This window comes from Nannobrachium achirus (genome assembly GCF_963921795.1).
Source record: "Nannobrachium achirus genome assembly, chromosome: 22".
Lineage (NCBI taxonomy): Eukaryota > Metazoa > Chordata > Actinopteri > Myctophiformes > Myctophidae > Nannobrachium > Nannobrachium achirus.
This window is the reverse complement of record NC_137829.1, coordinates 47976976-48121154: the sequence shown is the minus strand read 5'-3', so window position 1 is coordinate 48121154 and position 144179 is coordinate 47976976. Positions and strand designations below refer to the sequence as shown.

Here is a 144179-nt window from a genome sequence, read left to right as displayed (position 1 = left end):
CAGCTTATTGACAGTTATCACTCCCTAAACAAACCAATATCCATATGAAACAGTGATGAGTATATACTGTATAGTGTGGTACGATGTGTACTTCCGTAGGATTTTTGTGCTAATTTTTTATTTTTTTTGCAGATCCTGGTTCTAGAGAGTCCAAACTATGAGAAAATGATGGGTGCCAACTTTTCCGGACCCCCACCCCCTATCTGGGGGTCATCTAGTTTGGGGCCTCCCAGAACAGTACGCCAGCCAGTTAATGTCCAATTTTCTTAATATTAGGGTTGTTTTGTAGGTTTTAAAACATTCTGAGTTCATTTATTACAATTTTGAAGCAGCCAGAATAACCTTTCCGACATTTGGTTGGGGTCTTTCCTCACCTGGGACCCCCCAGACGCCGGACCCCTGTGCCTATCTCAGTACTCGCTCTGCTCCTGCTCCAGAACAATGTCATATTAGATCATAATTGAATAAATGTTTTTGTTGCTGGACTCTGAAAACAAAAATGAGTAGTAGCAAATACCAGGGGTCTTCAACAGGGGCTTCGGGACCCCTAGAGGGTCCTCAGAGTTACTACATACATAGTGTACTTCTAATGATTTTTGCGTAACTTTATTTGTTTACTGCTTTGGCTTTTATGGGGACTAAACTGTCAGAAAATGATGGGTGCCAGATTTTCCCAACCCCTGCTCCTTTTCTGGGGGGTCATCTATTTTAGGACATTGCAGAACAGTATGCCAGCCAGTTAATGTCCAATTTTCATAATATTAGAGTTGTTTTGAAGGTTTTAAAACATTCATATATTGCACTTTTGAAGCAGCCAGAATAAGCTTTCTGACTTTTAGTGGGAGTCTTTCCTCACCTGGGACCCCCGGAATGACTCCTGAGCCTATCTCAGTACTCATTACAGTCCTTGCTCTGCTCCTGCTCCAGAACAGTGCAAATTAGATCATAACTGAAGCATAAAAGCTTTTGTAGCTGGGCTCTGACAACAAAAATGAGTAGCTAATACCAGGGGTCTTCCACAGGGGGTATGGGACCCCCAGGTGTCCTCAGAGTTACTACAGGGGGCCAGACAAATCTCTGGTCACCCCAACCTCCCAGTCAGCCAAGACATCTGACTGGAAAATACCCTCCACTCTCTGAATTCCATCCATTTTCTTCAATTGGTGGAAGCTCAGGGCAATTTGTCAGGTATCATTTATACTGCATTGTGATGTAGTTGGCATTGAGGATATGTGGTAGCAGTGCAGCTCCAAGTTCTTTGACTGAAATCCCATCCCATTACCCTGCATTATCACAGATGCGGGGTTGTTGGACCAAAGTGCTCCAATTACTCCAATGTTGATGGAAATAAGTAAGCCTTGCCCAGCCCTGAGGCTCATAGGGCAGGAGTCTATGTCCTGTTTCAGTGAGGCAGCTTGATGTACAAGTACCCCTGGACAGTGGACATAATAATAGTTTGTCACAGGGACATACTAATCCAGCCTTTGATGCTGTGTGTGTGTGTGTGTGTGTGTGTGTGTGTGTGTGTGTGTGTGTGTGTGTGTGTGTGTGTGTGTGTGTGTGTGTGTGTGTGTGTGTGTGTGTGTGGTAAATGGACACGTTGTTTTGCATGCCCGCTCTGACATCACACTCTGGCTTCACTGTGATGGCACACTAACATAATCCCTTTTATGACCATATATGGAGTTCCTTGATGTCTTCAATATTAAGCCCATATCTAACAGGACTTCATATGGGAATGCCCATATATGGAGGCCACATCGGCCACATGCCACACTAACAGAATCCATATAAGTTTCTATAGCAAATTGCAGAACTGTTTGCAAGAATAGGGCCAAAACTGGAATAGCCATTTGGCTGGCCCCCTAACTCTGAGGACACCTGGGGGTCCCAGACCCCCTGTGGAAGACCGCTGGTATTAGCTACTCATTTTTGTTGTCAGAGCCCAGCTACAAAAGCTTTTATGCTTCAGTTATGATCTAATTTGACACTGTTCTGGAGCAGGAGCAGAGCAAGGACTGTAATGAGTACTGAGATAGGCTCAGGAGTCATTCCGGGGGTTCCAGGTGAGGAAAGACCCCCACCAAAAGTCAGAAAGCTTATTCTGGCTGCTTCAAAAGTGCAATATATGAATGTTTTAAAACCTTCAAAACAACTCTAATATTGTGAAAATTGGACATTAACTGGCTGGCATACTGTTCTACAGTGTCCTAAAATAGATGACCCCCCAGAAAAGGGGCAGGGGTTGGGAAAATCCGACACCCATCATTTTCTGACACTTTGGTCCCTATAAAAGCCAAAGCAGTAAAAAAATAAAGTTACGCAAAAAAATCATTAGAAGTACACTATGTAGTAACTCTGAGGACCCTCTAGGGGTCCCGAAGCCCCTGTTGAAGACCCCTGGTATTTCCAGCAACAAAAACATTTATTCAATTATGATCTAATATGACATTATTCTGGAGCAGGAGCAGAGCGAGTACTGAGAAAGGCACAGGGGTCCGGCGTCTGGGGGGTCCCAGGTGAGGAAAGACCCCAACCAAATGTCAGAAAGGTTATTCTGGCTGCTTCAAAATTGTAATAAATGAACTCAGAATGTTTTAAAACCTAGAAAACAACCCTAATATTAAGAAAATTGGATATTAACTGGCTGGCGTACTGTTCTGGGAGGCCCCAAACTAGATGACCCCCAGATAGGGGGTGGGGGTCCGGAAAAGTTGGCACCCATCATTTTCTCATAGTTTGGACTCTCTAGAACCAGGATCTGCAAAAAAAATAAAAAATTAGCACAAAATTCCTACGGAAGTACACATCGTACCACACTATACAGTATATACTCATCACTGTTTCATATGGATATTGGTTTGTTTAGGGAGTGATAACTGTCAATAAGCTGGGCGATTGGAAGAGTTATCATACCAAAATGTAAACTAGAGACATGTACGAAGACGAAAATGTAAAAAACGTACGGTCACCTTGGGTGGTACCAATTTGTGCCAATTTCAGAATTGGCCCCCGGCCTAGATGATCGTGCTGTCAAACGATGAAACTATATGGAATCTATGAAAAGGTTGTGGGGGTCCCTGCTTCATCTCTCTCTCTCTCTCTCAACTAAGGGGTCCTTGGCCTGAAAACGTTGAAGACCCCTGTCCTACCGGATACATTAGCCTGTAGGAGAAGGTCATCAAATTATTAGCTTAGGAATGTGACAAAAACAAAAACAAATCCATGAATCCAAGGCTTCAGATGGGGTGTGTAATGAAAATAAGTAATTGTTTGGGTGAACTACTCCTAGCTATCTCTAAACACGAGACACAATTTGAACTCTCCAAATGTAGTTTATGAAATGTATACCATGTGTCACGACTCACGATGCAACGCATTATTTGTGATCTTGCCATGATGCCAGTTTGAAAGTGGTTAGAAGTCTTTATGCCGCTTTTATAAATATTTAACCGATCAAACATTAAAAAGAGCTCATTACTAAATGATAACAGCTTTGGATCCGGTGGAACACATTGGTTCTTTTTTCCGTGAAAAGCTTTTGGACTTCCAGAGCAAGGTTCAGTATTTCCAATTTCCAATACTTCTACTCCACTACATCTCGGAATCAAATATTGTACTTTTACTCCATTACATTTGTTTGAAAACTTTAGTTACTTTATAGACTTATTAGCCTTATTAAAAACATACATTAACCACTTCAGTCCTACATTTCGTCCTACAACCCCCAGGGGGGTCCCCAAATTATTTTGGGGGGTCCCCAGATGATTAACTTAATGTGAAACATTGTTTTCTCACTCAACAGTAAACAAACCAACATGAAGTTTAAGTGTATAGACAGAGGGTATCTACACATTTCTAAAGCGACAATTTAAGGACTTTTTAATACCTCTAAAATGACAACTTAAACATTGGCCAAATTGTCAAATATTAGAGGTAGAAATTGTGAAAATAGCCGATCTAGCATGTAGATCAGCTATTTTCACAATAGAACTGTGTTATACAAAATGCAATCCCTCAACTCTTAGTGCTTGTCAGGGTGTGGGGGGGGGGGGGGGGGGGGGGTCCTCAGTTAAAATATGATTATTTTGGGGGTCGCGGCCTGAAAAGGTTGAGAACCAAGGGAGACTCAGCGGTGGTTTACAGTTCATCACTAGTAGTTGGTAGGTCTTCACAACACGCTCTTAACAGATAGTAATCACCTCTGTCAGTCACTGGCTAAAATGCAACTATAATGAGAGTGTTTATCTTTAGATCTCTGCTCTCTCTGCGAGCTGAGCCGGCGGCCCGTTAAAAGGCAATTATCTGCTTGCTTCACTGCATAATTTACGACAATTACACACGCATAGGTGTCAAAAATGGTTGACCACAGCTAGTATAGTACGGTATGCACTTCCCGGTCTCTGTGCGGTCATTCTCTCCACAAACCGAGTTGGTGTTACTGTAAACGGCAAAGACCTTTCATGGTGTCGAGTCGTCTTTATATAGCAGCACATTGAAAAACAACAGGACTTGAGCCAAAGTGCTTTCCCGATCGAGCATGACCAAAAAACAAACAAACATGATAATCATAATGAGTCATAAATCCATAAAGGCAAGCCAAGAGACTAATGTGTAAAATACATGAAACGCAAAAAAAAAAGAAAAAGAAATACACATGTGTATACTTGCTCTGTATTGTTGATGATCTTTGTATTGCTGTACACAAAAAAGTACTTTTCTTTTTCTTACTATTTACCTGTAACTCTGTAACCTTAACTGCTGTGCTGCCTCTGGGCAACTGAATTTCCCCTGTGGCATAATAAAGGTATCTAATCCATCTAAAATGTAACACTTTCGTAGGCGGGCCTACTGCATTTTTGTTTTGTGGCTAATGAGCAGCAAGCAACGCATCAGCTCACACGCTTAATTGTGTGAAATTCACATCCAGCTGAAAAAAAGTAAGCCTGGGAGACGTTGGCTTGATGATAATATGCATATTCAATCACGCAACGACTTGACAGGCATCAAGGCCGACCGGTCGAGGGGAGGCCCGACACATTAACATGTCCGCATGGAACGCTCACCGTCACCCATGGCAACAGGAAGTCAAACATAAATCAAAGCTGTCAAATCATAATTAAGGCATGGGCCGTCAAACGCCGGGGACCTCACGCACGTGGAATAACATATGACCTCAACTCTGCCAACGTCGGTCGACCCCCTCGCTACTCGGGTCCCCCGGCATGCGTATGATTGATAGCCCCCCCCCCCCATCCCTCACTATATCCATACAGGGGCCGCGGAGTGAAGAATCACATTTGCCCTCTGACCTTCCGTGTCTATATCTCGCTCATAGAGGCAGGTTGGTGTGTGATTGGTCGAGGCCGGCGGAGACAGGAAGAGATGAAGATGAGGGGCACAGTGTCGCAGTCGGTAGTGCTGTCGCCTCACAGCCAGAAGGTCCTGGGTTCGATTCCCGCTAGGGACGCTGCGGGCGCTGTGGTCGGTGTTCTCTCCTCTGCGTCATCAGTGCTCCCATACACTAGGTGGGGTGGGCTAACGAGCCTTTCTTTGTAGAGTTTGCATGTTCTCCCTGTGTCCCCTTGTGTCTAGGTACCCTCACAAAGAACATGCAGTAATCCTGATCTCTATACTGCCTCCCCCTGGCCAGCCGGGGCACCCAATGTAGGGGAAAGTAACTGGTTGGAATAACGTGTTCCTTCCCAAACTCTCCACTGTCAGGTGAAAATAATCCCATTGGATCAATAGTCCGTAATTCTCCTTTAAAGAGAACAGGAGGAAGCAGGGGAGATATAGGCCTATATTCTTTTTTAAAATGTAAAAAAAAAATCTTTGAATATCTTCACCATAACATAACACATAACATCAAGCCAAAAACAGGCACGTCGGGCTAAAAGCACTCAATCGCTGCATCTCCCTTTATTCAAATTCTCTCTAATGGAGTTGAGGCTTATGTCAACAGGGTCAAATAGGCTAGGAACGCCAGAGGAGACGAGACTGCCAAATCTCATTCTCAACCTACAGGCTAATTGCAAGCTTCAACATGGCAGTTGCATCCCTCCGGGTGGGTAGTCCAGGGAGGGATGGCCTTCCAACGTCCACTAGCACTCAACAGGATTACCATAGTCGAAGATCGTTAGCCAATCTCTTGCATTCAGAGATAAGGGCAGCAGCAGCAGTATAGCCTCAAGCAGATATAGAAAAGGCGAGTGGATCGCCTTTTTGATAAGAGAAACCTGGAATGTGGCTCTGCTGTTTGGAGCTCACAGCTCAGCACAGCAGCCGCAGAATGTGACCCGTGGTGAGCTTCCACACTCACTAACAGCGACCCAGAAAGTCCCTTAAGACAGAACCCCCCACAAATGAATCTATTTTTAACCCCAAAAATCTCAATTTAACATCGGCAACGTGACAACAGCAAGGTTTTCGAAGAATGCCTTCAGTTGAAGCTTGAATCCCTCGTGGCTTGTTGAAATCTCCTCCCGCAGAGTGATGTGAATGTTAAATAGCGCGCAAAAAACATCAACCGCTGCTTTAAAGATTGATGAAGACCGATATCACAGGTAGGTTGTGACACGCGTACATGTTGACCATGCTGCTATGCCGCGCGGTGGATTTGAAGTTGAGTAATGAGCATGATACGGTATGTGCGTAGTGCTCTCGTCTATATCATAAATCATAGAACAAAGGTATGCTTGTAGATGTCTATATGGCCAGTAACAGGGGCTGTAATGAGAACCAACTGGGTTTTCTCATGGCCTTATTGCTTCAGTTCCATGGAACTCTATAACGCAACAACTGTATAACTGGAAACTTAAGCTCAGCTGACCTTTGTTATTCCAGTCAGGACAGCTGATTCAACAGTCAAGAAACACGTTATCATCCAAGATATTTTTGGACTCATGGCAAAGCCATTTATGAATATTTTTCACAAAGAAAACAAAACAAGGCACAGTTAAATATCGTCTCTGTCGGGTGGAAACCTCATTATGTCCAAAGCTGTAATCAAAAATCAAAAATAGCAAAAGTAGCAGATCTACAAGCTTGAAACGCGTCAGTTCGTCCTGCGTTTTGAGCTTGTTAATCTGCTACAGTACGTGGAACACGGATATATTTATTAAACTCAGCACTCCTCTCTCCCTTTTTTTGTAATGCATTTCCCCAAGGGCTCTACTGAACCAGGCCCTATTCACGATATTCCTGGCCATTCTATGGAGGCTGCCATTTTCCTTTTACAGAGGGCGCTGGAGCATTTTTAAACATCTTTTCACTTCCTCCCAAGTCGAAGAACAAGAGATCCCAAGGAAGTGACAGGGAATTGTCTGTTGCCAGATATTGCCAGAGACAAGCGGCCAGGTCTATGAATAATAAGCCCAATAGAATTAACTAGGTTCAGTTTTACTACTTTACATTTACATTTGAAAATAGCAGATCAGCAAGCTCACAATGTGTCACATTGTGACACATTGTGAGCTTGTATATTTGCTATTTAAAAAATATAGAGGAAAGAAAAAACGAAAATAATTTGAATATTTTTGAAACATTTTAACAACACAAATCTGTGTGGCGGTCCCTGGCACCACATATTTTCAGATGGGGTCTGCGACTGTGGACAAATCTGTTAATCTGGGGTCCTTGATATGAAAAGATTTGGGAACCACTGGTTTAAAAAATATTAGAAAGTAAGCCCAATAAACAACGACACCAATTGCTTATTATAAGCAGACATGGCAACACCGGTTCATTCAGAGCCAAGGAGATGGGTATGGCTGCAGGCCTGGAGACACCTCCCTCTGCAGATCTTTCTTGTCAGATCTTTCGTCTCAGTCAAGGAAGTTATTTAAGAAGGAAGGGAAACACGTGACCACATGGGCATGCGTATGGAGCTCAGCATGGGTGCCAAACTGCACTTGTTTATGATGTCACAAGATGGCACTGTTTTCCCTTTTCTTTGACGATGGCTGGACAGCTTGCTTTCACGGTCTCGCGATGCAGGTTGTGCAGCCCAGGCAGAAACTTGCATCAATTAAATTAAACAGATCGCAAGTCGGCAAACAAACACTCTGAAAAAAACGTGTGATATATGTTCTTCTATATTCCAGAACCGATTTGATGACAAAGGTCGCAATCGTCCAGAAATAATGTTTGTTCACAAGCAGTACAGCCCACGTAACAGACGCCTCTCATGCATCCCATTCATGACTTCTATTCATCGCACTTCCGGTGGGAGTTCCTGGCACCCATGCTGAGCTCCATACGCATGCCCATGTGGTCACGTGTTTCCCTTCCTTCTTAAATAACTTCCTTGGTCTCAGTACGGAAGTACCTAATTACTTGACTCTACTGCCCCCTAGTGCTTCGGGGACGTGTGCAGTGGGGCAACGGTGAGATTCGATCTAGTGATCTCTGGCACGCAAGTCGGCACCGCTATCCATTCAGCCATCAATGCTGATGTTTATCGTGGGCTTGCCCAGGCCTTATGGCCTGGGCATAAATATAACGATTGCATTCACCACGGCTTCGTAACTCGCGCGGCGCTCCGCCGGCCGCGCGGCCCTGGCCCGCTCTTCGCGGCCACTCGCGCCTGCGGCGCTCGGGGGCGAAGAGCAGGACCAAGGTCCGCTGGCCTTCGCGCCGCTTGCAATGTCGTGGACACTCGAGCGGCTCCGCCTTTGTTGACCCTGTAGACTTGCCGTTAGTACTTCCGTTCTGAGTACTTCCGTACTGAGACGAAAGATCTGACAAGAAAGATCTGCTGAGGGAGGTGTCTCCAGGCCTGCAGCCATACACTCTTGGAGCCAAGAGCCCAGAGCGCCTCTACTGACACTTTAATGCAAGGACACAGGAAACCAAATTATGTTTTTTATTTTCTTTCAGGATATGAACAGGAAGCCGGGGGCGGGGCCAGGAATATCGTGAATAGCCGATCTCCAAGCTCCATGTAAAGAAACGATGCAATGCGAGAGTGCAGACTTATAGCCGACACTTGATTTGTAATCGTACATGAGTTCTGGGCGGGAGCGCTTATTTCCATTGACCATGACAGAGGGGCGCCATCTCAGGCGACCATGAGCCGACTCAGCGCCGTCTGAGTTACATACACTGGGGTACAGAATAGTAAATCTTCATCCCCCTGACTTTCGGCACCTCCGCGCGGTCCAAGCGAACAAAAAGGAGCGCTCCCTCGCTCCGATTCAGCCAATCAGACGCGTCCGTGGGCGGGGTTTGCTCAGAACTCAAGTATGATTCCAAATAATGCATACCAACACTAACTCAAGACATGGATCGCTGCCCTCCACCAAACTCTTCTGTCTAACATCAGAGTCCTGAGCTCTGCAGTGTCCGCTGTCGTGCTAGCCGAAAACAAACACAAATACCGTTAACAGAAAAAAATGGTTTACGTACGACATGGTCAAAGCTATAACAATGACATGTCTATATGACCCCTTTATAGTCCTTTTAACCACTTCCAACCTGGCTATTTTTCCACTCTTTGTCGTAGAAGAAATTATATAGGGCTTGAGTGGTTCAATCCCCCCACAGTGTGTAGCTTTGTAACTCCAAAGTGCATCGGGTGTGACGAAATGAAGCTCCTCTCCCAAGAAAACAGGATATTGCTTCATGCAGTTTGAGCTGTTTTCCAGAAAAAAAAGCCTTATTTTGGCACAGATTCACCTCAAAGCTACTACAATCAACATGACAGCGTTCTGGCTGGGGCCCATGTCCTTCTGCTGTGGTTTCTGTACCCGGGGAAGAGTGCTGACATGTGTGATGTCAAGGTCACCTTTCCAGCTCACTAATTGTACCTAGAACTGTTAGAAATGGTGTTTCGACACGAGATAGAGAGGGTCAGTTATTTAAAAAGAATCTTTGAGATAACAGCCATTGAATTAATGGTTATCTCTGTGCCAATACTGTAACAGTTACCCTGGGTAAATGATGCGTAGTGAGGGAAAAACTGTGAGTGTGAGAAATGTACTGTTTTTCCGAGTCTTGGGAAATTCCACTTGCTGGCAGTGCATACACTCACTGTACGTACTCCAAGAACAGTAACTGGTACCAGATGATTCAGCTTGTTCCAAGCTACACAGTCCTGTCTGCCTTCAGTCTGTGGTGTGCACGTGTGCACGTGTGTGTGTGTGTGTGTGTGTGTGTGTGTGTGTGTGTGTGTGTGTGTGTGTGAGAGAGAGAGAGAGAGAGAGAGAGAGTGTGTGTGTGTGTGTGTGTGTGTGTGTGTGTGTGTGTGTGTGTGTGTGTGTGTGTGTGTGTGTGTGTGTTTGTGTGTGTGAGAGTGTGTGTGAGAGAGTGCGTGTGAGTGCGTGCGTGCGTGTGAGACTTGTGTATGTGTATGACCACATCTTGTGTGTACAGTATAATGCATTGAACGAGTGTACCGTACAGTATATGCATGCGCCTATGCCTCCATTATGTTCTTGTGTGTCTGTTTTCCTCTGTATACTATGCGTACCGATTTGCCTCTGTATAATGTAAGTATGTATGCAACTGCATGTGGGTGGGTGACGTGACGTAACGTTTTCGCTGTCCTCGGTGTCAAACATGTATAAATAAAAAATATATTTGTCAAAAACCTTCTGAATATTGTGCAGGACATTAAGCTTTATGTGAACTTACTCAAGATTAAAACATTTCATTCCTCATTTCTTCAGAATCTTCAACCAAACATGGCAAAACTCATATGGTGTGACTGTCCTGACCTTGTTTCTCAAAGTGGGAACTTGAATAAAACTAAGAAAAATAATTGCTAAAAATCATTTGAAAATGAATTTAGGCTAAAAAAATGTCTATTTTGAGCCTATATCTTTTCAAAGTCAAAGCATAATGTTTTCAGTCATTTCTGATCAAAAACATTTTGTCCCCCAACCCAAAATCATTTGGTGTGACACTAGTTTGGAAAAATTAAACAGGCAATTATTTGGACACCTATTGGCTAGAGAGGTCCTTCTTCTGTAAGGCTATTCAGCACTCCCAGCACAACTGCAAGACAGGTGTCTGAGGTGAGTTATGATTTTAACATTTTCATGAAATGCCATCTTGTTGAAACGTTGACAAACTCACCATTCTGGATGTCTTTTGGTGTGACACCTTTTCTTTAAAAAAAGCTTAAGTTATTTGAAGTTTTGGTCATATTTCCATGTAGATCTAGGCTGCTTTGTTATAGCTAGCATGCTGTTAGCATGCTAATGTGTGCATAGTAGCCTCAAGGTAAACCTAAATGGAGAAAACAGTAATATGGTGTGACACTTAATCATATGGTGTGACATGTCTGCTTGTCACACCATATGACTTGACTGTCACACCATATGATTTATACTGTATTTAACTACAGATATAACAACAAATAACAAAGTTCCATGTTTCTTTTGTACATTTAAACATTTGTTTTAAACATTTTTACATAAAATGTAATTTAGCTTCATTCAGTGATACTTCAAATTCATCAGACAGAGCAGAAACCCCTTCACAGAAACCTTAACATATTGTTTCAATCTAAACAATATTTTCTCTTTGTCTTAAACTATACATTCCATTTTCTTTTGTCAGCTGGAAAATGACAAGTGCTGAGAGAACGAGAAAGTACAGGGAGAAACTAAACAATGACCCAGCAAGGAGAGAGGAGCCAAAGGGGCGAGACTGCATTTTCTACGAAGAGCAGGAGGTTGTCTGTGGCATAGCAGAACCTCAACAAGGCAGCCGGTTTGCTACCCTCACCAAATACGACTGGCTGATGTACAAATAATACAGTCTAAATGTATAATCTAATCTGATCTAATACTTTTGTACTTTCACTCACTGGACTGGACAGTGGACAGTGTTAAGGTAGGACCCGAGACAAAACTAGCGAAAATAGCTGATCTACAAGCTCTCAACACGTTGTGCTGCGAGAGCTTGTAGATCAGCTATTTTCAGAGTTGCGCAACCCAGCACTCTTTAGCTAGTGGAGATGTGGTGTAATGTCATGATTCCTAATTACATTTGTTCAACACAAAATGCTGTGTTCAAGTTCAGGAGACTTCGGAAAAAAAGCAATTTACCTGAATGCTGAGTTCTGTTTCCACTAATTGGTGTTAATAAAATGTTGCCTTCAATGCCTTGGCTCCAAGTGTGGCTATGCGCCTTATTGTCCCTTTAGGATCCTTCTGCCGTGGGCCGGCAGAAGACTTAGGTGTGCGTAGCATTCCTGTGCACATCCTCATCATCCATCTACTACTACAATTCTTTCTTATCCCATGTTAAAGCCCTACAATAATATCCTGTTCAGAAATATTAAGGCCATGTTATCCTGGGTAATTGTTTAATCAATCAGTAAAGTTCAGTACTCACTAATAGGTAGGTTAAAACACAGTTTGCTTTGACACATGAAGATATGATCATACGGTGTGACACTAAATCATTTGGTGTGACATTCCAAATAGTGAGAAATCATACCTTTATTAATGATTAAACCAAAAAAATGTGTATGGATTACATAGAGAATATTATCAGGAAGAGTCACAAATATTTGTGTAATTTTAGAGAAAGTTTTGACAGAATACATTTAAAATATGTTGTAAGATCATGAACATGGGCCTCACACAGAGTGTCGATTATGAAAAAAATATACAGATATAATTAATTTTCAAAAAACTATAGTGGATCACTGGTTAGTTATGATAAAGGACTTTGATAAAGTGAGTAACTTAAGAAAGATGTACTCCATTTTCATTTTATGAACAATTATTTTCATGTCACACCATATGACGATTTTAGGCACAAGTACAACAAACTGCTGAATAAAGTCTGATTCCAATAAAATATCTAAAAACAAAATGTATTTCCATAAGGTTGAGAGTGAGTAGAACAAAAGTAAATAACTTTTATGCCTGCAATTTAAAGTTTTTTTAAAAACACATTTTTTGGGGCGTCACGTCACTGACCCATGTATGCATCAATGCATGTATGCATGTGTGTGCATGCGAGTGTGCGTGCGTGCGCCCGTGCCTGTGCGTGCGAGTGTGTATACAAGGCCTTATTGTCCTTGTTCTAACCAGCGGAGCAGATGATAACATCAATGCACCAGATGTAGTCGTTGTACAGCAGACAACCTGAATGGGTCAGCAGAGAAACTAGCAGTCGTGTAAAGTAACTAATTAGTTACTTCAATACTTTTACTTCTACTCCACTACATCTCGGAGGCAAATGTTGTACTTTTACTCCACTACAATTATATGAAAAACTTGAGTTACTACTAGTAGTTACTTTGTAGATATAAAAGATTACATTATAAAACATTCAACATTCGATTAAAGACTTTAGCCCTATTTTGTATGCTCACAACGCGTCACATTGTGGCGCGGTGTGAGCTTGTAGAACTGCTATTTTCAAACATTTCAGTGTTTTTACTTTTGTGTTATGTGCTATGAGAGAGCAAAAAGCATCTCCAGAAACCACTCCTCTCTTCTCTTTCTACACACAGACAGGCAGCCTCCTATGAAGAGAAGACCACTCCCCATAGGGGTCCAGGACCCCCTGTTGAAGACCCATGGACAAGGTCACAAACTTTGTGGCCTTGAGACCCAAAAGATGAATTTGCTGTCTCCCTAGCATCCCCTAGTTTCTCATACACAAACTAGTGAAAACTACTTTCACCATTTTGTTATTATAATAATTATTAGTACTTTTTAAATGTATGTAGATTTTATTCCTTTTTTAAATTTCAGAAATTCTTTATTTTCTATATATTTTTTAAACATGCAACTATGCAAACGGCCTCTGTGTGCCCATCAGAGACAAACCACTTTTCATATGAAAACCAGATTTTGGAGTTAAATAAAACATGTTTTAGACATAATGCAGAGTGCAAGCAACTGCAAGGGTTTCATGTTTAAGATTAAAAATAAAAATAAATAATAATAGCCTAATAATAATAACGCACGCACATGCACGCACGCACACACAAATATTTCTGATGTTTAATACATTTCCGCTCTAATAAAGGATTATTGGCAGATGGTCCCTAGACTAGTAACACTAAGTGAATGCAGGTTGTTTGCAGACAGTCCCTAGAATCAGACTGCAGGTGTGCTCCCTCCATAGATGCTGTTTGACAACAAGCTCTGTTACATTTGGAGGTAACGGTAAAAGAGTAAAATAAACAACCTTTAATGAGAGCTTTGCTAAGTTTGATGGATGCTGTCAGAGATAAAACAACTAAAGCACTCCGGAGGAGTTAATTATCATCACCGAAGAACTTGCACTGGCCGTTTCTTTGTGATTGAATGGAGTTTTTCCAGGTGGGTTAACTAGGCTAGTTACTAGGCTACTGTTAGCTACGTGTGTCATTTCACTTTTAGAAATATGGCAAAACATAACCACATTAACCACTTCAACCCGTCCCTATTTGAAGATAGCCGATCTACAAGCTCACAATGTGTTATGATGCGACACATTGTGAGCTTGTAGATCTGCTATTTAAGTGGGGGTGTTTCTGAATGGAGGTCCACCCCCATTTGGGTTCTTGAGAAGGGACATTCTGCATAATGAGTAGCCTACTTTCTACTTTTTGTACTTTAAGTAGGACTACATTTTGATGCCAATACTTTTGTACTTACATTTTTAATTCCAGACTTGTAACAGAAAAATAAAAGTACAATGTTTGGATCTGAGATGTAGTGGAGTTGAAGTAAAAGTATTTTAAGTATAGGTAATACTCAAGTAAACTGCAAATACCTCACAATCTTACCCCTTAAGTTCTGTTCAGATTCACTACACCTTCGTTCTGTTCGGGTCATTTTGACCCGGTGGATATTTGGTTTAAAAAAAACAACACTAATTTAAATTTTAACTTAACAAATCATCATGATACATTGACTTTTACTCAATACCAAACAATTCATATGATATATTTGGTAAATGTTTGCATTTCTGCTTTGCTATATCACATTAAACACTGAAAGAGCTAGGCGTTTTTACTGATTTAGCTGAAATCCATGTAAAAAAAACGACTTCATTTAATACTGGGCAATATTGCTCATGCTTATAGGAAGGGGGGGAGGGTTCGGAATGGGGCTTCGGAAGGGGGGTGTTAGAAGTGGGGGTGACTGTGTGTCTGTGTTTTGGCATAATACTGTGTATTTCTGTGCTTCCGGATCAAAATGACCCGAACAGCACTTAAGGTTCAAAAAATATGAGGGGGGTGTAGCATGGGTGTAGTGCAAAAACATTTTTTTTACATGTTCATCTCAGAAGAATCTTTAAGGCCAGTGAGTTTCAGGTGGAAACATTTTTAACTTCTACCTTTTTTTTCCAAATGAAAATGTAAAACGGGTCAAAATGACCCGAACAGCACTTAAGGGTTAAGTACAGTGAGTAGGCCACTAGGCCTACTTAAGTAAATGTACTTTGTTACTTTACACCACTGGTCTGGTGTGGTCAGGGGTGGCTTGGAGTGGATAAACTACACCAGGGATATTAATCTATTAATTTAATGTGCACTTGACACAATGCGCTACCACATTCACAACTATCCTCTAACTACATTGCAAAATAGCATACCCTTTCATGTAAAGTGCTTTAAACTGAAGTGAATGGAGTCTCATGATCATCTCTCCCCAAAAGCTCTTGAATATGATGGAATGTGTTAAAGGATTACTGTGATTATGGTAAGCTCACATTTCATATCGCACAAACCATACCTGTAACTTTCACCACCAGTTGAATATCCACAAATTACATCCCAGGAGGTGTATGACAAGGCTAAGCATCTTTGAGAGTGTTATCCACAAGTTTCCGCGGGAGTTTACTGGAGACTTCAGGACCAAACTTCCGGGTTTAACAGCAGACATACAAGCTCACGTCGCGTCGCAGATGCAACCCGTTGTGAGCTTGTAAATCGGCGGCGGAACCTCGGTGCAGACGTTTGCGCAATGCACTATGGGGCGTAGGAAACTTGTGGATAAGCATATGTGAGAATTTTAATTAGCAGACCATTAATGCTCTGCTGTTGAACAATTTGGTTTGGGCCCAACAAAACAAGATTTTGAAGAGACTTGTGGTTGACAACGTTCAGAAGGAACATTCTGAAAATTGAGCCAAGTTGCTTGCGCTACAAAGCAAAAGTGCCGTACTGTGAGGAAAGAAATCACAGATAAAGGGGTTTAAACATGTTTTTTCAACTGGTCAGCCAAATGAGATCTCAGCATATAAGTTATATTACAATAATTATATATCTGTTTTTGAAGTAATTGGTTATCTACAAAAATCACAGAGGCTAATTTGATCTTTGGGTTGCTCTGGTCCATAGCTTTTTGCTCAGCTGCTCCTCTGCTGTGGAACGCCCTCCCTGACCACTGTGCTTTTAAATCTTCCTTGAGATGTGTTTTATAGGTGCACTGTTCTTAATTCATGGATTTAACAGTTTTTACCATGCTAGTTCTTTTTTTATATATATCAATCTTTTGCTGGCTTTGTTTTGCCATTTTAATGTAGCACTTTGAGATTTGTTTCAAATATAAAGTGCGTTACAAATAAAATGTATTATTATTATTATTATTATTATTATTATAGCATTAGTTCTCCTTAGTGAAGGTGCCAGGGTCAAGCAGGAAGGGTAAAGGCTGTGCTTTGTAGAAAAGGAAGAAAACATTAAAATAAAGTGACACTGTGACCGAACTCTTTTCCAGATTAGTAAGCCTATGCCACCGAAGAGGGACGCTGCGTCACCAACAATGCAGCCACCAGCCAAGGTGATCAAGATCGACCCAGAAACAGACAGCGTCTATATTACTATTCCTAACTATGTTGAAGATGGCGGCAAACTACTTGAAGGTCCAACCTACTCCCCTACCCAATTTGTAGAGCATGAGGTGACATATTTAACATATTACATTTAAAGCTAGTGTAAATTAACCTGACTGCGCCAGATGGTGGCAGCAGTGCGTATGCCTGCATAGAGCATCACAGCGGAAGTGGATTCCTGGGGTCACTTAATATTCCCCATTCATTTTCGCCATAGACTTTTACAAAAATATTTATAACAATTATATTAAGCCTCGAACCAAGCCATCCAGGATGGAGGTGAATCATGATCATATAACCTTTGATCCTATGTGAAAACATATTTTAATATTACATTATTTGATATACTACATGTAATAACGACCCTTTGTTTAGCGATTTTCAAAATGTTCTTTTCATAGAAAAAAAGGTTATATGATCATGATTCACCTCCATCCTGGATGGCTTGGTTCGAGGCTTAACATAATTGTTAATTAATGGGGAATATTAAGTGACCCCAGGAATCCACTTCCGCTGCGATGCTCTATAACGCTCTGCCTTACATCTGGGATTGCTCGGGCAGACCCGATGTAAGGGGCGGGCCATTTTTTCAGATTCTTTAGCAGGTTATTGGATGGGGCCGTCTCTATCACAGTCTGGGAGTGCCAACTCCAACCACTCATATTGGCCTGTCTGCATGACGTTACACCCAGAATCCGCCTCCTGGGTTTCCACGTGGTCTGCAATCAGACTCTATTGGCTCAGAGCCGCTCGGAGCCCGCCCGTAGCTGCCGCTGATTGGTCCGGCCTGGGACTTTACGAGTGTTATCTCCCCGAGCAATCTCAGATGGTAAAGGCAGAGCGTTATGCAGACATACGCACTGCTGCCACCATCTGGCGCAGTCAGTTTAAGTGTAAGTGATGTTTTTTGGTATGTATTTATTTTAAACAAGGGGCTCAATCTCTCTCCCACAGAAAGTACATTTTCGGGTGGGTTACCAATTTCATCAGTATCGGACCTGAACATGCAATGTTGTTTATTAGCCTAAAGACCTGGAGACCCCTGTTACTGAACAAACACTCTACTGTAGCAATGATTGCTATCAGAACAAAGACATTTCACTTACTGCACTTTTAAATACCTTTGCCTAACATGTTTTTCTTTCTTGGGCAGACTGGTGACATTGGCCTTGAAGAAAAGTGTGGAAGTCCTGGGATTCAAACGGACACATTAAGTCTCCTAATGAAAATAGAACAACTGTTGGAAGAACTCGTACATGAACGCAGATGTAGAATCTTGGCTGAGAATGAACTGATGGAGCTGAAGGGTGAGTTGATGGAGCAATATTATTCCATTCCAATATCCTTTATAAAATCACTTTATACAAGCTCACAAGTTCAACGTTGTGCTCAGTTCATCAGTAATACATATCAGATAATACAATACAAAATACAGATCAATCTAAAAAAAAAAGCATATTCTTTCAAAGTTCATTTTCTTCTGTAATATATATATATATGTTATATATATATATGTTATATATATATATATATATATATATATATATATATATATATATATATATACATATATATATATATATATAATATATTAACTTTCATATATTCTAGATTCATTGTGCATGCAGTGAAATATTCAAAACCTTTTTTTTTTTTTTCGATTTTTATGGCATACAGTTCATGAAAATGACTCAAAAATCCATATCTCAAAATATTAGAACATTACACACGACCAGACGAATACAGAAATGTCCAACCTCTGAAAGGTTGTTGTGTCAGTACTTGGTCTCAATGGTCTGGAATACTTTTGAACAAATGTCTTCATCAATGGGGCGTGGCATGAAGGTGGTCAGTCTGTGGTGTTATGAAAGCCCAGTTTTGCTTTGATCGAGGCCTTAAGCTCATCTGTGTGGTGTGGTTGAGTCTGGTGTCTCTCATCTTCCTCTTGACAACACAACACAGATTCTCTGTGGGGTTCAGATCAGGCAAGTTTGCTGGTCAGTTAAGCCCAGTAATACCATGGTCGGTACACCAGTTACTAGTAGTTTTGGCTCTGTGGGCAGGTGCCAAGTGCTTCTGGCTAAAGGAAATCATCATCTCCATAAAGCACACGGAAGCACAAAGTGCTCTAAAATCCCCGGGTAGATGGCTATGTTGATTCTGAACTTGATAAAACAGTGTGGAGCATTGCATTGTATTGGTGGTGTTGGTCCCAACTAGGGATGGACATCGGTATCGGCCAATATCAGAAATCGGCAGGTATCATATCAAACCGGCCAAATCGGTGATTGGCAGGTCACTGACATAAATATGCCAAAATCGGCCAATTGTATCTCTTGCACTGCACAGCATGATGCTCGGTCCTGTGACGTAAACATTAGCAAGTAGCAGCCAGTCTACTTAGAGGCAGCCTACAGAATACAGATGGTGCCGATTACCTTTGCAATGTAAGGATATATTCCATAATCCTGTGTCAATGTCGTCTCCAAAAAGAAGGGGGGGAAAAAGCATGCGTCACCTGCTTTCCTCCTGCCTAGTCCAGACGGTCATATTAGATTGGATATTGTCTGTGATTTTGGATATTGTACTATTGTGATTGATTTGACATTAGTGTTCTTCTAGCTTATTGGTACTCAAATTGAAGTATGTCTTGTAGGCCTACTTGGCCTGAAACAAAAGGGTATTGGAGCAACCCTATTTCCTAGTTCTTAGCTAAAGAAATCGGTATCGGAAAAATCGGTTTTGGCAGGTCAGACCTTCATAAAACCGGTGGATCGGTATCGGCCAAGAATTTTCCCTAAAGCCGCCTTTGTTTTGGTGAGTAGCGAAACTGTACAACTTTTACTACAGACGAGAGGGTGCGCAGCCTTCCTTGGGGCGCAGGGATCATTGGCACCATAGCCTTAAAGGAGTAGTTCACCCCCCAAATAACTTTTTTTCTATTGATTATTCACGCCATGGAGACTTGAGTTCAATAATATTTTTGGGTTTTTGTCGCATTACTAAGACAAAAAATGTTCAATAATATTTTTAGTTTTTTGTCGCATTCCTAAGACAAAAATGTGATTAAAATAAATTTACGCCCATTGATTCCGGAGGGGGACCCAAATGGATTTATGGTGTGAATAATCAATAGAAAAAAGGTAATTTTAGGGCTGAACTACTACTTTAAGGAGAACTCCTTCTAATGCTATCAATGAACCAGAGCTAACCTTTGGGATACTCTCTCTGGCTTTGTGGGGCCGGTTCTTCCCGTATAGATAGAGTATTACTGGTGCCCCCTAGAGGTTTTAGCCAGGGCCAAAGGAAAATCACTTGCTCCAAAAGAGAATTAAATATAGAAATCCTTGAGTTATGTTCATGATTAACACATGGGCTGCTAAGGTTTATAACATTTATAGCTGTTGCTGCTGCCACCATTGACTTACGCTTTGTTTTGACGTGCCTCGCAAGCTTCGTGCGTGTGCACGTGCGTGTCCAGAGAAGATTGAGGAGGATAATCCATTTGTTGACAAACGCTCGTGAAACTAAAATCCAAAAATCGCGGTAAAATCGCGGTAAAGTGTCGCCGTGAAAACAATCAGCTCTCTGCTTCCATGGGGCTGTTTTCATCTCATTCCTGGATAAAGCCGTTCTTATGTTTCAAAGTAGAATCTAAAGCAATGTAAGTCCTTCCGTGATGTCTTCCACAGAGGGGCTGCCTGCACTGACTGGGTGACGTAATGGACTCAGGTCATGCAAAGGGCAGCTGCAGTCTCAAAAAGTTAACTGTTTGTTGCCTTGTCTGTCGACGAGATAACTTGTGGCAGGGGGACACCTAGTGGCCTTAACTCGTCCCTGAACGAGTTTGGCTCCCCAAGTGTTAAGGATATTGTTGATGTGTTACATCTCAGGGTGCATACGAGTCAAAATGTGTTCATCCTGTAGGAGATGCGAGTCCGTCGGTCTACTTAATGCATACTAGAAGGCAAACAAAGAAGGCTGGTGACATTGGCTTTGAAGAAAATTGTGGAAGTCCTAGGATAAAAACGGACACAATAAGTCTTCTAATGAAAATAGAACAACTGTATGCAGAACTCATACATGAACGCAGATGTGCTCAAAACGTTGTACTCAGTTCATCAGTAATACACAAAATACAGAGAATGTAATACAATACAAAATATACTGCAAAACATATTGGAATGACGTAGATTAATAAGGTATATTTACAGAGACATTAGGGAGGTGGGGGGGGGGGGGGGGGGGGTTCAGGGGAGTTAGCCAAAGAAGGATTCATACAAAAGGATGCTAAAAGAATAATCCAAGAAAGCCTATGCCTTTATCCATTGGGGTCCTGTGTATTCATTTCATCGAAACATTTCCTTTTTAATGAAAGGAATTATTTTAGGTCCAAGGTGCGGTCCGAGGGCCAAATGCGGCCCCATGGCAAGTTTTATATGGCCCGCGGCTTCATTCCTAAATGCAGGGTTTCCTGCAGCACTTTACAGGCCAGGCGCCCCGCCCGGTCAGAAAACCCCCCCGCCCCCCCAAGGGTATAAAAAAAAAAAAAATCATTTTTTTTTTTTTTTTAATATTTTTTTTTTCAAAAAAACTTTTTGGACCTCCAACAATGTACTAGGCATGATCGCGATCGCGAAATTGCATGTTTAACCCCCATACCAACCCTATCTTTCAAACATGGCAGCCATGTGAAGTTACTTGTGCCTCACTGGCAGGAGAGCAGAGCAGCGCATGCAGCTGCTTAATTGACGGTCGTTAACTTCTTTTGAAGTTCTCTGAGAGGCGAGCCTAGCCTAGGTCAACTTGACAGTGACACAGCTGCACAGCGAGTCGTAGATTGCGTCGAGAGAGAGAGAGAGAGAGAGAGAGAGAGAGAGAGAGAGAGAGAGAGAGCTTCTCATTTACTCACAACGACACAAGTAAAGTACAAATACCTGAAAATCTCCTTTGTACAGTATAAGTACAGTAGGCTACTTAAGTAAATCTACTTAGTTACTTTACACCAATGTTGTTGTTTTTTTACTGTGCTGTAGACTTCTATTTATATGGCACGAGTGCTGGTTGATTAACCTGGGGGAAAAAAACAAGTTACACTGTCCTGTGAAAAACGTAGTTATTCAATGTTGAATAAATGTGGATGATAGCATGTAGTTGTGTTTTCCGTCATCATTCATGTGTTTTTTATAGGGCAAAAATAAGAATTAATATTAAAAATTAAATGAATTAATTACTCGAATTCATTAATTAATTATCAAAAAATTTCGACGCACGCGCTTTGCGCGTGCGCCATGAGATCCCCCCCTGGTCAAGACTTTTTCCTGCAGGAAACCCTGAAATGGTACTATTTTGTTGTATTTTTTACCTTGCACTTCTGGTTACATTTGGTAATGTTAGTTATTTGTGTTTTGGTCAGAGCACATGACAAAATACCATTGATATTAACTATTGATGATGATGGTTAAATAAAATATTGTAATTGCGATGCATATGTATGTGACTTGGTTATGTTTTCTAATGTGGTCACCCATGCCTTAACGTCACTGATGAGCCTTTGCACTCACAGACGTGATGTTCATGATTAAGGATATTGTTGATGTGTTACATCTCAAGGTAGTCAAAATGTGTTTTGTTTCATCCTGTAGGAGATGTGAGTCCATCTGTCTCCTCGCTGCATACTGTAAAAAAGACAAAGGTTAGAAAGAAGAATACAAAGAAGAACATGAAATCAAGAAGTTGGCTGAAGGTAGGGAAATCATTCTCTTTCTTTCTTTCGTTCGGTCAGTCAATGGCTGTTTCTGGCTGTGGAATTTAAGGCTGATGTGAATCTCAGGGGTTAAAGTTCTCAGTCCTGGGGACTGATTTCAGTCTTGATGATTCCATAGGAGCTATTTCTGAGATCAGTGCAGATCCGCAAAATAACAAACTATAACTAAAAGCTGTTATAATTTCAAGATATGTGTATTTGCATTGGCCAGACTATACTGGCATAGAATACAACAGAACTTCAGAAGATACTTCTATAAAATGAAGCTTGGATTGGCACACACATTCAGTGAAGGCAGTTCAGAACTTCAGGGAAACACCCCAAATATTGGTGTAAAATGCGTCATATGACCAGTTGTTGCATGCTGAAATACTAAAATATCTAAAAACACAGATTGAACACAAAAAATAACTCAGGATTGTGTTGATCGTGTCCCAAACAACAGTAAAATAAGATCTGGTTGTCCCAGAGGTGAAGTGGTCCTTTAACACGTTGCAAGCCGCGGCAGAACCCTCTGAACAGAGGTAGCGCCGAAGAAATAAGCCATTTATTTACAAACATGTTTTAAAAAAACAAAGCCCACATGATAACAACACGTACTGGAGTGCTCGACACAGCGTACATATTCATCCTGCAGAGGTCGGCGATCTTACTTTGGCGAGGCGGAGGGGAGATCAATTCCATTCGTTTACGTGCGGCGAAGCAGGGAAAGGAGCGATAGAGAAGCGGCGCCCGAACGTGATTGAAACCGCGATCCACGAACAGAGACAAAGACCAGCCATCTTGTTTGAGCTTCTTGCTGAGTTTCAACACTGGGGAGAGGATGAGGCTCCTCCTGGCCAGCCATCCATCCAGAATGTGAGTCAACGGCGTGGCCTGCTGGATATTAGGAGTATCACACCCAGCACCAGAAAATGACTGTCAGAGCATATTAACCCTTTCAGATCGCTCCAAAAAGACACAGAGAAGAATTTCCGATGTTTTTTTTTTTTTTATTATAATTTATATCAAAAGTCCGGGAATAGACGGCGTGGCTGATGGGACCCAGTAGGAAGTCCGAGGGAGTACGGCCAGGCTTAGAAGGTGTTAATGAACTGGTGGGTGTGGCCACATAAAAACCAAATTTGAACCCTTTATGTACACTCTTTTGAAAAAAGAAGTCTCCCTCCATGTCTAATCATAATACCTGATCATCATGTTTTAGGGGGAAATAAATAATGGCACTGCATGTGCGTGTGCGTGTGCGTGTGTGTGCGTGTGCCCGTCCAGGACCAGTTTCTGAGAGCTGCTCCGGTGTCAGGAGGCATCGGGGAGTTCCTGATGAGGAGGATGGGTTGGCAGACAGGAGAAGGCCTGGGGAGGAACCACGAGGGCATCGTGGAGCCAATCACCGTCGACCCTAAGTTCGACCGCAAAGGTCTGGGGGAAGGGATTCACATGGAATTGGGGGGTGCAAACGGAATTAGATGTTGCAGTTCACACACGTAACCTCGGTGCAATCAGTGTGTAGTCAGTGTGCCCTACAATGCACTGACACAGTTGTCAATCTAGAGTAAAGATTTACCATGGATTTGTAAGTCACACATCACAATAAAGCATAATTTAGCAGAATTGCATATAGATTTTATAATTTTATAAATATTTATTTTATTGTCCACTGGCCTTGTATAGAGCAGTGGTTCTCAACCTGTGGATCGGGACCCCCAGGGGGGTCCCCAAATTATTTTGGGGGGGGTCCCCAGATGATTAGCTTAATGTGCAACATTGTTTTCTCACTCAAAAGTAAACAAACCTACATAACATTTAAGTGTATAGAGGATATCATATTTCTAAAGTGACAATTTAAGGACTTGGTAATACCTCTAAAATGACAGAAATTGTGAAAATAGCCGATCTACATGCTCACAACGCGAGCATGTAGATCTGTTATTTTCACAATAGAACCGTGTTATACAAAATGTAATGCCTCAACTCTTAGTGCTCGTCTGGGTGGTGGGGGTCCCCACTTAAAATATGATTATTTTGGGGGTCGCGGCCTGAAAAGGTTGAGAACCACTGGTATAGAGCAATGTATGTAAAACACTGTCAGCCTCACACAACTGTAAATGGTGCAGCACCAAATTACTGTATTCATGCAGGTATATTGCACATTTGTAATTGTCCTTTAAAGTGAAGTTGTCAAATAAACGAACACTGTGTACATACTACCAGACCCATAGAGAGAGAGAGTGAGTCGTGTCAAGCTTTGATCTCACCACAAAGCGGGATATTGCCTCCTGTTGTTCCAAACATTAGAACTTCCTTGTTGAGATAGAAAGAGAACTTACAGTATGCATGCAATTCTCACAATGGGAGTCCATTGTAGCGACGTAACTAACTCTCTCTGAGTCTGGATACAACAAATAACACTAGCTCAAATGACTTGGGGCTCTATTTTGATTGTCTTAAGTTCCAGCTCTTATGCCTTAACACATCGGACGCCCATGTGGTTTTGACGTCTTAATTTGCTGGTGCCCATGGCAGCGCGTCATTTTACCTACCGGCGAGAGTACTGGCGAGAAAAGTAATCCGAGTAAATGTAATCCGAGTATGTCCTGTTTATTTCGCGAAAATCTTTTCTTTCAGTCAGGACCGTTTTTTATCATTTCTAAGCCACAGTGTTTGTGTTACGGCATGTAGAAGAGGCTGCCGTTTTGAGAAAAAAATGAAAAAAGGAAGAGAATCCGGAGAAAACAGCATTTTTGTGCAGCCGCTAAACAGGAAGTCAACGAGACACACAGCACGTCCGGGTGACGTAATTGCGCGCTGCATGTTGGGAAATGGAGTTTGTTTCATCACCGCGGTAGCCAAGTGCAGTAGCTACAGTACAGTATAGTTTACTGTACAACGCGTCAAACGCGTCGTGGGCCTCCAGCGACATCAAAGAAATTGACTTGTAGACACCACGTGGGCATCCGATGTGTTAACTTTAAGGCCTGTCCATACTGTCTCCGACCACCGAACTTTTCGTCGGAAAGGTCCGGTTCAACTACAAAATTACATCAGTTGCATCTTCTGAAAAGCATTCTCCCAAATTAGAGTTTGGAAAGCTGTACGTCGGAAAGTCGGAACTCTGATGAAAAGTTTGGTGGTCGGAGACAGTATGGACAGGCCTTAAAGTTAAGGCATAAGACAATCAAAATAGAGCCCTTGCCATTTGAAAGCTAAAATCTCTCCCTAGCGGAGCAGCACTTTAATGTTGACGGAGCGCTGCTTACAGGTCTGGTTGCTGAAGGAGAGAAACCTCTTCAGAAAACAGGAGGACCGGTGAACGTCAAGCGTCTGATGGGTGAGATTAAAAACGCACACACACACACACACACACACACACACACACACACACACACACACACACACACACACACACACACACACACACACACACACACACACACACACAATAATGGCTGGTTCTTAGCTTGCAAAGATCATAGGAGGAGTTTAGAGTTTGAGGTCCTTTTGCTTTGAGGCAGGCGCGTTGATGTGCACAAGCCGATCCATGACAGGCAGATTTTCGGGCAACTGGTGCACTTGATCTCCTGGCCTGATGTCACTTTTTGGCCTTTGCAATTCTCAAATGACTTTATTATAATAATACGCTTCGGATGAAGTCAAGGAAATGAAGTCAAGGAAAGGGCTTGTGTTGAGATTTAAAAGCTCTATTATGTGATCACTTTGTATTATTGAATACCTGTTCATATAAATAAGAAACAGATATTTAAAAAAAGAGATTTAAAAGCTCTGCTTAAATCTGTCTGTCTGTCCAGGGAAGCACCCAGTGAATGCTTTGAATGAGCTGTGCCACAAGAAGAGGATCATGTACCCTGACTTTGTTATGGTTGATTGCAGTTTCCAGAACTTCCTTTTCAAGGTGTGCGTGAGTGCTTGTGTGAAGTCCATGTCTCTCTTCATGTCCATTTGAATCCATTAAGACCTGAGGCCCAGTCTACAAACTATAGCTCACATCTAGAGATCGGGCTGCATATATATGGCCATGTGACTGATATGGCCATATATTGGTCCTTGTCCCTTTATTCCCATATATGGAGATCCCTGATGTCATCAGTATATGCCCAATTGCCCATATAGGGGCATGCTGATATAAGTCTTCAAAGGGGTGGGCATCATATCACATTTTATAACCGCTTCTACGTCTGGCTCTGTGTGTCCCTATGTCCTTAGAACGAAAGTGTGTGTCCCTATGTCCGTCGTACGAGACTAACGTCACAGAAAGTACGCAGAAACCGATATCACCACAGCTGATGTCACGGACAGAACAGCCCATACAAGGAGATATTTTTAGGCAGAATCATGATCCACAATTGTATCACAATTAATTTTTTGGATTATTAATATTCTTCGGATTATTATTTGATTATAAATATTAATAAAATATCTCATTCATTATATGTCCCTGGACTCTTTATCAACTACAACATCTGCTGTATTGGCTGTCAAAGATGTAAATATGTCTGGGGTATGACTTTGGAATGTTTGTACATTCTCACTGTAGATGCATGATATTTTGACTTCGCTATGAGTTCTACTATTCTATCGTGCCGTGCTATGTATTTCCCTTTTTATGCATAGCAACCATTAAAGATATGCAACAGTGTTTCAGTGAACAAACACACACACAGTTCCTTAGTAGCTGGCTGGCAGAACCAGCCAATCGTTAACTCTCACATACACCTGCATGTTAGTTACTGACTGGATGAGGTTGTCCACACACATTGTGTTGTATCATTTAACCATTGTCTGCTCTGCATCCTTGCTTCAGTGCTAGGCACAAGGCATAGTTGATAACACACCTAACACGGTATTCTGTGTTTGTCCTCATTTGACAGACAGGAGCTCCAACAAAATGTAATTTCCAGCAGCACCTTTACGTTATTTTTAGATTAGAGCCACAAGTGCGTGACATCATCTTTACGTTCTACAAATCCAAGTATGCCTCTTGTCTCAAATTAACCCATTTAGGCCTAGAATTATTGAATGCTTTAACCAGTGAAAAATAGCAGATATACTAGCTCACAGCACGGCACTGAGTGCTGCGCTGCGAGCTTGTAGATCTGCTATTTTTGAAAAATTCGTGAAAATGTGTGCAAATCTTTGAATATTTGTATTTTCAAAGCAAACGTTTGTAACTCAAATTTTGTTTCTGGGTGGTCCCTGGAACTAGATATTTTGAGATGCGGGTCTGTGGCCAAATACATATAATTTTGGGGGTCCTTCACATGAAAAGGTTTGAGAACCACTGACATAGTAGTCTCTCAAGAACAGACTAACTGAGCTCCAGTTGAAGTGAAAAGGACCTTTTCTTTGACGATGGCTATAGCCAGATTGCTGACATAGAAACATAGGGTTTTTCAAAAAATCTTAGAAGGATTCAAAAGACCTTTATAGAATCGGGTCAAATTTATAATTTTCACGATTTTTCAAAAAATAGCAGATCTACACTGGTTAAAGCATTCAATAATTCTAGGCCTAAGGATTAAATGAAGGACAACCTTCTGCTGGACATGGCGTTTTTGTTTTACCTGTGATGCTAGTTTGAAATGTGTGTCTGCCACACACACATCTTGCATAGCTAGTGGTTCTTATTTATTCTGTCCCCCTGTCTTTCTTTTTCTCTCTCTTTCTTTCTAATGTCCCTGTGTGGTGTACCCTATAGGTGACAGTAAACGATGTTTCTAATGTCCCTGTGTGGTGTACCCTATAGGTGACAGTAAACAGTGTTTCTAATGTCCCTGTGTGGTGTACTCTATAGGTGACAGTAAACGGTGTGGACTACCAGCCCCAGTCAGCCAGTCCCAATAAGAAACATGCCAAGGCCATGGCTGCTACGGTGGCCCTGCAAGCCATGTTAGAGGTAACTATTACTAGTCTGTTGGTAGTCACATGTCTCTGGCTGATGTGTTCTTCCAACTTCCAGACTGTTAATTTTGTTGACAAAGACTAAATGACTAAGATTTTGATATTTAGTCAACTAAGAGTAAAAACTAAGACTAATCAATTTCAGATGATGAAAGTAGTACTAAAACCAAATGGTGTGTTCAAAAGACTAAAAGTTAACACTGCATTAAGACTAAGACTAAAAGACGTAAGATTTTGATATTTAGTCAACTAAGACTAAAGGGCTGTCCATACTGTCTCCGACCACTGAACTTTTCATCGGAAAGGTCCAGTTCAACTACAAAATGACATCACTCACATTACCCCGAATTTGAGTTCTGAAACTCTCAGACGAAAGGTTCGGTGGTCGGAGACGGTATGGACAGCCCTTAAGACTAAACAATTTCATACGACTAAAATAGGACTAAAACTAAATGATGTGTTATTCACGAAGACTGAGACTTAAGTCAGAATTTGGTGTCAAAATAAACACTGCTTCCAGCACGTTGAAGCGCTTTCCTGTGATTTCCTCTGATTTGAGCCCAGATGTATTATGAGACAAGGCTCATAGTACATTCAAGGGAAGGCAATACGGGCGCCCTGAAAACACATTTTAAATTTAACCAAGTATCCTGTGTGGGGCCATGTACACAGACAGCATTTTTATTTTATTATTTAAGCAATATTACACGAGAGGGTGTGGGATAACTGAATTATTTGCACGACAGTGATGCGGTCAGGAACGAGCCGTAGGCGAGTTCCGCCGAGCATCACTGGAGTGCACAAACGGTAGAGCCGAATCAGAGGACCTCCGCTACTTACTTACAATTTAGGGCTTGTACACACTGCCCGACATTTTGCGGCGATTATGCTGTCGCCGTCCATTTTTGGCAGAAAACTCAAATCTGCCGCAAGTTTGGGCTTTGCTCATCACGAGATTTTGCTCGTTTTGTGTGAAAGGCACTGCAAGAAGATCTGTCTGCGATAATAGTGCTCGGTGATCCCTTTCTGTTTCTAGATACAGTATCTAGAAAGTTTGATATTTGGCTCTGTCACAAATCATACAGTATGAAAGAGGTTGCGACTTGCGAGCGCACCCCGAGAAGATCCGTGACAGCCAATGAGAGCACAGGAATAGGCTATAGACCTTTATTCCGAGGGTAAATTCTGTTTTTTTATTGTAATATTGCTGTCAAATAATAGTCTGTTTCATTATAATATAGATGCTGTTTCATAGCAATATAAAACAAACGCATCTCACTTCAATATGGTGATAAAACCGTGCAGCAGCACTGCACTGAACATGTGCGCAGTGTGCTCTCTCTCTGTGTGTGTGTGTGCGCGCACGTGTGGAGAGAGAAAATCATTAGCGTCCTGCACGCTCTCATGCACATATGAATTGGAATAAAAACAAATGTTGGCTATATAGTGTACTGTATGTATCAGGTCTGGATCGCATCCTGGTATATCTGGCAGTGTGTGATCCCTTGTCGGCGATCAATCTTATAGTGTGAAAACCACAACGATATATGACAGCCGATTTCAAGAAAGAGACTTGTATAATGTGAAATACTTTTAACGATCTGACGAGTCGCCGACACTTCAATATCGTACACTGTGTCCGAGCCTCAACCTGCATGCGTGCATAATGCCAGTATATGGCCTCACCCACTTGTATTTCTAAACTAGAAGAGAAAATTTCTAAGAAATTTTAAGTGTGCCTGCAGCTCGCTAAGTCTGTGCAACCTTGTGTAGCGGTTGGTGTTAGCATTAGCGTTATTTCATTTGACGCAACCCGCGTGTCTGTATGACAAACGGTTCACGAGATCAAGGGTCACTTCCTGTTTGGTGAGGGGCACTTCCTGTTTGGCGAAATAGGCCCCAATTAAGGTCATGGACGATTAATGAATTAAAGCTGCAAGCAGCGATGACCAGGCCCTCGCAGCTCTACCCACGTCACAAGGCCAGCAGCCAATCAGAAACCAAACAGGAAGTCAGCCATTTCGACTAATTAGTGGCGTTTTGGAGCATTTTTGGCCGTTATCACGGGTCGCACTTTAACGACAGTTTTTTGAGAAAAAATTGTTTTGTGAGAAAAAAAATTTGAGAAAAAAACTTTTTTGAGAAAAATAAATTTTGAAAAAAAAATTGTGAGAAAAAAAAATCTTGAGAAAAAAAAATGTGAGAAAAAAAATTTTTGAGAAAAAAATAATTTTGAGAAAACAATTTTGAGAAAAAAAATTTTTGAGAAAAAAAAAATTGAGAAAAAATTTTTTTGAGAAAAAAAAAATTAGAGAAAAAAATTGAGAAAAAAAAAATTTTGAGAAAAAAATTGAGAAAAAAAAATTGAGAAAAAAAATTTGAGAAAAAAAAATTTTTGAGAAAAAAAAAATTGAGAATAAAAATTTGAGAAAAAAAAAATTGGAGAAAAAAAAATTTGAGAAAACAAATTTTTGAGAAAAAAAAAATTTTGAGAAAAAAAATTTTGAGAAAAAAAAAATTTGAGAAAAAAAAAATTGAGAAAAAAAAATTTGAGAAAAAAAGAAAAGGTATGACACCAGCCGCAAGTCTGTACGACAAACGGTTCATGAGTTATAGAGGCACTTCCTGTTTGGTGAAGGGCACTTCCTGTTAAAGAGGGGGCGAGGCTTAATCAATTACAGCTCATCCCTATTGGTCGGAAAAAGACCAAAGTTGTGTGAGCATTTTACATTTTAAATGACGTTGCTAGGCAAAAGTATGGCAGAGTTATGTGGCGCCAAAGTTTCTGGGTTTTTTTCGGAGTCCCCCATTCAAAGTCAATGGAGTTTTTGGGCGTTGTTTTTTGCGAATTACATCGCAATCGTAAAGCGGATCGGAAAGAAAAGTAATAGCACACCATTCCCGGCCGAGCCGCACATTTTGATGTATATATTGCGGGGGTGGCGTAAATCGTGCGGCAGTTATTACGTGCCGAAGTTTCCCCCATTCTAAGTCAATGGGGTTTTTTGGCGTCGTTTTTTGCGAATTACGCCGCAATGGTAACGCGGATCGGAAAGAAAAGTAATAGCACACCATTCCCGGCCGAGCCGCACGTTTTGATGTATATATTGCGGCGGTGGCGTAAATTGTGCGGCAGTTATTACGTGCAGAAATTCGTGGCGAAAGACTTAATTAATGACTTAAGTATGGCGGATTACAATAAGTGTTTTGCCATTGCATTGCATGGCAGGCACACTTAATGACAAAACAGCCTGGCAGATAGCGTTTCATAGAGTCACCGTAACATAGATGGATGATATTTGACTAGATACTAAATCACAGGGAACATCACTGATTCAAGTGAGTTTGATTGTGGTGTTGTCTTTTCTCAGGTTCCTGCAGATGGAGTCGAAACAGGCCACACAGGACCCGTCTTCACTGCTGCTTCCACTGGACCCCTGTTTGCTACATAGACACGCACACACACACACACACACACACACACACACACACACACACACACACACACACTCACTAAGAGACTCTGTGAAAGTTCACTTAAGAAGTAGTTCACCCCCAAAATGACTCTTTTTATTGATTAGTCACACCATGGAGACTTGAGTTCAATAATATTTTTTTGTATTTGTCGCATTCCTTAGACAAACAATTGACTTATAGTAAATTTACCCCCATTGATTCTGGATGGGGACCCAAATGCATGGCCCTGGATGGGAACACAAGCTCAGAGTCAGAATCAATGGGGGTATAATTGACTTGATCCTTGACCCTACATTTACCCCCATTGATTCTGACCCAAATGTGTTTGGGTCCCCATCCAGAATCAATGGGGGTACATTTACTATAAAACATTTTTTTGTCTTAGGAATGCGACAAATACATTTTCTTTTTTATTGAACTCAAGTCTCCATGGCGTGACTAATCAATAAAAAAAATGTATTTTTGGGGGTGAACTACTCCTTTTAAGGGCTGTGTCAGTCAGCTGACATGAACCACATACAAAGGATATTTGTATGTGGTTTCCAGTAGCCTACAGTACATTGTATTTGTACTTGTGTCAAACATGTTTGGTGAGTTTTGGCGAGTTTATTTAATAGTTTACAGATAATTATTTTATTGCATTTATCAAAAAACTGATTTCCATTCGCTCCCATGACACATTTTGCAGGAAAACGCCCACATCTGTGTTTCACGATTTGTGATCCGAGCTGTGGTATAAACATGCTAACTTTACTAGCACACATCTTTTGAACGGATTGAGCATTTTTTCCGGCGACGCCGAAGCGTAGAGTGCGTGTCCGTGTTGGAGAGCGAATTGGATCTTACTTTGGATAAATATGCTGTTAAAAAATTTAAAATTGCTGGCATTTTGGGTCTATTTTCTTGATTGCAGTGATTGAGTTAACATTGCTGCGCTGAGGCTGTTTGTAAATATTATTAATCTTGTTTTTCCTCTGCTTGTTTGTGGTGTTATTTTTGTATTTAAGTGCCAACCAGTGTTAATTTTGTCGAGTAAAACTATGACTGGTACCAGATGATCAGCTTGTGTCCTGTCTGTGTGTGTGTGTGTGTGTGTGTGTGTTTTTCTTTCTCCTTTATTTACCCAGGGAATATGCTCTCTTTCAGCAGCGCCCTGCTGCGTACACACACACGCGTGCGCACGCATGCACGCACGCACGCACGCACGCACGCACGCACGCACACATTAAAACCTTAGAGCTGAGCAGTAGTACAACCACAGTCTGATTCTGTTGGCCACTGGGCAGCTCCACTGGAACAGTTGGGGGTTCAGTCACTTCAGTGCCTTGCTCAAGAGCACCCCAGCAGTGTGTTGTGGGGAGGGGTGAGTGGTGGAGAGACATAGGAGAAAGTGGTACAGTCAGCAGGGCTTTAAGGCCACTGTGGCCTCAAGTCATGCCATTGGTTTGAGGGGCATAAGGCCAAATTGAGGGGCAATGGCAGCCATGGCCTTCATGGCCTCCATGAAATTCCTGCCCTGACAGCAACTGGTTGCCTAAAAAGGTTCCTGTCTCAGGAACATTCCATTCTTTTTACGCTTTTCTTTCTTCTTGACGTGAACTTTATATCTAAGATTACATGAGTTTATCTCTTGAGTCATGACCGCCAGGTACCGTAAAAGTAAACCAATTAAATAAACCACGTATCACTTCCGTGCGAAACCCCCTCATGTTCCATCAGTTGTGGCTGACTGGACAGGACGGAGGGATAAAGGCCGTAACGTAACGTGAGAGATTAATGTCAGCAGATATGAGCCGAAACCCAGTGGTAATCATAACCTGTCAGCCACCATGACTCAGCAGATCCACACGCCGCACACAGTCGGTCGGTCGGTCAAGGTTAGACTAGCACCACGCTGGGGTGTGTGTGTGTGGGTGGGCACTGGGCAGGCGTGTCGCACCAAATTCTGAGCCCTGGGTACAAGGATTCACTGACATTTTGTGCTTTAACTATAGAAAAATAGCAGATATACAAGCTCACAGCGTGGCACCGATGTGCCGCGCTGCGAGCTTGTAGATCTGCTATTTTTGAAAAATCGTGAAAATGTGTTTTGAAAAACCTATGTTTCTATGTCAGTGGTGCACAAACGTTTTCATATCAAGGACCCCCAAAATTACATGATTTTGGCCGCAGACCCCCATCTCAAAACATGTTGTGCCAGGCCAGAAGCAAAATTTGATTTACAAATGTTCGCTTAAAGGGGAAGACCACCCATTTTGAATATTGAACTATGTCATTAATATAGGCTACCTTAGACTAGAGGAGTTGTGTGGAAATAATAAAAAAGTTCCCCCTCTTCTGTGTTGCCTAGAACTGGAGGATTGATTTTGGGGTTTGTATTGTAAAGTACAATGTGTGATGTCATCAAGTTGTAATTTACAATGCAAACCCCAAAATCAATCCTCCAGTTCTAGGCAACACAGAAGAGGGGGAACTTTGTTTTTATTTCCACACAACTCCTCTAAGGTATATTAATGACATAGTTCAATATTGAAAATGGGTGGTCTTCCCCTTTAAATACATATTTTCAAAGATTTGCACACATTTTCATGACTTTTCAAAAATAGCAGATCTACAAGATTGGGGTCAATAGCAATGCGGGCGGGTGTCTCTGTCTGTCTCCTGTTTGGATCAATCAGTGATGAGACTACAGGAGTCGAGACAATAGGTGGTGATGATGGTTATGTTTTAATGTACACGATATCGTGGGGAAAGGCACGATAACACTCAGGTTGGTGGTATCAGGTAGTTCTGCCTACGAGCACAGGGACCAGACCATACTCTAGTCTAGCTGCTGCAAGGACAAGCTTAAAGGGGTAGACCACCCATTTTCAATATTGAACTATGTCATGAATATACCTTAGAGGAGTTGTGTGGAAATAGAAAAAAAGTTCCCCCCCTTCTGTGTTGCCTAGAACTGGAGGATTGATTTTGGGGTTTGTATTGTAAAGTACAACTTGATGACATCACACATTGTACTTTACAATACAAACCCCAAAACCAATCCTCCAGTTCTAGGCAACACAGAAGGGGGGGGGACTTTTTTTCTATTTCCACACAACTTCTCTAAGTTATATTAATGGCATAGTTCAATATTGAAAATGGGTGGTCTTCCCCTTTAACCTTAAATACACTCAAAAACTTAAATACTATAAAATATAAAGGTTAGATATACACAACCGTAATAACAATGTTATAATTATTCTACAGTACACAGCTAAATCTGAATGTTTACGTCAACTTTTTTTTCTTTTTTTATAATTTTTATCCCACGATTTTGTAACCCATTTCTTTTCACCCAGTGCCAATTGCCTATGTAATCCTGGGCTCTGCTCTCCTTCTGCCGTGCCTGGGGAGACAACAGTTCCTCGGTTTGGAGGTAGCGTGTGGAAGGAACACGTTATTCCAACCAGTTCCTTTCCCCTCCATCAGGCGCCCGGCTGTCCAGGGGGAGGCATTATTGAGATCAGGATTACTGCATGTTTTTGTAAGGGTATCTACTATCTACCCTAGGAGACACAGGGAGAACATGCAAACTCTGTAGCAGTAGTGCATTGCCTACATCTCCCAGGATGCTTTGGGGCGGGGGTTACTTCCTGAAAGACTAGTAAACAGTACAGTTGCAACTTGCACGTTACTTCACTGTGTCCTGTATCATTATACATGGTGTCAGAAGTAAATAATCCATTGTGTGATATCAGTTCATGTGCATTTGAAAAGTTTAAATAATTCAGTTCATTGAGAAGTTAAAGAAAATGTCTTTGCTGAGTGCATTGCCTACATCTCCCAGGATTCTTTGGGGCAGGGGTTACTTCCTGAAAGACTAGTAAACAGTACAGTTGCACATTACTTCACTGTGTCCTGTGTCTATCATTATACAAACTCCACACAGAAAGGCCCTTTCGCCAACCCCACCTAGGGTGTGGGTGCTGATGACTGGCTGTGTTGTTCCCCCTGGCGGGAATCGAACCCAGGACCTTCTAGCTGTGATGCGACAAACCGGTGAGTTTTTAATTGAACTCACTATGAGTTGTATTAACACTGCATCATCATGCTGACGGCCACTAAAACACGGTCACATAGCCGCAAATTGCAACACTAGATTTTTTTTAAATCGGATGAATCTAGGGAAGCAATACCTCCCATAGGCAGCCAATGCATCAAAACAGTTTTTTTGCTATCTGATTGTATGAAACAACGTCAAACCCACCAATATTGCGGCTCTATGGAAAGCTTGAATTATCCTCTTTCTATCTGCAAAGTGTTTGTTTCATAACAAGAATTGACACAGTCAATATATAAGCTGGTCAGATGTGACCCTTTAACATTAGCCCTATGTAATCAATTGAAAATGGCAGATGTACAAGTTGACACATAAGAACAATGACATGTCATTATTAGCCTGTAAAGAAAGATACGACAGGTAATGTACCAAAAGCAGAAAGTACGCATTATGCAGAATGTAACCAAGGTGTTCAAATAAGTGTATTGATTGTACGCTATTTTCCAAAATCTTGTCTTGTGTCACAAAAGATGATAATGTTATGCCATGAAATGAGCAGGTCGTTTTTAAGCTGGGCAAATCTCTCAAGAACAGACTGTTTCCTATCTATCTGGGATGTCTGATTTCACTAAAACTAGCATGCTTATTAGGCAGTAGTGGGAAAAGTACTTGCATTCTTTGAGTACAAGTATAAAGAGTATTTGTATTAAAATGTACCAAAAGCAGAAAGTACGCATTATGCAGAATGTAACCAAGGTGTTCAAATAAGTGTATTGATTGTACGCTATTTTCCAAAATCTTGTCTTGTGTCACAAAAGATGATAATGTTATGCCATGAAATGAGCAGGTCGTTTTTATTTATAGAATAATCTCTCAAGAACAGACTGTTTCCTTTTCTTTGATGATTGTTAGCCATATGGTTTAAACCCTAAAGTTAACTTGTTGCATTTATGTAGGCCTACTGTACATACTACATTTCAATGAAGGTGTATGATTCTCTCTGTATAATGAACATTTGGTTGAATAACAAATGTATTCGTTCTATGCACAGATAATGTTGCTTAACTCTCCTACTGCCAGATTATTTATTGGGTCTGGTGCCATCAAAAAGCGGCTTACCTTTGCGACGTTATAGTAGATAGACAGACAGACATTTATTTATTTATTTTTATTTTTTTGGGTTGTGCAATAGTGCACTTTGGTCTGCCAGGCAGCAGAGGGCGGCGTCATGCGAGAATGAATGTGAATTTGCCTGTTATGTGTTGAAGAAGAAGAAGACCAGTCACTGGCCACAGCGCCTCAGAGCCAGAGAAATCAACAAGGAAGTGAATTGTTCTCCGTTGATGTTAACGCATAATGGATTTTTTACACCATCACCGCGGAAAATGTGTTTACAGTACACGGCCGCGCGACCCCTCATCAGCTTACAGTCATCAGACGAACGAACCGAACGAGCGCCGTATTGGCGGAGAGGTCTTGCGAATTGGGGCGAACGTGAACGTTCAAAGCGTGGGGAGAGTTAATGTGTATGGTTATGGTACTGTTAATATTTAATGTTAATGTTAGTATGAAGCTAATTATAAAGCTTAAATGGATGATGATGTCAACAATGACTTGTGAAAATCAAAGAACGATAGCCGATCTACAAGCAATCATACAAACATTTTGTACTTTGATGCCAATACTTTTGCACTTTTACTCAAGTATTAGGCCTCTCTTTTCTTCTGTTTCATTTATCACAAGCAGGCTGGCCAGTACAAGTATCAATACTGCAATAGAGAAATACGGTTTGTTGTTAATTAGTGGTTGAACAACTTAACTTTACTCACAAGTGCCCTCTCGTTTGAAAGGATCTGTGATGTATTCTAACTAATAACAACTTGTTTTGACAGTCCATCCATTCACAGTACATATATTGTACAACTAAACCGCGCGCCTGGGTCGTATTGCGTATTCCAAAGTCAAGCTGAACGATGCTGTGCAGAGGGGGGCCCATTGAGGGGGGCTTCCGATGGAGGGTCGTTCGCATTGAGTGTCATTTATTTGGACTGAGATTTACCGGCAGTCGGAGTCCCCCCTGGCCACAGGACATTAGGCAGCGCGTTACAGAAAGGGGGCCCCAATGTGAGAGGGGGTTTTCGATGGACTGTCATTGGCATTGACCGTGATTTGGACTTAGACTGACCGGCAGTCGGAGGCCCCCCTGACGGCCGCGGCCCGTTTCAATTGACGGTTGAAACATAGTAAAGGCCGCTACTGTCTACACTACAAGCTCACAACGTGTCGCATCTGTACTTTTGCTACTTTAAGTACATTTTGATGACAATACTTTCATACTTTTACTCAAGTACATTTTGAATTCTGGACTTTTACTTATAACTGAGCAGAGATGGGAAAAGTACTCACATTCTGTACTCAAGTAAAAGTACAAGTACTTGTGAAAAAAACTACTTTGGTAAAAGTAAAAGTACTCAACTAAAAACTTTACTCAAGTAAAACGTAAAAAGTACCGTATTTGAAAAGTACTTTTGAAGTAAAAGTAAAAGTATTTTACCGTATGTTTCTGTGCAAAGCCAATAGAATTTGAAGGATATTAAATTGAAGTAGGACTGTCATCTAAGGGGTAGCCTACTGTCATTTTAAAAAGTAATCTTACAATACTAGTTAATATGTTTATGATGTCATTGTGAGAATGTGCTATAGTGTTGTAGTCGAGTCCACCTAAAGTGTCCAAGTCAAGTCCAAGTCCTAGGGGGTTCGAGTCCGTTTTGTCTTATTAAAAAAAAGGACAAATAAGACTTGGACTTGGACTATATGTAGTACAATATCCCAAATCACAGACGATAATTATCCAGTCTAATATCATGATATGGATACAAAAATAATATGAATTAAAAAAGAATTATAGATTATAGGTCTACTACTGTAATCTATAACATTTTTAAACATTGCTGTTATAGCTGTGTCATTGTAATAAAGCTGCATGATTATGGCAAAACTTATATTATCAAACAAAATCTTATTTTAATATTTTTTAATAAAAGCTAAAATAAATAAATAAGGTTTCCCTATTCAAACACATAGCAGTACGTGCATGTCTGCATTTCATTGTTTAAGGTGAGAAATGTACCTTATGTCATTAGTCTGATGCCTTCAAGTATATGCAAAGCAAAAAAATACCCCATGTTCCTTTTTCAAGTTGTTTTGATTCGTTTTAACCTCTCTTCTCTCTATTGATCAGTGCACTTTAAAACGTTCGGACGAGGCTAACGAGTTGTAATAGGCTACACCTGGAAAGACAAAAAGAGAAAAGACGTCAATTCTTAATCCAGCGGTACGGGTGGATTAATGATCACAAAGGCTGTGTTTGGAATTGGAAGCTGTGTAGGCCTACTGTTTAAATAAGGACTTATTTATTTGGGAACATGTCGAGGATGTCCTGCAGGCTGCAGGTAAGAGGAAAGCAGAGAGAGTTGTCTGTTGGCGAAAAAAGAACTTTTGGGAACTTGCTTGCTGCTGCTGCTGCTGCTGCTGAGCGGAGGGGCTCTGCGTGTGTGCCTGTGTGTGTGTGCGTGCGTGCGTGCGACTGTGTGTGCCTATCAGATGCACATCAGATAATTCAGATATGCTCCGGCGCAACATTAATAGGCTATATACCATTAAAACCAAAGTAACAAGCCTGTTTTGAAAATGTAGCAGAGTAAAAGTACAGATACTTGTGTTAAAATGTAACGGATAAAAGTAAAAAGTACTCAGACAAATAACTACTCAGTAAAGTACAAAGTACTGAAAAAAGTACTTTGTTACAGTAACAAAGTATTTGTACTGCGTTACTTCCCATCTCTGTAACTGAGTACATCTACAGTGCAGTATTGATACTTTTACGATACTTTTACTTAAGTAAAACATTTGAGTACTTTTTCCAACAGCTAATTTTCCCCATAGCCTGGAGGAGCGGTAACTGCTATTGGCCCAGTTCTTTCCCCCCATTGTCTGGAAGGGCACTCCTGGGGTACTGTCCTGCGATTGGCCCTTAGCTCAGTACCATGTACATGGATAGCCTATCCAGAAGAGGTACTCAACGGTAGCAACTCTCTCGTCTAGGAAAGTGACCTGATTACAAAGCTGGTCCTGACTGACCAGCTAAAAACCCAGCGTAGGCATGTTATGAGCTACTTTCTATCAAGGCATTTGGTTCTGGTGATTATTTTTTCGAAGTGCTGGAGTTTGGAAGCGCTTGTGGGAAATCTCTCAGCGGTCCTGTGACCACCTGGTTGTAAATGTCACATAATGCAGGAGGCAGCAGGACGTTGCGTTATAGAAGATGAGCGCTTCTGAAGTTCAACACTATAAACCATGTCTGCTCGGATTTCTTGACAGAAATTAACTCATAACATGTCTACGCTGGGTTTTTATGAAACAAACACTTTGCAGATAGAAAGAGCATTATGCAAGCGTTCCATAGAGCCGCAATATTGGTGAGTTTGACGTCGTTTAATACAATCAGATAGCAAAAAAACGGTTTTGATGCATTGGCTGCCTATGGGAGGTATTGCAACCCTAGATTCATCCGATTTAAAAAAAAATCTAGTGTTGCAATTTGCGGCTAGAGGTCACAGTAAGGAGCCACATCATCCTAGCCTTGCACTGCTAAACTATCTACCCATGTTAACACAAGGGATAGATATACTGCAGTTAGTTAACTGCATGAGTATCCACAAGCCAACGTCCCATCATGCATTGCGCAGAAGGTGTGCGGCAGTTCCGGCTTCGCAGCCGAGTGTGATCTACAAGCTCACAACGGTTGCATCTGCGACGCGATGTGAGCTTGCATGTCTGTTGTTCTCCGGATGTGTCTCACATACTGTAATTCTACAGTAAATTCTTGCGGAAACAGGTGGATATAGTCTGGCTATGTCAGGCTAACATCATCCTGCTGTTGTTCCAACTCACTTATCTAAAGCAGGGGTTTTCAAAGTGGGTGGCGGCTGACGGGGCACTGCGACGGCAGTCCAGGGGTGCCGCAAGATAATTTGATCATATTTGGAATTTATTTGGACATTTTAAAATATATTTAGTATCATTTTAAACTTGAAGTACAAAGTTATTTTAAGTCAGTTCTAACTAAAATGGCTATTATCTCGCTTTCCTCGCAACATAAATGCTAAAATATGGTATAAATATACGGTTCTGGGAGTGAAAATTAGTAATATAATAATGTAGGGGTGCCTCGGATGAACACAAATATTTATAGGGGTGCCCCGAGCCAAAAATGTTTGGGAACCCCTGATCTAAAGCATCTTGACTTGTAGCCACCTGTGCATTGATCGAGCTGCGTGCGTGCCCACTGAGGTGCCCTCTGCCGACAGCCTGTGGCCTGGCTCTTATCCGATGTAGAGGTGATTGAAAAGGTTGAAAATAGCCGATCTAGCTTGTAGATCTACTATTTTCAAGCTTTAATCAGATGGACTAGACCCATGGCCAGTGATGCAAAGTAACTAAGTACATTTACTTAAGTACTGTACTTAACTACAACTATGAGGTATTTTTACTTGAGTATGTCCAATTTCCAATACTTTTACTTCTACTCCACTACATCTCAGAGCTAAATATTATACTTTTACTCCGCTACAATTATTTGATTTCTGCATAATGAGTACTTTCTACATTTGGTACCTTTAAATACATTTTTGTACCAATACTTTCGTACTTTTATTCAAGTACATTTTGAATCCGGATTTGTGCTTGTAAGGGTGCCCTCACACCAAAGTACCTATGAGAGTGGAATCCGCGTTCCGCCAATGCATTTCAATGATAAGGGAGCGTTTTTTGCAGAAATCCTCTGCTGGCATGAAACCCCTTCACTCTCATTGAAATGCATTGGCAGAACGCGGATTCCACTCTCATAGGTATTTTGGTGTGAGGGCACCCTAACAGCGTATTTCCACATTGCAGTATTGATACTTTTACTTGAGTAAACCATTTGGGGAACTTTTTCCACCGCCGTGGACCAGACCTGGCTGGGCTCTGTCTGCTCTGTTGGGAAGGAAACATGGCTCGTTTCATCAGTCAGGAGGCATTAATTACACCAGCAGAGCTGGGAAATGTCCTGTGTTCAGACTGTCATCCGTCAACACAGCAGCCATCTCGGTGTGAATGCCTCTGCATTTGCCTGTGTGTGTGTGGCTTACATGAGTGCTGTCTATTATACTGTCTAATTCTAGAAATGTTTGTTAATATCATTAAAAGAAAAAGAATAGGAAAAGATTCAGGTTGGACAGGGGGTCCTCCCTATGTTCCCCAGGTTCTATGTTCCCCACAGGCTAACATTCACCAGCGTAGTTGGACTGCATCCATAGCTTTCTCAGGGATAGTGGACCTGATGAATGATTTTTCCCAGCAGGGTTTTGCTTGGTGTGCCGTGGCAGAGTCAGAGAGCCATAGGCTAGAGCTCCCTCCGCCAGGGAAGCCGGACTTGACAGGAGTGCTTATTAAGGCCGATCAGCGGCACGCTGCGCCCGCTCTAATGTGGCGCAGAGAGACTCCTGCCTCTTTCCACAATAAATCCCAGAGAAGTCAAAGTAACCACCGCCACACAGGGCCAGCGGGGCCCCAGTCAGACACTCCACAGGCCAGGCGGTGTCCTTGGGGAAATATGCAGGAATGTGGAAGAGACAGGTTTGTAGTTAAAGGGGGGGGGGGGGCCTCCATCCATCCAACCCTGTCCTCCTGCCCTGGCTCAGGCTGGCTGTGTTGTTTCTGTTGGCTGGGAGCTCCGCTGAAAGTGTACAACGTTGCGTCAAGGGGATTTTCTGCTAAACCTTCGGCCCGTTGGAATCTCAAATGGCATGCTTGTTTTTCCAAGTCTCCCTTTACAGCTCATTTTGAGGGATTAGTCAGTCTCTCTTTAGTGAAGCCCTAAGCCTGTAAAATACCGGGGTGTTAATTTAACTCAGGGAGAGATAGCGTGTACAACAAGATGGAACCAAAATGGACGCCGTAATAAAAACTCATGCAGAGCTAGAGAGCCTGAATCAACGCGGGGAAACTGCAAAACAATTGAGCCTCATAAGGAACCGACAAGGCATATTCCTTTACTGTGTGAACGAGGCCAAAGAGAACACCAGCACTCTCGGAACAGTCCTTAACTCATCTGCCGCCCAGCCCGTTTATAAACGTTCTATTTTGCCCAGCTATTTACCGCCCAGCCCGTTTATAAACGTTCTATAGTCTTTTCATTGTTTTACACTTGATGGTGCTCCGGTGCTGCCTGTGACTTAATACAGTAGGGCAACATCAAAGGGAACCAGGTCATTCACGTGAATGAAGAAAAAAGGTCAAAAAACTGCATTGAAATACATGTTATCAGGCAATCCAAATACAAGAGAGAGGGGGGGAGAAAAGTCTGCAGCTGTTTTAGACGCGACAAGCCAGGCTAGCCAGCTGAGGAGAAAAAAGTGTATTAGGTTTTATAATGGGGGAGAGGAGGAAGACGGAGACGGAGTGTGTACTCAACCAGATGCGCACACACACAGGGGTGTCACAAGAGGGGAGTGCAAGTGGGACTGAGTTACTAGGGCCCAATGTGGAGGGTACTTAATTATTTTATACTTTAGCTATTGAAAAATAGCAGATCTACAAGCTCACAGCCCGGCACTCTGCGAGCTTGTAGATCTGCTACTTTTGAAATCCCCCCTATGAAGAACAATCCCGCAGTGAATCCTTGTAGCCAGGGCCCAGATTTTGGTGCGACACGACACCCCTGCACACACAACACGACGAAACCCCCAGGGTTTAGCCTGATCCTTTGCAGACACAACACAATGAAAAACCCAGCGTTTACTTTAGCCTGATCCTACCTGACACTGTCACCTCCTCCTCCCCCAGTGCACTCCTGGCTGTAGAATATTCCATTGATAAACAAACAGTCATCTGCTGGCTCGTAAAACTATATCCATGTGGCTGGCTAAACAACAGTTAACTTAGTAAACAAAATGATCCAAATCCGGTGTTGTAATGGTCATCCACTGGTAGTCGTAGCCTGCCCTCTACTGGACAAGAAAGAACGATCTGCCCAAGTGTGTGTGTGTGTGTGTGTGTGTGTGTGTGTGTGTGTGCGTGCGTGCGTGCGTGTGTGCGCGCGCGCGCATGCTGCAAAGATTATGCAAAGATGTAGAGATGTGTTGCAAAAAATGTTCCCTGTGCGTGCGGGCGCGTGCGTGTGTGTGTGTGTGTGTGTGTGTGTGTGTGTGTGTGTGTGTGCGCGCATGCATGCGCACTGCAAAGATTATGCAAAGATGTAGAGATGTGTGCAAAGATGTTTCCTGAGTTTCATTAGTTAGGAAATCACATGAAACAGGGTTCCTTACAAAGAGGATGGTCCTTGTTCGCATGTGTGTGCGCGTGCACGTGTGTATGTGTGTATGTGTGCATGTGTGCATGTGTGTTGAGACTGAGCACAGTGCTACAGTTGCATCTATTGGCTTGAAACAACAAAATCAACCCAATAAGAGACTTTTATTCAAGTTAGTTTCATAAAAAGCCTTTTTCTAGCCTTTTTAAACAAATTAGGCCATATTGGGCAGGAGCAGTAGTCGCTAATAAATTCATAGAAAAATCATAGAACATCATTTAAACTCCGTTTATTTTTTTTCTGAAAGTATAGATTTTAATCTTTCCATCGGTATACTCCATTTGTCCATAGACATAGAAACACATTTTCAAAAATATTCATTGGAAATGAGCCAAAATGCTCCAAAACCCTGACATGTTTTGGAAGAGTTTTATAAAAAACGTGGGGCAGGCAATGTGTTAAAGGACAACTTTATTTTTTTTACAACAAGGGTTCATATTTTAGATTGTAATTAAAGAATATAAAAGATGAGTGTTAAAGTTTTTTCATTTACTTCTTTCTATTGTTTTAGAGATTCTTATTTCAGTGGTTGGGGGCATGCGTAAAAGTGGCTAAATATGTCATTCTACACAGAATAAGCCCATTCCCAAGATACAACGCAACCTTTCATGGTTGGATGTGACTTAGGGGGGCTAGAAGTGTTACTGTAAATTGCAATAAAGAAACTGCTGGCTTATTGTGTCTAAAAAGACATATTTAGCCACTTGTACGCATGCCCCCATGCGTACGTATGCCCCACATTTTAGCACAACAAACGCGATAAAACAATAGAACGAAGCAAATTAAAACATTTTCACACTCACTTTTTCTTTTCGCTAATTACAATCTAAAATATGAACCCTTGTTGTAAAAAACGAAAGTTGTCCTTTAAAGGCACTTTTTATAAAGGTTATAAAGACATATTCACCATACCTCCCTCTCTCACATGCACATACACACACGCACACTTCAAAACCAAACCCACTCATGCGCTGTGTGCCTGTACAGGGGCAGAGCAGAAGGCCCCTCATCACCCGGTCCCAGGGGCGTCACACCAAATTCTGGGCCCTGGGTACAAGGATTCACTGCGGGCCCCCCATGAATGTTAACTATTGAAAAATAGCAGATATACAAGCTCACAGCGCGGCACCGAGTGCCGCGCTGCGAGCTTGTAGATCTGCTATTTTTGAAAAAATCTTGAAAATGTGTGCCAAGAAACCTATGTTTCCATGTCAGTGATGCTCAAACTTTTTTCATGTGAAGGACCCCCCATCTCAAAAAAATTGAGTTACAAAATGTTCACTTAAAAAATACATATATTCAAAGATTTGCGCACATTTTCACGACTTTTCAAAAATAGCAGATCTACATGCTCGCAGCGCGGCACTCGGTGCCGCGCTGTGAGCTTGTATATCTGCTATTTTTCAATAGCTAAAGTTACTAGGGCCCCTCCACCTTGGGCCCCGGTAACTCAGTCCCACTTTCTCCTACCCCTTGTGACGCCCCTGCCCGGCCCGTCATGGACCATTCTCCTCAGCCCCAACTGTTTACAACAGCTCAGGCGCAACTATTTTAGCAACGCCGCCATTCATCAAATTGGAATTCATCTCCAGAGACTGTCAGGGGTTACTATTTATAGCTGGTCTGACTCCGTCATGAATCCCCAAGATGTCCGGCCAGCCACGCTCCCTGAAATCTCGCCTCGTTTTTTTCACACCCAGATGAGGGACGGACGGACGGACGGACGGACGGACGGACGGACGGACGGACGGACGGACGGGGTTCTGGAGGTGTTGTTTTATTTAGTTCAGGCACCATATGTTCACAGACTTATTGCACACTTCTTCTAATTCTGTGTTGTCTCCTATGACGTTATTCTATTCACATTGCAATACATTACCTCGATTTTCTTTTAGGTGTCGTTCAATGCATGTCATCAGCAGTGGTGGGAAAAAGTACACACATTTTTTTACTTGTAGATCAGCAATTTTCAAATGGCCAAAATGTATTTGTCAAATAATTGCAGTCGAATAAAGTGCAATATTTGCCCCTGCAGATGTACAGTAATGGAGTAGAAGTAAACGTATTGGGAATTGGAAATGGCCAACTCAAGTAAAGTACAAATACCTCAAAATGTGAAGTGGGTGTGATTTTTAAGATATAAAAGTCATTGCAAAAGCATGAAAATACAACAGCTATGCCTATGTCACGATATTATTGCGACGTAGGCTGCATTTACTATAAAGACCTCCAGATCCTGTGCGTGCGTCACAGTGCGTGACGCCTCATCCCAGCTCAGCATAGGGATAGCTGACCTGTTCTGACATCACAATCATGTTGTAAATGAATAGACCCTATTTTGCATTATTTTGGAAATTGCATTACATTTGTGATTTCTGTGTTAACTCTATGGGCTTTTAGTAGGGTTTCCCCTTCAAAGCGTGATGTCAGCACCAGGAAGTTGCTGAGTAGGTGGGACGTGAATAGGGTCCATTCCGTATGACGTCTATGATGTGGAGTCTGACATCATACAATCCCTTTTATACCCATATATGGAGATCCCTGATCGCATCAAGTCACAATTGAATTCCGTCCTTGTTTTAGTTTTTTTTGACTAAGTTGATCCCATGCCAAAGCGCCATCACTCGCCCAGCAGTCTGCTGTCACCCAGGCGGATGTGTGCACACACAGGCCCATGTGTGCGACCACTTAATCACTACCCAAAAGTACCTGTGGCATGGGGAGTGGAGCAGTACGTAGCTTGTAGATCTGCTAGATTTGCTTATTTTTCCATTTGCTTTTTCCGGCGCCCCCGGGGTCCATAGGGGGCCGTTGGAGGCCGTGGCGGGCCCCGGTGGTGGGTCAGCCACCAGGGACCCCCTGGGTGCTGGCCCCTGCCTACTTTTCTGTACTTTTGTGTACTTTTGGGTAGTTTGGGTAGTTTTTTGTACATTTGGGTAGTTTTGTGTACTTGGGACGTGCAGAGAATTTTAGAGAGGCAGAGCATTTTGGTAAAAATTTTGAAAATAGCAGACCTCCAAGATCACAGTGCATCAAACTGCGACGTGTTCTGAGCTTGGAGGTCGTCTATTCTTAGTGCTTGATACCACACTGAACTAAGCATAATCAAGTCAATACTGGAGATGTGGCGTACAACATGGATTTCTAAACAGAGAGGGCCATTCTTTCAACATGAGATGCTGCATACAAGTTCAGGAGAGTTTGGACAAGGCAATTCTCTTGAATGCTACCTTGAGGTATGGCATGGAAAGGGGACATTTGCATTTCTTTCACCATAGGAAAAACTGCATTCATGGTCTGGATAGGGCACTTTTTACTGACTGATAAAATGGCTGGGGCTCAAGCCCCCTTTGATGTCTATGTGTGCACATGCCCGCTCTTGTTTTGATTGATTGATTGAAGAATGTATTAGAAGTTTGCATAGAAAAAGGTACGGTTTCATGACAGTACAGTTCACTGGTACTGGTTTGACTGAGGGATGGGAGGCCTCACTTGTCAAACGATGCGCTAATAGCCAACACGGATCCCTCCAAAAAAGTGCTGCAATTGCATTCAATGTGGAAATGAAACCATGGTTAAACTCTGTGGTTATGTAAAATACGTTTTAGAGAGAGGAGAGCTGTCAGATTTCATGGGTTGTTTTAGGCCATGGAAAAGGATGTGAAGAATTCCTGTTCCTTCAGAACATCCAGTACAAATATGACAGAGGAACCACACCAACAAGTACAAGCAGAAACACTGCATGAGCAAAATACTGTCCATTGGCATTACCATGTCGCATCTTATGTCTAGTGACTCCTTCCAAGGCGAGGTCCTTCTCTGAAGTATTGTTGTTTCAGACAAAACAAGGCCTTTTTCAATATGGAAATCATTACAAAACATCAATGAGGTTATTAGGAAGGAATGTGGAGCTGAAGTTCCAACAAAAAGAAAAACTACAAAGTTTCATTTCTGTGAGCCTGGCAGCAGGACTCTGCGCTGCGGTGGGCGAGTCGTGCGGGATAACCATCTGCAACGTCCTGGGGACAAACAGGAGGATGACGCCATTGATTAGACTGACACACAGACACTTCCCAGCCAACTCAGGCTGTTGACCTTACCTGGAGCTTCATCCAGGGACGTGCTGGCCATTGGGAAAAGTGGGACAACTCCCGAACGGCCGGTTCATTCCCGGCCTGGACCAGGCCGGCCATTAGGAAAACATTAAAAAAAAAATGTCGGCCTTCGTTCCATTTTGGGGGCTGGGCGGGCCAACAAAGTAAATTGTCACTGTCGGGCAGAAACCTCGAATCTCCAAAATTTGTACATTTTTTTGCAAAGCAAAGCCCTGCTTCATCATACAAGGCTGTCGCACAAAAGTAGTGAAAACAGCCGATCTACAAGCACACAACGCCTCGCACCGTGAGGCGTTGTGTGCTTGTAGATCTGCTATTTAAATAATTTTTAAAATGATAAATACAAAACAAACAGTTTTGGACATACAAGGTTTCCACCCGACAACAACGAAATATAACATGTAATTGGCCCGCTGGCTTGTCACTTGTCATGATCTGAAATGGCAAATCTTTGAGTAGCAGCAGCGCTATAGAGAGAGATCTCTCTCTATAGCGCACAATGAGGGCCTCTCCAACTCTTTTTCCCGGGCTGAATCAGGGGCCCAGCACGTCCCTGGCTTCATCTGCAACCAATCTGAACTCCTCATCCGTTTTTTTAGAAAAGGTCACTCGCTTAGTTAGAGAGGAAATGGTGTTTCCGAAGAAATCACAAAGCCTTAGGGGCCGATTCATACTCCACTTTTAGAGCCGAATTTATTTCGGTTCGGCTCTGTCCAAACTACAATATGACGTCATTCAGAGGTTCGGGGGACGGGTACCGTCATTAATTCAGCTGTTCGGTGCCACCGGGATTTTGTGCCTCCCCGGAACCGAACCGAAATGAATTCGACTCTAAAAGTGGAGTATGAATCGGCCCTTAGCCTCCCACCCTGCCTCTATGCCAATGCTATTTCAGATATGAGGAGGGGATGTGAGAGTCAGCCTGATAACATCAGAGACATTTCTCTGCTCACATATTGCCAATACTCCAGCCACCACATCATCGTGCACACAACCACGCATGCAGGAGGGAATTGTGCCTGTACACTATCTAGCCCAGAACAAACACAAACAAAGCAGATATAATAGGCCTGCATCACAGTTCAGTGTATGAAAGCACGTCAGAGTCAGACAGAGTATAATCAGCGAGCAGTGATGATAATAATACATCCTGTCTATTATTCTGACGTAAAGCACCTTGTCAGAAAAGCACAGTGCTGCACCGCAACACACCAGCTCCAACCTCAGCCTGCAGAGATCTTTACATTATTGGAAATTCAGCCCTGATATCTCTGCTGCTTGTACTGTAGTCTCGAGTAGCCAGACAACTATTCCACAATCTCCGAATGCTATATAGAGTCTGGAACGGCAGCTCCCGAACGGCGAGTATCGGAAGTAGCCACTGCTGCACTGAACTGTAGTCCCATTGGAAACATAACAGAAACACACTAGCTCAGACAAAGTCATTCAAGTGGCCAGGGGCGCAGGAGGCATTTTAAAAGTGAAGGGGACACATCTGGGAGGTATGTGCGCGCGCATAGCGCGCGCGAAAAATTTTGGGGTATCCCCCCCACTTTTGGTGATATCCCCCCCACTTTTGCCCCGAGGAGGGGGGGACATATCCCCTCCACTTGAGCTGAATTACACAGTTGTTTTACACAGATTTCAAGGCATTTTTTTTCTTGTTACTGTATCCCCCCCACAGTAACAAGAGGAAACATAACTTAAAATGTGTTGACAAACGAAATTGCATTTCCATTATGCATCTGTTCAAAGGTACTTACATTGTTGCTTGATTTAAAGAACGACGTTATCGTTTTTTGGTTTTTTGACTGAGAATGATGTGAGACTAGCCTACACACACCAGCAGCAGGTCCAGCACCTGCAATGACGGTCTCCTTCTGCCACTGCCTGCCTGCTTGTCACTATCGCGTTGCATTAATTAAACTCATTCAGAACAGCTGAGCTGAGCTGACTGCACTGCACTGGTGGGATTGTGCCTCTAGAGGGCAGTAATACGCCTTGAAATGAGAACTACTCAGGGCCCAATTAAGAAGGCGGTAATTAACGCCCGTGCTAAGGAGATACCGACTGCCGACGATCGCGTTTGACGCATGAATAACGCTCAGCAGCTGATTATGTGATTTGCGATGATCGTAATTGTGCGCTCACCACGTGAAAAATTATTCATGGGTGTGTTTTCATGGAAACGTGTGAGGAAACCGATGGCATGACCGCTGTAGGTACATTCACCAATCAGAAGCTTGTCCGTCATTCCATTTAACTGGCATAAAACCAGAGGATGGGGGGGCTAATGCTTATTCACATATCACAGTGATATCATGCTTGTAAATATCTCACACTCAATAAGGTCTGTTTTATTAGAACCGACATTGTTTGCGTATAGAGAAAAAAAGGCGAGAAAGAGAGAGAGAGAGAGAGAGAGAGAGAGAGAGAAGGCTATATTAATATAATAGTTTTTTTTGTCACGTCCACATATCTATTTGTCTCTCTCATCTCATGCCAGCGTGTCAGTGTGACATAGGCTGGCCTTGTTGAGTGAACAATGGACGCATAGTGGCCTATTAATTAATAGGCTACGGAACGGCGGCCTCCTGCCAAAAAAAAGGGAATCTGATGGAACCAGTAGCCTAATTAAACGAAATAAAACATATCCCACCTGATTTAGTTTGATATTGAGTACAGTAATAATAAATACATTTCATTTATTATTTAGAAATTTACATTTGTAAAATTAGACCAAAAATGACAGAGATGTAAAAGAATAGGGCTGTTTAATTACTTAATTCAGCGCCTAGGTAATGGCAGCCAGACGGCTGCTGCATGTCCTTGAACTGTAGCACATAGGCCTACTGTACATGTGTGTGTCCGAAAAAAACATATTTAGACCTAAAAGCTGTCAACATGCCATGTATAGCATATAGTGCTTCGAGAGCTTTTTTTTCTTTTCTTATTTGGCTAAATTGGCATGACGCATCGCGATCAGCGATCACGCATCTATATTAAGCAAAGCAAAACTGCAGATTGATTCCTCATAGATCGGGCAATTATGAAGCGATTTTAAAAATTAAAGAGGTCCTGAACACTGGAGGGGATATCCCCCCCCACCCACAAAAAAGTGGAGGTGTTAATCCCCCCCGTCCCCCCCTACCCCCTGCGCGCATGCAAGTGGCCTATTCTTGTTATGGGTGTATAGTTTAGGAAAACGTTTGAAAACATCATGAAAGTAACACTAACAACACCAGAGAAAGATGAAATAATACCCCCAGAAATATTGAAGGGAGACATAATGCTTCCAGTAGGACACGTTATTGCTACTGCACCAAGGGAGCGGTTGCGTCACATCCGCTTTATCTCGCACTCATCGTTTCTATTTCCGTTTGCCAGACTGTATGCCGGGAGCATTTGCCCAAATCGCGGAGGCAACAGTCTGGCCTCGCGAGACTACTTGTACTGTAACATCCGGTTGGTTTTGGGGGATTTACAGTGCAGACGTCCTGCTTAAATGGAAGTCGAATTATCATACCTACCTCTGCTCCCCCAACAAAGGAAAGTCTAAACACATGCTTGAACTCATACCTTAGTTCTATTCTTCCTTCCTGCTACTCTCTTTTTTGATTAATTGAGTACACCCACAGGACCCCAATGGAAACAAGGGGGTCTGGCTTTATTGGAAAAATCCTTTTAGCAGACTGGTATTGTAGGCCTACTGTACAGTACTTCCCTGTATCTGTCTCTGCAAAAGTATTCAATCTGTCTGTCTGTCTGTCTGTCTGTCTGTCTGTCTGTCTGTCTGTCTGTCTGTCTGTCTGTCTCTCTCTCTGTCTTTCTGTCTTTGTGTGTGTCTCTCTCTCTCTCTCTCTCTGTCTCTGTCTCTCTCTCTCTCTCTCTCTGTCTCTCTCTCTGTGTGTATTCTCTCCCCCTGTCTTGTCTGAGTTTAAAAATGGGAAAGTGAAAAATTAGGTCTGCCAGAGTGCACCAGACATCAGTTACTCAGGGACCCCTGTATACAGTATTCAGTGACCATTAAGCCTCTCCCCCTCCCAGAGGAAGTATCCATTTCACTGACAAGCACATGTATTTGCTACATGTCAGACAGCCATACCGGACAGCGAGCCGGCTTTAAGGGTCGGGACGACAGCTTGTTGTACTGTATATCTATTCCCATATGAACCAGGGAATATATATATAGTCATTGGTTTGAACTTGGACCCGACTTTAGAAATGAGAAACCTGCGGAGCTGTATTCCGACAGAGCTGATGTCTTTCCTGTTTATACAATTCCTCTGAGTGCTGCGAACAGATGGAGAAGCTAAAAGGTGCACATTATGCTGAAATTAAAGACCTAGATTGGTCTGGATGAGTGAGATACAGTATACTCAACCAGGGGGCGTCACAAGGAGGGGAAAGTGGGACTGAGTTTCTAGGGCCCAAGGTGGAGGGGCCTTAAATATTTTATACTTTGAAAAATATCTGCTATTTTTTAAAAAGTCGTGAAAATGTGTGCAAATCTTAAGCGAACATTTGTAAATTTTGCTTCTGGGGACCCTGGAACTAAATATTTTGAGATGGGGGGTCCGTGGCCAAATACATATCATTTTGGGGGTCCTTCACATGAAAAAGTTAGAGCACCACTGACATATAAACATAGGTTTTTAAAAAAAAAGAAACGTAGAAGGATTTGAAACTAGATCTACAAGCTTGTATATCTGCTATTTTTCAATAGTTAAAGCACAAAATAATGTGTTCCAGTCTAAAATGGGTTAGACCGCCATTCATGGGGGCCCACAGTGAATCCTTGTACCCAGGGGCCAGAATTTGGTACGACACCCCTGCCTCGACCCGCCCACAAAGTCGTGCTCCTCTCTCTCCAAGAGTGTTTTACTGTATTTTATGCACACTCAAAACGGCTGCATATATTTTATTTATTCGGCTCTTATATATAGACTATCACATTATATTGTACAGTGCTTGATGCCAAGAGAGCAGGCTATAGGAGCCGCATGTTATAATTCATTGCAGTAAAGAAGAATAGCTGTGGCTAATGAGAAGTTCAATTCATTCGTGCAGTTTTACATGTTTTTCCATGTATTAGATCAGTGTTGTTTTTGGTTTGATCATAATGTGAATCATGGCCTTGGTGTCAAATAAAGAACACTTTATTAGTGCATCTGGTTTAAAGGCTGGGTAACGAGTTTCTTTACAAGTAGAAAGTACTAGGCTACTCATTATGCAGAATGTCCTCAAATGTATAAAAATCTTTTGAAAATAGCAGATCTATAAACTCACAATGTGTCACATCGCGACCCATTGTGAGCTTGTAGATTGACAATTTTCAAATGGCCGAAATGTATAGGGCTGAAGCAGTTAATGTATGTTTTGTAATAACGTTTTCAAATAAATGTAGTGGAGTAAAAGTATACTATTTGGATCTGAGATGTAGTGGAGTTGAAGTAAAAGTACTAAGAATTGGAAATACGTTAAAATGATATTTTCTTTTTCCCAACAGTCAGCTGTGAGGGGTGGTCAGGAGATGTCTATGACTCTGCGTTTAAAGGCTTGAAGACCATTGTCTGTGATGAAAGTACAGTAAGTACAGTACTTAAGTAAATGCACTTAGTTACTTCACACCACTGCATCCCAGCAAGCTGAACACTTATTAAGCTAGCTAAATACATGACCCACTTTCTTCTCTGAGTTGGACAGGCCCTTTGGCAAAGTAGGTTAACCACTTAAACTCAATTATACTTCATCGACCGGGTCCCCCAAGGGCCTAGACTTGGTCCCCTCCTTTTTTCCCTCTACACCAAATCTCTTCACCAAGAACAGCAGATCTAGAGGCTCACAACGTTGCGACATGTGGCAATGTTTCAGCTGAATGTTTGCCAATTACGACATGCCCAGGAAAGGGATGCTACAGTATAGTTTCACGTGGCTAATAAAGATCAGTCAAGCATATATCAGTGTAGTATTATACATTATTATCTACATTTTCACTGGTTGGCATAACATTCTGTATACTGTATTTACGTTAAAAAACACTGCTGTGTCAAGTCATGGCCAGGTGAAGTATTTTTTATTTTTATTTTTATTTTTAGCTTCCATGCTGCTTTGGAAAAGTATACACATTTTGCACAATTTTGTCAAGTAAATATTTTTTAAGTTTGTTGGCACTTTGACAGATTTCCTTTGTGTGTATTCTGGAGGTACGATCTAATTTGTAGTTCATTACCCTTCACCGCTACACAAGTGGGTGTTTGAACCACCCCAGTCAAAGCAGAGTCAGGAGGACACGCCATAGGATGACACTGCAACAGTGTGAAGTCATCACAGAATCATGATTGTGACTAAGGATTAATGTGGTCACTTCACAATACGAGTTCTTCTCTCAACAAATTCTTCCTATTCTATGTCTGAGTCTACCTTGACTACCTACTACGAGTTGAGTGGGATCCAAAGCCTACAGCTACCTATGCTAGACGCTGGACTTTTGAGTCTTATATTCTATTTATAATACAAGATAGATCCCGTGATTCAGTTCAATGGACTTTCTCTTTAGTTCTTCTCTTCTCTTCTAGATCTAGATTTAATGGTTCTATTCTTCTGAAGATAAGTAAATTCCTTTGATCTTTCTTCTAAATGTGACTAAATATGATTATATATATAATATCTCTTGATTATATATATATGTAATAATATTTGAGCTCTTAATCTTCGAACTAGTGGTGATTCTAGCCTTTATAGGGCCAATTATGATGTCACTCCTTCAGTGTGACATCATTATCTCCTGATTAGGTCGTTCCTTGGTAACAGTCCCCCCGTGAAACTGCTTGCGGATTTCACTAACTACATAATAAGACCTAATTCGTCGATTTCATTGTTTCCTTTTTCGTGGTCTAAACTCTTCTCTCATCAAGCTCACTTCTGCTGGCAGTTTCGGGTGTTTAATCAGACGTGATACAGGTCGAGTATATTCGCGTTCTTTCACTTTCAAAAGAACGCGAACACTGCTGATCTGACACATCCATCTCTGCCGGTCATGATCTATGTGACTTTTCCTATGGGCCAGAATGCTCTGGGGGATTGTGGATCCATAATTAGGACGAGATCTCCGATTGCAATGTTATCCTTTTCGACGATCCACTTTCGCCTGGGTTGTAAAGTTGGTAGATGGTGTCGGATGTAACGCTTCCAGAATTGATCTGCTAGGATTTGCGAATGTTGCCATCTCTTGCGGCTTAGCATTTCGATATGTGGATAGATGACTTGAGGTAATGAAGGATCTGATCGTCCTATCCATAGGTCGTTGGGTGTTATTGGATCAGGATTTTGCGATGTCAGATGAAACGTAACCTAATGGGCGTGAGTTTAAGATTGCCTCAATTTCTATAATCGCTGTAGCTAAAACTTCTTCTGGTACAGTTTGGTCTCCCAGGATTATGCGTAGAATGGTTTATATTGATCTTACTTCTCTCTCCCAAGCTGGCTTCGAACCCGGGTCTCCCACGTGAAAGTCCAATATCTTAACCATCACATCTGCTGCTGGTGGATTAAATATGAACCGTGCTGAATAACTGCTAGCTTGCATAATGTCTTCAGACTAGGACTTAAGTCTAGGATGTACAGGTCATCAGGTGTGTATCCTCCAAAGAGGATGATACGTTCTCCCACCATGCAACAGCACATTTTACAATTCATTACACATGGGCCTCTCCCCTTGGGCTCAACGTTCTTCCAGGAAAAGCGTTCTGGGTTGAATTTCCACAGATCATTGAAGGATCGGTCCCGAGGAAAGTTCTCACCACCAAATATGTACAACTCTCCCTTGTAGGCAAATGCAGAATGACCCCTGCATGCTTCTGGAAGGAACTGTGTCGGAGGCGTGTTCAGCCAGCAGTTGGTCTCTGTGTCAAACACTCTGATGGTGTTGTAATTGGTCTCTTCCTCGTCCCCTCGACCCCCGTATACAAACATCTTTGTCCCAATGATGGTGGCAGAGTGGCAATCTGAAACAAGCGTTGGAGGGCCATGAGTATGAATTAAAGACCAGGCCATTGAGGTGGTGTCAAGCTTGTAGATGTCATTGGTGTGCCCAGTCGGGTGTTTGAATCCTCCAAAGATGTACATGACCTTCCCCAAGGCACAGGCTGAGTGGCCGCACCTCGCCTCTGGAACAGTTTTAGAGATGTACTCTGTGGGATTGAACCACCTGTGGTTTTCCACATCAAATGCATAAAGTATATTGCACCTATCCCCACTGATGGTAATAACCCCATTTCCGGTTTCCTCTGTCTCAATGTTAACTATTCCCCCCCAGATGTAGATGGTATCTTCTATCAGCACAGCTGTGTGGCACACACGCGTGGAGGGAACCTCTTTGGGAATATTTCCGCTTGGAGTTAACCTTTGGGGGGGCAACGTTTTCCAGCGCAAAGACACTGAGTTGAAGACGTGCACATCAATCTGGCCCATGTTGTACTGGTAGGTCTCCCCGATAGAGAACCCCCCAAAGGAGTACACCTTGTGTCGCACTGCCACAGCAGCATGAAGGGTTTTATTTGGTCCTCCTTTCTGATATACCGCCCAGCGCAGCATCTCACACACCAGCACCACAGTGAATCAAAATGGACCTGACACTCTCCTCGTGTGTAATCTTCGAACTAGTGGTGATTCTAGCCTTTATAGGGACAATTATGATGTCACTCCTTCAGTGTGACATCATATCTCCTAATTAGGTCGTTCCTTGGTAACAATGATAAGATCTGGATGAGAACACAGTTGACGCGTGTTAACCAAGGAGGCCTGAGGCACGTGCATGCGGCCAATTCCCATGATTGGCTGCATGCATGGAGGAATGCTGCGCAATTGAAGTTGTTTGGTGACTTGCAGGCATGGCTGTCTTTTTTTAAAACCCTGACGCTTGATGTTTGATGTTTGAGGTGCAGCTGCCCTGCCGAGAGAGAAGTGTTTATACTTCCTGACGGACAGTATATTACAGCTTCTCATCATCAGATACACGTCTCCATGGTGCTGTCCTTTGTATTCGTGTAAACATGGAAGTTGCTGAGGCCACGTTTACTCGAAAACGGTCTCTGGAGAGAACTCTAACATTTTGTTGCATCTACATTAGGGTGACCAGACGTCCCGGTTTACCCGGGACAGTCCCGTTTTCAAACTGCGTGTCCCAGTGTCCCGACAAATATCTCTAAAACACTAATATGTCCCGGTTTTCAACATTCACTGCAAAATTGTCCCGGTTTCCACCAGAATTAAAATAACAGTAGCTGTTTTCAGTGGTTGCATAGACATTTATCATGTTCTTTTCATGAAAACATGCTCACCTAACCAATCAGAAAACATGAACAAATTCATTGCGTGTCTGAATTCAATACTGAGCCTGTTTGTCAATCACGCACTGCCTGTTTGCAACCCTGCGGTGCGTGTGTGCGCGTGCACGAACGTTAGAGAATGGGCACGTGCGTGCGCGGTAACATGCGCATTGCTTTTAGGGTCCCGGTTTTAGGCAACAGTGTTTCGCGTACCGGTTTGAGTGGCTGAAAATATGGTCACCCTAATCTACATGGAAATGCGACAGCATTGATAATTATGTAACGTGCATGCCATGTCGGTAGGTGGTGGTGACAGTGGGTGACACACAGATAGCCGCACAGATAGCCACTCTACTTTGTTGTTTACATTCAACATGGTAACGTGGCTGCACGTAGTCTGCACGTGAGCCATGACATCACATGTTTTGTCTCCGTTTTTCCTGTTCACATGGAGACACAAGGCGGAACGTCTTCAAAGATTTCCATCCTGGAAGGAGGTTTCACTTTGTCAACCCTCGAAAACCCCGTTTTCTACTCTAAATGGACGGCGTATCTGACGGTTTCTCTAAAGAACAGCGTCATGTGAACAGCACCTGAGTTAAAGCTAGAAACAGTTCAGGTCAGGGGTCATCAATATGTCCATGGAAAAGTTTTGATTTTCTGTTTTACACACCATTATAATGTTCTTATTTTGATCATAACACCCAATTACTGAATGTCAAGTCTCCATATTTTCTTCAGAATATGTGTGACTCTGATTTACTACACTGTGTACGGCACATCATGAGTCCACTAGTACCAGTGGTTCTCAAACGTTTTATTTGCAAGGACCCCCATAACTCTGAGAGTGTACAATTTGGTTTCATTTGTACACTCAGAGTTACAGACCTCTCATGGTCATTCAGGGATATCTCTTTATGTGTTATTGTCTCCACCAGCCGAAGGCTTGGGGGAGAGTATGTTTTCCCCTCCGTCCGTCCGTGTGTCCGTCCGTCCGTCCGTCCGTGTGTCCGTGCGCCCTCGCAGTTTGTGTGCAGCTAATCTCAGTCACCGTTGGCCCGGTCGCTGCCAAAGTGAGCACACACATTCCCTGGATGCCAATCTAGAACCTCTGCCCTAAATTTTTCAAATGGGCTTTTTCTAGCGCCACCTAGTGGCCGATGTTCGCAAGACACATTTCTGTGCACTACTCTTACAGATTTTGTCCAAAAATCCTACAAATCGGTAGGCAGTATCTCGACAGTCATGTGATCGACACGGATCTGTCCGATTTTGCATATTCCATCCTGATTGGCTAAGATTGGCTTCCAAAGTTTGTAGGATTGAGCCGTTTTGAACAAAATGCCTAAAATCCCAAACGCAAAGTGCAATTATCATGAAATCGCGCACACACGTTCCCACTAGGCCGAGGAAGAAATGCCACTTAATTTTTTTTAAATCACCCTCATGGTGGCGCTATAACAGGCCGATTTGTGGTTTTACCTATAACTCCACCGATCAGTTTCAAACTTTGTAAGCGCACTCCCTAGAGGCTAAGGATAAACCTTTGCCCTGCATTTTTCACATCAGCCTTTTATAGCGCCACCTTTGGGCCGACTTATGTAAAACACATTTTTGGATATTACTCCTTGGTCAAGGAACAAATGCTACCTTTTTTTACATTACAGGAAAAATTTAATTTTGACATGCTCAGGGTACCAACTGTCTGACACCAAAGCCTACGGTACCGGATAGAGCGCATGCTCCGACTTATCTGCGCGCGCCCGACCAAAAACGTGCCAATTGCATATTCTTTTTTTCTATCACATCTTTTTTCAGTTACGGCCCATTGTCCGCTACCACCCATCAAGCATTCCATGGCTCTGCTTCAAGCAGCCAGTCCTCTGCCCTCTCACCCCCCCCTCACCCCCCAACCCAATTGGCTCAGGCTAACACTGCCAGCCACCCAGGAGTTTGTTTACACTCAGTGAGTGCCCAGACAGCCCTGGCTGCTTGGAAGCCCTGGTCACAGACTGACCGCACGACTGAGTGAATTAACAGAGAGAGAGTGTTTTGTGTGAGCGTGCGTGTGTGTGTGTGTGTGTGTGTGTGTGTGTGTGTGTGTGTGTGTGTGTGTGTGTGTGTGCTTGTGTGTGTGCGTGTGTGTGTATGTGTTTATGGGGAGTTCAAATAGCGATGCCATCCACAGTCTTTCCCCCTGCCTGAACACAGCTGGCCGGCCTCCAGCAGCACTCATGTCGGTGTTGTTGCGGTCATTTATTCAAACTGCATTCTTAAACCATTAAGAATTCATGGTTTAAGAATGAACACATTCATTCTAACAAAATGCCTTCTAAATCTGTAGTTCTCAAACTTATTGGCTAGATTAAGGGGAGTGGCAACTTTCAGGAGAGAGTGGCTTTATAACGCTGTTTGTGACGACAGACAGTATCTTAAATTCCGTCCCCAAGCCCAAGGAACGCTGGGGACTCACTGTTACAGTAGGTGATGCACCGTTCATTTACATATAAATCTGCACTCTAAATATTCATGCCGAGATGACACGGCATTGGGCAAGACAAGAGGAGACAATTGTGCAGCCGCGGCACACAGGCAGATTAATGAATACAGCCCTGCCCTTTACCTCCCCCACAGCAAGATGAAATATTCATTAGATATCTCGTCATTAAACTGTCCTTCTCTAATGTACTGCTGACTTCATCGGAGGGCTCCGCACACATGGCTTCTTCGCCGCAGCGTTGCCATGTCTGCTTATTATAGGCGACTTTGGGCTTCTTCTTTTTTCCTGTATTGTCGCTTGTGGTAGTTGCGGGTTGCGTTTTGTTTGTTCGTTGTGGGCTTGTTTCTAAAAGTGTAGTTGCTTATGAGGGCTTGATTCCTAAATATTGTCTAAACCCAGTGGTTCTCAAACATTTTCATGCCAAGGACCCTCAAACTTAATATGTATTTGTCCACGGACCCCCATCTGAAAATGTTTTGTGCCACATCTGTGTCACTTTAACCATTATTTTAAACTTTATCTATTGAAAAAATAGCAGATATACAATCCCATAGTACGGAACTAGATCTGCTAATATATTCAAGCATAAGCAGAAATATTTTCTGTGTTATGTGTCAGAGTGGCATTTAACACAAATACTTCTCTTCCCCCCTCCCTGAATAAAATTACACTTCATTGTTTTGGCCAGAGAGTTGAAATGATAGGCTGTCCAGTGAAAATCACAGTAATTCAGAGATGTGTGTCTTGACTGCCCACAAGAATGTGATGGAATGGTAATCATTCATTCCAGCTGTGCTGTGGTGGTTAGCAGGATGACTCAGATAGAGTTTCTATTCTTAGCCCTTGTGATGGTCATAGACGGAGGGAGCATGTGATGGCTAAATGGCTATATTGCAAACACTCAAGGCCCTCTGATTAATGGACCTTTAATCCAATGGTTTTCAACCCTTTTTTCATATCAAGGTCCATTATTTATTCTGCTTTTGAGCCACGGAACCACCATTTAATGAGATTTAGCCTCTCAGACCCAAAACTTTGAATATTTTTTTGTCATTGGATAAGGTTTTGTCCACAATTCCATTGATGCCATAGGAGAGATAACAGGTTAATCCAAATAATATTGCTTCCACATTCTCTAATCGTGCAGACTTCTTGTAAATTAAAGTAACGCAGATGTTTAACAATAATTTAACTCCTGAGGGTCCATTTGGTTTAAAATGGACCCCTAACAGTCATTTGGTTTCATTTTACGCTCTCAAGAGTTAAAGATCTATAAGGGTCCATTTGGTTACCAACTCTCAATCATTTAGCTGGGGACCACCTGGAACCCCCTCAAGGACCATCGGTGGTCCCCGGGACCCTGGTTGAGAACCACTGCTTTAATCTATATTTGCTGTAACATTCGTCTACTGTATGTACCAGGATGATGCGCCGTTGACCATATCTCTGGTTTTTTGATTGATTGATTGAAGAATTTATTAGAAGATTGCAATAGAAAAAAGTACAGTTTCATGACAGTACAAATCACTGGTACAAGGTCAACTAAAAGGAGATCCTAGAAAGCCGAGGCTTATTTCCACAGGAACCACACTTTGAGTATCTCATATAACAGATGGTCCATAGCGTTAGTGGAGTTCTCCTTAACGCTATGTTCCTCTACCTCCGTATCTCCTTGGTATCTCCTTGGTTAGCAAGAACTCCACTAACGCTGGACCAGAGCTACGTTGACCACAGCGTGTCACAGCCTGCCAGGCCCTCTGTCTAGACATTTAAATGTAATTGGGCTCTTAACTGCTCCACAATTAGCTGTCAGCCAGCCTGTCATCTGGATGGTGTCCCCTTCTCTCACAATGGTTATTCATGCTAAACCTGTGCAGAGTGTAGGTGAGGCTCTGTTAGGAGAACTACATGGTGGTGCCATAGTTGTGTACTTTTTCTGTTTTTTATGTGTCTATGGAGAAGACACATAGAGTTACTCTAATAGACCCCAGGTGTGGTTATAATATGCTAATATGTCTTCCCTGTGTATTTTTAGTTACTTCCTGAAAGCTGAAAGCCTCTGAGTCAAAAGGCCCAACTGAAATGCACTGATATAATGACATCATAATATCATTTATATGAGATACTTCAATGGTTTAGTGTAAATAAGCCATGTGCTTTTCTAGGATCTCCTTTTAGTTGACCTTGTACCAGTGAACTGTACCGTCATGAAACTGTACCTTTTCCTAAGCAAACTTCTAATAGTCTTCAATCAATCAATCAATCAATCAATCAATCATCCCCTCCCCCCTTTTTACCAACTTCAGCTGGATCACCACCCACCTGACAACCAGGCCTACTTAATGAAATGGTGGGTGTGGCCACAGAAAAACATACTTTTAACACTTTCTGTAGGTAGGGGGTAGGGGGGGAATATCACGGCACCCCATCTTGCAGCAAACTCTCTGAAGAGCCCTCGTTGCTTTCTGGATTCATGCTGAATTGAGGGTTTCCGTGGAATATACGACTGCAGACTGTTATTATACTGTAGCTGCTTATTGTTGTCATTACCAGTGGTGGAAAGAAGTACTCACTTAAGTAAAAGTATCAATACTGCAATGTAGCAATACTCTGTTACAAGTAAAAGTCCAGTCAAGTACATTTTGAATAAAAGTACAAAAGTATCAGCATCAAAATAGATTTGAAGTAGTCATTGTGCAGAATGTCCCATTTCAAGTTTTCAAAATGCATAAAAATAGTTTGAAAATAGCAGATCTAAAAGCTCACAATTGGGAGATAAGCGACCGTCAGGTCGCATACACAAACTTTAGAAGGCAATCGTAGCCAATCAGGAGGCAATATGGGAAATCCATGTTGATGACATGAGTTTAGAGATATTGTGTACTGCTTTGCGTGATTTTAGGGCAAAATCTGTAGGATCAGTGTTCAAAAATGTGTTTGCAAAAATCGGCCTTATGGTGGCGCTAGAAGAGGGGCATGTGAGAATTCAGGGGCAGAGGTTGTGATTTGCCATCCAATTAGCGTGATTCTAGGCCCAAATCTGTAGGAGCAGTATCCAAAAATGTGTTTTGCAAAAATTGTCCTGATGGTGGCGCTAGAAGAGGGCATGTGAGAATGGTAAGATGGAATTCAGTTCCCAGTGGATTCCTCGCGACTCGTGTCAGTGCAACTAGAGTTGCAATTTCCCAGAATTGCTTCTATAGTTTTAATTTCATTTCCATCAATGAAAAAACAAAAAAGATTTTTCGTCATAGTTTCTTTCAGTCAACTGTCGACAAAATCAACACTGGATACCTGTAAGTTAACAGCATTACTGTACACCAAGCCCAACCAACCATGCTGACATTCCCTTTGCTTTAATGAGGAGCAGTGAGACACATAAGCCCCCCCCCCCCCACCACACACACACACACACACACACACACACACACACACACACACACACACACACACTTACACACACACACACACAACACACACACACACACACACACACACACACACACTTACCGGAAAACCCACAACTCCTGACGTCTCTCTCCCATCTGATCTCAGGGTAACACGAGCTGTGATCATGTCCATGATAAAGCATCTTGTCAAAAGTCGGCGCGCGCTGGCCCAGTCTCCCTCCCCCAACCCACCCACCCAGTGGTGGAAAAAAGTAGCCTATATCCTACATATTTGTATTTAAGTAAAAGTATCAATACTGCAATGTAGAAATTAGTCCGGAATTCAAAATTGACTTGTACAAAAGTATTGGTATCAAAATGTACCATAAAAAAAGGACCAAAAGTAGTAACGTATTCATTATGAATGTCCCGTTTCACAACTTTTCAAATCATCAAATGCATAAGATATACAAAAATAATAAAACTCTCAAAAACTCACAATGCAATCACCTATTTTTAATTGGCCCGAAATGTATATATAGGGCTGAAGTGGTTTGTGTAATAATAATCGAAATCTACAAAGTAACTAACGTTTTCAAATAATTGAAATTAAGAAAAACGTACAATATTTGCCTCTGAGATGTAGTGGAGTAGAAGTAAATGTACTGGAAATTGGAGATACTCCAGTAAAGTAAAAATACCTCAAAATTGTAGCCTATTTAAGTACTGTACACGAGTAAATGTACTTAGTTACTTTATGCCACTGCAACCACAACACCCACGACCCCAACCATCCTGTTCCTTCCTGCTCCGCGGCCCGCTTTCTGTCAGGCCGGGCCGGGCCGGGCTGGGCTGGGCTGGGCTGGGCGGGGGCTCATCCATCAAGAGCACGTCTGCTCCGAGCTGCAGGCAAACGAGACCCCCAGGACCCCCCAGGACCCCCCGACCTGGGCTTGAGCCCCCTCCCAGACACAGCTCCTTGGTCTTAGTAACATTAAGGTCAAGGAAGCTGCCCTCAAACCACGTAGCAATGTGGTGGATGTGCATGGAGTAGGAGGGACTGGAGACATCCTGCAGACAGGCCTACAGTACTTGAGCAAATGTTCGCAGTTACTTTCCACTGCTAGCGGCCAGGTCACCTAGAAAGACTCGGAGCGGAGCATAGTAAGGGGATTTTATAAGATATTTGACCAATCTGCGAAGTAAATCGTTACCAAGAAATCTCTTCACCAATGTGTTTCTAAAGGTGTGTAATAATATGTACTAAAAGGTTGAAATTCAACTCCCGGGGGAAACCTCATAAAAAAAACTGATTTGTGTTTGTGTCCCATTAATTTACTATACAGGAAAAAAATACAAAAATAAATCTGCTTTAAGTAGCATGTGAGGGGTCAAAATGGGGTTTTTTATGATGCTGAATCCATTGCAAGCATTTGTTTTGCACGAAAAACATTCCTTGGGCTAAAATCGGACGCACAAAACGATGGTGATGATGAATCATCACTTTTCACCGTTTTGTGGGGGCCATTTGTAGCCCATGGAATGTTTTTCCTGTATAGTAAAGTTAATGGGACACAAACACAAATCAGTTTTTTTATGAGGTTTCCCCCGGGAGTTGAATTTCAACCTTTTAGTACATATTATTACACACCTTTAGAAACACATTGGTGAAGACATTTCTTGGTAACGATTTACTTCGCAGATTTTCTTATGTTCCCCATACTAGCAGCAGCAGCAGCAGAACCATCTGTCATTCATGCAGCAGACCTCAGGGGGAAGGCAGAACAAACACAACCATGCACGCACATGCCCACAGTTGAGCCCCTGCCCTTTTAGCCGTCTGTAAAAAGTGCCCTTTCCCGACCATGAATGACGTTTTTACTAGGGTGAAATAAATGCAAATGCCCTCTTTCCGTGCCATACCTGAAGCTAGCATTCAAGGGAATTGCCTTGTCCAATCTCTCCTGAACTTGAATGCAGCATCTTTACGTTGAAAGAATTGCCCTCTCTGTGTCGAAAATCCATGCCGTTATTACGCCACATCTCCAGTATTGACTTGATGATGCTTAGTTCAGTGTAGTATGAAGCACCAAAAGGCCCTTTTAGAAATGTCAGCCCCTGCCTCTCTAACATTCTCAGCACGTCCCTGCAACCATGAGCCTCCATCCTCCATCCTGCTCCTGGGGGCCTGCAGAGGCAGGCGGCCGTGCTGCCAAGGTCACGGTGCTGTGACCACTGATCTCCTTTCAGCTATATGTTTACGGATGACCCGCAATGTTCCTTGTGGCAAATTCAAATGTCGCTGATTACATGCCTTATGCAAAAAAAAAAAAAAAAAACATTCTCAGAAACATCCGCTTAAAAACGTCTCTTATTGTGGCAAATACTGATGCGGAGCATCTGAAAACAATGTGAGCATCCGGCTGTACTTAATGCAGATGCAGCCGATAGATGGATGGTCTTACAAGTAATCAAGCTGTTATATGCTTATTTAACCCCTTAAAGCACAGCATCCGTATTGCGGGGGAAACTTTGGCTGAAAATAGCAGATCGAAAATGAATGAATAGTTTATTTCGGTCTTAACCCTAGAACACTAACGTTTAATGTTGTCACACCGCCGGGGCACGGTCGGTATAGCGCTGTCGCTTCACAGCTAGAAGGTCCTGCATGGGTACGATTCCTGGGTTCTCTTCTTCGCGTCATCAGTGCCCATGCCCTAGGTGGAGTTGGCAAAGGGCATTTTGCATGTTCTCCCCGTGTCTCCTAGGGTAGGTACCCTCACAAAAACATGCAGTAATCCTGGTCTCTATACTGCCTCCCCCTGGTCAGCCGGGGCGCCTGATGGAGGGGAAAGGAACTGGTTGGAATAACGCGTTCCTTCCACGTTCGACGTACTACGTCCAACCGGGGAAACTCCCCCCTGTCAGGTGAAAAGAAGCGGCTTAGAAGCGGCTTGGACTCCTCATGAGGTCAGACCATTTGCTCCCCACGTTGTCAGAGAGAGGGTAGCGCCCAGGGTTACATTAGATAATTGACACCGGATGAAAAATGATTTACAAAATTGTGGGATAAAAATTTAAGAAATAAAAAAATAATGTTAACTTGTCACCCGGACAATTATGTTTATGTGATTTTCATGATGTTGCTGATGTCTGGTCCTTGTGTGTACCTTCAGGATGCTCAGCGACAGTATATTTCTGGATAAGGTACAGAAACATACTGTACCTTATACAGTATGTTTCCCTGCCCCCATCCCTGATTAATGTTTTCTACGGGTGTTCGGGTGAATTTCAACCAGCGTTAGTGATAGAGGGTATTTTCTTACCCCGTACTCCCACAATGGGCAGTTGATGCAATCAGACTGTGCCTTCACTAGACCATTCTCACATGTCCCAGGAATGGGTGGAGCAAAGGAGCAGTTCACAGCTCCTTTTTTTAGGAGTATTTTTAAAACCAGTAAGACTCCCTAATCGGGAGATAAGCGACCGTCAGGTCGCTGTAGGAGAAGTGTAGGAGAAGTGTCTAAAAATGTGTTTGTAAAAATCGGCCTAATGGTGGCGCTATATGGGACAGATTCATGTTGATGAGATGAGTGTAGCCATACTGTGTACCGATTGGCGTGATTTTAGGGCAAAATCTGTAGGAGCAGTGTCCAAAAATGTGTTTGAAAAAATCGGCCTGATGGTGGCGCTATATGGGACAGATCCATTTTGATGACATGAGTGTAGACGTGCTGTGTAGCGATTTGCGTGATTTTAGGGCAAAATCTGTAGGAGCAGTGTCCAAAAATGTGTTTTGCAAGAATCGGCCTCATGGTGGCGCTAGAAGAGGGACATGTGAGAATTGATGGAGTGGATGGAGGTTGCAGTTTGGCAGGCAAGGAGTGTGAGTGCAAAATTTGGCATGGATCGGGGCAACGGTTGCAGAGATATGAGCAGGGCAAAAGTGTGACGTTTGACGTGTGACGGACAGACAGACGGACGGACAGACAGACAGACAGCCGGTGGAGGTTTTGATAATAAGTGCGACCTGACGGTCGCAACTATCCACAACTTTCCAACATCCCATCGTGCATTGCGCAGAAGTTGCACGGAGCTTCCGGCGCAGCAGCCGAGTGTGATCTACAAGCTCACAACGGTTGCATCTGCGACGCGACGTGAGCTTGTATGTCTGCTGTTAACCGGAAGTGTGGTGCAAAAAAATCTCCAGTAAATTCCTGCGGAAACAGGTGGATACCCATTTATTTCACAGATTCCCCCCCCCCCCCCCCCCCCCCCCCGTGATAGGAATGTTGCCTGTGACATTACGACAAGCCCAGAATATGGATGCTAGGGTTCCGGACGTGTGTGCATGGTTAACTGCTGCATGAAAGGCCTTATTATTTCAATCCAAACACAGAATGATGTAATTGCCATGCGTTAAATTACAAAGTCACGCCCTCGTGGGTCCATCCATCTGTATGTTCTCACAGTTCAATTAATGATTTATTTTACTGTTTTATGTTCCTTGCCATGCCTGTCATTTAAAGCCAACATGAATGGCTGGCTTCTTGGCATGCCGTGAACGTTAAAGCTATGGCCAGGTTTCCAGCCCAAAAAAAAGAAAAACAGACCATGGCATAATCAGTCTTCTCTCAGGGGCACCATTTGGTAGCCATTATGCTAGGAAAAATATGGAGAGGGAAGGCAGCATTTTAGAGGGGGGGGAGGAGGGGGGGATTGGACCGAGGCAGACGGAGGCAGCCAGCAACACACAGGAAACGACCCAGGAGACGACATCCATCAGTGATGATCTCTTAGACCTTTTTTCACTGGCGAGAACTGAATAAAAACTACACTACGACGACTAAAACAGACTAGACTAAATAGGCCTATTGATAATTTTGTCAACAAATAAAAACCAGACTATAAAATGTTAGGGAGGGACATGGTGGAGAAGAGATCCAGTAGAACTAAAAGACAAGTCATTTCATGTTTGGTTGCACTCTAGTGTGTATAGTGTAAATTAAATCAGGCATCACAACGCCACCAAGGCCCGCCAAAATACATTTTAGTCGACAAAATCAACTGTAGATTTAGTAGACTGAAATCTTATGGTATTTATTCGACTATAACTAGACTAAACATTTTAGATGACTGAAATATGACTTAAACTAATCCGAATTTTATTCAAAAGACTACATATAAATTTGCCAACACTGACAGAAACATTGCTATTCAGAAGATTAACCTAACCTCAGTAAAACTAACGCTGGTGAACGCTATCCAGGTGAAATGCTAACCTGCAAACGCTGGTGAATGAATGCTAAGCTGCCTGACGCTGGTGAATGCTAACCTGCTGAATGCTCAGTCCCCGTCTCTAAGTGGGGGTGTTTCCGAATGGAGGTCTGCTCCCTGTCCGATTCAGCATCAGAACTCGGGAGTGAATAGAAATACAGCCACAATGTATGCAGAGGCTTCTGAGAGAGTTCACCCTGGAAGCCCGGGTTGTTTTTTTAACTGGACATGCAAAGCACTCGGGACGGACGGGCATTTATCCGTCAAACTTGGGGTCCTGTACTTGAACCCTCATGGCTGAGTGCAGGGTTGTGGGCGGACAGACAGATCTGCGGTGCAAGCATCATTAGGCCAAACAGCTGTATGTGCCAGGTGGTGGTCGTACAGTGTGAAATGGTGTCAGGTGTTGGAGAACTGGTGTGTAGGCCCATGTGGGTGTTATGTCCATAGTGAAACAGCACATATATGCTAAGCTCCACCATTCCTATGATATCTGATATCTTGGTTTAAAATCCACAGTACAGGAAATTGTGGAATGTCAACGAGTTTTGGAATGCTTGTTATGTTATTTATTTTTCATGTGAATAATTCACGGACGTTTCATGCTTGGGTAAACAGTATCATAATGGTATTCTGTCCGTGGGAATGCAGCATGTTTGCTGAAAAGTCGTGACTCGTGTGCCGTGTTCATATAGTCTCTCCAGTCTGCACAGCCAGTGCACTGTATGGAAAGTGGAGAGGTTGTACAGTTACAGTAACCAGCAACACTCGGCTCTTCCAGGGACTTTGAAATGCCCAATTAGCACAGGAGGCACTGCTGCAACAAGACAGGAATATAGGTTACCCATTCAGAACGGGTACAAATATTGTGTATCATTATGTTATGCTTTAACTAATGAAAAACAGCAGATATACAAGCTCACAGCGCGGCACCGAGTGCCGCGCTGCGAGCTTGTAGATCTGCTATTTTTTAAAAATCGTGAAAATTAGAATTTTGATCAGATTCTATAAGTGTCTTTTGAATCCTAAGATCTTTTGAAAAACCTGTGTTTCTATGTCAGCAATCTGGCCAGCCATCGTCAAAGAAAAGGTCCTTTTCACTTAACTGGAGCTCAGTTAGTCTGTTCTTGAGAGACTACTATGTCAGTGGTTCTCAAACCTTTTTCATGTGTAGGACCCCCAAAATGATATGTATTTGGCCACGGACCCCCATCTCAAAAATTAGTTCCAGGGACCACCCAGAAGCAGAGATTTGAGTTACAAACGTTCCCTTTGAAAATACATATATTCAAAGATTTGCACACATTTTCACGACTTTTTCAAAAATAGCAGATCTACAAGCTCATCTGCTATTTTTCACTGTTTAAAGCATTCAATAATTCTAGGCCTGAATGGGTTAAGATAACAAAGAACCAACGCTGACAACACAGAGAGTCTTAACTGTACTGTACTGCATGTCTACGTCCACCCAAACACCATTCTCCCCAGCATGGCTCACTTCTCTCTAATTATCAAGCCATATACCTAACAATTAACTTGCACACTGACTGAGAAACAAAAGTTTAGCGGGAGCTTTGGCATCCTGGTTAGCAGCACAGTCAGGCACACACATAAACGTGATTGCGTTTGAAAGGGCTGCATATAGGGTATGCCGGAATGCCTACTAAGGCCTTAACAGCCCATAAATCCAAACAGAAAAGTCCTACCTGATTGCATTCAACGATGTTAAACGGTGATAAACTCACATTGCCACTCGATTTGCCATTCACTTTATGCATGCGCATACCAGCTGCCTCTGCCTAAAATACAGGTTGCTGCATTGTCAGTCAGCCAGCCAATCAGCTTGCCAGGCAGCCAGTCAGCCAGCCAGCCAGTCAGTCAGTCAGTCAGCCAGCCAACCATTCAGTCAGCCAGCCAGCCAGCCAACCAACCATTCAGTCAGTCAGTCAGTCAGCCAGCCAGCCAGCCAGTCAGTCAGTCAGTCAGTCAGCCAGCCAGCCAGCCAACCAGCCAACCATTCAGTCAGTCAGTCAGTCAGTCAGTCAGTCAGCCAGCCAGCCAGCCAGCCAGCCAGCCAGTCAGCCAGTCAGCCAGCCAGCCAGCCAGCCAACCATTCAGTCAGTCAGTCAGTCAGTCAGTCAGTCAGTCAGTCAGTCAGTCAGTCAGTCAGTCAGCCAGCCAGCCAGCCAGCCAGCCAGCCAGCCAGCCAGGCCCATGCAGTGAAGTCACTGTTATTCCAAAAATCAGTGTTGGAGCCCAGCAGAGAAGCAGCCATACAGGCCCTGGGCTAATGAGACGGAGCAGTCACATGCAATGAGCGTCTGATACAGCCAACCACAGAGTTGCCATGTCTGTCTAGCCTCGCATAGCCAGGCTTTTTTTTCTGTGAAGTTGCTTGTAAAACTATTGGTAGTTGCAGGGTTCCTCTTAAGTGTAGTTGCTTATTTGGGCTTGCTTCCTAATGTTTTAGTATTATTTTTAAACCAGTGGTTCTCAAATGTTTTCATGTTATGGATCACCCAAATGATCCATGTATAAAAACTGTCTAAAAAACATCTTCCAAATATATTCCACATTTTAATTATTTTTATTGTTTATCTATAAGCTCACAAGCTATACATTTTGAACCCTTTGTGGAGAATACTTTTGGTACTCTAAATTTATTTTGGTGCCAATACTTTTGAACTCTTACTCAAGTACATTTTGAGTACTGGTCTTTTACTTGTGAAAAGAGTATTTCTACAATGTGGTAATGATACTTTTACTTAAGTAAAACATTTCAGTACTTCTTCCACCACTGTGAATGCAAACATTTGATAGGATTGATGTGCACAAAAAGACATCAAAGGGGGCTTGAGCCCCTGCCCTTTTATACATCTGTAAAAAGTGCCCTCTCCAGACCATGAATGCATTTTTTACTATGGTGAAAAAATGCAAATGCCCCCTTTCCATGCCATACCTGAAGGCGGCATTCAAGAGAATTGCCTTGTCCAAACTCTCCTGAATTTGAATGTAGCATTTTACAGTACAGTATGTTGAAAGAATTGCCCTCAAATCCACGCCATATGCTATATCTCCAGTATTGACTTAATAATGTTTAGTTCAGTGTGGTATCAAGCAGCGAAAATAGCTGACCTCCAAGCTCACAACACATCACAACACGACACGCTGTGAGCTTGGATCTACAAGCTCTCATCGCATGGCGACACGTTGAGAGCTTGTATTTTTGCTACTTTAGAAATGGGGCTATGGTCATTTCCTACCCACCCCCCATTTCTTTCTGAAATTACGCCTCTGGAAGGCACACGGACGCATTATTTCTCATCATTTGTTATTGCCTCCCTGATGTGTCGAGGAGTAAAGTAGTTATGAGCTCACCTCGCAGTAATTGTATCCTGTTTCCATGGAAACTCAAGTCTACAGTGTTTCCACCGAGGGAAACTAATTTTGTGAGATACGATTAGAAGATTCATAGCTGTATTCATTCCACTTAACCCCACACAGCCAACCCATCATCATCGTCATCTGAACGGATCCTTCATAAACTGTTTTGTGTTACTTTCGCTAGAAGTTCGGTTGCTTGTTTCTTTTGCTGCAGTTTCATTTGCTTTGCATATAAACAGTAGCTATAATCCCCAAAGCTTTAATTGTTTATTATGAATGTTGTAAAGTACTCATTAGGCTCAACTATAACGCCAAACTTGCTTTCACTCACTAGAATATTTCCTACTCCCACTTTTACTTCTGAGCAATCAGTAAGATGTTTAGCTTCTAAACTGAATTTAGATGAATTCCTTTGTGCCAATATGCAAATGACTTTGCAACAGTTAGATCCAACTAACTTAAATAAACTGCAGACTATAAAGGAGTGGCATGATGGAGGTGCTTGCTCCTCACCAGGGCGAGGAGGAGGACATCTCCAGGGACGTGCTGGCCATTGGGAAAAGCGGGACAACTCCCGAACGGCCGGTTCATTCCCGGCCGGTCCAGGCCGGCCATTTTGGGGGCTGGGCGGCCAACAAAGTAAATGGTCACTGTCGGGCAGAAACCTTGTATCTCCAAGTTTCAAAATGTTCATTTTTTTCGCAAAGCAAAGCCCTGCTTCATCATACAAGCATCGCACAAAAGTAGTGAAAACAGCAGATCTACAAGCACACAACGCCTCGCGGTGCGAGACGTTGTGTGCTTGTAGATCGGCTGTTTTCACTAGTTTAAATCATTTTTTTTGTAGATCGGCTGTTTTCACTAGTTTAAATCATTTTTAAAATGATAAATACAAAACAAACGGTTTTGGACATACAAGGTTTCCACCCGACAACGACAAAATATAACTCATGTATTTGGCCCACTGGCTTGTCACTTTGTCACAAATCTTTGAGTAGCCGCTCTCTATAGCGTGCAATGAGGGCCTCTCCAACTCTTTCTCACAGGCTGAATCAGGGGCCCAGCATGTCCCTGCATATCTCCTCTGTCTTTTAGAGCTGTGTGGAGGTGCTTTCTCCTCACACCGGGGTGAGGAGCAGCATGCTGATCAGACAGCGCTGTGTCATCAGCCCATGTAATGACGTGTCTGTCAGGGCAGGAGGAGGTGACGCAACGGTTGCTGCACCGTCCAGAACAATAACAGAGGGCAGACTGAACACAGCCTGTGGGACAAGTGCTGGTGGCAGCCGGTCAACCTGCTCTGACCTGGTTCAGGGACTCCATCAGCAGTGTCAGTACAAGGCAGTAGTAGCCTACTTCTGAATGTCACTGCAGAAACGGGCTCTTTAGGCCTAGCAACAATCCTGCAAAAGGAGTGTGTGACAAGGGGATTATGCTACATAAGGATCAGATGATGATAATGATGACAGCAATTATGATAATACCAAAACAGAACATAAAGCAGACAAAGAAGAGTTTATATTGTTTATATTAATCCCAACTGACTCTCTGGATAATATCGTTCATTCCAGACCAGACTGAAGGATACTTGGTATATTTATTTTTTTCTTCTTTTTTTAAAATGTAACCCATTTTTCCACCCGGTGTCAATTATCTAATGTAATCCTGGGCACTACACTCCCTCTGCCAACCTGGGGAGAGCAACGGACTGACCTCATGCTTCCTTCTATGCATGAGGAGTTCAAGCTGCTTCTTTTCACCTGACAGGGGTGATGGATAATTCTGGTAGTTAATATCTATCTTTTGAATTCAATAAATATACAGCATACAGTATTTTGCCATGCCACCTCCACCCGGAAGGGCATGTTTCCATGCTTACAGTATGTCACGGCTAGTGGAAAGTTACCAGGACCCTACGTTTCTGTCTTGTTATGATCTGAGAACCTATGAACTGGTCACTGGTCCCACGACTAACTGTCATGTACTGTATTCTCTTATTGCGACCGTCAGGTCGCAGTTACTATCAAAACCTCGACCAGCTGTCCATCAGTCTGTCAGTCTGTCTGTCACACGTCACACTTTTCCCCTGCTCATATCTCCGCAACCGTTGCCCCGATCCAAGCCAAATTTTGCACACACACTCCTTGCCTGCCAAACCACAACCCATCAATTCTCACATGACCCTCTTCTAGCACCACCATGAGGCCGGTTCTTGCAAAACACATTTATGGACACAGCTCCTACAGTTTTTGCCCAAAAATCACACAAATCGGTACACAGTATGTCTACACTCATGTCATCAACATGGATCTGTCCCGTTTAGCGCCACCTTCAGGCTGATTTTTTAAAACACATTTTTGGACACTGCTCCTACACATTTTGCCCTAAAATCACGCTGCGACCTGACGGTCGCTTATCTCCCGATTAGGGAGTCTAACTGGTATACTGTACTGTTCCTTGCCTGTCTCTCTCAAAATATAGCAAATTCCAATTACACACTCTGATTTCTCTCATGACTTATTTCTTTGAGTTAATGGAATGAGAGTCTTTGAATTTTCCTATTAAGGGGGGAGTTTCCCCAGCAGGACGTAGCGCGTGGAAGGAACACGTTATTCCAACGAGTTCCTTTCCCTCCATCAGGCGCCCCGGCTGGCCAGTGCATGTTTTTTTTGCGAGCGTACCTACCCTAGGAGACACGGGGAGAACATGCAAACTCCACACAGAAAGGTCCTTTTGCCAACCCCACCCATAGGGTATGGGCACTGATGATGCGGAGGAGAGAACACGTCCCCAGCGCTAATCGAACCCTGGACCTTCTAGCTGTGACGCGACAGCACTACCGACTGCGCCACTGTGCCCAGGATCTTGGTTTCTGTGCTGTTGGTGGAGCCCTGCTTCTTGTTGGAAACTGTACTAGTTACGTAAATGCTCATCACTCCCAGCCGGGTCCCCAAAGCACAACTGACCAAACGAGTGAATTCCAATGTTGCAGTGTTGGATTTGCTCTGGGGGGATCGGGGGGTATTCATGCCTCTGCTTTGATATCATCCCCCCTCATGGTCTTTCATTTTATTTATGGCCGCTGGGAATATGTTTTATCCCTGCTTTAGTCAGGCTGAATTAAATACAGGCATTTTATTTAATATCAGACTGTCTGATATTATGTTTAATATTTTATGTTTGATAATATATCAACATTGCTTTCGTAATGTTTCAAACCAAATCACACCAGTGTGAAATGAGTGGTGCTCACTTCACATTTCACACTAGAAAATACTGTTCCTGAAGAAACAGTGTGGGTTCGAGTAGCACAACAAGTACAGTACGATGATATAGACCCACAGAAAAGGGACAAAGAATAGGGGATGTACATATCATATACACATGGACAGTGTATCAAATACTTACTTACTGTATTACACACAAAGTTACATACTGGAGTGGCTAGCACCGCTCACAAATTGCAGATCTACAAGCTTTTCCCCATTTTGTCGTAAGACAAAGTACGCTAATATAGGGCTTAAGTGGTTAAGAACCTCTATTATTTCCTATTGTTTTGTGTTTATGTCTTACAAATCACAACCTGTGAGTTTTGTGTCATTACGGATCGGGTCCAGCTGTTTTGGAAAGTGGACATGTTCATCTCATGTATTATTCTCCCGGGGGGGGGGGGATCGAATTAATGTTATTGGAAACGACTCAGAGAGAGAGAGAGAGAGAGAGAGAGGGCTGAATAATTAATTCCAGGAAAATTGTTTCACTTTATTTCGGTGGCGTCCAGATGGATGCCAGCGGCGGCGTGTGTCTTGGCGGATGAGTTCACGAGAGCAGCTTGAGCCACGCCAACAGGATTTTAACGAGCTATATTCATCACTAGTCAAATTACAGGAGAATAGAATAGAAGGTGTGTGTGTGTGTGTGTGTGTGTGTGTGGGGGGGGGGGGGGGGGGGCAGCAGCAGCAGGTCTGTATACATGTTTTATCACTTTCCTGTTGGCTCCCTCCACTCACTTGATGTTAGTGTTGGATCTCATTCTGTCCCTTCCACACCCCTTCACTCTCTTTCCTCTCCCTCAATGTCACTCTCCCTCCCTCCGTCTGTCTGTGCTGCTGTGGCATTATTCTCTCTCTATCCCTCCTCTCCTTGTCCTCCGACAGTTCTGGCATGGTTTTGCCTCAGCAAGTAAATGGCAGCTTTGAACACCACTACACAAATGTAATTTCTCTGAGAGGTAAAAAGGTGATAGCTCAGCAGTCTCGTTGGGAAATGGAAAGCTTCCATTTCATTCCATTAAAAGGCATGCATGGGCACAGGCGGTGTCTGACAGCGGTGTCAACCGCCGCCCGGTACCCACGATGGCCTTGGCAGAGCGGACGCAGCTGCCTGCCACCACGGAGCGAGCGGCAGCCAATTAAAGTGTCTGGCTGGGAGAGAGAGAGAGAGGGAGAGAGAGGGAGAGAGAGAGGTAGGAGGAGAAGCTGCCATTCTTTCTGTGGGAGTGGGACACCTGCAACAGTGACACACCGGCTTTGAATCATTAAGGGACATTTCCCCCCCATTTCTTTTTACGTTCCAATTTAGGCCTATGCGTACAACAAGTCAGCGGCTGATGAGTGTGACCACTTTCTTTGCTGTGTGTGTCTGACTGCAGGACTGCGTGCCTGTCATATAGGCTAGGCTGCGTCCGGTCTCTTTCTACCTGCTTCATCATCTCTGCCTGATGGACCACACTGGTTCAGTTCTTGAATATTTGAGTCCAATGGGACCAGAAGCTGAAGCTGAAACCTAGGATTGAAGAAATGTAAATTAAACTGAAAGTGGTGGCGCATTTCCCGCCCCTTTTGAAATCGGTGCTGTTGCCGGAAGCGAAAACTGCGACGTCCACCAGTCCCCTATGGTGTAAATGAATTGGCAGTTTACTTCCAGCACCGCACTGCAATGCTCTATAGGAAACCACTACTGGTCATCAAATTATTGGCTTAGGAATGCGACAAAAACAAACAAAATGTATCAAAAATACTGCATGAATTCTCCATGGGGTCAGTACAGGCCGATTTTTTCAAACACATTTTTGGATACTGCACTGCTCCTACCAACATTATTCTTACAACTTTGCCACCACCCCATTACAGCTAAACCCCACATTCTCTGGCCCTACATACCTAAGCATACATTTGCCATGCACAATTGCACATCCCCCTACACTCAGGAACCAATGCCACTTACAGGCCAATTGTGTATACATGCGACCTGACGGTTGCTAATCTCCCGATTAGGGAGTCTTACTGGTTTAACTCTTTCGTGTTCCATATCTGGCAGTTTGAATTCATAGATTGTTTTTTTATTTGTATTGATAAATAGTGTTTGAACCAGGGCTTTACCCAAATAGGCAGTCAGAGATCAAATCAGACTGTCAGGTCATAATGATCATAATGGTTTCCAGGCACCCTGGTGCAACAATGTTCAAATATGCTCTTTAAAAGAAAAGTCAATTCAATTTCAGTCCAACTTTATGTACCCCCCCCCCCTCCCTTCCCCAGGCAATTCATTTAGCAAAGTAAAGGCTACCACTCCTGATGGGAGGTAAAATTGAATATCCCCACAGATGCTTGTGGTCAAAGTCAAAGGAAGTGCAATATAATTTCATCAGCCATCAACAAGAGGGGTCTCTAAATTCTCAGGACAGAGTAAGGGCTCTTTAATTATAGTCCTCCGCGCACTGCTTCAATGCATTTATATTTATGTCCCCCAATTGATTTACCACGGAGGTGAAGTCGGGGCAAGTCAATAAATACTATGAGTGGCACAGACAGATATTGCATTGCCGTGATTGGAGTTAAATGGCACACTTTTAAAGCTTTTCAATTATGAAACGAGTCTGTGAAGGTCATTCTATGTGATTTATGATTGTGTGCATCTCAATTCAGAAAGAATATGACTGTACAGACTGGTAAAGGACATATATATGCTACAAATCAAAGCCTTGGTGTCTTTAGAGGACTTCTTGTTATACACAAACATGTTAATTACAAAGGGGCAAATGAAGGTGGGCTTTTTTAACACACACAGAACTGCAGGTGACTCTACAATTATTCTACAATAGGTCTAGTTTTCTGTTTGAATAATGGTATTACACTGCCACCTTGAGGCCTTAAACAAGAATGAAGTGTTACATTCACTCAAGTAAAAGCTCTTATTGTTCCAAATGTCATGCTTGCATCACAAAGTGAATGATTCTTATTACATTTGCCATTAATCTGCTGTGATACAGCCCAAAGATGTCATCGCACTTTTGTCCCACACCTCTCTCTGGCATTATTTTCCTAGATAACAAACACGATAACTCAGGATGATAGGTAAACGTTACATAAATGTTTAATGTACAAACAAAGGTCTACAGGATGTAATATTAAACCGGAAAACAACTATTTATTATAATTTATTTTCCTTTTTTTTTAAACATATTTTGTGCTTCTAGTAAGTAAGAAACTCCTGGACTTCTTATACCTAACAAATCCATAACTTTGAAGAGTATAATGTATGTATTTCAAGGTGTGCAACACAAATTTCAAATCACCTTACTGTCCAAAGACTGATTTGACTTGCTCAGACTATACACTGTAGTATTTCAAAAGCCACACGTTTTTCATTATTGTTTGATGTGCATTAACAACTTTTCTCACCAGAAAGTAAATTTATCTAACCTATTATTAACCCATTGCACTGTATATTGTTTTAGTTGGCTATTCAAAAATAGCAGATGCACAAGCGCACAGCACATCACTTCCTCAAAGATATTTAATTTATGAAGATTGCTCAACCTCATTGGATCCACTAGAGTGCGACATGGTACACAAATCCTACAAATAGACTCCTAAGTGGGCGCAGGCTCTGACAGCAAATCTCACGCACGTCCTGTTTACTGGTGCTATAGATCTGTTTACTGGTGCTATAGATCTGTTTACTGGTGCTATAGATCCCATGAGAGTGTGTTGCTGGGACAGATAAAGAGCGATAATAAAGTTGATTTTCTCCTTTGTTGTGTTGCTGAAAAAAGCCACGTTAGTATGACAATTTTGTTAATATTATGAGGCTTGTGGTGATCGGGTCCAATATTTAGTTCAGTGACTATAGCTTCTGAACTATTATTTTGCTCTGTGTTCACGTTAGACTCCAAACATGCTTCCGCCTCCTAAAAAGGTGTCCACCTACGCCACACAGAAACGGGAAGTACGGGTCTGTTCCGCCCTCTTGGACTTCGTGTCGCACTGCAAGCTTGTACATCTGCTATTTTGGAACAGTGAAGATAACTACTGATTTAGGGCATGGTCAGTAGCCTAAAGGCCTCGGGTCTTAATGATATTAAATAATAGATTTTCTTTTAGGTTGCATTATTATTATTCTAAACATATTGACTGTTTTGAATTATTGTATTTTAGCAGCTTTTAACAACATTTAAAGCTGTAAAATAGGCCTTAGGTCTTGTCGGTATCATTATTATTATAATACAATTATTGACTGTGTACATTTTGCATTTTAATTATCATCAATTATCATTTAACAACATTTAAAGCTGTACACAAGGCCTCCGTCTGGGTGGTGTCCTCCGTGAAGAAGGCGCGGAGGCTCCTGCTGCTCTTGGAGACGTACTTGATGCTCTCCACCTCTCCACCGTAGTTGCTGGGCTTCTGGAAGTGGATCTCCAGGTGGTCCTGGAGGTCCTCCTCGTCGCCCACGTCCGCTATGTCCTCCAGGAGGAGGGTCCGCTTCGGCACGCCGCAGAACGTCTGGGACCAAGCACAACCACAACAGGGTGTTTATGGAGTACAGTTCGTCGCACTAAAACCAGGGTTCCCACGGTCATGAAATTCCAGGAAATATTTTGAAATTAGAAAAATATTTTTCCAGTACTGGAAACGTTTTGATCAAGGGTCCTGGAAAAAAATAGCTATGCATTGTCTTTGGTTATTGATTTTGTTAATAACTCTGAAATGACAAATTAAACATTGGCCAAATTGTCAAATATTAGAGGCAGAAATTGTGAAAATAGCAGATCTACATGCTCACAACGCCTCGCGTTGCGAGGCGTTGTGAGCATGTAGATCGGCTATTTTCACAATAGAACCGTGTTATACACAATTCCTCAACTCGTAGTGCTCGTCAGCGTCCCCAGTTCAAATATGATTATTTCTGGGGTCACGGCCTGAAAAGGTTGAGAAACACTGGCATACACTACCTGCCTTTGGGCATTGCGCATAGGAGTAAGCAACTTGTTAATGAGCTGAATTATTGTTGAATAGTCCTGGAAATTGGGTTAAATATTCTGGAAAGGTTTTGGAAAAGTTTTGGAAATTAATTGGTAAAAATGGGTGGGAACCCTGTAAAACTATGGCGAACAATGTCGGCCGACTGACTTTTATTCACTGACGAAAACGATTTAACCCCCCCGGCTCCACCGGGCGCGTCGAGCGCCGCGTCAGCATCAACGCTGGGAACGCTCCTGTTTAAATCAATGAAGGGTGCTCCACTGCCGACGTTGTGCTGCTGTGTGCTGCTTACGGTGACGGCGTCCAAACTCAAAAAATCGCCCCAGTTAAATGTTTTGACGCCGTCCACACCAGTCCAGTAATGTATAAAATATGATTAAATGTAATTGCATTGTATATTTAAATGTATATATAGGCCTACGTGTTGTTTAGCTATTTTTTATTTACAGTAGGCAGTCATGGGCAGCATACGCCCGGGGAGCGTGTCCCTAATTTTCACTTTTTTGGAAAAAACCTTCCTCCTAGTATAATCACAATACCTGATAATCATGTTTTTTTAACCACTTCAACCCTATGTACTGTACTTAGTTGACAGAGGTCTTTCAAGGCTCTATAGATCTTTTTTGCGTGTCGTGTAGCCGTGGTTTCTCCTGATGAAACTAATAATCGCTTTCCGTTGGGAGGAGACAGACATAAATGTTACAGACAGTAGCTTTACAGCATGCACGGCCTTGTCTACTGTCCATCTTCAAAAGGCTCAAATGAATATGGAGTAATAATATACTGTAGTGTACGTCAAAGTCCCAAATCCCTCCACCTCTCTGGGTGAAGGTGGAGGAGAACAAATGACATCAAAACTATGCTGCACATACATACTGTAGGAATGTCAGTGCCTTAACCAGTATCCACGAGTTTCCTACGCCCCATAGTGCATTGCGCAAACGTCTGCACCGAGGTTCCGCCGCCGATTTACAAGCTCACAGCGGGTTGCATCTGCGACGCGACGTGAGCTTGTATGTCTGCTGTTAAACCCGGAAGTTTGGTCCTGATAGTCTCCAGTAAACTCCCGTGGAAACTTGTGGATAAACCTGCTAGTTCACTTGGTAGCTCTCCCCTGGAATGAGCACAGAACCGGAGAACAGGTTGAAGAAGTTTATTCTTTAGATTTTTCATTTTTGCACCGAAGGTCGCAGTTTAGTATGTGAAGCAGCACATGCTGACTCCGTCTGGACGTGTACACTTTTTTACGGTCTATTCCCCCCCCCCCCCCCCCCCCCGAGCCAAACCAAAATAAATTTGTCTCTAAAAGTGGAGTATGCATCGGCCATTAGAAGGCTTTTTTTAAAATGGGCCTCTGGATTAAAAACGGGCTAGAACAGTGGAGGGCAAGCTAATGGTAGATGAACCAAAGTTATTATCATTCTTCTTACTGTCTTACCTGAAACTTCCGTAGCCGATAGTCATAAACCGGTGCAACCTTCACGGTGACTTCAGCGGCCAGGTTGACACAATACTTCCCTCGCAAGGCCAGGTGCTCAGCCACTACAGGGGTCAACAACACGGGAGCATGTGTCACACGAGCATGTCGCTCAGCAATAAAGTATTCTCAGATGATTTTGTTTGTTCGTTTGTTGAAAGACACTTGTCAAAAGTGGTACCCTTTGTGTAGTATGAATTATCTGTTTTGATGATGTTGTAAAATATACAAGCCTACACAATAAAAAAAAGAATGTGACAAAAAGACACAATCTGACATGCCACTTGAGCATGCCTTCATGAACAACCACCGACAAGACAAGACTCACACACCAAACACTTCATTTTCCTCAGACATTGCAGATGTCCAGGACCTTGTGAACCCATTTTCTGCCATGACGCGAGATATGTCTTCATATATAAGCCTCGTAAACCAGGCTCCTCCTGCCTTCTCAGATTCGAACAGAAGATAGGAGGAGTCAGTTTACTAGGCTATTCATGTATTGCCTTGCTTGTTCTTCTACTTTTCGCTTGTACTGAGGCATCCCCCCCAAAATGCCAGGAGAAAATGAATTTCTCCGTCTGTCCACTGAATGCTGCTTGTCATTTCTTCTGTAGTGTAAAGCTTATGCTGAACTACCGTTTCATTTTCATTTGGAAATCAAAATGCGATTCGCGCACTCTGTAATCACATCAGTGGCGCTCGGGTTGCGCTGCAAGCAACGTTTTAGACAGTTTGATATGCAACTTGGGTGATTAGATTGGGTTACTGCATTCAGAATGAGACACATCTTTGGAAATCTGATTTGAATCAGATATCAAACCACCTCTTAAAGGTGTATTCAGTGATAATGAAAGTGGCCGGGGGTCATCTTGTCCCTTACTGGCCTTACAGTGTGGAAATGTTTAGTTTTTTATAGATTTTTTACACCATTATAATGTTCTCGTTTTGATCATTAGACCCAATCACTGAATATCGGTAGGCCTACGTCTCCAGCTTCAGGATATGTATGATACTGATTTACTACCAGACCTTGGCATTTTATGAGTTCAGTAGTTTACAATCTAGGCATTTAGCAGACGTTCTTAATTCAGAGCGACTGTGGTTGTCAAAACTTTTATTTTGACCATCATAACATAACTACAGCCATACTCTACCCTGATTGGTCGAGGACTGGCTGGCCACCTCTGAAAACCGAATCTAGCTACAGTATGCTCGTAACACGGGCCATGGTGGAAGTCCTTATATGGTCAGCAGGAGAATGAATGGAAAATGTACCAATTGTATTTTTATTTGAATGAAATACAATCACTGAATATACCTTTAATGTGTCTAAAATCAGATTTGTCAACATCGGATTTCATGTGACTTGTTTGTGTTCAGACTTATTTAAACAAATCGGATTCCAATCTGGATATGGAACAGATAGTTCACTTGGTAGCTTGGTATTTAGGCTAGATTTGGATGCCAGTGTAAATGGGGCCTTATTGTACCTCCAGTTTGCAGGAAGGTGATTTGTCCAGAGCCAGTGTGTTTGTCATAGTCGACCCTCTCCACTTCTCCTCCGCCTCGGCTGGGTTTGGAGAAGCTCAACTCCAGACGGTCCCTCATTCGCTCCTCCGGCATGGAGGGCGGGGCGTTGGAGAACGTGAGTTCCTTCTTGGAGATGTCAATGTGAACCTGCAAGTGTTACAACACATATACGCAATGACACACACGGTTCAAAAATCATGAATTTGAGCTTTCTTTTCATTCAAACTAATGAATTCACATAATAATAATAATAATAAAACATTTCATTTCTAACGCACTTTACATTTTTGCAAATCTCAAAAGTGCTACTGGGTTTAAAAAAAAGCGTAGATTGAGCGGTACCTGAGTTAATTGTGGGCTCGCTTTAGTGAGCACACTTATAAGCTGGCCGCACACTAGCCGATAATCGGGCTATTTAATTACCCTCCCGACAATCGGGCTGCCACCGACTGAAACGGGCCCGACAATCGGGCATGAACGTCGTCTAGCGTGAGGTCTAACAGATCCACTCGGAGCCCAGCCGAGTGGCTCGGAGGACGATCGGGGGTTGCCCGACTCTTTTCAAACATGTTTGATATTTTCCTGGATCAGTACTGGTCTGGAATAGCAGCAGGGGACTGATTGAAAAGGTACAGCAGCCGCGCAAGTCTCTGAGCATCTGAGTGACAGAGCTATCTATTTTTCTCTCTCCACACACACACACACACACACACACACACACACACACACACACACACACACACACACACACACACACACACACACACACACACACACACACACACACACGAAATCAATCAATCAAAAAGACGTAAAACTAGGCCAAACCAATTAGTGCAAGTCTGGACTCGCTAATAACTTTCCAGCTCTGCTCTCCTCCTCCAACTCCAATTAAGTTACATTAAACGTATGGTTCTCACTCTCAAATGTATGATAAACCTGTGCATTCTCCATGTTTCCACCTCAAAATGCTGGATTACAGTTCTTCAAATGGACCAGACAGAACCGTCCTCTTTCTCTCTCTCTCTCTCTCTCTCTCTCTCTCTCTCTGGGACATTGGATTTGGATCTCCGTGCCCTCGGATCTTTTTTTAATGATTATATTTGATTGATCCATCCGCCCACACCGCGATAATTTAAAGACAGGGGAAATCATGATTGAAAGCCTAGGCCATGGCCACTAAAGTAAAAGCAGACACGTGCCTGTCTTGAACTTGAACCGTCCGTGGTGGAAGCAGCCTACAACAGCAGCTCACCCCACGTCAGTCACTTTCTCTGATGGTCCGTGCACGGTGCAGTTATGTAGGCTAATCTCTACTCCTTTCAAGTTCCAATTGGCCATAGGTAGCCTACAACTCGTTGTTTGATCTACCAGCTGGGTTAACAACTCCTGGCTACTCCGGGCACAGCGCGCCCCGCATAGCCAGGCGTTTCGTATTTTAACAGACAGCAGGTTTAGAAAATATGCGCGCACGTTACCTTAACTATTATAAAATAAAATGACTTTATCAAAACTGACAATGATAAACCTGGAGCGGACATGAAAGAAACATAATGGATATAGGCTAGGCCTAATAGGCCTTTCCTTTTTAAAGCATTACAGTAGGCCTATATTTGGGACTGAAAACTAGTCCCCCCCCCCCAAAAAAAAGCAATAGGCCTACACATAAATACACTGCTTATTATTTCAATTCCAATAATGATCCACATCCATCCTCCCAGGTTGTATCATGATTGCTTGCGATGGGAATTAAGACTCAATGGTCGAGAGTTTGTTTTATATCAGCAGAAATAGTCACTACCAGTCAGTCACAGACTGGAGTGGGAACAGCACACGAGTGCAAGTAGGCCTACACGCCCACTGCCTGATCTACAAACCCTACAATGTGGCGCGGAGGGACGCAGTTTGATCTTGGAGATCTGATATGTTCTCTGCGCAACACAGTCATACGACTAATCATAAAGCAGGCACCATGAGAAGCACCAGCAGACAGCGCGCAGCACTTGACTTTAGCAGTGGAGAGAGAGGGGGAAAGTCGATCAGAGTTGATCCATGGATGAACATGAAACGCGTCAAAGTGAACAGAGTATCATTTGAAGCTTTTTTTTTTTTTTCGTTGCGTGAGGCAATGGTGTGTTTGTGAGTGGATAACATAATGTGTTTGTTTGTACGTCTGCGCGCGTGTTGCAAGGCGAAGCTCTCGGAACAGTGACGTTTTGTATTCATTATATAAATTATTTATTTATTATTGCTGTGTTTGGGCCCGACTCAATCGGAATAGAATCCTGTAGCGTGCGGTGCGCCCGACTGTTCAAAACGGCTAGTGTGAGCCCGTTTAGATTCTCTGCCCAAATAATCTGAAAAAATGATCCTGTAGTGTTTAATTCTACCCGATTCAGTCGGGCCCGATTATCGGCTAGTGTATGGCCAGCTTAAGTTATCCCATCTCCATTTAAAAAAAAAATTCGTTCAACTTCAGCTTTACACAGTTATGTTGTGTCAACTTGTGTGTGTGTGTTTTTCTCGTTACAATCTTTTATAATTTTTAACACATTCCCAGTGGATTGTACACTCTCAGAGTTACAGAGCTGTTATAGTCATTGAAGGCTATGATGTGTTGTGTTTCTGGTAATATAATTGTCCGCTCATTTTGTTTTTATTTTTTACAATATCTACTGCATAGTACTGTGTTCTATCCGTCTGTCATTCAATGTTATATGGGATACATAAAGGTTTCCTGTGCACATAGGCCGAAAAGCTTACTATGATCTCCTTTTAGTTGACCGTGTACCAGTGAATTGTACTGTCATGAAACTGTACCTTTTCCTATGCAAACTTCTAATAAAGTCTTCAATCAATCAATCAAACTCACCTCAAACTTTACTGAGGGCTCCAGGGCGAGACGTTTTGGTTTCACGTCTAGCTTCGTTGTCTCACAAGAAACGGAGCACTTGGCCATCCTCAGAATCTGAGATGACACTGGGAAAGAAAATGTAATAATAATAAATAAAGAAATCTATAATTTATTCTAATCACAAGATAGACACAGCCTCACAGCAAGTTTGATGAGCTGCTGATTTAACTGACACCACTTATCCAAAAAAGACACAACCTAGCAACCACATGTGAAATGTGCAATTGACGTGTTTTGATGGCTGCAGACATGCACAAAAAAAAAAGAAAAAGAAAAAACAACCAGGTCATATAACTCGTCTAATAGTACTGTACCTGAAGCCGTAAAACAAGCCATAAAATGTGTGGGATTGGAGGCATAAAAACATGCCTGTGCTGAGTTATGATAAGGTACTTTTCACTGTGAACACTTCCTGGTCCATGGGTAATAAATGCCCTTTTGTCCACTCTTTCTGGCATTTTATTCCACTTTCAAACGTGTTTGGGGTCATCTACTCTGTCTTTTTTTAAAGTGAAATATCTCTTTAATCTTAAACCTACGATTCAGTAGTTGCAACTTTAATCCATGTAATCCATGTGTCTGTCTTTTTGAAGCACCCTGCCAGGCTTGAACTCATTTTCTCATTTCAGATAACCCAAGGAATACTGGTCCCTCATTGCCTGTTAATGATGACGTTGCCAGAGATGCTGGTCCTTGATTGGGCTACGGTCTTCACCCATTTAGGCCTAGAATTATTGAATGCTTTAACCAGTGAAAAATAGCAGATATACAAGCTCATACGGTGCCGCGCTGCGAGCTTGTAGATCTGCTATTTTTGAAAAAGTCGCGAAAATGTGTGCACATCTTTGAATATATGTATTTTTGCTTCTGGGTGGTCCCTGGAACTAAATATTTGGAGATGGGTGTCCGTGGCCAAATACATATCATTTTGGGGGTCCTTCACATGAAAAGGTTTGAGAACCACTGACATATAGTCTCTCAAGAACAGACTAACTGTGCTCCAGTTAAGTGAAAAGGACCTTTTCTTTGACGATGGCTGGCCAGATTGCTGTCATAGAAACATATTATATTATACCTTTCTCTTCTTCAAAGGTGATGAGAGCCTGGCCTCCCTCAAGCAGCAACGTGGGTCGCTGTGTGATGGTGAACACGCCTTTGATGTGATCAGCTCTGTCCACCTCCTCCTTCTCCTGCTTAATGAACTTCACCTTAGTCTTAGGGATCTGGGCACAGATCTGTACAGCAATGAAGACACGATGAGTTCTGATATCAGTGCCACAGATCACGTTCAACCCAGAGTCAAATCAAACAAAGGGTCAAACTCGTCCTTCTGCTATGCCACCAATATGTGGAACGCCTTACCGAAGGCCATAAAGGAGTGTGGTTCCCTAGCATCCTTTAAAATCGCCTTGAAAAACCACTTACAGGCGGCAGCAGTTCGCAACTGGTAAAAAACAAACCTAGCCCAGCCCTACCCTTCCCTTCCCTGACCCCTCTTTGTATATACTGTTTTTTTGTTTATTCTTTCTTTTCTTTTTTTTCCCCTGACTATATCTACTGCATAGTACTGTGTTCTATCTGTCTGTCATTCAATGTTATATGAGATACTTTAAGGATTTCCTGTGGAAATAAGCTTAGTCTTTTCTAGGATCTCCTTTTAGTAGACCTTGTACCAGTGAACTGTACCGTCATGAAACCTTTTTCTATGCAAACTTCTAATAGTCTTCAATCAATCAAATCAATCACTCTGAATTCTGCATATCACCGAGTACAAAAGGACCCCGTTTTAACAAGCCATGTGCTTTCTTGGGTTTAAATCCTAGGGGTAGAACTTGCATCTGAACTGTACTGTCCTGTGCTTTTCCAATGCAAACCTTTACTAAAGTATTCAATCAACCAGCCATATTTGTTTTTCTTTTCATGTGATTCATACTCAAGGCAGTTATTCAGCAGTGTTATGTTTGATTTAGTTTTAGTCATATTTTACTCATCTGAAAAGTTTTAGTTTTAGTGCAGTTTTAGTCGACTAACTATCATAAGATTTTAGTAAAAAACAAACCTAGCCCAGCCCTACCCTTCCCTTCCCTGACCCCTCTTTGTATATACTGTTTTTTTGTTTATTCTTTCTTTTCTTTTTTTTCCCCTGACTATATCTACTGCATAGTACTGTGTTCTATCTGTCTGTCATTCAATGTTATATGAGATACTTTAAGGATTTCCTGTGGAAATAAGCTTAGTCTTTTCTAGGATCTCCTTTTAGTAGACCTTGTACCAGTGAACTGTACCGTCATGAAACCTTTTTCTATGCAAACTTCTAATAGTCTTCAATCAATCAAATCAATCACTCTGAATTCTGCATATCACCGAGTACAAAAGGACCCCGTTTTAACAAGCCATGTGCTTTCTTGGGTTTAAATCCTAGGGGTAGAACTTGCATCTGAACTGTACTGTCCTGTGCTTTTCCAATGCAAACCTTTACTAAAGTATTCAATCAACCAGCCATATTTGTTTTTCTTTTCATGTGATTCATACTCAAGGCAGTTATTCAGCAGTGTTATGTTTGATTTAGTTTTAGTCATATTTTACTCATCTGAAAAGTTTTAGTTTTAGTGCAGTTTTAGTCGACTAACTATCATAAGATTTTAGTCGGATGAATCTACAGTTGATTTTGTACACAAAAAAGTATTTTGGCACTGCCTTGATGGCGTCGTAACTCGTAACGGTACATTTTACACCTGGTTTCAATAGCTGATCAACGCGTTGTGAGCTTGTAGATCTCTATTTTCAGAGCGCAAACATAAAATTACTTGTCTTTCAGTTCTTCTCCACTAGTCTCTCCCTAACAGTCTAGTCTAGTTTTTTATTTATGTAATTTGTCAGTGAAAAAGGTAGTCAAAGATTTTTTGTGTGTAATTTTTGACAAATCTTGGATCAATGCACTTTATTTAAGTTCCTAACCATCGCGATTCACGATGAAATCACGTTTTCCTCATTAGAGTTTTGCCAATTATATTCGGCGACCACTTGTAATATCCCCAGGGCCCACCAGTGGACCCCAGTGCACAGGTTGAGAGAACAGTTAGTCAAAACCATATTTCAGGGTTTAGACACACAAAATAGTTCGCACGCGCCGCACGCACGCGCGCGCGCACACACACACACACACACACACACACACACACACACACACACACACACACACACACACACACACACACACACACACACACACACACACACACACACACACACACACACACACACACACACACACACACACACACACACACACACACACACACACACACACACACACACACACAGTTCAAGTACAGCACTATTGTCAAATATCAAAACATTCAACATAACTTATTTTTGTATTTCTTGTCTACCTTAAATCTCTGCTGAAGTTTGATGGCCTCAGCCCGTTTAGATTCTAGATCAGCCTGGTTTTTCTTCAGTTTCAGCTTCAGATTCTGGTTACCTCTCTCAAGTTTGAGGATTTCATCCTATAATGGCAAAAAGGGGAAAATGAAATGATTCATATATGCATTAATTGTACCACAGTAAAACAATAGAATGTTCACTTGCAATATATGTGAGTCTGCATTAAGTGTCCTACCATCTTTATTTTAGTAATGTGGACTATTTGAATAGGACTGGTTACCTTTATCCTCCCAGTGGATTCATCAAATTGTATCGCACTTTGCTTATTCTTTGAAGAAAGAGTGTTCAATTCTTTTTGGGCTTTAGACTTGATGTCATCCACGTCAAGTTTCTCTAGAATCAGCCTGGTTTTGGTATCATCTGCCTTTTCAACTTTGATCTGGAAAAAAAAAACATAAGTAAATTAGGCTACATTTAAAGGGCAGGTGGATGTTGAATTTTCCATCATGGACCAAAATCACAATGTGTTAAAACATACATGTTTGTATGACTTTATAAAGTCCAAAGAATATTATGTGTGTCCTACCTTCCACGAATCCAGCTCTTTTTTGGCTTTAGCTAGTTCTTCTTCCTCAATGTCAATACTGCCCATCTTCATCTAGAGCATGATAAGACAATATTTTTTAGTTTAATTTGCACTAAATACATTATTAATATAGCCAGTGGTCTGAAAAGTACTCCAATGTTTTACTTAAGTAAAAGTATCAATACTTTAATGTAGAAAATAATACTCTGCTCCAAGTAAAAGTACAAAACAAAAATACAAAAGTATTGTTATCAAAATCTACTTTAATAACATACCAAAATATAAAGTAGGCCTACTCATTGTGCAGACTATATTAAAGATCTTTTGAAAATAGCAGATCTACAAGCTCACAATATGTGCCATTTTCAAATGCCCGAAATGTTTTGTAATAAGAATCAAAATCTACAAAAGTAACTAGTAACTCAACTATCAAGTAGGACTTTCCCCACTATTTGGATCCGAGATGAAGTGGAGTAAAATAAAAAAATAGGCCTACTGGAAATAGGAAATACTCAAGTAAAGTAGGCCTACAAATAACTCAAAATGTACTGTAGGCTACAGTACTCGAATAAATGTACTTAGTTACTTTACACCACTGATTGAAGCATTTAATTTTTGTAGCCTGCATGTTAACTCGTCTTAAATCACTCCTTACCGTGCTGTTCAGCATAACTTTGTTGAGATCTGCCATGGCTTCGGGCTGTTTCTACCTCTATGGTTTCTACGAAAACGAAACTTACACGTCAACGTACTTTCGTAATATTTTACATGTTAAATAAATGATTACTTCAAGCACCAACATCCGATTACAAGTTGTCTTCTTACCTGTGGTGGTTTGACTTATAACTTTGCCGAATAGAACCAGCAGGAATCGAATGTCATTCAAAAGTTAGAGGAGCTCGGCACAACAAAAACAAGCTGAAATTCAAAAGTGAAAGTAAAGTGGTGGTGGGTGTTTTCCAGCTGCCACACTGTCCCGTCACAGACCGGCCGGGGTACAAAGTTACATTAACCACCCTGTCCTGTTTGGAGACAGACACAGAAAGACAGGTAGGTGAGTGTAGGTCAACTGTCACCCTGTCAACAACTCTATCAACACGATGTCCAGTAGAACCCTCCTTGTGGAGGGTCTGCCTGACCAACTGGACAACATCAGAAAAAAACTAGAACTCTACTTCATCAACAAAAGGCGTTCTGGTGGTGGAGAGATAGCAGAACTCCGCGCTGATCCAAAGGACAAAACCAGGGCTTTCTTGGTTTATAACGACGAGACAGGTAAGATAATGGTACTTTGCTACTTTCACTGAGGTGTGTCTCTCAAGATAGGCCTAGAAAACTTGATATGGGCACGAAATCAAACCAAGTAAACTCATCTCGACTCTCGAGTTAAAATATAACGATTGGGTTTGGTTTGCGAACTTTGCGTCATGGGTCTCACTCAAACTGTCTTAGAGCGCTGCCTACCTTTTTGCCCCTTACGTCTACACGAACGTGATATTTCAAATATAAAGTGCTTACGCCAGGGTCACGGATATTACAATATTGTACGGGCCCGCAGAAGTACCTTTACCTCCCGTATCGTTTAATAAGATGCATTTTAATCCGATCGCTGGCCATTTTCTCTCAACTACGACACCCTATTGGTTGGGATGTGTACTGCACTCTGGCGCATTAAAAGCTTTTTGGGAAGAAAAGACGGTCATTATGGAGAGACGACCATCATGTTAAGCAGGCTACTAATCGATTAAAACGATTGGGTTTGTGCATGCACGTTTGATGAGGATCACATATACATATTAATAGGCTAAAACTGTTTTATTCCTTTAGCTTTTCAAAGAGTGATGTCGAAAAGAAAGCACCTTGTTGACTTCAAAGATCCGCACGGACTGGTCGAGCTTGAAGTCAAATTGCCAGCTGAGCCTGACGACCAACAACAACCAGCTGATCCACCGAGGAAGAAACAAAAACCACCTCCAACTGCTCCTCGCCCCAAACATACACTGATCCCTGTGAAGAGTGCTGCCAATGAGAAGGTTCCTACTTCCTACATTTCATTCTAGCTGTCACATGATTTTATCATTGGTTGGGGGAGTAGGCCTACTGACATGTTTTACTCTGGTTTTACTTAAAGGAGTAGTTCACCCCCAAAATGATTTTTTTCCTATTGATTAGTCACGCCATGGAGACTATAGAGTTCAATAATATGTTTAGTTTTTTGTCGCATTCCTAAGACAAAAATGTGATAACAATAAATTTACCGTTTCGAAATGGGTCCCCATCCGGAATCAATGGGGGTAAATTTACTCGAATCAAAATTTTGTCTTAGGAATGTGACAAAAAACCAAAAATATTATTGAACTCTAGTCTCCATGGCATGACTAATCAATAGAAAATACATCATTTTTGGGGCGAACTACTCCTTTAAAGGGCCGTTTCACCTCTGGCTCTGAACCGGGACGGGAGGCTCTCTCCATTCCGACATGTCGCCACTCCGAAATTGACATGTCGGAGTGGAGAGATGCACTCGTCTGGGACAACCCGATCTTATTTTGTTGTTGTTTGGGACACGATCAACACAATCCTGAGTTATTTTTTGTGTTCAATCTGTGTTTTTAGATATTTTAATATTTCAGCATGTAGTACTTCATGCGTTTTGTATCATATGATGCAAAGCGCATCACTAGTACATGCCGAAATACTAAAATATCTCAAAACACAGATTGAACACAAAACATAACTCAGGATTGTGTTGATCGTGTCCCAAACAACAATAAAATAAGATCGGGTTGTCCCAGAGGTGAAAAGGCCCTTTAAGTCAAAGTAGCCTATTACTGCTTTGTAGAAATGCTTTAAAAGTCTGTTTTTCTTAGTTTGAATTGATTTTGAATACATTATTTTCAGTTTGCATAGCACAGGACAGCAGCTCAAATATTAGAGGTCCACTACTCAAGAAAGCACTATAAACAAGGCTTGTTTACATTGGGGTATTAAATTTGTACTCAGTTCACTCACTCAAGTATTGGCATCAAAATGTACTTAAAGTAACAAAAGTAAAATTACTTGTCCTACATTATGCAGAATGTACCATTTCATCAAAATGGTAAAATCTTTAGAAAATAGCCAAAGTTTAAATAGAGCTGAAGTGAACAGTGGTTAATGTAAATAATACAAATCTACAAATTAGGCCTAACTAGTAAAGTTTACAGGTAGGCTAACTGTAGTGGAGTAAAAGTACAATATTTGCCCCTGAGAGTGGAGTAGAAGTAAAAGTATAGAAATGTAGAAGTTGGCCTACTACAGTAAAGTAAAACAAAAAATACCTAAATAAATGTAATTAGTCACTTTCCACCACTGAACTTGAATATAACTTCCATTAATGTAAATTATTATTTATGTTACAGCCCGAGCCCTGTCAAACAGGTAAGATATTGGTCTTCTTTACTACATAATATAATCATATGGTGATGGATACATGACTTCTCTAATCCAGGGGTGGGCAACTTTGATGATGGAGAGGTCCACTATATTTTCACACTCACTCCAGAGGGCCACATTGCATTGCACATATTGGGCAGAAACCTCTTATCTTTGTATTTTTGTAACGAATTACCTACTTATTATTTAATTTCAAATGCATTTAGTTATACTTATGTCACCTTTATGAACTTAAATACAAATATATTGGTCATAAAAAATACAAAAATGTTTTAATACTAGTCATTAAGCCAAATAATTAACGATTCTTCGCTAATTGTGTCGACTTCTTGTAAATTAAAGGTAGGGTAAGTGATTTCATTTAATTCAAATAATAACAAAATGGGTCTATGTCCTGAGTACTAGTTACTATAGAGTGTTTGGTCCATAAGACTTCAGCCTTATCCCCTGTGAGGAGAAAAAATACGTTTCAGTTCCTCCACCAAAACTGTTGGGTGACAGGCAGTGGTGCTTTGGTCTTTTCTTTTCAAGGGGAAAGGTCATATATTGGCGTCATGTACACACGCGCACACGCACACGCCTCTAGATGTGCCCGTGCGCCTACATGTGCGCATGCGAGCAGAAGAGCTGATACAGTGACGAGTCAACTTGTGACAAGCATTAGAAAATATCTTCTTAACACTTGAGATGCCATTCTTTTTGTAATTATTTCACCAGGTAACTACAGTACATACTCCTGCCAGTGCCCTTGACCATAGTACTGGTGTTGGTCCCTTAGTGCTGTAGGGTGGCTGCTCACTCAGCTCCTAAGCAGATAGGATGTGTGAAATTGAGAGGACATGATAACTTTGTTTTTCTTACCCCATATCTATCCGACAGTGAAATAATTATTTACATCAATAGAAAAAAGAAGGAAACTTCTTAGTTATAATAGTATTTGGGTTTATTCCAGGGAACAGATCTTACAAGCGTTGGAAAGGCATGGTTCCAGATCATTTCTTCTCACGTTAACACAGAGATACAAAGTTTGTATACAGACATTATGGGGTTACCCCTGGCGTCATCACGTCAAGTCGTCAGTTGTCATCTCTGTGTCATATAAATGTCACTTAAATGTACAGTATAGTAGTAGGAAACATTTGAAATCTCAAGGAATGCCTTGAATTATAGGATCTGTATGCTATAATAGAAATAAAGGATGTCAACACACTGCAGACATAATGGTGGGAAAACAAAAACTATATTTTAAATGTAATTCTAGTCTTTGCATTTACGTTTTTATTTTCTAGTTTCAGTTAAATCAATTAGTAAATACAGTGCTGCAGTAGTCGAGAAACTAAAAGTTTACTTTGAACGAATCTCAAACAGAGTAGGCCTACCTACCACAGTAATGGAGCCATGTATGAGGACGCACGCACATGCAGTCAACCTAAGTGTTAAAGTAGCCATTTGAATAGGGTTTACAGTACTTGGGCTGGACGGGTTATGTGAATCTAGGAGGGATGTGCACACACCACTCACTGGTAAACCTGGTAAACTTGTTATGCAAATAGCCATTTGATTAGAGTAGGCTACATGGTGCGTTGTCACTCATCAAATCTATGGGGCTGCATTCTAGCATGCTCAGGCGTACACACGCAAGCAGTGTTCCGTGCCGTTCCTGCGTGTGCAAAATTGGTCCGGATGCCGTGGTTAGTGTGTCCAGTGACCAAAGCACCACTGGTGACAGGTTTTCCTCCAATCAGGATAGAGTGAGGCCCACCCCCACTTGATCATGATTGGAGGATGGCCCCCGCCTGTCACCTACATGAAAACTGAAACTTAAGTGAAATCACTTAGCCTACCTTTAAGTAATGCAGATGTTTAACAATAATGTTGGAAACCAAATGGACCCATATATGGGTCCATATGGGTTCATTTTACACTCTCAAGAGAAGATTTACAAGGGTCCATTTGGTTACCAACTCTCCATCATTTAGCTGGAGCACTTGGAACCCCCTCAAAGACCACTGGTGGTCCCCAGACCAGACCACTGGTTGAAAACTAATACTCTATAATCACACCTTTCTTCTTTTTTTTTAAGCTCAAGCCAAGGATGAGGAAGGAGGTGAAAGAGGTTCATGCAGTCTTCTTGTCACCAGTGGTCAAAAGAAAGACTTCTTACAGATGTATTTTGAGCAGTTTGCAGCAGAACCCACTCTTACTAAACATGGAAGAGAAACCTGGATCCTCCAGCTGCCTAATAAATCAGGTAAATAAAACTACAGTATTAGCCCCATATGTCAGCGTTAACCTTTGCAATTTGATGAATACTTTTAGAGAAATTGCCAACAAGCGACGCTGCTGATGTCATTAATATATTGTGTGGCATCCTTTTCTTTTACATGTAGTCAGCAAACAGCAATGAGTAATGCAGGTAAATTGGTTTTGGACTATCAAACTTTGACCATCAAAACAACATTGATTACATGGCTCTTACCCTCCACCGATCCCCTCCTGCTATCTTTGAACTGAGCAGTATGTTTCCCATCAGTTTCTTGTCATATAAATCAGTTTGGGAACCATTGATATAAATTGCACCCACCCCATGCTTCATTCTGTCATTCATTAAAGATTTGATTGATTTGATAAAACAGAAAACTAAAATGTCTATTGTTCGATGTTTAGCGTCCAACAGTATAAACGTTTTGTATCATCTGATAATGAGATGTGTTCATTAATTTGTCATTGTTTCATTTCATTTGGTCTCATCCATGCTTAACCCATTAAAACCAGGAACGCATCCATGTCATTTTTGATTTTTCCGTGGGCTATTGAACATTTTTGAAAAAAATCTTGAAAGTGTGAGAACTACTGATTTAGAATCGGCCTCAGGTCTTTAATGGGTGAATTGAGCATGAATTTGATTTCATGCTTGTCTGTCCATCATGCGTTTATGACCAGTCACACATCAATGCACAATATCTTCCACTGTGCAACAATCTCCTATTCTCATAACACAGAATAAATAGCTGCCTCTACACTTTCCCCTCTCAGACATGGAGAAGGTCTGTGCCAAGGGGTTCCATGACCATGGGATATCTGTGGCCGTCTACGATGAACAGTCTACCGAGAGCCACCTTGATCCCAGACGCTTTGTCCTGAGTGGGTTCGATGACAGCTGCATCTGCAGCCATGTGTCCGTGTACGTTGGGAGCTGCAGCCACGGGGCTCAACACGCCTTGGGGACCCTTGATGATGGAGACGGAATTGTGGTCACCTTCAAACAAGACATTGGTAGGCATACATAATAATTTATAAATAAAATAGGGTGGCATATTGTATGAATACATGCTACAAAAAAGGTGTTTGGGGCCCACTGCATCGAAATGTACAGTATCAAGATATTTGCATATGATATACCAAAAAATTGAATAATAATATGTATTTGTAGTTTCGTAATAATGCCATTCTCTTAATGGCCGTCAATGAAGATGTCAATAATATCAGAATGAAAGGGCTCTTTTCTGTGTCTGTAGACGTGAACGACTTCATGAGGAAGTGTTCCTCAAAGAAGTTCCAGGACAAAGAGATCGGAGCCCATCATTTGGAGAAGACAGACTCTGTGTTTGTCCAAGGAGACATGAGCTCAATGTCAGAAGAGGTCCTCGACCTCTACTTCTCCAGCAAGAGAAGTAGAGGTGGTGTCATCAAGTCCATTCGCTGGGTCAGCAAAGACAAGAGTGCCATTATAACATTCCAGGACGGTGATGGTAAGCTGATGACAATTATGATGGTATTATTGCTAGTGTATGCTGTTGTGTGTGTCCGATGCTGATCCCAATTTGAAAGGTTTCATGCAAACTATCTTTTGACAAGGCAGAATCACAGCCTTTTTTTTTATAAATGTATAAATCAGAACTTCCCCACAAAAGTCCTTCGTAGTATAATAGCAGCAATAACCATGTAGTCCTTCCTCCACTTCAGTTTTACAGGACAGGTACATTTGTGATGTACTGTATTTATTCATAGTTTTAATATAACTTTTGTTTACCTTTGTCATTCTTTGCAGTTGCTTACAGGGTGGCAGAGCAGAAGCACTCCTATTCTTCCAAGGAGCTCAAAGCTCAGCTATTCTACTGTAACCTGCAGAAGGCTTTGACGGGAGAAATGTCTGTCCAAACAAACATCACAACAAACACAGTCGTCCCTGTCAGTGCAGAACTCCTCAGCTTCATCAGTCGCAACGAGTCCCAAAAACAGACCTTCACGTCTGCACTTGAGAAGGTCCATGCCAGTGTCTCCATCACTATGGACACGGAGACGCCTCAGATGGAACTCAGCATGACTCTGGACGCAGACACGTTGGGCATGCTACGACATGGCCCCACCTGGGAAATGAACGCTCTGAGGGAGGCTCAGGTCCAGTTGAATAGATACTCAGAGGAACATCTGCCTGCTGAGGTTGAGATCTGGCAAGAAATAGAAAACGGTTGCGTTGAGCTCAGCACTACTAAATCCTGTGTCTCTTTTAAGAGGAGCACCTCTGAGATAGTGGCCGTGGGCACGCGAGACCAAATGAAGACGGTGGCAGAGAAGGTTAGAAACATGGTGAAGAAGACCGGTGATGACCTCCAAATCAAAAGAGACACCGTGGAAAGAGAGATCCACTTGGACACAAAGGAAAAACTTGACCTGATCTGGGACCTCGTCTCTGGCAAAATGGAAACCGACGTGGTGCTGTCCAAAAATGAGGAGAGTCTGTCCATTCACATTAAGGGACAGAGGAACGCAGTAAACACTGCAGAAGGGATCTTGAACAAAGTCCTGGAGAGTGTCGATTCCATAAGCCTTGACATGTCCCCTCACATGATGAACTTCATTAAGTCACTCGACTTGAAGAAGTTCCAAAGGGATCACTTTGCTCAGAACAACATAACGGCCATATTGATCCCCGGCGACGAGTCATTTCAAATCCTCGGTTTTCGTGGTGACATCAACAAAGCTGAAGACAAACTGCGCGAAGTCATACAAAACAAAGTAATTGAAATCACTGTCAGAGGTGAACACTGGGAACAGTTTCTAGAAGCTCTTCACGAAGATATTAAATCCAGACAGAACTTTAACAATATTAGCATCAAACACACAGGGAAGAAGATTGAGGTGTGTGGATTCTCCGGTGTGGTGACCGTTGTTCTGAGCAAGATAAAGGACTACCTGGAGGACAAGAAGACGGTGACAGAAGACGTCCTGTTAAAATCACTGCAGGAGTTGGAGTTTGTCCAGATGATGTTCTCTGATGACACTGACCTCAAGGCTTTGGGAGCGACTTTAGAGCCCTCTAAAAGCCAAGCGTCACCTTGCCTGAAAGTCACAGCTGCAAGTGACAAAATCAAACAAGCCACGGATGTGGTGACTCGTTTAATCAGTACGATAGTAACAGAGAAGCTTATGTACTCCAAAGCAGGCGAGGCCAAGATCCTGGAGAAAAATAAGCTGATATTGATTGCTCAAGCGAAACGTTTGCAGTGTGAACTCTCTCTGTCACAAGCAGCAACTACAAAAGCAAAAGCAGCAACTACAAATACACAAGCAGCAACTACAAATACACAAGCAGCAACTACAAATACACAAGCAGCAACTACAAATACCCAAGCAGCAACTACAAATACACAAGCAGCAACTACAAATGCTCAAGCAGCAACATTTCCACCACTACCACCTATCCCAAACGCCAAAGGTAATTCAATTTCTATAACATTATTAATATTATTGTTATGGAAGGCCTGTTGACGATGCTAACCAAAATTAACCTGATTGTTGTCTTGTTCAAACTAGTGATCGGTGGAGTCGCTGTGACCCTGAAGAAAGGAGACATCACTAAGGAGGCCGTGGACATCATAGTGAACTCTACCAACAAGGATCTGAATCTGAGCAGTGGTGATCATATTGTTAATGACTTGTTTTGAAATGTGTGCTGAAAGTGTTCTCATTTTTTGGTGCCCTTTGGCAGTGTGTTATCCAACGTACAGTGCGTTGTACGCATCATGGTAGCGGCGGCACTGTGATTGTGAACCACTGGTCTACAAACTCTGTTGCTTCAGTCCATCTGAAATAAGAGTCTGTATTGATGGAATGTTTCACATTGTGTTGGACAGGTGTGTGCGGAGCCATCCTGAAAGCAGCAGGGACATCTGTTGTGGAAGAATGCAACAAACATGGTAGAGAAACTATTTCAAAGTTCTGCTTAGTAAAAGGATTCCCCACAGTCATGAAATTACTGGAAATTAAAAAAACTCACCTCATGTCCTGTGACAAAAATAATAGATCTACAAGCTTGTTAGCTTGTAGATCTATTATTTTTGTCACAGCTCGCAGTGCGATCTGTTATTTTTGCCACGTGACAGCTTAATATTAATATAGCTGATGTATATAGCCTCATTGTTGCACCATATGATTGCTATATCTCTGGAAATGGGGTAAAACTTCTAAAAATGTGCGGGAACCCTGTAGTATTATTTTTATTATATTACACTTCCTTTTACATACAGTAAGACAAAAACACAAACCATTACAAAATATAGAAATTCAGCGATCGCAACTCCGTCTCTGATGACATTTTGTCTTCTCTCAGGTTCCCAGAAAGCAGACGGTGTGGTGCTAACAAGCGGTGGCAACCTGAGATGTAAACACATAGCTCATATGGTTGGACCCAGCAGGGCCGTCGATATCACCACCTCCACAGAGAAGGTCCTTCAGCTTTGTGAGGGCAGAATGGCTGCCACCGTTGCTATTCCTACCGTCGGCACAGGTAATAATACTGTCATATCAGTTATTTTCCTGAAAGACTGTTTCTTATAGTAAGACATTATCATTCATATAAAACATACTGTACATGTATGAGGTCGGACGGTCCTGTCTCTATAAATGTTGCAATCTTGACATTTTGCAGTGTGTAAGATTGTTTCCTTTTCTTGCCGTCAAACACTGTATAAACAGGAAATTGAGGATATTTATCAACATTATCATCAAGCTTTGAAACTGATTTAGATGCAGGCAATATACAGTAGTCCCACTCAGTTATATGTATTTCACTGCTGAATAAGAATATTCAGTATTAATATTTTATTTATCATTTATTTCCTCTTTGATGTTGATTTAGATCAATGTTATGTTATGTAGATAGATGCTAGGTCATTGTTGACCTGGCACCCAATAGTATGTATAGTTGCAATGTGCAGATTATTATTATTATTTTTGTTTTGTTTGATGATATTCTACTGTTAGATTGATGATTGGCTCATGGTTTATTTATGATCCTAGATTACTATTGCTATGGATTTCATGTATTACCAACCTCCTTGCTTACGGTAAATTGCTCTGGATTAAGAGCGTTTGCTAAATGCCTACATTGTAAATTGTAATTGTAAATTGTGTTATTGCCACAGGTAGAGGCAGCATCAGCCCCCAGGACTGTCTCAAGGCCATTCTAAAAGCAGTGAAAAACCACACATCACAGACTGCCTCCTCCAGCCTCAAGAGCATCTGTGTGGTGGCCTTTGAAGACAAGATCTTTGACGCTATGAACGATGTTTTCTGCTCAAGCAAACGACCATTGAAGTTGGGAGTCAGTCAGGTACAGTAGAAACACATTGTATAAATGTTTTCAGTTCTTAGTATTGCAACTATGAATCCAACCATTTATCCATTTATTTTTGCTGAATAATTTGCGACTTTCCTCATCCGCTGTCTATTTTTGTTTTTTTCTCTAACCTGTACGTGATGCGATGTCTTTAATAGGCAACATTTAAAGCAGCAACAAACACCAAGCCTGATCTACCTCCAAATCAAGGTTTGAACTCATTTTATTTGTATTGCATTTTCAAAAAAGGCAGACAAAGACAGCTGAAGCCATAATCGTCATCGCCATTATTCATTTATTTATTTATCCATTTTCCTTCCACTGTAGTTAAGATCCACGGTGTCATGGTTGAAGTGAAGAAAGGTGACATCACTCAGGACTCTGTCAGAGGCATCGTGAATACTGCCAATGCTGGAATCAGTTTGACTGGAGGTTGGTACAGCAGTACACTGCCCTCTTGTGTACAGAGAGACTATACAAAACAACTTGTAGCTCATATGCAGATCTAAGGCAGTGAGACATGACAATGAAATGAAGAACCCACTTTTTCTTTCATTTTAGGTGTATGTGGAGCTATTTTGAAAGCAGCTGGGCCCGCAGTTGAACAAGAATGCCAGACAATCCGTGAGTCTTGAACACACGACTAGAAACCTCTTTGACAGAACGCTATGAGAAGAATAATGTGACGTATGCAAACACACAGGCATTCAGTAGACTTAATGTGTTGTATGAATGAAGAGGTCACCTCTGTGATCTATTGTTGCCTGTCCTGTTGTGCTTCTTCTTGTACTTTATAATGCAGTATCGTTGTTGTCGGGCAGAAAACTCTTATCTCCATAATTTAACCTTTTGTAGTTTTTGTTAATTAATTCCCTACAGCATCACACAAAAGTATCAATATATTGCAGATCTCCAAGCTCGAAACGAGGTGCGAAGCAACACGTTTTGAGCTTGTCGATCTGCTATTTTTTTCATTTGAATCCTGAAAAGCTAACATTTTTGGACATTACATTGAAGTTTCCAGCCAACAGAGACCATAAGGCATGGTTCTTAATGTCTGCATGAAGTGGGTTTGATTCTGACAAACAGAAACCTTCTATCTTAGCTTCTGTATGTGATTTGGTCGTCGTCCTTCTGTCTGCAGGGCCCCTGAAAGGTGACCAGGTTGGAGTGACGAGTGGCGGAGCCTTGCAGTGTGACTTCATCCTGCACTTGGTGGGGCCGCACAACGCAGCGGAGGCCACTGCACGCGTCCGCAATGTGCTGGAATGCTGTGAACAGAAAGGCATCGCCACGTTGTCCTTACCTGCTATGGGAACTGGTAGGCAGTATTATTTAAGCAATATAACTCACTCCTCAAATCATCCCTGGGAATTTCACTGTTCTTAGAGAAAGGCCTGGGAATATTGCTGGTTTTGAAAATAAAAATAAAAACAGTAACATACAAGTAATTACAATTTAACTTGTAGGATAAACACACAAAAAGCGTAATGAAACGCTTGTTTCCAATGTGCTCCTAAATAAAATCAGACATGGACTTGAAATATCAATAAATTAGCTTTGATTCTTTAATAAATAAATACAAATCAGACCCTGTGTGCAAAGGCCTTTTCAGTAGGTTTACAAAATGTTGACAATGTCATCAATTGAACATAAAGCTTTCTCAAAACAAAACAAGAGACATCTCATCAGTCTGCCTCTTTTGAATCATTTTCAATCATCAGCCTGCCTCTTTGTTAATGTGTTGATGAAGCACTGTGATTTGTGAAGAATGTTATTTTTGCTTCCCTGTATGCCTAGTGTGTATTGTGGTAATGACAATAAAACTGATTCTGGTTCTGATCGTACATTTTCTCCTCCTCTTCCCTCTCGTCTCCTTGTCACCTGGAGGTGGGGGAGGCCTGTCAGCCTTGGCGTGTGTTGAGGCCATCCTGCAGGCCATCACAGACCATCTGTCCTCCACCGCCTCCACTGTCCTGAAGCTCATCTACGTGGTCATCCAACAGGACCCCATCCTCCAGGCCTTTGAGCAGGGCTTCAGCCAGTGGAAGTCAAAGCAGAGAGTAAGTTCACACACCTGTACGTACAGCTGTGTACCCGACCCGTAAGTACATACAGTACTAGTCCACAGTCCAAATGCAGAAATGTGGCCCCAATAGTGAGCAGTGTTTACAACACAACTACACTTTTGCTATCTAATAAATAATATAATTATTATTTTTAAGAAACCAATACTACTTATAATAATGTAGTTTGACTCACCTAAAATCAAGCATAGGAGCGTATACGTGCTTTACAGACAGACTTAATTGATGATCTTGACGGTTATTGTCATTTTCAATATCTTTTCTCTTAACCACTTGAACAATAGCCTCACTATTCTGGGGGCAGTACTGTACTTGCCAAAAATAGCGGATGTACAAGCTCACAAGGCATCGCAACATGACCCATGGTGAGCTTTGTAGATCGCTTATCTTCAGCAAAGGGGGGGGGGGCACATACCAAGTACAGAGTTAACCCTGGTCAATTAACACTTTCCCAGCCCAACCGTAATCTATCGCACTTCCTTGTAAGGTTAAGGTCAGCCAGCCGCCCCGTAATCCCCCATATTTTGAAAAAATATATAATTATCTAAAAAAAAAAAACGATCTTCTCTTCTTATTATTCCAAATGATCAGGGTGTCAGGGTGAAAGCGCTTTAATGTGTTGATTGCATTACATTCACCCATTCTCTCTCTCTCTCACACACACACACACACACACACACACACACACACACACACACACACACACACACACACACACACACACACACCGATAGCAGAGGAAACCATGAAAGGCACCAACCTGCTCATCGGGAGCCATTAGGGGTTCAGTGTCTTGCTCGAGGACGCTTGAACACTAACTCTCCTACTTTCCCACACGATCAGCAACAGACAATGGATAGTGACGATGATGACAGTGATGATAGTAGTAGCTGGTGCTCTACGTCAGAGGAAGAGGACGATGACACCAGCAGCCAGGTTTCAATTCCAGCCACCAACACGGAAGCCATGGTGGGACCGGTGAAGGTCAAGGTGTTCAGCGGTGACATCACTCGGGAGAAGACGGACGCTGTCGTCAGCAGCACCAACACCTCCCTCGATCTCAGTTCAGGTACAGTTTAGAGACAGTGTCCTCCTCATATCACACCACTATGGTTTTATCATTTATTTTACATTATGAAAGCATTTGATCATAGTCACAACAAGTGATGGATTAAAATAAAAATGACACTGAAAGTGCCCCAGTGTCTCTCTAAATTGGCTGGTTACAATTGTAACCATGAACAAAAAGAAGGGGCTTGCAATGGAATGGAGAACTGAGGCTCTTTGAATGCTAAAACATCTCTTTACTTACATGGTGAAAACAGTGAAACGGTGAAAACAGTGTTGAAAACGTCCACTCTCTGTGTCACTTTATTTTCACCATGTCACTTTTTGCAAGAGCCTCAGTTTTCATTGTTCAGCTTGTGTTGTTTATGTACTTTCATGCTAGCCTCTTGCACCTGTTTACAGCCCTAGAGTAAACATTGAGTTCATACGTCCTTATCTCCTACAATTATAACCAACAATTCAAAGACATGGTAGCTAACCATTTTCACAAACACCACTATTTCTTTTTTTTTCTTTTTTTTGGTACCAGCCTATATGGTTTGTCTCCCTAATAGGACTACTACATGCACACAAGATAGAATAACTAACTAGACAAAGACTTACAGTATTTTTGCAAGGTTTTAACATGTTGAGCACAGCAAAACATAAATAAATAAAAACACAGGAAAGACACATTTCAATGTATGCAGTCTGTTGAGTGCAATCTTTCTAGTTCTGTTGTGGATATAATATAAACAAACATTAAGATACAGTAAGCATGTTGGGCGGATTAGCTTTTGCGATGAGAAATCAACATCTACCATTCTCATCGAGGGTGATTTACTGTATGCCAGCGATCAGTGGGGAAATGATTGTGAAGACGGATGTTTTGTGTGTGTAGGTGTGTCAGCAGCCATTCTGAAAGCTGCTGGGAAAAGCGTGGTTGATGAATGCACCGCTCTAGGTAAGATGTTTTTCGTCACATTACGATTTCTAGGCCCCCAACAGTCGACCCCCAAATTTTCTTTTGATATCGGTCATTTTGTGGATCAAATTCTTGATATGATGTTCTTTATTTTCACATGGGCAAGTCATTTTGAAATTAAATTCTTCTACTTCTGGCTGTCAACTTCTAATCCAAATCATCTTAAAGGGCTGATGATATTAAAGGGGTTTATTATTAATGCATGTGTATTTCTGCTCTGATCCCATAAGGAACCCAACCCGGCGATGGCGTCGTCATCACCAAACCTGGCAACCTCTCCACTAAGCACATCATTCACATGGTGGGACAGACCAAGGAGACGACGATCACCAGCTCCATGCAGAAGGTCTTACAGATGTGTGAAGACCACAAGCTTCAGTCTGTCTCCTTTCCAGCACTCGGTACAGGTAGGGTGCACCTGTGTTATATTATTCATTCTAAAGGTGCAATCTTCATGCAATACCTCTTGTCCATTTCTGAGTAAAAAAAACAAACAATGCTCTTTTTACAGGAGCTGGGAATCTGGGGGCCCTGCAGGTTGGAAATGCAATGATGGCAGCAGTGGAAGAACACGTAAAAAGCACCAACACCACAACTCTTAAAACCGTTCACATTGTGATATTCCAAGCCAAGATGCTTCAGGACTTTGAGGAGGCCATGAAGAGATTCAAGAAGGTGACTCCCAAGAAACCTGGTAAGTAATAAGCATGGAGCCTAAAGGCCAGTTCAGATCAAAAACTCACAACAAGACAAAAACATCTTAGAACACTACAGAGGAGAATTGTAGTAGTGAGGAGTAGACTGTCTCTTTTTGACTTAAACCCTACCCAGGTGGCCTATACTTAACAAAACATCACCACAAGCTTGTAGATCTGCTTTTTTGGACAAATGTTCCCCCCAGAACAGGGACACCAGGGTTAATGTGGTTAAGCAGTTAAGCAAATCTTGCATTTGTTTATTTAAAAATAGCTGATCCATTATTTCTAACGCATATTTGCCTATTAAACTATTCCCACAGTAGCCTCGGGAACCCTGGCATTTCTTCGTCCCACAGCGAGCAAAAAGGTACGCCACCCTCCTCCCAAGACGTCAAAACCAGGCAGGCACAACCCTTCCACATCCTCATCCGTCCAGCTGCCCACACTGAGCCTGTGGAGCGCCTGCAGCGCCGTGTCCTTCCCCACCATGGAGGCAGAGGTGATGGGCTGCTCTGCTGCCAGCCTGGCCCAGGTCAAGAAGATCCTGGACGACCTGATATCAGAGGAGAGCCACAGTGAGGAGCTGTCCTCCAGCCAGCTGCCCCTGCTGCTGGAGGCAGAGAAGCAGGCCATTGTGGATCTCAGCCACAAGAGCCAGGTTAGTTACAGTAGTTGGTTAAAACAAAGGCAAACTAGGTGCTCAAAGGAGGTACAGTACCAGCAAAGTTAAAAACGTGTGGTAGTTGATTCTAGGATCAGTGGGATAACATTTGAATAATAGGAGAGATCCGAGCACCTGGCCTTTAACTTTTTTTGCAATGCAATAAAGTACCTTGTTTTTACACCTGTCTTCCTCCTTTAACTTTTTTGCGTGCTCGGATCTCTCCTATTTTTCAAGTTTTATATACTTGATATATATACTATTTCATATCACTAGTAGCATGTATACCATTACTATTTTAATCATTTCATAATTATATTATATATACAGTGTTCATTGCGACCGTAGGTCGCAGTTACTTGCACACTATCCAAACCTCCACCGGCTGTCCCTCCGTCACTCCGTCACTCCCTCTGTCACACGTCACACGTCACACTTTTGCCCTGCTCATATCTCTGCAACCGTTGCCCAGATCCATGCCAGATTTTGCACACACACTCCTTGCCTGCCAAACTACAACCTCCAAGGACCCCCGGAGTTTCGGGGACCCCCAGGTCCCTGGGGGACCCCCAGGTGTAAAAAATTACCAAATGTGCAAAAATGACCAAATGACCACCCCAACGGGGCTGCTCACGGGGCATTCCCGGGGACCACCCACTCCTGGTGCTCCAGAACGGATGCAAAAGTGGTGGCGCCCCCAGTGGAGGACCCCCTGCCACTGCAGCTCACATTAAATGCCGTAACTCGGGCTAGGAGCGACCGGGAGAGCCGGGGCCGGTACCTATTCGTCCGCCTTGGCGGCGAGGAGACCCCACCCCTCATTTCTCACATGGCCCTCTAGCGCCACCATGAGGCCGATTCAGATTTTGCCCTAAAATCACGAAAATCACTACACAGTATGTCTACACTCATGTCAACAACATGGATCAGGAAGATTTTGGAAAAACACATTTTTGCTCTATTTATGGAGATAAGCGACCAACGGTCGCTTATCTCCCGATTAGGGAGTCTTACTGGTTATAAATATTATATAATGCTAACTACCGTATTTACACAACGTCACCGTTAGGTGAGAGTGCTGGAGTCGGCGGCCCAGGACAAAGTCACCGTCTTGGGGAAGAAGGATGACGTTCTGGCTGCCGTCATGCAGATCAGAGAGTTCCTCCAGATGGCCAAAGACAGAGAGAGCAGGCGGGAGGAGGAGAAGAGGCTGAGTGAGATGGTGCGATGGGAGGTGGCGGTGGGCGAGAGCTGGAGAGAGATGGACCAGAGCGTGAGCCTGGACCTGGAACATGCACATTTTAACAAACAGCCCAATGTCAGCTACCAGCACCGGGGTCAAACGTACACCGTGGACCTGAAGAGCATGCAGTGCACCGATGCTAAAGGAACCATCACACGGGTCAAAAGAACCCTAAAGGCTGTTTCTGAGACAGGTACATCGTATTTCTAATTATAATTAATTACAATTATTAATAGTTAATTATTACAGTTTTATTTACTGTATATTTCCAAATAATCACCATGGGGCAAATAGCCACCATGCACCAAATACCCATCGGGTGTTGCGCATCGACCGCCATTCAAATGGACGCAAAAAAGTATCGCAGAATTAAACGCCCGGTCTACTATTTGAAAAAATACAGTATATTTATTAAATGTACAGAATGTATGTATATTTAGTTCATATTTACGTAATGCTACTTTTAATTGTGCCTTTCATACAGAATGTTCTCTTTGTACTAAAGTGTCCCTCTCTCTCAGCTGTCATACAGTCTCCACCAACCTGGACCCAGATGCACAACAAGAACATGGACATAGTTGACGTTGCTCCAACCTCAGGGGAGTACAAGACGGTTGTGACAGAATTAATTAATACATCTACTAATCCAAATGATGGTGTCAAGCCGACCATTCAAGTTGTCAAGGTAATGTATGCCTCAGTCAGGTTGGTAGATGAGAACTTTATCATGACTTGTCATTATAAAGCTTGAAATACTTACTGTACAGGGAAACTTTTCACAAATTTTCTCCCCCAATTTTATTGTTCCTATCATAACATGTCATTTTACGTGAACTAGTGTTCATTTACAGTACCTTTGATACTGGAGTTAGAAATAAAATAAAATTGAACAATATCACTCTGGCAATGTCCACAGGTCCAGAGGATCCAGAATACAGACCAGTGGCAGAGGTACGCAGTCATGAAACAGATGCTGGATAAGAGGTATCCCACCAACAGGAATGAGATGAACCTCTACCACGGCACCACCTCAGCCATCTGTCAGAAGATCAACGTCTGTGGCTTCAACAGGAGCTTCTGTGGTAGAAATGGTGGGTACAGTAGGGGTGTACTTGAGTGCTGTGGACCTGCCCTGATGGCACCTTTTTTCACATAAGATTCATCACTATAATGAGTTTCCTCTTGATTCTGTGTTCTCAGCTACTGTGTATGGTAATGGCACCTATTTCGCCAAAGAATCCTGGTATTCATTACACGACACCTACTCCAACCCTGATGCCAATGGCAACAAGTACATCTACCGTGCTCGAGTCCTGGTTGGGAAACCCTGCCAAGGGGCCCGCGGCATGTTGGAGCCATCACCTCTCAACCCCGCTGACCTGGAAGCAGGCCTGCATGACTGTGCCGTGGACAACCCACTGAATCCTTTCATCTACGTGGTGTTCTGCGATGCAGGCGCTTATCCTGACTATCTGATCACCTTCAAGACGTTGTGAGGAACACTGGGAAACAATCATACTAGCACAATGTGAAGGTTTACACTAAAATAAATATGGCCTCATGATGAACCATTTTGTTCTCTTATCAATCCCTCGTAAAAAGGATTTAAAGTTAATCACATTTTGGCTGTCTTGTTTTGTTTTTGTTTTTTATTGCACACCTTTAAATTGTTTATACTGTGTGTGCACCCTGGTGACTCTCACTATATGTCTTGAATACAACCAAACTTTTAATGATTAGTTTTTGACAAATTGATAATATATTTGCACTCCGTTATGGCTACACTGTGGGAGTGTTTTATGACCAAAGATAATGTGCCTTATGGGCTGTATTTACACTGTGAGTCATATCCAAAATCTGATGTGCCGTTAAAATAATGTTGTTTAACTTGTTTTCTCTTATAATAGAATTGACAAAATTGTCTAAAATCTAGTAGTTGTGACTAGATACAGTAAAACGTGTGATTCTGTTGGTAAACAGTTATAAAAATGATTGACTCCTTTGAAGTTCATTCCTTTGCTGCTGTAATGTTGTTTTTCTGCACTGCCAAAATGTTAAACCAAAGAAGCAATTTTATGGAAATAAAGTTAAACCATATTGTAGTTTAAAAGATGCATGTTTTTATTCCTTAATTTCCATGGACCACTTTAGAAGTAATATCACTATAATTGCTCCTGCTTGCATAATTTATTTGGCAACGTTTCAAGCCACCCAGCTCTTAAGGAAGATTGAAACGTTGCCAAATAAATGGTGCAAGTGGAGGCATTATATTGGTGTGAGGATTTCACTCTTTTTCACCACATGCTGAACCTTTGTAACCTGACTCTGCCAGAAGGTGTCAGCATTGAGTACATGCTGGATGTCAGCATGTACTTTTGAGCAGCCTAATATTGAGGTCCAACCACCTTCACTTGATGGGGCCTGCAGCTTAATGATTTCAGCTGTTAATATTCTAATGTGAGCTTTAATTACTTTTGTCTATATTAGCAGCTTGATGACTAGTATTAACATTGTATTGTTTTTATGTCCAATGTATTTTGTATTTAAGTTCATAAATAAATATAACAGCGAGGTCGCACTGAAACATCAGAGCTTCTTAATATGGCACTGTTGTTAAGAAGCAGGAAAACTATTCATCTGGCTAGTTGAGTCATCATTTTGATGTCGGAACAAGTCAGCCACAGTATATCCATATATGGAGTCTGTGAGGTCAGCTCATGTATAGAGGTATTGGCCAGCTCCATATAAGGAGATGTGTGCTGCCTTGGCAGTCAGTATTTTATTTTGTTGTGTAGCACCCTCTGTATGTTGGGTTATGTAACTGCATTTAAGTTATGTAAAGGTCAGCTGACCATGTCACCAGTTATGATCAAAGCAGTTCTACAGGTCTGTCTAATCTGTAGGCTACATGCAATTGAGCAAAATAAGGAATCTGTGTTGATTAAGGCCAATCAATACAGATACTATTGTTATTGAAGTCAGTGTTATCGCCAAAAGAAGCCTGGGTTTCCGAGGCTGGTGTTTTTGAGACCATCCAGGTCCAGGATGCAGGCTTAAAAGAGCTGTGGATGGAATTTGGTCAAGGTCAGTCAATCGGATGGTTACCAGTCCACGATATAGTGAAGAATAAAGGCCCCTTTCCCCTGGGTGTGAAGTGACTTTGTGTGTGCCTTTTGTGGAAAAGACAAAAAGACAGCATGGCAAACCTGGCAAGTGTGGCCTGAAGTATTTGAGAAGTGTCATTACAATGTATGACAAGCACTGCAGATGGGGTTGCTGATGCAAGATTGACCTGTTATGATGTCATTCCACCGAGGGCATCTCTTGCACAGCATGTAAAGTGTGCGATCAAGCTGCCTGTGTCTGGAGCCAGGCAATGTTGTCAAATGCATACAGAGAGCCCTGCCAACTGGGGATGCAGGCGACTAAAAGATGCCATTTGGCAAATAGTGTGGATGACCCTCACATTATTGCCCAGAGCTGCGAACAACTGACAAAATGCGGGTGCTAGATTGAATATCGTGGTAAATGAAATTACTACCTTAAAGGCTTTGGCCTTAAGTGCACACAGCTATGTGCTTGCACATGAGATGATTAGAACAATTTGTGATCCAGACATTGGGGGGAGACTATATTATTTTGATGGGACACTCAAACCAAACCCTTACCCTAACCCTAACCTCCGTGGGGTAAGTCGCTAACCCTCCCGACACTCCGTTGTCGAAATGATGACACGTAGCGAGATTACACCTATTTTGATGCCAAAATAATCAAAATTAGATTATCCGATCACAATCCAGGTCAAAAGAGACATACTGTAAATATTTCACCTGCAGCCATGATGATTTTTTACGTGGCTAACGGGGGAAGGGTGGGGATAAAAACTAGATTTTGATGCAAAAGTAATCTAAATTCAGGTCGAAAACCGTATAAAATATCTTTCCCCGGCAGTTATTTTTTTGCTTATGGGGGGAGGGGGCAGGGGGCCTCAAAACTATATTTTGATGCAAAAATAATCAAGATTTTATTAGCCTATCCAATCTTAATCCAGGTAAAAAAAAACACGTCTTTCGCGGTAGCCATTTTGGAAAAAGGCGGCCACATTTCATTCTTTTTTTTTAGTGGCTACGTGCTTTTTGGAAAAAGTTGGTCCAGAGGAAACTGTGCAAATTGTGGCGCTTGTATCACGAAGTGAACGATTGTGTCACTAAGCTGCAGGGCTATAGACGGGTTTCTTGTTTACAAACATTGAGACTAGGGGGCGTTCACACCAGGGTTATTTGGTCCGCTTAAAAGGGACCATGGTCCTCTTTCTCCTTTGGTCCGGACCATGGTCCTCTTGAAAAGGCAGGACTCGGTCCCCTTCCAAACGGACCATGGTCCGGTCCTCTGCTGGTGTGAACGGAGCCGGACTTTATAGAGGACCAAACTTATGTCTGATCAGCCTACTACATTCTGCATTGTGTGTTGTTCATTGAAAAACAATATGGAAAAAATAATAAACGACTAGGCCTACTCGTGAAGCAATTGTAACTTCGGCTACAAGAGACTACACTCATCAATCTTTGTTAACTGCAGTTGTGAAGCTGGATTAATAAATAGTTCTTCTAAAAGCATGAATTTCTTACGGGAATCATTATTGATATGACCCGACCGCTGATATGTCTTCATGACCTGCAGGCTACACGTTAATAATTGTATCATCTCCTCTCCCTGTGAGCAAGCGCTGCGGTGTCTTGTTAGCTACATGGAAACTGCGAGGTTACATGGAAACTGGTGACCCATCGTGTGCGGTGACTCCAGGGGTCGCTCTCCGAACACGGTGATCATTGTTTGTTTTGACACAAATACAGTCACAAATAAAAGTAAGGTCACCATCTTATGTATAACACAGGAGGAGGCGGCGCGGCGGGCGCGCTGCGCGCACAACCTCCATCCAAACGACCACAACACAAAATAAAGTCAAACTTGGCTTTTCTTTCGAGGCATTAGGATTTTCGCTCTCTTTTCGCTCTCTCGCTGTTCCCTGAGGACGGGCGTGCACGAGTCAAACTCTTCACGTTGTTGCTGGGACGGCAGTATGTCCATGTCATCGGGTGCGGTGCACAAAAATAACGGATTTAAAAGCTTACAACACTGTCCGAGTGTCTGATGCACGGCTGTTATGTTTCATGGCTAAATGAGGAGAGATGTGGGTTAGCATCCCGTTACATTAATATGTTCTTTTTAAGCATGCGCCACCGCATATAAAGTTATGGCTCATACGCATACAGATTCAACATTTGGGATTATACATTATTTTATTGTTTTTATTTAGGTTATTTATTCATTTAGCTTCACATTTCCAACCTGATAAGGATAGGAAATATCATTATGGACCCGTTGCTTCACTTGCTTGTAAAGAAAGAAAGAGACAGACAGAGAGAGAGAGATTTGATGTGGAAACGGGGATGCTTATATTATGTTCTCGCGTTCTTGCGCTATTTATTGTTAAATGAATCAAGGAGAAGGCTTTATACAGGCTATGTTTTGAGAGAGAGAGAGAGAGAGAGAAAGAGAGAGAGATTCCTCCACCCATCCATCGCTAATTACTGCCTGAAATGCGGGTTTCGCTTCTTTTAAAAAAAGAGATATAGGAAGCGGCTGTGATTAATAACACAAAATTAATTGGAATAGGCAGTGAAGTAATTTTCCATAGGAATAGCCTATTCTGTCAATAGATCAACAGCCGCCTGTATGACCACGTGTCAGTTGTTTACATATTTGGTTCTTTTAACAAAAGTCCCGTGTGAACGCTAACCGGACCAAATTCAAAATGCAACAATGTAAACATTTGGTCCCTGATCCGGACCTTTTAAGTGGACTTTGGGTGAGAACGTGCCCTTGCACAGGTGACTGTATCATGTAATCAATTCCTACCAATCCCCAAACCTGTTGTTTTGTGGAGCGCTGGTTTCATTGGCTAATTTTGGTACCGTACCTGTGCACGCATCTAGTTCTTATCAGTGTAACGTGGACCAGAAACCCGTCCATGGCATAGGCTACATAGATCATTTTGGTGCGTTTGGTGTTGTTTTCGTCTATGCTTGAATAATGAACCCTCTTTCATATAGGCTAGTCGATAGCCCTGAATACAGGACGGTCATATACATGACCGTCCTGGTGCCGCCTCAACTTGAGGAGTAGTGGGCAATCGAGCCCTTAACGGTTTGAGCTAGGAACGTCAGATTTCAAAAATAAAGTGCTTACCTAAGCCAACTTTGATAACAATTTGACGCCGCACAACGTTCATTACACGCCGCTACCGGATTGTTGAATAAAAAGCATTTTCGTCCGATATTATTTTGCTTAACATAGGACTTCCGCCTCTAGTGGACAGTCGCGTAATCTCCGGTTGATCATTGTAGTGAACGGAGATGATGCGATGACGCGACTGTCCACTAGAGGCGGAAGTCCTATGTTAAGCTAAATAATTTCGGACAAAAATGCTTTTTATTCAACAATCCGGTAGCGGCGTGTAATGAACGTTGTGCGGCGTCAAATTGTTATCAAATTTGGCTTAGGTAAGCACTTTATTTTTGAAATCTGACGTTCCTAGCTCAAACCGTTAAGGGCTCGATTGCCCACTACTCCTCAAGTTGAGGCGGCACCAGGACGGTCATGTATATGACCGTCCTGTATTCAGGGCTAGGCTAGTCGATAGCATAAGAAAAATATTCTCTTGCCATCTTGATCCATAATTGAGCAATAGGTTATTGTTAATTACCCAGCTGTCTCTTTCAGGAGTAGTTTGTAAATTGTCACCCGTCTGTAGACAGACAGACAGACAAACAGAATAACAGATATATATTTTATAAGGTTGTCAGATCTCACTCTGACCCGAGGTCGACACTTTCTCTCTTATTAACATTTCCCGACACTTTCTCCACATTGGCTGGCGCTGTACGCTGTAGTCAATGAGGAGGGCTGTCAATGTCCTCTCTGTTGTCACGGTTACGCTCCCCCAGGCTATGAGATGCTCTGTTGATCACCAAGTAATCCACACGATTGATTGATTGATTGATTGATTGATTGATTGAAGACTTTATTAGAAGTTTATGCTGTTCAGCATAACTTTGTTGAGATCTGCCATGGCTTCCGGCTGTTTCTACTAAAACGAAACGTACAGATCAACCTTTCCGAATATTTTATATTTTAAATCATTATTTCAAGTACGGTAGCCTAACAGTAGTCTTACCTGTGGTGGTTTGCCAAATAGAACCAGCAGGAATCAAATACATGGTAAATGGTGCGTTTAAAGTAAATTTTACAACGCCTTTATTATTATGCATTACATTCAACCATTCATACACACCGATGGCGGAGGAAACCATGCAGGTTCAGATTCTTGCTCAAGGACTCTTCAACACTAACTCTGGGGGAGCCCGGGATCGAACTGGGAACCCTTCCATTTCGGGAACCCTCTGTGTTCTAAGATGGCAACTCTACTCCTGAGCCACTGCCGCCCCGAATGTCATTCAAAGTTAGAGGTGGAATAACTGAAATTCCAAAGTGAAAGTAAAGTGGTGGTGGGTGTTTTCAAACAGTGACAGTCACACACAGACAGGGGTAGGCCTACACAGTTACAACCACCCTGTCCTGTTTAGAGAGAGTCAGACAGGTGTGTGTACTACTGTCATTTCATTGTTAACATGTCCAGTAGAACTCTCCTTGTGGAGGGTCTGCCTGACCAACTGGACAACATCAGAAAAAAACTAGAACTCTGCTTCAGCAACAAAATGCGTTCTGGTGGTGGAGAGATAGCAGAACTCTGCGCTGATCCAAAGGACAAAACCAGGGCTTTCTTGGTTTATAACGACGAGACAGGTAAGAGAAGTGTGTCTCTCAAAATAGGCCTAGAATAATATGTGATATAGCATGAAATCAAAGTAAACTCATCTCGATTTATAGCCCTGAAACGTACAGTAACTGACAGTTATGGGTCTCCCTCAACCTGGTTTAGAGCGCATTTTTGATTGACTTCTTTATTGACATATTAGCATATGGAAACACATGCATACAAATAGCCAAAAGGATGAACACAAGAAAGCCTGCAGGCTTATTTCCTTTGTGGTCCTTTCAAAGATACACAACAATACTACATAAAAGAGATATATCTATGTGATATACAAATAGGGCATAGACATTTTTTTGGTGCGCAGATTTAGAATTGTCCTTTCAGAATATGGTTTTAAGACTTTTAGGAAGCCCATTCCTCATAACAGCTCCTGAGTATAGGAATGTACTCTAGCCCTTACAGCTGTTAAATGTGTAGAGCTACCTCTGGTGTTATACCGATAGGTGTCTAACATTTACTAAGTTGATTAGATATTTGAATATCTCACTGTTCGCTATTCTGTGAACCATACATATTTTTGTTTGCGATACTCTCCTCGATTCGGCTATATGAAAATGTGCAGGGAGAAGATGGGTTCCTCACAGAAGATGTTTCTTCTTTGCCCCTTCCCCACCTCCCTTGTGCTTATTCCCAAGGGTCACAGATGTGACATCACAATATTTTACGGGCCTGCAGAAGGTTTACATGTCCTGTATCAACCGTGTTGTTTAATAAAAAGCCTTTTAATCCAAATGTTTTCAGATTTTCCTTGTATTTCCTGCCTATTTCCTTGTTTTATCCTGTTTTATCCTGCGCAACAGCACCACCCGAAAAACAAGGACAATCAGAAAACAATCGTATTAACATGCTTTTTATTAAACAATACGGAATATATGGGTACTTCTGCTTGCCTGTAGAATAATGTAACATCTGTGACCCTGGGGTAGGGGGAGAGCGGGGTAAACTGAGACACTTTTTACATTTGCTCCCCTCTTGGCGAACTAAAAGATATATCAGTAAAAATGTACACATTTCCCAGTAATTTGGGATGTTTCCTAACAATGGAAGTTATCAGAACATATTCAAGACAAAAGGCAGAGAAAATATGATTGTTTTAAAAAAAGTGGTCTTGTGTCTCAGTTTACCCCAAGACCGGGGTAAACTGAGACAGACCAGAGAAATCAACGGGGTAAAGTGATCCACTCACTTTTTTCACTTTAAAACTACCATAAAAACACAAAAACCTGGTTAACCGGGTTAAATATGCGCAATACAAAAATGTACATAGCAGACATTCTTCTAATAGGGTTTGTCCTGTCATTTCCACCCATGTGTCAAATAATGTGACACATGGGCAGAAGGAAAAAACTAAAAACCCTATAAAAAATTGATAGAAGGGTTTACCAAACTTTCCTCAGTTGATCCTTATGTCATTTGTCCTGTAGAATCTATTTTTGCAAAGTATATTGTTGTATTGTGCATAACTAATGAAATAATTAGCATATTTAGTCAAATCTAGTCAAATATGCTAATTGTCTCATTAATTATGCACAATACAAATAAATATATATCAGAAATGGATTCTACAGGGGAAAATACATAAGAATCAACTGAGACTAGTTTGTTACAGCCTTTAACCAGGTTTTTACAGCTTTCTCCCTGTCTATCATGTTGGGATAATGTGAGATAGTGTCTCACTTTACCCCGAAGCAATTGTCTCACTTTACCCCACAGCCACATTTTGGGAAAAGGGATGTTTTTATCAATTCAGGGTCATCTTCAGCTAGCATCTATCACATGGATTTATAAGTTGGTAGTTCATCAACATGTATGATATAAAATGTTCTCCCTGCATCAATTTGCTTTGACACAACAGCTGATTATGTTGACAGCAAGAAAATTTACTTTTACCTGCAAAAAACACATTTTTGTGAAAAAATCATATTTTCTACAGCACTATCAGGTCTCACTTTTCATGGCAAGTGGGCAAGTTGAAAATATAATGGTCGCATGACCACAAATGTGTTCCATTGCCAAGACAAATGGAGTGTCTCAGTTTACCCGGTGTCTCAGTTTACCCCGCTCTCCCCCCTAAGCACTTTATTTTTGAAATATGAACGTTTATGTGACAGTCGTGAGATACAACTGTCATGTTTTGCATGGCTAGGCTTTGCAATATTATGCCTAATAAGCTGTTCATGCATGCATGTTGAGAATTATATATTTTCTTCCTTAGCTTTTCAAAGAGTGATGTCGAAAAGAAAGCACCTTGTTGACTTCAAAGATCCGCACGGACTGGTCGAGCTGGAAGTCAAATTGCCAGCTGAGCCTGACGACCAACAACAACAACCAGCTGATCCACTGAGGAAGAAACCAAAACCACCTCCAAAAGCTCCTCGCCAACCAAAACCACCTCCAACAGCTCCTCGCCAACCAAAACCACCTCCAACTGCTCCTCGCCCCAAACATGAGAAGGTTCCTACATTTCATTCTAGCTGTCACATGATGTTATCATTGGTGGGGGAAAATCTACTTACATTTACTAAATAAAAGTATACACAGCCTAAACTAAATGATTCACCGGGATCTTGGGTGGCTTGGCTTGATAGGCCTACTAGGATTAAACTAATTGATGTAGCCTAAATATCTTTGTAAATGTCTATGGGAAAAATGAATGGACAATTTTGTGTGGCACCAGTAAACCATGCCCGCTGCTATGCCCTATACTGCATTGTTGCGACCATAGGTCGCAGATTAGTATGTGAATTTGTCCGTATGTGTGTATCTCTGTCTGTCTGTTACGCCTGACAATGTGGTTCTATGGGTTTGTCGCTCTGACACCATGCTCTGATGTCACTGTGATGTCAGGGGAACCACTCTTAACAGAATGGGTTTGCTGCTCTGACATCACGCACTGGCTTCGCTGTGATATCACACTAACATAATCCCTTTTATGCCCATATATGGAGTTCCCTGTTGTCATCAATATTAAGCCCATATCTAACAGGACTTCATATGGGAATGCCCATAATATGAAGGCCACATCGTCTACATACCACACTAACAGAATCCATATATGGCCAAGACAGCCTATCTGTGTGGCTGGTTCTACAGACAGGGATCTCCGTGTATGGGCATAAAAGGGTATGATGTCAGATGTCATAGACGTCATAGGACTTTCACATAACGAATACTGAGTAAGCAGGTTTGGGCTCTCACGACATAGCACCATATACAGTATATGGACCAGGGGTCTCCATATATGGGTAACTGGTCCGATATACACTGGCCAGATGGCCAAGAATTGGGCGAGGTCGCATGTCGTCCTGAGGCGTCTTACTAGTAGAAATACTCTAAAAGTCTGGTGTTTTTTGCATAGGACAAGCACAGGGCAGTACAGTACAGCTTTTAAACCCAAGAAAAATACTGCACCATATGGCTTGTTTACATTGGGGTCCTTTAAATTATACTCAATTCATTGAGGTATTTGTACTCGATTCACTCGAGTAAAAACACAAAAATCTTTTGAAAATAGCCAAAGTTTAAATAGGGCTGAAGTGGTTAAAGGAAGACTTTGTTTTTCTACTGCAAGGGTTCATGTTTTAGATTGTAATTAGGGAAAAGAAAAGATGAGTGTTAAAAAAAACGATTTTGGCAATTAGGGCTGGGCCGATGGGGCTATTTTCTGTGTCTATTTGGGGGGGACACAATAAGCCGTCTATTTCTTTATTATTATTTACAGTAACATTATCGGGCCCTATAAGTCACATCTACCCATGAAAGATTGCGGTGCATCTTGGGAATGGGTAAGCGGGAGGTAAACAATGAGTCTACTACCATTGCTGCCATTACTCTCTTCTGTGTGTAGTAGAGTCATTGGCATGCCATCAAAATCAAACCTGCATAAAAAGCAGTAAAACAAAAACAAACAAAAAAAAGTAACTAGGCTAGTAGTAGTGGAGTAAAAAGTACAATATTTGCCACTGAGATGTAGTGAAGTAGAAGTTAAAGTATAGAATTTGGAAATACTCCAGTAGTAAAAACAAGAATGTGATTTAAGCAGCAGGCTACTTGAGTAAAGTCACTTTCGACCACTAGATTTTATTCCCTGCTTTACTTCCCTGATGATCTTGATATAACTTCTATTAATACAAATTATTGTTTATGTTACAGCCCGAGCCCTGTCAAACAGGTAAGATATTGTTCTTTACTATACAATCATATGGTGATAGTGGAGGATAAATTAATTGTCTAATCCAGGGGTGGGCAACTTTGATGATGGAGAGAACAGCTATATAATCACCCCAGAGGGCCACGTTGCATTGCATGTACTGTCGGTCAGAAAGCTCTTGGACTCTATTTTGATTGTCTTAAGTACCATCTTTTATGCCTTAACTTAAAGGCCTTTCCATACTGTCTCCGACCACCGAACATTTGTCGGAATGGTCCATTTCAACTACAAAATGACGTCACTCGCATCTTCTGAAAAGCAGAATTAGACTTCGGAAAGCTGCACGTCGGAAAGTCGGAACTCTCCGACGAAATGTTCGGTAGTCGGGGACAGTATAGACAGGCCTTTAAGTTAAGAGCTGGTACTTAAGACGGTCAAAATGCAGCCCTCAATCTCTGTATTTTAATTGTATTTATTATTATTTATTTTTTTAATTAATGCCCTACTTTGTCATTCTATGTCACACAAAAGTAGCAAAAAATAGATGATATTCAAGATAAAAACTTGACGTACTGTGACACGTTTTGAGCTTGTATATCTGCTATTTTTACTATTATTTAATTGGAATCATGAAAAGTATTTAGTTTTATTTAATTTCAATTACATTTAGTTATACTTATGTCAACTTTATGAACTTAAATACAAATATATTGGACATAAAATAGACAATACACTTTTAATATTAGTGGTCATTAAGCTATACAGTATAGACTGAGGTTATTATTGCATGTTTGGAATTGTAACAGCTGAAATCAAATCAGTATTCTGATATTAACCTGCGGGCTGCATTAAGTTGAGGTTGGGGCCACATCTGGCCCCCGCGCCCATGTAAGCTCTAATCACTCACTTTGTTTTTTATTTATTTTTAAGATCAAGCCATGGGTGAGGAAAGTGGTGAAAGAGGTCCATGCAGTCTTCTTGTCACCAGTGGTCAAAAGAAAGACTTCTTACAGATGTATTTTGAGCAGTTTGCAGCAGAACCCACTCTTACTAAACATGGAAGAGATACCTGGATCCTCCAGCTGCCTAATAAATCAGGTAAATAAAACTATAACGATAATGATAATGATAATGATAATAATACATCATACTTATATAGTGAAAAAATTAAACAACTTTAATTAGGAGAGAAACGTTTTAAAGCAAAACAAAAAAGCTATGAATTTTGCAGGGACACAAAAACAATAAGCTAAGATTAAAAGAGCAGTAAAGGGAAAGTACAGTTTAGGCCGCCAAGACAAGTCTAAAAAGGTGGGTTTTGAGGGAGGATTTGAAAATGGCAAAGGTGGGGGAGGCTTTGATGTGAGGTGTGATCGAGTTCCCGAAGGATGGGGGCTGCAACTGAAAAAGCCCTCTCAGCCCAGGTGCGTGTGTTTGTCTTATGGGTGAATTCCAGGAGGTTGGCATTACCAGACCCAAGGGAGCGGGAGGGGACGTGGAGTTTGATGAGGTCAGAGAGGTAGCGGGGAGTCTGGGTGTTAAGGGCCTTGTAGGAACTAGGTGGTGGTCAGTAGCCTAAACTACAGTAACTACAGTGTATAATTATACCAGTAAGACTCCCTAATCGGGAGATAAGCGACCGTTGGTCGCTTATCTCCACAAATAGGCCAAAAGTTTGTTTTACCAATTATTACACTCTATGTGAACATTTACATCAACAAATCCCAAGTACTATGCAGAACGACCCATTTCAAGTTTTTAATGTACAACAATATTTAGAAAATAGGTCTACAAGGTCACAATGCTACGCATTGTACTCGTCCCTTATATTCCCATAGGTTATATGGAGATCTCAGTGTTTGTCAGTCCTTGTTCATTTATGCCCATATATGGACATCTCTATATCTACTGTAACAGTCCTTGTCCCTTTATGCCCATATATGGAGATCTCTTAACTGTAAGTCCTTGTCCCTTTTATGCCCATATATGGATATTCCTGATGTCATCAGTATATGAACATATATGGGCTTTCTGATATGCCCATATATGGAGATCTCTTAACTGTAAGCCCTTGTCCCTTTTATGCCCATATATGGATATCCCTGATGTCATCCGTATATGCCCATATATGGGCTTTCTAATATGCCCATATATGGAGATCTCTGTATCTCCATATATGGGTATAAAAGGATACTTCAGGTCTGACATCAGGTTTGTTTATATTGGGTTGCTAGGTTTGACATCACAAACTCCATGGGCCATCTGACCTAGAAATCTATATTTGGGCATAGATGACTCATCGTGACCTCATCATGATTTCAATCGCTATAAAAGGACTCTCAGTGACATACACTCTCCACAGATAAAGCAGTCAACCAGCCTACCAGTCAACCCATTCTTTGATTACTTTGTACAACTAGACTAGGGTAAAAAAATGGTTGCTATGGTAAACAGTTGGTTGCTAGGGTAAAAAAAACATGGTTGCTTCGCCAGGATCAACTAAGCTTATAGCTTATCATCACATCCAACCATCTTAAGATACTCAGCTAGTGGGGAATGCTCTCTTCCCTGGTGAGAATTGCCCCTTTATATAGGGCTTGTTTGTGTATTGTATGACATCACGCCACATCATCAGCTGTGGACTCTGTGATGTCATCGTAATATGAGCAGGGCAAAGGTGTGACGTGGTTGTGACCGATGTGACCGGTGTGACCGACGGACGGACGGACGGCCGGTGGAGGTTTTCATACTAAACTGCGACCTCACGGTCGCAATTAGCCCTATAGCGATTGGACTGAGAGACCTGCATATTATAACCACACCGCGGGGGGTATTATTAGAGCTGTGGTTCTCAACCTTTTCAGGCTGTGACCATTAAAACCATTGTGACCATTAAAACCATTAAACGGAGCTTACATGAAAATGTATTTCCTTTGTAAATCTGCGCAAATAAAATATATTTACCCGTTCAGATCTCTTAGCTATATCAATATTATTCATGTGAAGTAGTTTGTTTAAGCTTATTTGTTGACATGATTTAAATGCTATGGATTACCACCCCACTAACCGCGACCCGTATCAAGATATTTGCAAATGATATTGTAACAATTGTTATGTGTTGTTTCGTAATAATACCATTCTCTTAATGGCCGTCAATGAAGGGGTCAATAATATCAGAATGAAAGGGATCTTTTCTGTGTCTGCAGACGTGAACGACTTCATGAGGAAGTGTTCCTCAAAGAAGTTCCAGGACAAAGAGATCGGGGCCCATCGTTTGGAGAAGACAGACTCTGTGTTTGTCCAAGGAGACATGAGCTCAATATCAGAAGAGATCCTCGAACTCTACTTCTCCAGCAAGAAAAGTGGAGGTGGTGACATCAAATCCATTCGCTGGGTCATCAAAGACAAGAGTGCCATTATAACATTCCAGGACGGTGATGGTAAGCTGATGAAAATGATGATGGTATTATTGCTATTGTATGATGTTGTGTGTGTCCAATGCTGATCCCAATTTGATGATGTTTTGGCCTAAATTTTGTTTAATGAAATCAGACCTGAGGCCGATTCTAAAAGTACAGTTTTGTTGCTATATATACACTGTCTGATAGCTCAAATCTAAAATGACACATAAAACTAAAACTAAAAAGGTAAGATTTTCTTAAAATAAGTACCGGTAAATAAACAAAACTAAAATAGACAACCAGACTCAGAATAAGAAGGCATTCAGTTCAATTAAAATTAGAATGCATTTTTTTAATCGTCCTCAGGTCTAAATGGGTCAACCGATTAAGCCCAGGATGTGGGCTTGTAGATCCACAATTTTAGAATATTGTGGATAATTTTTTTTAAACCTTTTGAAAATGTTCACCAACACGTGCCCAAAATAGGGCCTGAAGTTTGAAAGTGGTTAAAACTGTTGTAATTGCTGATACTGATATAATCAGTTATTGTCACCGAAAGAGTCAAATAATTGCCCACATGTTTCAATCTAAAATTAAGTGCTTCATTTTGTATCAATGCAATGAAAGGTTTGATGCAAAATATATTCTGTTCTTAATCTCTACTATGTCACTCGATTACTGATCAAAGCAACTAATGTACATAAGGTTGTAATTATTTATAAATCTGATAGTATAATAGCAGCAATAATCATGTAGTCATTCCTCCACTTCAGTTACATTTATGATACTGTACTGTATTTATTCATAGTTTTGCTATGCGTTTCGTTTACCTTTGTCATTCTTTGCAGTTGCTTACAGGGTGGCAGAGCAGAAGCACTCCTGTTCTTCCAAGGAGCTCAAAGCTCAGCTATTCTACTGTAGCCTGCAGAAGGCTTTGACGGGAGAAATGTCCGTCCAAAAAAACATCATAACAAACACAGTCGTCCCTGTCAGTGCAGAACTCCTCAGCTTCATCAGTCGCAACGAGTCCCAAAAACAAACCTTGACGTCTGCACTTGAGAAGGTCCACGCCAGTGTCTCCATCACTATGGACACGGAGACGCCTCAGATGGAACTCAGCATGACTCTGGACGCAGACACGTTGGGCATGCTACGACATGGCCCCACCTGGGAAATGAACGCTCTGAGGGAGGCTCAGGTCCAGTTGAATAGATACTCAGAGGAACATCTGCCTGCTGAGGTTGAGATCTGGCAAGAAATCGAAAACGGTTGCGTTGAGCTCAGCACTACTAAATCCTGCGTCTCTTTTAAGAGGAGCACCTCTGAGATAGTGGTTGTGGGCACGCGAGACCAAATGAAGACGGTGGCAGAGAAGGTTAGAAACATGGTGAAGAAGACCGGTGATGACCTCCAAATCAAAAGAGACACCGTGGAAAGAGAGATCCACTTGGACACAAAGGAAAAACTTGACCTGATCTGGGACCTCGTCTCTGGCAAAATGGAAACCGACGTGGTGCTGTCCAAAGATGAGGAGAGTCTTTCCATCCACCTTAAAGGACAGAGGAACGCAGTAAACACTGCAGAAGGGATCTTGAACAAAGTCCTGGAGAGTGTCGATTCCATAAGCCTTGACATGTCCCCTCACATGATGAACTTCATTAAGTCACTCGACTTGAAGAAGTTCCAAAGGGATCACTTTGCTCAGAACAACATAACGGCCATATTGATCCCCGGCGACGAGTCATTTCAAATCCTCGGTTTTCGTGGTGACATCCACAAAGCTGAAGACAAACTGCACGAAGTCATACAAAACAAAGTAATTAAAATCACTGTCAGAGGTGAACACTGGGAACAGTTTCTAGAAGATATTAAATCCAGCCAGAATTTTAACAATATTAGCATCAAACACACAGGGAAGAAGATTGAGGTGTGTGGAATCTCCGGTGTGGTGACAGGTGTTCTGAGTAAGATAAAGGACTACCTGGAGGACAAGAAGACGGTGACAGAAGACGTCCTGTTGAAATCACTGCAGGAGTTGGAGTTTGTCCAGATGATGTTCTCTGATGACACTGACCTCAAGGCTTTGGGAGCGACTATAGTGCCCTCTAAAAGGCAAGCGTCACCTTGCCTGAAAGTCAAAGCTGCAAGTGACAAAATCAAACAAGCCACGGATGTGGTGACTCGTTTAATCAGTACGATAGTAACAGAGAAGCTTATGTACTCCAAAGCGGGTGAGGCCAAGATCCTGGAGAAAAATACGCTGATATTGATTGCTCAAGCGAAACTTTTGCAGTGTGAACTCTCTCTGTCACAAGCAGCAACTACAAAAGCAGCAACTACAAATACACAAGCAGCAACTACAAATACACAAGCAGCAACTACAAATACACAAGCAGCAACTACAAATGCTCAAGCAGCAACATTTCCACCACTACCACCTATCCCAAACGCCAAAGGTAATTCAATTTCTATAACATTATTAATATTATTGTTATGGAAGGCCTGTTGACGATGCTAACCAAAATTAACCTGATTGTTGTCTTGTTCAAACTAGTGATCGGTGGAGTCGCTGTGTCCCTGAAGAAAGGAGACATCACCAAGGAGGCCGTGGACATCATAGTGAACTCTACCAACAAGGATCTGAATCTGAGCAGTGGTGATCATATTGTTAATGACTTGTTTTGAAATGTGTGCTGAAAGTGTTCTCATTTTTTGGTGCCCTTTGGCAGTGTGTTGTCCAACGTACAATGCGTTGTACGCATCATGGTAGCGGTGGCACTGTGATTGCGAACCACTGGTCTACAAACTCTGTTGCTTCAGTCCATCTGAAATAAGAGTCTGTATTGATGGAATGTTTCACATTGTGTTGGACAGGTGTGTGCGGAGCCATCCTGAAAGCAGCAGGGAAATCTGTTGTGGATGAATGCAACAAACAGGGTAGAGAAACTATTTCAAAGTTCTGCTTAGTAACAGGATTCCCCACAGTCATGAAATTACTGGAAATTAAAAAACTCACCTCATGTCCTGTGACAAAAATAATAGATCTACAAGCTTGTTAGCTTGTAGATCTATTATTTTTGTCACAGCTCGCAGTGAGATCTGTTATTTTTGCCACGTGACAGCTTAATATTAATATAGCTGATGTATATAGCCTCATTGTTGCACCATATGATTGCTATATCTCTGGAAATGGGGTAAAACTTCTAAAAATGTGCGGGAACCCTGTAGTATTATTTTTATTAAATTACACTTCCTTTTACATACAGTAACACAAAAACACAAACCATTACAAAATATAGAAATTCAGCGATCGCAACTCCGTCTCTGATGACATTTTGTCTTCTCTCAGGTTCCCAGAAAGCAGACGGTGTGGTGCTAACAAGCGGTGGCAACCTCAGATGTAAACACATAGCTCATATGGTTGCACCCAGCAGGGCCGTCGATCTCACCGCCTCCACAGAGAAGGTCCTTCAGCTTTGTGAGGGCAGAATGGCTGCCACCGTTGCTATTTCTACTGTCGGCACAGGTAATAATACTGTCATATCAGTTATTTTCCTGAAAGACTGTTTCTTATAGTAAGACATTATCATTCATGTAAAACATACTGTACGTGTATAAGGTCGGACGGTCCAGTCTCTATAAATGTTGCAATCTTGACATTTTGCAGTGTGTAAGATTGTTTCCTTTTCTTGCAGTCAAACACTGTATAAACAGGAAATTGAGGATATTTATCAACATTATCATCAAGCTTTGAAACTGATTTAGATGCAGGCAATATACAGTAGTCCCACTCAGTTATATGTATTTCACTGCTGAATAAGAATATTCAGTATTAATATTTATTTATCATTTATTTCCTCTTTGATGTTAATTTAGATCAATGTTATGTTATGTAGATAGATGCTAGGTCATTGTTGACCTGGCACCCTATAGTATGTATAGTTGCAATGTGCAGATTATTATTATTATTTTTGTTTTGTTTGATGATATTCTACTGTTAGATTGATGATTGGCTCATGGTTTATTTATGATCCTAGATTACTATTGCTATGGATTTCATGTATTACCAACCTCTTTGCTTACGGTAAATTGCTCTGGATTAAGAGCGTTTGCTAAATGCCTACATTGTAAATTGTAATTGTAAATTGTGTTATCGCCACAGGTAGAGGCAGCATCAGCCCCCAGGACTGTCTCAAGGCCATTCTAAAAGCAGTGAAAAACCACACATCACAGACTGCCTCCTCCAGCCTCAAGAGCATCTGTGTGGTGGTCTTTGAAGACAAGATCTTTGACGCTATGAACGATGTTTTCTGCTCAAGCAAACGACCATGGAAGTTGGGAGTCAGTCAGGTACAGTAGAAACACATTTTATAAATGTTTTCAGTTCTTAGTATTGCAACTATGAATCCAACCATTTATCCATTTATTTTTGCTGAATAATTTGCGACTTTCCTCATCCGCTGTCTATTTTTGGTATTTTCTCTAACCTGTACGTGATGCGATGTCTTTAATAGGCAACATTTAAAGCAGTAACAAACACCAAGCCTGATCTACCTCCAAATCAAGGTTTGAACTCATTTTATTTGTATTGCATTTTCAAAAAAGGCAGACAAAGACAGCTGAAGCCATAATCGCCATCGCCATTATTCATTTATTTATTCATCCATTTTCCTTCCGCTGTAGTTAAGATCCACGGTGTCATGGTTGAAGTGAAGAAAGGTGACATCACTCAGGACTCTGTCAGAGGCATCGTGAATACTGCCAATGCTGACATCAGTTTGACTGGAGGTTGGTACAGCAGTACACTGCCCTCTTGTGTACAGACAGACTATACAAAACAACTTGTAGCTCAATAAGCAGATCTAAGGCAGTGAGACATGACAATGAAATGAAGAACCCACTTTTTCTTTCATTTTAGGTGTATGTGGAGCTATTTTGAAAGCAGCTGGGCCTGCAGTTGAACAAGAATGCCAGAAAATCCGTGAGTCTTGAACACATGACTAGAAACCTCTTTGACAGAACGCTATGAGAAGAATAATGTGACGTATGCAAACACACAGGCATTCAGTAGACTTAATGTGTATGAATGAAGAGGTCACCTCTGTGATCTATTGTTGCCTGTCCTGTTGTGCTTCTTCTTGTACTTTATAATGCAGTATCGTTGTTGTCGGGCAGAAAACTCTTATCTCCATAATTTAACCTTTTGTAGTTTTTGTTAATTAATGCCCTACTTGACCATACTACAGCGTCACACAAAAGTATCAAATATTGCAGATCTCCAAGCTCGAAACGAGGCGTGAAGCAACGCGTTTTGAGCTTGTTGATCTGCTAGTTTTGTCATTTGAATCCTAAAAAGTAACAGTTTTAGATAGATAGATAGATAGATAGATAGATAGATAGATACCTTTATTATCCCAAGGGGGAAATTCAGTTGTCCAGTTGTAGCACAGCAGTATACAGTTATTTACAAAGTTACAGAGAAGTAAGAAAAAAAGATAGATAAGAGGAAAAACAAGAGCAGTACAGTACCAATAAAGCGAAGGTGCATCGAGAGGGGGGGGGCGAATAATATATAAATATATATACATAAAGTGTCTTACAAAAAGAGACCATAGCAGTCAATGCTAGTTAGTGCAACAAGTATCTCACTGTCAATGTTAAACAAAGCAAAATATTCAGAAACTACCAACACAACCTAATAGTGCAATGTCAAAAATCAGTGCGAAAGAAACAAAAAAACAGCTCAGAGAAGAAGAAACTAGGAAGCGTGTCACCGCAAGACGCAGATGAGCACCCTCCCTGGAAGGTCCTTAGAGGTCAAAGTCAATACAGCAATAGTTCCTTAGAGGTCAAAGTCAATACAGCAATAGTTCCTTAGAGGTCAAAGTCAATACAGCAATAGGACATTATATTGAGGTTTGATTGTGACAAACAGAAACCTTCTATCTTAGGTTCTGTATGTGATTTGGTGGTCCTTCTGGTTGTTTCTGCAGGGCCCCTGAAAGGTGACCAGGTTGGAGTGACGAGTGGCGGAGCCTTGCAGTGTGACTTCATCCTGCACTTGGTGGGGCCGCACAACGCAGCGGAGGCCACTGCACGCGTCCGCAATGTGCTGGAATGCTGTGAACAGAAAGGCATCGCCACGTTGTCCTTACCTGCTATGGGAACTGGTAGGCAGTATTATTTAAGCAATATAACTCACTCCTCAAATCAACTCTGGGAATTTCACTGTTCACTGTTCTTGGGAATATTGCTGGTTTTGAAAATAAAAATAAAAACAGTAACATACAAGTAATTCCAATTTAACTTGTAGGATAAACACACAAAAAGCGTAATGACACGCTTGTTTCCAATGTGGTCCTAAATAAAATCAGACATAGACTTGAAATGTCAATAAATAAGCTTAGATTCTTTAATAAAAATATATATTCTGGTTGGTCCCTGACTGACCAACCAGCAGGCTCTATCTGCCTTGTCCTGCCCTGTCGCTGCCTTTTTTATGTTGAATTTGCTAAAACATAGTTTTTGGAGAAATACGAACATTTAAAAACATGCTCGGTCACTATACTGCCACTGAGCGGCTCCATTTTACTGAAACCAAGTATGAAATTAGAATTGAACACACAGAATAACAATACAAAGCAACTGAATTAAAATGGTAATGGATGGATTGTCCCACCGAATGTCCCACCAAAACAGCAACCAATGAGTGTGAAGAGGGGTGGGACAACGGGCAGGACTTGACAAAGGGTGAATTGTCAGTAGGTACAAAATGTTGACAATGTCATCAATTGTTGATGAAACACCTTGAGTTGTAAAGAATGTTATTGTGGTAATGACAATAAAACTGATTCTGGTTCTGATCGTACATTTTCTCCTCCTCTTCCCTCTCGTCTCCTTGTCACCTGGAGGCGGTGGAGGCCTGTCAGGCTTGGCGTGTGTTGAGGCCATCCTGCAGGGCATCACAGACCATCTGTCCTCCACTGCCTCCACCGTCCTGAAGCTCATCTACGTGGTCATCCAACAGGACCCCATCCTCCAGGCCTTTGAGCAGGGCTTCAGCCAGTGGAAGTCAAAGCAGAGAGTAAGTTCACACACCTGTACTACGGCTGTGTACCCGACCCGTAAGTACATACAGTACAGTAAACATTCCAAATGCAGAAATGTGGCCCCAATAGTGAGCAGTGTTTACAACACAACTACACTTTTGCTATCTAATAAATAATATAATTATTATTTTTATGATACCAATACTACTTATAATAATGTAGTTCAACTCACCTAAAATCAACAATAGGAGTGTATACGTGCAGGGTGAGAAAATTGTGCTAGGGATATAAAGTATAGTGCTTTACAGACAGACTTAATTGATGATCTTGACGGTGATTATCATTTTCAAATATCTTTTCTATTAACCACTTGAATAATAGCCTCCCTATTCTGGGGCAGTACTGTACTTGCCAAAAATAGCGGATGTACAAGCTCACAAGGCGTCGCAACATGACCCATGGTGAGCTTTGTAGATCGCTTATCTTCAACAAAGAGGGAGACGACGACATGCAGAGTACAGATTTAACCCTGGTCAATTAAGTATTAGTCTACTAAGTAGAGAGGGGTTAAGGGTTTGGTAAATGGTGCATTCATTTAACGCTTTTATCCAAAGTGCTTTAATGTGTTGACTGCATTACATTCACCCATTCTCTCTCACACACACACACACACACACACACACACACACACACACACACACACACACACACACACACACACACACACACACACACACACACACACACACACACACACACACCCATACACATACTGATAGCAGAGGAAACCATGCAAAGCACCAGCCTGCTCATCAGGAGCCATTAGGGGTTCAGTGTCTTGCTCGAGGACGCTTGAACACTAACTCTCCTACTTTCCCACACGATCAGCAACAGACAATGGATAGTGACGATGATGACAGTGATGATAGTAGTAGCTCGTGCTCTACGCCAGCCACCAACACAGAAGCCATGGTGGGACCGGTGAAGGTCAAGGTGTTCAGTGGTGACATCACTCGGGAGAAGACGGACGCTGTCGTCAGCAGCACCAACACCTCCCTCGATCTCAGTTCAGGTACAGTTTATACTTATTTATGATGAGGCCAGGAGACAGTGTCCTCCTCATATCACACCACTATGGTTTTATCATTTATTTTACATTATGAAAGCATTTGATCATAGTCACAACAAGTGATGGATTCAAATACAAATGACACTGAAAGTGCCTCAGTGTCTCTCTCTAAATTGGCTGGTTACAATTGTAACCATGAACAAAAAGAAGGGGCTTGCAATGGAATGGAAAACTGAGGCTCTTTGAATGCTCAGAAATCTCTTTACTTTACAGTACGAGGTCCTGGCCCGGGTGGTCGCGCCTCTGCCCTCGTACGAGACCCGCGACAAGTCCCCTCCTCCGCCCGAGGCCAGCAGCCTGGAGTTCATGGCCTTCTACCGGGCCCTCCGCGACGGCGAGCAGAGGATGGCGTTCGTGGACAAGCTGTCGCGCGACTTCGGCGTGGACCACTGGGCCGTGTCGGAGCTGTCCGTCAAGCTGCTGGAGACCATCCAGCAGCGGGACGTGGCAACCATCCTGCAGGTAGGGGACCTGATGTGATGTGATGTGATGTGATGTCCCCCCCTTTCCGTGGGACAGTCCCACATTTCCATGACGTTTCAGGCGTCCCAGAAATTGAGACTGTCCTACATTGTGACTGGCAGGCTCCAGTGATAAATCAATGGGCAGGTGTTGATATAGTTTGGTGAAACTCTTAACACTAGCCCTTACCCGTTCAAAGATATGAGCTCCAAAATGATGTGCAGTGTGTGGGTTATGGGATGTGCACTGTGCACACAGTATATGAGGGATGGAAAGTAACTTTAACTGGTGCTTGCATGATGTAGGAGCATCAATGTAAGAAACCCGTTTCGTTTAATGGCTACAGAGATACTGTTCCCCCCCCCCCCCCCCCCCCAGCCCGCCCGCCCACCCGCCTGCACACACACCCGCCTGCCTGCACACACACACACACACACACACACACACACACACACACACACACACACACACAGAGCTGGTTAAACATTTTGCCTCAAGCTAGATGCAGAATAGATGTGCCTCATGCTAGATGCAGAATAGATAGTAGATACACCATAACTAGACCAGGTCAACCTGGTTGTGCCAGACCCTCTGTCATCATCATTTATGACATCATGCCTTTTGTAGGCATGTCATCATCATGTCATCATCATATATACCCTTTATATAGAAAACCCGGACCGACATTTGCTTATGTAGGCCTACCCATTTCATGGGTCTGGCAAAAATGCTAATATACAGCATACGATTTGTGAAAGTGACAAACGGGCTTCACAGTTATGTCAGGTGTGTTCATATGCTGATGGTGATGCGATTTCAGATCAATTGCTCCAGCCACCGAGGAGAAACGCTGTGACAGACAGACAGACACTCACTCACTCACTCACTCACTCACTCACTCAGACATTCGCAAAATTATAGTATAGATAAAAGGTGACATGGTGAAAACAGTGTTGACGATGGTCTGGGGACCAAAACGTCCACTCTCTGTGTCACTTTATTTTCACCATGTCATTTTTTGCAAAGAGCCTCAGTTTTCATTGTTCAGTGTGATGAGACCCTTCTTTTTGTTTATGTACTTTCATGCTGGCCTCTTGCACCTGTTTACGGCCCTATAGTAAACATTGAGTTCATACGTCCTTATCTCCTACAATTATAACCAACAATTCTAAGACATGGTAGCTGTTATCTTTTCACAAACACCACTATTTATTTCTTCATTTTTTGGTACCAGCCGATATGGTTTGTCTCCCTAATAGGACTACTACATGCACACAAGATAGAATAACTAACTAGACAAAGACTTACAGTATTTTTGCAAAGTTTTTACATGTTGAGCACAGCAAAAAATAAATAAATAAAAACACAGGAAAGACACATTTAAAGTAATTTTCCATCATAGTATGCATGAGTGCACTCTTTCTAGTTCTGTTGTGGATATAATATAAACAAACATTAAGATACAGTAAGCATGTTGGGCGGATTAGCTTTTGTGATGAGAAATCAACGTCTACCATTCTCATCGAGGGTGATTTACTGTATGCCAGCGATCAGTGGGGAAATGATTGTGAAGACGGATGTTTGACTTTCTATGTTTGTGTGTGTAGGTGTGTCAGCAGCCATTCTGAAAGCTGCTGGGAAAAGCGTGGTTGATGAATGCACCGCTCTAGGTAAGATGTTTTTCGTCACATTACGATTTCTAGGCCCCCAACAGTCGACCCCAAAATTTTCTTTTGATATGGGTCATTTTGCTATCAAATTCTTGATATAATGTTCTTTATTTTTCACATGGACAAGTCATTTTGAAATTAAATTCTTCTACTTCTGGCTGTCAACTTCTAATCCAAATCATCTTAAAGGGCTGATAATATTAAAGGGGTTTCATTATTAATGCATGAGTATTTCTGCTCTGATCCCATAAGGAACCCAACCCAGCGATGGCGTCGTCATCACCAAACCTGGCAACCTCTCCACTAAGCACATCATTCACATGGTGGGACAGACCAAGGAGACGACCATCACCAGCTCCATGCTGAAGGTCTTACAGATGTGTGAAGACCACAAGCTTCAGTCTGTCTCCTTTCCAGCACTCGGTACAGGTAGGGTGCACCTGTGTAAATGGGGTCATTTAGAACGTGTACACTATATTGTGTATCATTATTTTATGCTTTAACTATTGAAAAATAGCAGATATACATGCGAGCTTGTAGATCTGCTATTTTTGAAAAATCGTGAAAATTAGAATTTTGACCCGATTCTATACATGTCTTTTGAATCCTTCTAAGGTTTTTTGAAAAGATGTTTCTATGTCAGCAATCTGGCTAGCCATCGTCAAAGAAAAGGTCCTTTTTCAATTCAACTGGAGCTCAGTTAGTCTGTTCTTGAGAGACTACCATGTCAGTGGTTCTCAAACCTTTTCATGTGAAGGACCCCCAAAATGATATGTATTTGGCCACAGACCCCCATCTCAAAATTCTAGTTCCAGGGACCACCCAGAAGCTAAATTTGAGCTACAAACGTTCGCTTTAAAAATACATATATTAAAATATTTGCACACATTTTCACAACTTTTTCAAAAATAGCAGAGTGCCGCGCTGTGAGCTTGTATATCTGCTATTTTTTACTGGTTAAAACATTCAATAATTCTAGGCCTAAATGGGTTAAAGCTGCAATCTTCATGCAATACCTCTTGTCCATTTCTGAGTAAAAAAGAAAAAAACAATGCTCTTTTTACAGGAGCTGGGAATCTGGGGGCCCTGCAGGTTGGAAATGCAATGATGGCAGCAGTGGAAGAACACGTAAAAAGCACCAACACCACAACTCTTAAAACCGTTCACATTGTGATATTCCAAGCCAAGATGCTTCAGGACTTTGAGGAGGCCATGAAGAGATTCAAGAAGGTGACTCCCAAGAAACCTGGTAAGTAATAAGCATGGAGCCTAAAGGCCAGTTCAGATCAAAAACTCACGACAAGACAAAAACATCTTAGAACACTACAGAGGAGAATTGCAGTAGTGAGGAGTAGACTGTCTCTTTTTGACTTAAATCCTACCCAGGTGGCCTATACTTAACAAAACATCACCACGAGCTTGTAGATCTGCTTTTTTGGACAAATGTGGTTAAGCAGTTAAGCAAATCTTGCATTTGTTTATTTAAAAATAGCTGATCCATTATTTCTAACGCATATTTGCCTATTAAAATATTCCCACAGTCCCTCCTCCCAAGACGTCAAAACCAGCCAGGCACAACCCTTCCACATCCTCATCCGTCCAGCTGCCCACACTGAGCGGGTGGAGCGCCTGCAGCGCCGTGTCCTTCCCCACCATGGAGGCAGAGGTGATGGGCTGCTCTGCTGCCAGCCTGGCCCAGGTCAAGAAGATCATGGATGACCTGATATCAGAGGAGAGCCACAGTGAGGAGCTGTCCTCCAGCCAGCTGCCCCTGCTGCTGGAGGCAGAGAAGCAGGCCATCGTGGATCTCAGCCACAAGAGCCAGGTTAGTTACAGTAGTTGGTTAAAACAAAGGCAAACTAGGTGCTCAAAGGAGGTACAGTACCAGCAATGTTAAAAACGTGTGGTAGGTGATTCTAGGATCAGTGGGATAACATTTGAATAATAGGAGAGATCCGAGCACCTGGCTTTTAACTTTTTTTGCAATGCAATAAAGTAAGTACCTTGTTTTTACACCCGTCTTCCTCTTTTAACTTTTTTGGGTGCTCGGATCTCTCCTATTTTTCAAGTTTTAACAATATTTCATATCTCTAGTAGCATGTATACCATTACTATTTTAATCATTTCATAATTATATTATATAATAAAGGTTCATTACTATTAATATATAATGCTAACTACCCTATTACACAAAATCACTGTTCTGTTAGGTGAGAGTGCTGGTGTCGTCGGCCCAGGACAAAGTCACCGTCTTGGGGAAGAAGGATGACGTTCTGGCTGCCGTCATGCAGATCAGAGAGTACCTCCAGAAAGCCAAAGACAGAGAGAGCAGGCGGGAGGAGGAGAAGAGGCTGAGTGAGATGGTGCGTTGGGAGGTGGCGGTGGGCGAGAGCTGGAGAGAGATGGACCAGAGCGTGAGCCTGGACCTGGAACATGCACATTTTAACAAACATCCCAATGTCAGCTACCAGCACCGGGGTCAAACGTACACCGTGGACCTGAAGAGCATGCAGTGCACCGATGCTAAAGGAACCGTCACACGGGTCAAAAGAACCCTAAAGGCTGATTCTGAGACAGGTACATCGTATTTCTAATTATAATTAATTACAATTATTAATAGTTAATTATTACAGTTTTATTTACTGTATATTTCCAAATAATCGCCATGGGGCAAATAGCCACCGTGCACCAAATACCCATCGGGTGTTGCGCATCGACCGCCATTCAAATGGACGCAAAAAAGTATCGCAGAATTAAACGCCCGGTCTACTATTTGGAAAAATACAGTATATTTATTAAATGTACAGAATGTATGTATATTTAGTTCATATTTACTACTTTTAATTGTGCCTTTCATACAGAATGTTCTCTTTGTACTAAAATGTCCCTCTCTCTCAGCTGTCATACAGTCTCCACCAACCTGGACCCAGATGCACAAGAACATGGACATAGTTGACGTTGCTCCAACCTCAGGAGAGTACAAGACAGTTGTGACAGAATTAATTAATACATCTACAAATCCACATAATGGTGTCAAGCCGACCATTCAAGTTGTCAAGGTAATGTATGCCTCAGTCAGGTTGGTAGATGGGAACTTTATCATGACTTGTCGTTATAAAGCGTGAAATACTTACTGTACAGGGAAACTTTTCACTAATTCCCCTGTTCCTATCATAACATGTAATTTTACGTGAACTAGTGTTAATTTACAGTACCTTTGATACTGGAGTTGTCTCTAGACAAAAGTTTTATTTCTGAATGTCATACAGTATGTCCTTCTCGCAATGTAACATAAGAATGCAAAAAAATCTAAGTATTTGTGTTTAGTCCTGCTGTTTTCTAGTCTGTAAAATAATTCACAATAGTCAAATTGACACTAATAAAATTGAACAATATCACTCTGGCAATGTCCACAGGTCCAGAGGATCCAGAATACAGACCAGTGGCAGAGGTACGCAGTCATGAAACAGATGCTGGATAAGAGGTATCCCACCAACAGGAATGAGATGAACCTCTACCACGGCACCACCTCAGCCATCTGCCAGAAGATCAACGTTTGTGGCTTCAACAGGAGCTTCTGTGGTAGAAATGGTGGGTACAGTAGGGGTGTACTTTAGTGATGTGGACCTGCCCTGATGGCACCTTTTTTCACATAAGATTCATCACTATAATGAGTTTCCTCTTGATTCTGTGTTCTCAGCCACTGTGTATGGTAATGGCACATATTTCGCCAAAGAATCCTGGTATTCATTACAACCCATCTACTCCAACCCTGATGCCAATGGCAACAAGTACATCTACCGTGCTCGAGTCCTGGTTGGGAAACCCTGCCAAGGGGCCTGCGGCATGTTGGAGCCATCACCTCTCAACCCCGCTGACATTGAAGCAGGCCTGCATGACTGTGCCGTGGACAACCCACTGAATCCTTTCATCTACGTGGTGTTCTGCGATGCAGGCGCTTATCCTGACTATCTGATCACCTTCAAGACGTCGTGAGGAACACTGGGAAACAATCATACAAGTGCAATGTGAAGGTTTGCCCTAAAAGAAATAGGCCTCATGATGAAGCATTTTGTTCTCTTATCAATCCCTCGTAAAAAAGGATTTAAAGTTAATCACATTTTGGCTGTCTTGTTTTGTTTTTGTTTTTTATTGCACACCTTTAAATTGTTTATACTGTGAGCACCCTGGTGACTCTCACTATATGTCTTGAATACAACCAAACTTTTATTGATTAGTTTTTGACAAATTGATAATATATTTGCACTCCGTTATGGCTACACTGTGGGAGTGTTTTATGACCAAAGATAATGTGCCTTATGGGCTGTATTTACACTGTGAGTCTTATCCAAAATCTTATGTGCCGTTAAAATAATGTTGTTTAACTTGTTTTCTCTTATAATAGAATTGACAAAATTGTCTAAAATCTAGTAGTTGTGACTAGATACAGTAAAACGTGTGATTCTGTTGGTAAACAGTTATAAAAATGATTGACTCCTTTGAAGTTCATACCTTTGCTGCTGTAATGTTGTTTTTCAGCACTGCCAAAATGTTAAACCAAAGAAGCAAATTATATGGAAATAAAGTTAAACCATACTGTAGTTTAAAAGATACATGTTTTATTCCTTAATTTCCATGGACCACTTTAGAAGTAATACCACTATAATTGCTCCTGCTTGCATCATTTATTTGGCAACGTTTCAAGCCACCCAGCTCTTAAGGAAGATTGAAACGTTATAAACCAAATAAATGGTGCAAGTTGAGGCATTATATTGGTGTGGGGATTTCATTCTTTTTCACCACATGCTGAACCTTTCTAACCTGACTCTGCCAGATGGTGTCAGCATTGAGTACATGCTGGATGTCAGCATGTACTTTTGAGCAGCCTAATATTGAGGTCCAACCACCTTCACTTGATGGGGTCTGCAGGTTAATGATTTCAGCTGTTAAAATTCTAATGTGAGCTTTAATACTTTTTTATATATTAGTAGCTTGATGACTAGTATTAACATTGTATTGTTTTTATGTCCGGTGTATTTGTATTTAAACTCATAAATAAATATAACAGCGAGGTCGCACTGAAACATCAGAGCTTCTTAATATGGCACTGTTGTTAAGAAGCAGGAAAACTATTCATCTGGCTAGTTGAGTAATTTTAATGTCAGTACAAGTAAGCCACAGTATATCCATATATGGAGTCTGTGAGGTCAGCTCATGTGTAGAGGTATTGGCCAGCTCCATATAAGGAGATGTGTGCTGCCTTGTCAGTCAGTATTTTATTTTGTTGTGTAGCACCCTCTGTATGTTGGGTTATGTAACTGCATTTAAGTTATGTAAAGGTCAGCTGACCATGTCACCAGTTATGATCAAAGCCGTTCTACAGGTGTGTCTAATCAATTGAAGGCCAATCAATACAGATATTCTTGTTATTGAAGTCAGTGTTTTTCAGACCCTGCAGGATGCAGGCTTAAAAGAGCTGTGTATGGAATTTGGTCAAGGTCAGTCAATCGGATGGTTATAGTGAAGAATATAGGCCTCTTTCACTGGGTGTGACGTGACTTTGTGTGTGCCTTTTGTGGAAAAGACAAAAAGACAGCATGGCAAACCTGGCAAGTGTGGCCTGAACTTCCTGCAGCATACGATTTGTGAAAGTGACAAACGGGCTTCACAGTTATGTCAGGTGTGTTCATATGCTAATGGTGATGCGATTTCAGATCAATTGCTCCAGCCACTGAGGAGAAACGCTGTTTCAGACAGACAGACACTCACTCAGACAGACATTCGCAAAATTATAGTATAGATGTATGACAAGAACAGCACTGCAGATGGGGTTGATGATGCAAGATTGACCTGTTTGCGCAGAAGCAGAGGTCCTATGATGTCATTCCACCGAGGGCATCTCTTGCACAGCATATAAAGTGTGCGATCAAGCTGCCTGTGTCTGGAGCCAGGCAATGTTGTCAAATACATACAGAGATCCCTGCCAACTGGGGATGGCGACTAAAAGATGCCATTTGGCAAATGTGGATGACCCTCACATTATTGCCCAGAGCTGCGAACAACTGACAAAATGCGGGTGCTAGACTGAATATCGTGGTAAATGGAATTACTACCTTTAAGGCTTTGGCTCAAGTGCACACAGCTATGTGCTTGCACATGTGATGATTAGAATAATTTGTGATCCAGACATTGGGGGGAGATATATATTATTTTGATGGGACACTCAAACCAAACCCTTACCCTAACCTCCGTGGGGTAAAGCCTCGAACAGAGTCGGGTCTGGGCTATCCACCGCGGTGTAGTCTTTTTGAGTCATAAAACTACAACGTTAACGCTCAAAAAGACTACACCGCACTCGCGGACCCGACTCTGTTCGAGGCTTAAGTCGCTAACCCTCCCGACACTCCACTGTCGAAATGATGACACGTAGCAAGATAAGCCTTATTCACGGCCCGCCCACTCAGCAAATTTCTCAGCATCCCCCGGGTGCTGACATCAATTTAGAAGGGGAAACTATAACAGAAATAGCTGGACTTAAAGCCAACAAATCATTATTTCGAAAGGTAAAGTAATTATAATGCTTTGTGTCTTTTACTATCTTGTGTTCTTGATCATGCTAGCCGTATTTTACACTTTACTATTCGGAAATTGCATTAAATTTGCGATTTCTGTGTTAACTCTATAGGCTATAGTAGGATTTTCCCCTTCAAAATGTGACTTCAGCACCCGGGGGATGCTGAGTGGGCGGGCCGTGAATAAGGCTAATTACACCTATTTTGATGCCAAAATAATCAAAATTAGATTATCCGATCACAATCCAGGTCAAAAGAGACATACTGTAAATCTTTCACCTGCAGCCAAGATGATTTTTTACGTGGCTAACGGGGGAATGGTGTGGGGGTAAAAACTAGATTTTGATGCAAAAGTAATCTAAATTCAGGTCGAAAACCGTATAAAATGTCTTTCCCCGGCAGCCATTTTTTTGCTTATGGGGGGAGGGGGCAGGGATCCTCAAAATTATATTTTGATGCAAAAATAATCAAGATTTTATTAGCCTATCCAATCTTAATCCAGGTCAAAAAACACACCTTTCGCGGTAGCCATTTTGGAAAAAGGCAGCCACATTTCCTTCGTTTTTTTAGTGGCTATACGTGCTTTTTGGAGAAAGTTGGTCCAGAGGAAACTTTGTGCAAAATGTGGTGCTTGTATCACGAAGTGAACGATTGTGTCACTAAGCTGCAGGGCTATGGCATAGGCTACATAGCTCATTTCGGTGCATTTGGTGTTGTTTTCGTCTATGCTTGAATAATGAACCCTCTTTCATATAGGCTAGTCGATAGCATAAGAAAAATATTCTCTTGCCATCTTGATCCATAATTGAGCAATATGTTGTTAATTACCCAGCTGTCTCTTTCAGAACGAGTAGTTTGTAAATTGTCACCCGTCTGTAGACAGACAGACAGACAGACAGAATAACAGATATATATTTTATAAGGTTGTCAGATCTCACTCTGACCCGAGGTCGACACTTTCTCTCCTATTAACATTTCCCGACACTTTCTCCACATTGGCTGGCGCTGTAGGTACGCTGTAGTCAATGAGGAGGGCTATCAATGTCCTCTCTGTTGTCACGGTTACGCTCCCCCAGGCTATGAGATGCTCTGTTGATCACCAAGTAATCCACACGATTGATTGATTGATTGATTGATTGAAGACTTTATTATAAGTTTATGCTGTTCAGCATAACTTTGTTGAGATCTGCCATGGCTTCCGGCTGTTTCTACTAAAACGAAACGTACAGATCAACCTTTCGAATATTTTATATTTTAAATCATTATTTCAAGTACGGTAGCCTAACAGTAGTCTTACCTGTGGTGGTTTGCCAAATAGAACCAGCAGGAATCAAATACATGGTAAATGGTGCGTTTAAAGTATATTTTATAACGCCTTTATTATTATGCATTACATTCAACCATTCATACACACCGATGGCGGAGGAAACCATGCAGGTTCTTGCTCAAGGACTCTTCAACACTAAACTCTGGGGGAGCCCGGGATCGAACTGGGAACCCTTCCATTTCGGGAACCCTCTGTGTTCTAAGATGGCAACTCTACTCCTGAGCCACTGCCGCCCCGAATGTCATTCAAAGTTAGAGGTGGAAGAAGAAGAGGTGGAATAACTGAAATTCCAAAGTGAAAGTAAAGTGGTGGTGGGTGTTTTCAAACAGTGACAGTCACACACAGACAGGGGTAGGCCTATACAGTCACAACCACCCTGTCCTGTTTAGAGAGAGTCAGACTGTACACAGGTGTGTGTACAGTAGTCTACTACTGTCATTTGTTAACATGTCCAGTAGAACTCTCCTTGTGGAGGGTCTGCCTGACCAACTGGACAACATCAGAAAAAAACTAGAACTCTACTTCAACAACAAAAGGCGTTCTGGTGGCGTGATAGCAGAACTCCGCGCTGATCCAAAGGACAAAACCAGGGCTTTCTTGGTTTATGACGACGAGACAGGTAAGAAGTGTGTCTCTCAAAATAGGCCTAGAATAATATGTGATATAGCATGAAATCAAAGTAAACTCATCTCGATTTATAGCCCTGAAACGTAACAGACATTTATGGGTCTCCCTCAACCTGGTTTAGAGCGAACTTTTGATTGACTTCTTTATTGACATATTAGCATATGGAAACACGTGCATACAAATAGACAAAAGGATGAACACAACAATACTACATAAAATAGGGCATAGTTATGAAAAAGTACAGTTTTTATCCAGATTTAGAATTGTCCTTTCAGACTATGGTTTTAAGACTTTTAGGAAGCCCATTCCTCATAACAGCTCCTGAGTATAAGAACTTACAAGCTGTTAAATTTGTAGAGCTACCTCTGGTGTTATAGGCTACTGATAGGTGTCTAACATTTACAAAGTACTTGATTAGATATTTGAATATCTCACTGTTCGCAGTTCTGTGAACCATACATATTTTCCTTGTATTTCCTGCCTATTTCCTTGTTTTACCCTGATATGTGCAACAGCACCACCCGAAAACAAGAAAAACTAGGACAGGAATCAGAAAACAATCGTATTAACATGCTTTTTATTAAATAATACGGAATATACGGGTACTGTTTGCCCGTACAATATTGTAACATCTGTGACCCATGGGGTAAGCACTCTATTTTTGAAATATGAACGTTTATGTGACAGTCGTGAGAAACAACTGTCATGTTTCACATGGCTAGGCTTTGCAATATTATGCCTAATTAGCTGTTCATGCATGCATGCATGTTGAGAATTATACATTAGGCTAATTTTTTTCTTCCTTAGCTTTTCAAAGAGTGATGTCAAAAAGGAAGCACCTTGTTGACTTCAGAGAGCCGCACGGACTGGTCGAGCTGGAAGTTAAATTGCTAGCTGAGCCTGACGACCAACAGCAACAACCAGCTGATCCACTGAGGAAGAAACCAAGACCACCTCCTCGCCCCAAACATACACTGGTCCCTGTGAAGAGTGCTGCCAATGAGAAGGTTCCTACTTCCTACCTTTCATTCTAGCTGTCACATGATGTTATCATTTGGTGGGGGAAACCTACCTACATTTACTAAATAAAAGTATACACAGCCTAAACTAAATCTGACATCACGCCCTGGCTTAAGTGTGATGTCACACTAACAGAATCCCTTTCATGCCCATATATGGAGTTCCCTGTTGTCATCAATATTAAGCCCATATCTAACAGGACTTCATATGGGAATGCCCATACTATGAAGGCCACATCGGCCACATACCACACTAACAGAATCCATATATGGTCAAGACAGCCCATATCTGTGTGTCTGGTTCTACAGACAGGGATCTCCGTGTATTGGCATAAAAGGGTATGATGTCAGATGTCATAGTCGTCATAGGACTTTCACATAACGAATACTGAGTAAGCAGGTTCGGGCTCTCACAACATATCTCCATGTACAGTAATTGGATCTCCATATATGGGTACCAGGGGTCTCCATATATGGGTAACTGGTCCGATATACACTGGCCACATGGCCAAGAATTGGGCGAGGTCGC

General features: G+C 42.1%; 4 protein-coding genes across 5 annotated transcripts; 2 read left to right on the top strand and 2 right to left on the bottom strand.

Annotated features, from left to right (window-relative positions):
* Nucleotides 1-56057: 56057 nt before the first annotated feature.
* Nucleotides 56058-57122, bottom strand: LOC308307668 (kelch domain-containing protein 3-like; the record flags this gene model as incomplete). The annotated part of the gene is made up of 1 exon (XM_080752933.1): nt 56058-57122. The coding sequence occupies one exon, from the start codon at nt 57120-57122 to the stop codon at nt 56058-56060; it is 1065 nt and encodes a 354-aa protein (XP_080609059.1).
* A 21696-nt stretch (nt 57123-78818) lies between these two features.
* nmi (N-myc (and STAT) interactor) lies at nt 78819-118572 on the bottom strand. Of its 2 annotated transcripts, none has more exons than XM_080753331.1 (11): nt 118492-118572; nt 91396-91592; nt 91226-91291; nt 90571-90642; nt 90265-90423; nt 89990-90106; nt 87673-87832; nt 86556-86662; nt 83644-83830; nt 82112-82215; nt 78819-80193 (listed from the first exon to the last, which is right to left on the bottom strand). In XM_080753331.1, exons 3-11 carry the CDS (start codon nt 91259-91261, stop codon nt 79960-79962), a joined length of 1176 nt encoding a protein of 391 aa, XP_080609457.1. In that variant the 5' UTR covers nt 91262-91291; nt 91396-91592; nt 118492-118572; the 3' UTR covers nt 78819-79959. The 2 variants fall into 2 exon arrangements, with proteins under 2 accessions (XP_080609457.1, XP_080609456.1); XM_080753330.1 differs by lacking the exon at nt 118492-118572 and adding an exon at nt 92430-92579.
* LOC308307667 (protein mono-ADP-ribosyltransferase PARP14-like) lies at nt 91671-109876 on the top strand (the record flags this gene model as incomplete). Its single annotated transcript, XM_080752932.1, has 22 exons — nt 91671-91845; nt 97042-97281; nt 97524-97757; nt 98057-99724; nt 99823-99924; nt 100143-100205; nt 100619-100795; nt 101433-101620; nt 101785-101836; nt 101954-102058; nt 102188-102250; nt 102771-102947; nt 103517-103689; nt 104557-104782; nt 105662-105724; nt 105976-106152; nt 106257-106439; nt 106800-107101; nt 108174-108540; nt 108869-109032; nt 109264-109438; nt 109548-109876. 22 exons carry the CDS (start codon nt 91671-91673, stop codon nt 109841-109843), a joined length of 5370 nt encoding a protein of 1789 aa, XP_080609058.1. The 3' UTR covers nt 109844-109876.
* Nucleotides 116039-138101, top strand: LOC308307666 (protein mono-ADP-ribosyltransferase PARP14-like; the record flags this gene model as incomplete). The annotated part of the gene is made up of 19 exons (XM_080752931.1): nt 116039-116213; nt 123601-123834; nt 124644-126026; nt 126350-126451; nt 126670-126732; nt 127145-127321; nt 127958-128140; nt 128479-128583; nt 129789-129965; nt 130707-130879; nt 131733-131916; nt 134043-134105; nt 134358-134534; nt 135172-135354; nt 135647-135930; nt 136316-136682; nt 137004-137092; nt 137522-137696; nt 137806-138101. The coding sequence occupies 19 exons, from the start codon at nt 116039-116041 to the stop codon at nt 138099-138101; spliced, it is 4590 nt and encodes a 1529-aa protein (XP_080609057.1).
* Between the last annotated feature and the right edge of the window lie 6078 nt (nt 138102-144179).

What these genes read in the sequence shown, in the direction of transcription:
- nmi (XM_080753331.1), bottom strand. Translation starts at nt 91,261, where the DNA reads ATGGCAGATCTCAACAAAGTTATGCTGAACAGCACG. An exon ending in AAGAGCTGGATTCGTGGAAG is followed by an intron (nt 90,424 to 90,570) that starts GTAGGACACACA and finishes TTTTTTTTCCAG; the next exon opens with ATCAAAGTTGAAAAGGCAGA. An exon ending in ATCGGCTACGGAAGTTTCAG is followed by an intron (nt 80,194 to 82,111) that starts GTAAGACAGTAA and finishes GCTTGGTCCCAG; the next exon opens with ACGTTCTGCGGCGTGCCGAA.